This window comes from Myotis myotis, unplaced genomic scaffold (genome assembly GCF_014108235.1).
Source record: "Myotis myotis isolate mMyoMyo1 unplaced genomic scaffold, mMyoMyo1.p scaffold_m19_p_10, whole genome shotgun sequence".
NCBI lineage: Eukaryota > Metazoa > Chordata > Mammalia > Chiroptera > Vespertilionidae > Myotis > Myotis myotis.
In genome coordinates this window covers 16165587-16309765 of record NW_023416314.1, presented here as the reverse complement: position 1 = coordinate 16309765, position 144179 = coordinate 16165587, and the positions used below count along the sequence as shown (strand labels likewise).

The 144179-nt window shown below is 41.0% G+C and overlaps 3 protein-coding genes, 2 long non-coding RNA genes and 1 pseudogene across 8 annotated transcripts; 4 read left to right on the top strand and 2 right to left on the bottom strand.

Moving 5' to 3' along the window:
• Window positions 1–3153: 3153 nt before the first annotated feature.
• On the top strand, window positions 3154–20016 carry LOC118664472 (baculoviral IAP repeat-containing protein 3-like). Its single transcript, XM_036324585.1, has 9 exons — window positions 3154–3309; window positions 6881–9996; window positions 10083–10182; window positions 11696–11774; window positions 13058–13106; window positions 14687–14929; window positions 18671–18925; window positions 19187–19228; window positions 19343–20016. Exons 2-9 carry the CDS (start codon window positions 9147–9149, stop codon window positions 19534–19536), a joined length of 1812 nt encoding a protein of 603 aa, XP_036180478.1. The 5' UTR covers window positions 3154–3309; window positions 6881–9146; the 3' UTR covers window positions 19537–20016.
• Window positions 20017–34637: 14621 nt separating this feature from the next.
• BIRC2 (baculoviral IAP repeat containing 2) lies at window positions 34638–58512 on the top strand. 4 transcript variants are annotated; one of them, XM_036324581.1, is made up of 9 exons: window positions 34640–35021; window positions 36164–38312; window positions 38408–38507; window positions 42530–42608; window positions 43450–43498; window positions 53218–53457; window positions 57048–57302; window positions 57578–57619; window positions 57728–58512. In XM_036324581.1, the coding sequence occupies exons 2-9, from the start codon at window positions 37418–37420 to the stop codon at window positions 57919–57921; spliced, it is 1854 nt and encodes a 617-aa protein (XP_036180474.1). In that variant the 5' UTR covers window positions 34640–35021; window positions 36164–37417; the 3' UTR covers window positions 57922–58512. The 4 variants fall into 4 exon arrangements, with proteins under 4 accessions (XP_036180476.1, XP_036180477.1, XP_036180474.1 ...); XM_036324582.1 differs by lacking the exon at window positions 34640–35021 and adding an exon at window positions 35117–35494; XM_036324583.1 differs by lacking the exon at window positions 57578–57619 and having other exon boundaries at window positions 34638–35021.
• Window positions 58513–79623: 21111 nt separating this feature from the next.
• On the bottom strand, window positions 79624–127141 carry TMEM123 (transmembrane protein 123). The gene is made up of 5 exons (XM_036324580.1): window positions 126840–127141; window positions 122976–123032; window positions 85597–85935; window positions 84071–84224; window positions 79624–81956 (listed from the first exon to the last, which is right to left on the bottom strand). The coding sequence occupies exons 1-5, from the start codon at window positions 126937–126939 to the stop codon at window positions 81932–81934; spliced, it is 675 nt and encodes a 224-aa protein (XP_036180473.1). The 5' UTR covers window positions 126940–127141; the 3' UTR covers window positions 79624–81931.
• Window positions 85932–87716, top strand: LOC118664468. Its single transcript, XR_004970323.1, has 2 exons — window positions 85932–87100; window positions 87424–87716. It is a non-coding gene; the product is annotated as an uncharacterized LOC118664468 (long non-coding RNA).
• Window positions 123525–123674, bottom strand: LOC118665594 (annotated as a pseudogene).
• On the top strand, window positions 124797–128544 carry LOC118664469. Its single transcript, XR_004970324.1, has 2 exons — window positions 124797–126286; window positions 127953–128544. It is a non-coding gene; the product is annotated as an uncharacterized LOC118664469 (long non-coding RNA).
• Window positions 128545–144179: the final 15635 nt, after the last annotated feature.

The window sequence follows — 144179 nt, the reverse complement described above, 5'->3', positions numbered from 1 at the left end:
ATTTTGGATGCAGTTTTTGAATAAAGTAGGCCCAACTGGATAGATTGACTCCATTTTTGTGAGTCAACAATGATTTATTGAACACCTACTATTTGCAGGTGCCCTGCTAGCATTAGCATAATGCTGTGAACAAAATATACTCAGTCCTCACTCATACACAACTTAGAATTGTTACAGGTAAACAATTACTTTTTTAAAAATCAGCAATTAAAGTTGTGAAAAATGTTGCAAAGGAGACATATTGATCCACTCCAGGACCTGACAGGTCTGATCACAACAATCATTATTAATTGGAAGAACTTGGGAATTCTAATCACTTCAGGATTTCCTGGCCTTGAAATTGGGATAAGTGTTTTTTTGAGTGAACTTACCAATTCTTTACAAAGATTTAGCAATGCATCAGTGGGTTTAATTCTCTCTCTCTTTTTTAAAAAAATATATTTTATTGACTTTTTACAGAGAGGAAGGGAGAGGAATAGAGAGTCAGAAACATCAATGAGAGAGAAACATCAACCAGCTGCCTCCTGCACACCCCCTACTGGGGATGTGCCTACAACCAAGGTACATGCCCTTGACCACAATCAAACCTGGGACCTTTCAGTCCGCAGGCCGAGGCTCTATCCACTGAGCCAAACCGGTTAGGGCTGGATTTTATTCTCTTCAACTCAAATAGGTTTAAGAGAATTAACAATCTGGTGTTATATTTGCATATGTAGTTTTTCTACATGTGGTTTTCCCTCATATTGATCTGCCTGAAAACAAGATTATGGTTGTGGGGTCCCTTCTGTCTTCTCACCAACCTTTTCACAATGGTTCTCTCTTAAAAAAGCACTGGCTCACCTCTCACCCATCTTGGGTTTTAAAATGGTGTATTGACTTTGGCTGTGAAATATTCATTGTTAGTGTTGAGAAAATGAATGACTCTAATACCTGAGTACAGAGCTGTCAGATGAAATATAGGCACACCCAGTTAAATTTGAATTTCAGATAATCAGTATATTCAATGAGTAATGTATTACATGATTTGTTGTTTATATCAATTTTAAATTTAACTAGGTGTCCTGTATTTTAATTTGCTAACTCTGGCAACCCAATCTCAAGAGCAAAAGTTTGTATTTTCTAAGTCATGGATTTAAACAAATTGAGCTGTCTACTGATAATGAATTAAATTTTTGGATTAAAGGTTGGTAAGTGACTTTTGGGCTATAAGACAAATGTTCAAAAAATTGTGAGAAGATTGATATGATAATGTTTCTCCTGGACCTATCTGCTTATATATGTGAAAAAGATTTTTCCACACTTATAATCTTTAGAAGTGAGAAAAGGGAACAGAATCTATGGTGAACCCTATCATAATCTAGTAATAGGTAATATCCATGAACACACACGTGAATAAATTGTTAAAATATAACCTGCAACCCCATTAAGATTGCATTTATAATAGAATTTTACATCTTATCTTTATTAATTATCAACATTTATAATATATTTATATTGTTTTGACCAATTGTGTAATAAGTACCAAAAGTAATATACACGATAATGCAATCAAGGAGAAATTTTTCTTTAACACTTAGAGGTTTAGATCATAGGGAAAAAATATCAAATTTAATTTAAACACATATTGTTTCAGAAGTATGTGCCAGAGTGATCATAAAGATGTCCATTATGGATATATATTAATATACTGTAGGAGAAGTAGAAGGTTCAAGGTCAAAAGGCAATAATATAAATTTGCAATTATTTTTTACAGTATTTGCTTTTATTTATATATTTTTAATTATTGTTTAAAATTTTGAGCCGAAACCGGTTTGGCTCAGTGGATAGAGCGTCGGCCTGCGGACTGAAGGGTCCCAGATTCAACTCCGGTAGGGGCATGTGCCTGGGTTGCAGGCATATCCCCAGTGGGAGATGTTCCTGAGGCGGCTGATCGATGTTTCTCTCATCGATGTTTCTAACTCTCTATCTCTCTCCCTTCCTCTCTGTAAAAAAAAAATTTTTTTTAATTATTAAAGATGAACTGAGATGTTAATTATTGAAGTGGTGGCGGTAGATATCAAATGTCTATGGTATTTGTAGTCCATTGAATACGTGTAAGAAAGATCTGGATCAATTTTATTCTAAAATACCTATGTCTACATTTTGTAGTTGCTTAGCAATTATGACAACTTTTATGTTTTAATATCAACTTAAAAATGTTCCAGGGAAATAGAGTTTTTCAAAATACTTCTGGTGGGTACATGATCAAAAGCGTACAAGGACCACACAATGTTTCCATCATCTCAAAGGTGGCTCAAAGGTGGATTGAAATCCCTACATCTTCATAGACCAACTTAATCTTTCTGATAAAATTCCAACTGGAACTAACGAGCTGACCCTAGCTGCGGAATGAAATGGGCGTCCCTCTTAATAACTTCACGAACTGCATTGTGGTTCTGCTTCTGTTTCCTGATCACCTTTGATCTCCTGGAAGACAGGAACATCAGGTGCGCTCTCCCAGGGCATGAGCTCTTCCTGGCACACAGTGTCCTAGAAAAAGTTGCGTCAACCTCCTGCCTGGACAAGGGAGATGGAGAAAAACATGGCAGCGCAGTGGGACTCGGACTTCAAGTTTCCCGGAGAATATCACCTTCACTTAGAGATGCCCCTGGTGCGCCCAAAGGTGGCCTTTTTTTTTAGACAACTCTACCCCAGGTATAAAAACAACCAACCAACCAACCAAAAAAAGTTTCAACGCAGGAAACTAATACGGTGATCTCAGTCTTTAAAAGAGTAAAAATAAACTGAAAAGGAGAATCGTGCGACCTTTTTGCATGCCACTGCATTTCCATCCATGCCTTACTTTCTCAATCAGAACAAAAAGTTAAAAAATGATCATGAAGGTTTCACAATTTTTTTTTCTTTTTTTAAATAGACATGCGAGATGGACCTTTTCCAGTCAGGCTGACCAATGATCACCTCCTCTCCACGGGTGATCAATATTTCCTCTGACCCACGAACCACGAAGCAAAGGCTCTTTCAGTAAATGCCCCGCGAATACGCTAAGGTTAAGAAATAGGCGTGCTTTTAGGTCATGGAAATCCCCGCGCCGGGGGAAGTCTGTGGTTACCGCCCTGGAGTTCCCCTAAGTCCTGCAGGAAAGCACCCGCCGCTGGGGGGCGTGGAGAGCGCGCCGCGCGGCCGGCGGTGGGCGTGGAGGGCGGGGAGCATTAAAAGCCCGCGGGGGACCCGGCCCGCACGGAACCTCCGGCCGACAGGTGTCCCCGAGAAGATCCCAGGTTTCGCCGCGCACCTCGGCCTGGGCAGCAGGTGGGTGATGAGGGCTGCAGCGAGGCTGTGCTGCGCATGTGCATGAACGCTCTTCCCATCCCCCCCCCCCCCCCCCCGCCAGCCACCCCCTCCCCGCTCCCCGGGTTGGGGACGCGGGGTTGCTCCGCTTAGAGGCGCGCGGGGCCGCGGAGGTGGCCGAGGGCCAGCGGGGCGGCGCGTTTCTCGAACACCGCTGCAGGGCCCGGAGGTCCGCTCCAGGTGGGCGGGCCAGGGACGAGCCAAGGAGTGAGTCCCCGCGGGCCGGCCGTCTTTCCCTTCGCTGCCCACCCCCGGGAGGCGCTGGGCGCGGGCCGCAGGTTCCTGGGCGCGAGGGGTGCCGGCGCCCGCGCTGCCGCCCTCACCCGCGCTCACTTTCCGCCCGCCTCCCGCCGGTGCCCCGCTCTGTTGTACTTGTGGGGCGAGCCAGCGGACTGGGGAAGCGTTGCCGTTTGGTTTACTTTGCTCGCCAAGAGGTATCCCCAGGTCTCTGAGTATATACGCCAGACAAGCCCCAGAGCAGAGCCCGAAGCAGAGCTTTGCATCGTGAGGTCGGAGTAAAATATTTAATGACTAAATGGAGGAATGTTCCCAGGCGGTGGCAGGCAGCCGATGTTGGATAGTTTTCCTGGTGATCAGTATGGAAATTCTGCAGTGCTCTTAATTTTAGTGGCATTTGCCTTATGCTAGCAATAGTATTAACTTAGTTTGCTGTTATTCATTGCTAACCTTAGGTGTTGCTGATACCCAGTACTATATGCTAGCACCTCCTCTGAAGACTTTACAGGTGTCCCCACCATCTTAAGCAGCAATTACCATCATTAGCTCTGTTGACACGGAGGAAGCTCAGGCTCAGGGAGGTTTACTTGCCCAAGGTTACACACCTGGTGGGGTGAAACTGAATGGTATTGGAAACCCAAGATGTTTGACTCCAAAGCCTGGCATTGAACCATCACTGTGCAGACTTTTGTGGTCATTAATATAACATTGATATCCTTCATACTATGCAAATGAGGGTATTGTGGTTAGGGGGGGACTCGGTCATGTTTGCTAACATTCATTTCTTCAACAAAAAGTCTTAGTGTCTGCATTATATGCCAGGCTGGGTGGACATTGTGGTTGGGAGAGCTGGTACAAAGTTGAAACATAGTTCTGATTTGAAGGAGCTCATAGTTTCGGGAGAGGCAGCAAAAAAAAAAAAAAAAAAAAAAAAAAAGGCTAATATATCCTACACTGTCGGAGATATGGACACACTGAGTGCCCAAGAGCGGGGAGACCGCCAGCAGCCCCAGGCTCAGAGAGGTTGCTCACGGGAAATGACAAGAGTAAAAAGAGAAGAGGTTGGGGACTTGAGCCAAACCGAGAAGGAAAGAGGAAATCCAATAGAGTGGTATCAGAATCCAAGGGAACAGAGTATTTTAAGAGGAAGTGGGCTCCAGGGTAAAACACAGTTTCCATTGGTTTTGGCAAAGAAGCTGGTTTTATTAGTTTTAAGTGGTGCTGGCTAAAGCTAATTATAGTGGGAGACCTTAACCAGAGACACTTGTTCAATTCACTTGGCTGTGAAAAGGTGAGTTAACAGGATAGTTGCTAGAGTGGAAAGTGGGGGTTGAAAGAGGATTTTTTGGTTTGTTTTTATTTGAAAGCTGGGACAGACTTAAGCATGCTTGTTATATTGAAGGGAAAGAGCCAGTAGAGAGTGGGAGTTGAACAAATGAGGGGGATGAGGCTAAGAGCAAGATTTCTGAGGCGGAGGGTCGGGGGGGGGGGGGCATGTCAAGGGGCAAGCCTTGTTATCTGAGGTAGCAAGTAGGTCGTGACCATAGAAGGCAGAGCTACCTACTGAAAGCAAGATGGAGAGCAGTGGAGGAGAAATGTGAGAACGTTGAAGGTTTAGGAGAGTTGCGCAGGGCAGTGGGATAGGAGCTGACCAGGGGTAAGTAGAATTGCTAGGAATGGTGACAGGCCAGCCACGGTGGTGCCTGAAGTCATGCTGGGTCCCAGTCTGCAAGGCTGCAGATCTTCCCCAGTAGCATTTTGGAAGTCTAGGTGTTGGAAATGGTTAAGACAGTTTGAACTGATCCAGGGTTGGCATCTTGGCATGTTTGTGTGTATATATTGTAATTTTCCATAAACATATGCCTTCTTTCCACACCAAAGCTTCTTTAGGTAAGGTCTGGGTAAGGCAGGGGTAGGGGACTTTTTTTTCTGCCAAGGGCCATTTGGATAACATCATTCACAGGCCATACAAAATCATCAATTTAAAAATTAGCCACTATATCTGATCAAACATTTAATTAACTCACCCCCAATGCCTTGGCAGGGTCAGACCCAACGATTTCAAGGGCCTTAGCCCATGGGCCAGATGTTCCCCACCCCTCGTGTAAGGGATTTGCGGTCTCAAACACATAGGGGCCAGGCAAGTGGTATAAATGAACAAAACTGTGGGTATCTCTTTTAAACAAAAACACATATGTAAACATGAAGGAATGTTCTTCCTTTCCACAAGAAATATGGTATTCTCATTTTTCTCTAAACATGTGTTCCTCTTTGTCGCCCTTTCATTGTGTTACTTTTGATAGATACAGTTGCACTTTCCTCATAATTCTACTATAAGAAATCAGTAGAGCCAGCTCAGTGACAAATAGCATCTGACAGTCAGTCGCCATACCAAGGAGTGAACGTACGGCACCAAACCGGAGAGCACGTGCCCTCTCCTCAAGGTGCAGTCCTGCTCAGAGCTGGCTGGCTGTTGCCATGCAGGAATGTAGACCCCATGTGGCCAGATCTTCTCATTTTTCTAACATTCTAAACTAGGGAATGTTATGGGAAGTCTCTTACTTTTAGAAAATGTTGGTAATTAACTAAAACATTTAAAAATACTGTGGTCCTACCCAGGCCAGTGTGGCTCAGTTGGTTGAGCATTGTCCCGTAAAGGTTGCTGGTCCAATTCCTGGTCAGGGCACGTGCCCAGGTTGCCAGTTTGATCCTCAGTTGAGGTGTGGGTGGGAGGCAACTGATCGATGTTTCACTGTCACATTGATGTTTCTCTCTCTCTAATCATTAAAAAGATATAAAAAATTAAAAAATAAAAATACTGTGGTCCAAAAATGTACTTATTTAGAAAACTGGTGACATTCAAATAAGGCTTACAGATTAACTAACAACATTGTATCAATGCTAATTTCCTGGTTCCTATAATTGTACTATGGTTATGTAAGATGTTACCTTTGGGGAAGTTGAGTACACAGTATGTGGGAACTGTTATTTTTGTAAGGTTTCTCTAAATATAAGTTAATTTTAAAATAAAAAAGTTTAAAAATTAGTAAAATATTATAGTTAATTCTGTATAAGCCAAACATAATACCTCTACTGGCTCCCCGTTTGAGCTCTCTGGTTTTTGTCTGGGATTTCTTGGCCTCTGCCATGTGTACTACAGCAACTTGTACACAGTGGACAATCAGTAAATACTAGTGCTCTATTTTGGGGAAAATATTTTTTAAAAATATAATTGTATTACTTCTATGAATTATTTGACTTTTAAAACTCTCTCTCTCTCTCTCTTTTTAAACAGGTTTTACAAAGGAAGCAAACTGTTTTACTTCTTTTAGATTTTTTCCATTTTTTTTCTGTAACTCAAAACAGCTCATCATGGAGACCTAAAATCCTTAAAGGGACTTAGTCTAATCTCTGGGAGGTAGTTTTGTGCATGAATAAACAAATTAAGTAGTTAATTAGAGTTTGTGGCATCCAAAAAATGTTATCATTTTAAAAATATGATCTAGTTATGTGAGGTATAACTATAAAGTAATATTGAGTTTTTTTAATTTGACTGTGGAGAAGTGCTTTTACTTGGGACGCATTGTTGAAGTACTCTTCAAAACTGGCTGAGCAATCTGGCTGCTGTGTAGAATAGAAAAAAAATACCTATGTTTGTTAAAGATTTAGAAATGAATGACAGTTATCTAGAACAAAGAGTTAATATTCAACCCTCTGTTAAATTAGAGAAATATGCAAGCAAGACCTTTGACATGTTTAAAGACTTCTACAATGACAAAGAAATGTCAAGAACAAAACTTTTTGATAAGTACAAGAAATTTAGACAAAGGAGGAAAGATGAACTTGATGATTGGTGAATAAATTATCTAACCATTAATAAGACTATTGGTATTTTAGTTTGTTCAAATGGGCTGTTATCTCTGAGATTGATAAGAATAAGAATGATGGCTAGATGGTTACATTTTGATAAAGGAACCTTATTCAGAAGTAAAATTTACACAGAGACAATAATAAGCCCCAAGAAGGTGTTATAACAATGTGTAAAATTTTTGACCAGTGAAAAACTAAAATTAGATACAATAACTCACCTTTGAGATATGTTTTTTTTGTGTGTGTGCTGCCACCTGGAAATAAAGCATTAAAGTCTGCAGTGGAAAATCCCAGTATAAAAACAAAAACAAAAACAAAAACAAAAGAAAGAAAAGAAAGATCCCAACAGGAAACCATGCTTACAAATCACTGCTAGAAAAACCATGATGATTTGTTTATTGGTGATGCTCATATTATTGATGCAGAACCTATTCACTCGTAGCTAGTCATAATTGAGATATTCTGAGTTTTTCGGTCTCTGCTGTTCAAAAGGAGTGGATATGACAAAGTAAATTTATTATTAGTTTGTCTTGATAAATTCCAGTTCAAGGTATGCTATCTGTGGAATATTTTCTGACCACGCCATATTTGTATTTGGCTATCCATCTTAGCCTATAGACTTGGCACTTTTGGTTGTCTTAAAACTAAATCCACTATCAGAGTAGAAGATTTGATGTTGGCTCTCAACAGCATGAAGCTGAATTTAGGAGACCCATTGAGCAAATAAAATAGAATGTCTAATTTGCCAAGTAAGATCTAATGGTATCGCTATTGCAAAGCAACCAGGTTCCTGACTATTTATGAGCGATGATTATTCTTTAATAAATTTTAAAACCATGCCTTAAGATGTATCAGTAATTCTGTTATGACTTAAGCTCTATCTGGAAGAAAAGTTTGGATTGCTTTGTTCTCCTTATTAAAATGATTGTAGGAAGAAAAATTACTTAATCTGAGCAAGATTTGGGATATACTATATGTCATTGAATCTAAGATGTCATCAGTTCTAAGGTATACCATAATTTTATGTACCTCTAATAAATAAAAATGCTGCTAATTAAAATATGATATGGCATTAATTTTAAGATACCTCTCTATAACAGATATTAAAACATGCATCTTAGAATCAGTGAGCTATGGTATGCATTCTTTTTCTCTTATGCTTTCTACTGCCCCCCCCCCCCACCAAATTTCACAATCTAAATAAAGCAAAACAAACATAGTTAGAATATTTATTTTCTGTAGAGCACTTAGCAAGCATAACTTTCCACCACGGGAGCAAGCTAGCTGTGTGAGTCAGACGTTTTACCGTTAGGCTGGCTGGACGTCACTGAAGCGTTCTTCTAGTGCACTGACCTGCCTGGGGAAGTGCCCGACACGAAATGGCATCTTGCTGACCCAAAGCTCTCTACACTGACGAAGGCTTTGCATTTTCATCACAAGGTACTATAGGGCGTCATGCTTACACTGTATGCTCATACAAAGGTGCTGTTATGCATAATTGTTCCTTAAGATGTGTCAATGCAGGATTTTGATCTCGCTGTGCTGAAACCCTGAAGACAGAGGAGAAAAAAGAACAAAATATTTCCGTTCTAGGTGTTCAACCTAGAACTAAAACTAGAAAAATCAAAGCCATGCACAAAACTACCTCCCTAGAGAAAGGCTAGTCCCTTTTCCTCCCCATCCATTTCTTTATGAACCTCGTAGAAAACAGCGAATTCTTATCAAAGCTGATGAAAAGCGCCAACATGTCTGAAATGAAATATGACTTTTCCTGTGAACTATACCGAATGTCTACGTACTCGACTTTCCCCGCTGGTGTTCTTGTGTCCGAAAGGAGTCTTGCTCGCGCTGGTTTTTATTACACGGGTGTGAATGACAAGGTCAAATGCTTCTGCTGTGGCCTGATGCTGGATAACTGGAAACAAGGAGACAAACCGATTGAAAAGCATAAAAAGTTGTACCCTAGCTGTGGCTTTCTTCAGAAACTAAACTCAGGTAACATTTCGGGAGCCACCTCTCTGCTTAATTTGCCTTCTTCGGGAACAAATTCCACACATTCAGTATTTCCAAGTTCGGAAAACAGTGGTTATTTCAGTGGCTCTTATTCCAGCTTCCCCTCAAGTCCTGTGAACTCCGAACCAAATCACGATGTGTCTGCCTTGAGAAGTCCCAACCACAGTATAATGAATACGGAACATGCCAGGTTACTTACTTTCCAGACGTGGCCATTGACCTTCCTGTCGCCAACCGATCTGGCAAAAGCAGGTTTTTACTACATAGGACCTGGAGACAGAGTGGCTTGCTTTGCCTGTGGTGGAAAACTGAGCAACTGGGAACCAAAGGATGATGCTATGTCGGAACACCTGAGACATTTCCCCCACTGCCCGTTTTTAGAAAGTCGGCCTCAAGACACTTCAAGATACAGTGTTTCTAATCTGAGCATGCAGACGCAGGCTGCCCGTTTCAGAACATTCTGTAACTGGCCCTCGAGTGTTGGAGTTCATCCTAAGCAGCTTGCAAGTGCAGGTTTTTATTATATGGGTAAGAAACTTAATCTAAAAAAAATTCAAAATGTTTTATGCATTTCAGTGGGCAAATTATAAATTTTGGTCCAACATCAATTTTAGGTCACAATGATGATGTCAAATGCTTTTGCTGTGATGGTGGACTGAGGTGTTGGGAATCTGGAGATGACCCATGGGTACAACATGCCAAATGGTTTCCAAGGTAATTGTTTTGAAATTCTCTTTGTAAATGTGTGTGATTATTATGAGAAGGGTTATATGTGTTTACCTTGTAGTCAGCCATTAGTTGATTCTTTGTTTCAAACATACATTTGTGAATAAATTTAGGATGCATTGCTTAGAAAAATAATTACTTAAAATATTTTCATGGAAATTTAAGACAAAGAAGAAATAAATTTAGGATTTTCTGTATAATTAGTATATATTTTAATATATGCTCATTATAAAACCAAAATCACATGTTATAAACAAGTACAGAGACAAAAAATTTAAAATGCCCAGAACTCACAACCTAAAGATGGCTACAGCTACCATTTTAGTGAACATCCTCCAAAATCTCTTTACGCATATGTACATATAGGGTGTCCCCCCAAAATGTATACACTTTGAATAATTATAAAAGCAGTGTTTATTAAAACACATTTCATTTTCAAAATTGAGCTATCAACTGTTGAAGTGTTTTGGGACACTCTGTATATAGATAAATGTATATAATTTCTCTACATGAATTATATATTATATATATTGTTTTGAGGCTTTTTTCCAATCAATTTTATATCTTGGACATATTTCCATTCATTCAACATCAATAATATTAATCAACCATCTATTGCCAGGCATTGTTCCGGGCACTTAAAATACTCAGTGGGACAAAACCAAGACTTATGGTTTCATACTGATTTTACATGCTACGTAACTCCTTAATAACGAAGTTATGTAGCATTTGGAAGGTAATGAGTACTATGGGTAAAAAGAAACAGAGCAGAATACCCATCACATCTAGCTTTTTGATCACTGCCTAGCTTTTTATTGTCATGTCTTATACTTTTGATTATTTCAGACTTGTTTACACTCTCCTTTTTTTTTATTAAAATCAGGTGGCTATAATTATATTTTTCATGGTCAAAACTTTTAGTATATTTAATGGTGATTACTAAACTTGATATCCTAACTTCTTTTCATTACATATGCTTTTTTTTAAAATATAAAACTGTATCTCCATTTGCAGCAACATTGTGCTCCCCAAATATTTCAGATTTCAAAAGTTATGAAGGGATAAAGAATACTTTACATAGATGTCTTAAAAAGTGCTGCTTTCTGTGAATATGTAAAAAGAACGGTAAATTTGCTTTGGTAGTGTCATGAATTAATTTTGTACTTAAATTTGACAATGGATGTGTATTATCTAGGAAATATCAAACTTGTGAATATCTGGCTTAATAGAAAATGTTTAGCTTCCTCATTCTTTCTTCTTGTCCCCCTTTGTATAGTTTCATCTTTTAAGCATATAAAGCTAATTTATGAACAGTATTGCCAGTTACAGCCTTCTTGCTTGCATCATCTCGCCTTTGACTGCAGTGTCTCTTAACACTTCTCCTATGCTGCATGATTAGTCAAATGGTTGTATGCATATCTGTGTTAATTTAAAATGTGTAGCAGTCTACAAATGGCCAGATTCAAATAACTCCTCAAACTTAATTTTGTTTGCATTTTAGGTGTGAGTACTTGATACGAGTTAAAGGACAAGAGTTCATCAGTCGCGTTCAAGCCAGTTATCCTCATCTACTTGAACAGGTAGGGGCTTTATTAGTTTTTTAATCGTTGGTTAACCACAGATAAAATATTTTATAATAATTAGAGAGTAGTATTTTACCTCAAAGGCAAGACTTGCTTTAAAAATACATTTTCTGCCCTGGCCAGTGTGCTCAGTGGTTAGAGTGCCCACCCGCCCATCTAAGGGTCTCCAGTTGGATTCCCAGGGAAGGGCATGTACCTAAGTTGCAAGTTTGATCCCTGCCTCCATCGATCGACATCGATATTTCTCTCTCTCTCTCCTTTTCTCCTCCTCTCTCTTCTTCTTTCTTCCCCTATCTCCATCCCGTCCACTCTCTAAAAATAAATGGAAAAGATGTCCTTGGGTAAGAATTACCAAAAAAAAAAAAAAAAGTTTTCTTTTTTACAACACCCAGCATGATTTTAGAGTACTATTTTTAGGATAAAAACAGATTCAGAATTAGAAACCTCCTGAAAAATAATATTTAAGTTATATTTTTCTCTAAGTATTTTTCTAAGGAAGTCGCAATAAAATTTGAGGGGAAAAAAATGGGTGGAGGGGATGGTAGAATTATAATGGTTTACTATATTAATTTTTCTTAAAAAGATTTGAGAAAGAGAATTGTATTCCTCTTTCTAATCTTCCTGGAAAAGCAAATAAGAATTTATATAGCCCAGCCGGCGTGGCTCAGTGGTTGAGCATCGACCTATGAATTAAGACGTCCCGGTTCGAATCCTGGTTCGATTCTCGGTCAGGGCACATGCCCAGGTTGCAGGCTCGATCCCCAGTGTGAGGCATGCGGGAAGCAGCCAGTCAGTGATTCTCTCTCATCATTGATGTTTCTATCTCTCTCTCCCACTCCCTCTCCCTTCCTCTCTGAAATCAACAAAAATATATTTTTAAAAAAGAATTTATATGGTAGTGTTGAGGACCAAACACTTTCTAAGCATAGCAAATGGAACTGATATAGGGTCCAACTTATCCCAAAGGGTGATCCAGGAAATGTCTGATATTTGGGATGAAAGGCAAACAATGATTGTCGTAGATCACTGAAAAGATCTAGCCCTTCTCCTGCCTTAATAAAAATAGGATTTATATGTTAATATATACACACACATACCCAAAGAAATGCTATTAGTTTATGGCTTAGGAAATTACTGCTGAAAATAGTGCTTTTGATATAAAAATTATTTTTCCAATAAACAAGTCAGTAAGTTGAATAAAATAGGCCTCTTGATTTATTTTTGTTGCAATGGACAAGATAAGATTTATATTTTAATTATATACCTTTTCCCCCCTGTAGCTGTTATCTACTTCAGAGAATCCAGAAGATGAAAATGCAGAGTTACCAAGTATGTACAATGATAATAACTGCCACATTTAAATAGAACCACTTGGTACTGTTACGATAGAAATTTGATAATAGTTATAATATACGTATATTTGTGGTATGATTTATAATTTACAGTACATTTTCAAATACATTAAGCTGGTATTTCTCAAACTTTAGGGCATATCATAATTGCCTAAGGAACTTTAAAAAATATTACAGATTTCTAGTCTCCATTTCAAACCTACTGAATTAAATCATAGTTATCTAAGGGCAGGGCTTGAGCATCTGTGGTTTTAACAAACTACATACATCCAGCCTAACCCTTGTTCTCAGACCAGGGTGGGAACAGACGCACTGTAACATTAGCTTGCTCACATATTCTTTCCATGAAATGGAGAGGGTAGAAAATATTATTTATTGTCAAATAGGGACTCCGAGAGGTTAATGATCTGTCCATCACCTTCAACCTAAAAGGTGATAGAGCCTATATTGGAACAAGCACTTCTATTCTACTATCTAGTGTTCAATTAAAGTCAATGAATATTTATTGTGTATCTGCTCTTCTGAGGTTAGGCTAGAGAACAGGATAAACATCACTCCTGTTCTCATGAGCTACTAGGCAAAGGGAGACAGACAAATACATAGATAGGAGAGAGGGATGTGGTGGGAAAGGTTAAGTGTGCTCTGAGAGTGCCTGAGGAAAGATCAGAAAAGGCTTCAGATGAGAGGAAGTATTGGTCTTATCATAGAATCACAGGGAGTTAACCAAGTGACAAAGGGAGGAAAGAATATTCCAGGCAGAAAGACTTCAGTGACAAAAGAGAACAGGCACATTTGAAGAACTGAACAAAACTCCGTATGGCCAGAAGTAGGGCTTGCAAACAGATAAATGAATGAATCAGGTCAGCAGTAATAGTCAGCACTGCAGGCAGAATTTGTGACTTCTGCACTAGAGTACAGACTACAAATGAGGAAATGGTGAGAAATCCATCAGTTTGCAGCCCCTGGGCAAGAGTGTACTGTGCAAATGAACAAGTGTCGAGAGGTGAGGATGAAGAAGTAAACAGGGTCCAGAGATGGTGTGTGACCTTACACTCCACAATCCTAAGGACAGTAGAATTGTTGGTGGAATTCAAGGAGTGTGACACAATCAATTTCTGTTTTTAAAATGTCACCCTGGCTGCAATGTTGAGAATGAACTAGATGGGAGCAATACTGAAAGAGGCCATTGCAGTAATAAAGGTGAGCGATGACAATGGCCTCTTTTGGGAATATGTGGAACATATTTGATTTAGAAAGCTCATTTGTTCATTCAACATGGGAAAAAAGGACCTCTGTTCTGCTGGGGGTGATCCCCAACATTCCATCGCCTTCTCATACTCATAGCTATGCCAGATAATGCATATTTTGTATCTGAATACAATATTCCATATTCTTATTCTAGTGACTGAACGTACTTATCATTATTTTAAATTTAACGAAGTTAATACAAAATAGTACCTTTATGTTTCTTGGGCTTTATGTTTTTGAAATTGTAATAACTTTTAATTAAAAAATACAGATTATCCCAATATGTGTTAAATTCTTTATTCCATATAGTTATTCATTATGGACCTGGAGAAAACCATTCGGAAGATGCAGTCATGATGAATACACCTGTGGTTACAGCTGCCTTGGACATGGGCTTCAGTAGAAGGCTGGTAAAACAGACAGTTCAGAGTAAAATTCTAACAACTGGGGAGAATTATAAAATCGTCAGTGATCTTGTATTAGATTTACTTTATGCTGAAGATGAAATAAGGGAAGAGGAGAAAGAAAGAGCAACTGAGGAAGAAGAATCAGGTACACATATTTGTTAGTACAGTCTCTATTTCCGTAAGAATTTGATGTTGCTGCATATGTTATTGAAAATATACTCACAGTCAATTCAATCAGATTTTTCTTATAATTAGTATTCTGAAAAATTTCTTCACATTAAAATATATTTTAATTGCTTAGTAAATTAAAATGAATATACTTAATGAGATCATATTTTTCCTGCTTTTTCTTAATTTATATTTTTACTAAAGGCCTTGTGCATGAAATTTGTGCATGGTGTGGGGGGAGGGGGGGAGTCCCTCAGCCTGGCCTGCAATGACGCCAGCATCCCTCACCCCGGCCTCTGGCCCAAGGCCCCACCCCTCCCTCTGTGTGGCCGGGGCCGCTCCCCTCCCTTCTCTCTGTGCAGCTGGGCGCGGATGCTGGGCTCGCATTGCCGGGGCGACACTGCCACTATGGGCACCGCCATCTTTGTTGCAGAGTGATGGTTAATTTACATATCTTTTTTTATTAGATAGGATCTGGGTAGTTGATTGTGCATGTAATTCTTGGCATGCTTTTAACCCCAGGCCAGTTGCTTGCTTTAAATTGGGATGGGTTCAGTAACAATTATTAATTTTAATATCGGCATAACAGTATGTTTTAGCCTATGACTATAAATTAATGTACAAATTATGATGAAGTCTCCTACCTGCCTGTACAAGAGCTGAGTTTCCCTTCCTAGTGTCCGTCTAGTATTTAGGGGAGTCCTAAGATAGGTACTGTTTCACATTCTCCCGAGATAACTTACCCATGTCCTTCCATACTAGCTTTGTCTGCTACTCTATTGCCTTTACAATATTGCCTTTTACCAACACTCTTCCTCAGGGCATGTCCGGTCTCAACTGGTTGCTCTCATTGCTCCCATCACTGTGGCCTAGACAAAGAGATGATCTCTCCTTTGGCACTCTTCCCCAAGCACGGACCAGTTCTGAGAGTCCTTTCAACATAGCTAAAAACAGACTGCAGCTTTTAACAAGCTCTTCCTGGAGATTTAGGGCTAACAGAAGAGCACTATGGCACAAATGGCTCATCCTCACAAATCTCTCTTCCTAGCTTTTGGTTTATCTCTGCATAGCTCTGGCCAGTTTACACTAATGACCAGGAAAGCATGTTTTCCCTAATCAAGGCTCAGGTCCCCAAATATCCACTAAGCCCAGAAGGAGAAAAGAGGTTGCCCCTTATTCTTATTCCCAAGGCCACCTGGGATCTAGTTCTTCCCAGGATGATTGACAGTGAAATTGTTTCCTCCATTCCTGAGTAAACCTACTCTTGCCCACTAAGGTGGCTTTGCCTTCTGGCCAACCCAAGCAAACATATCAGACTATAGTAATACAGCATTATTTATTTACCAAAGTGTGAGTTATAGTCTTACACACCAATTCAGCAGCAAAATAGTCCAAGTTCATCTTTGCCCACCCTACACAAGTTCTCTTTTTCATTATGAAGTGAAGATCAGGCTGCAAGTCCTTCCTGTAGTCTTCTCAGTTTGGCTATTGGTCATCAGTGAACAATTGCTCAAAGAAGAGAACATTCATCTCCACAGTTGTTTACAGACTCCATGAGTCTAAAGCCATCCAGCTATAAAATACTCATGTTTCCTCTGAAGAAAATCAACAAAGTCTCCAGCTATAATCCCAATTCAACAATCTATATATATAAAAGGCTAGTAATATGCAAAGTGTCCCTGCGGGAGTTCGACTGGGAGTTCTATCACTTGCTATGATGCGCGCTGACCACCAGGGGGCAGTGCGGAAAGAAGGAAGGCCCCCGCTGGCAGCCAGAAGGCCCCAATCGGCCCTATTCACTGGCCAGGCCTAGGGACCCTACCTGTGCACGAATTTCATGCATTGGGCCTCTAATATACAATAATATGCATTGTCAAAAAAATCCCTTCTCAGGCTCAACATTATATCCACACTACCCACATAGTGTCTGCATTCAAGAAATGTTCTTTGAGTGAGTGAATGAAAATACCTCCATTTAGGTTACTGATTATTTTAAAATTTTCTGAGAACAGTGGGTAATTTCTTGACAGGTGTGTAAATAAAGAGGAAATTAAGGATATTTTTCCAGAATAAGAGAATAAAATGCCTCTAAAGCAGTGGTCCTCAACTTTCTGGCCCTTTAAATACAGTTCCTCATGTTGTGACCCAACTATAAAATTATTTTCATTGCTACTTCATAACTGTAATGTTGCTACTGTTATGAATCGTAATGCAAATATCTGATATGCAGGATGGTCTTAGGCGACCCCTGTGAAAGGGTCGTTCAACCGCCAAAGGGGTCGCGACCCACAGGTTGAGAACTGCTGCTCTAAAGTATTTTCACCTTAGAAGCCAGAATATAGTCTATGACTTTGAAATGAGACTTTTTCATACAGCCACTAGCAATCCAATTTTAGACATCTTAAGAACTTCAGAAAATTGGTTACATTAGGTTAAGTAACATGAAATTAGAAACATTAATCTTAGATGAAAAACTAATATACTTCAACATCAAGTTGTAAATTATATCTTAATTTTTAATATATCACTATTTCTCTAACATAGATAATTTAACAGAATTCATTAAGTTCTAATTCTTCTCCCCCTCTATTACTTTTGTTCCCATTGCTCTTTAAATTACTAAGGCTTGGTTGTTCATTTGTTCAGCCTATATTTTTGGAGCATTGATCTTGTGCCAGATACTGTTCTAGGTTTATTCTCAGAGCTTTTATGTATTCTCAGAGCTTCAATTATCTTGAAAATGTATATCTCTAACCTTGACTTTTTTACTAAACCCTATATTTTATTATTTATTACATTGTTCTATTTTTGTGGCCTTTTACTTGACAAAGTCAGTGCTTCTAAAATCTGGAAATCTCTCCCAAATACTTCTTTAGACAACCTAACTTCTGTTATTAGTTACTTCATAGAAATGGTTTTATGGATCATGGTAAAAGTATATGATAATTATTAAATTTAGAATAAAAGATAATAAAATTTCAGAGCTTCAAAATAGGAAACATTTCACCAATAGATAAAAAAATCTAGATCCCAGAGAATACAGTGATCCTAAATGACAGGAATGTGTCATTGACAAGTAGCATTTAGTTTTCAAAATGCTCTTAACCTTGTTCCCCTTTTACTGCAAAATATTTAGGTAATGGCAACATCATGTCTAATTTAGGAAAATAACTAAAAATTTCATCCTAAAATGGAAATTTAAAGGAATTTTATGCGTAAATGTAATTTAAGAAAAATACTCTATCATTTTAACTATCTTATTTTTTCCCCCCAGTTTGACTAGGTTAGAAATTTCAATTTTATTAGTTTCTAAATTGTATTTTATAGCAGTATTGCCAAATGGTTGAGAGCACAGATTATGATGCCAGACTGCCTTGGTTTGACTTTTGCTAGTTGTGTGCGTCCTCAAGTAATTTACTTGCCACATTGTGCCTCTGTTTTCTCATCTGTTAAATTAAAATACTAGTATCTACCTCAAAGGGCTGTTGTGAAAATGAAATGAGTAAATACACTCTTAGTGCTTACCACAGTGCTCAGTAAGTGTTAGTCCGTAACATTGTTATTAGGCACAGGGGGTTGGGGACCCCCAAACCTAGCAATCACCTTTAATGCCGGATTATGAATTATGGTCATTTTTTTTTTCATTCAGTTATATGTGTAGGTGTGGAAGGAAGTTTGTGAACAGAGATTGAACATGTTTGTGTTCTTTTTCACAAAGATGACCTGTCATATCTCCGGAAGAATAGGATGGCACTTTCTCAACATTTGACTTGTGTGGTTCCAATCCTGGATAGTCTGCTAATGGCCGGAGTGATTCATGAACAAGAACATGATATTATTAGACTGAAGACGCAGACAACTCTGCAAGCAAGAGAACTGATTGATACTATTATAGTAAAAGGAAATTTTGCAGCCACCATATTTAGAAACTCTCTACAAGAAAATGACCCCACGTTATACAAGCGTCTATTTGGTGAGTGCTAGAAAATTACTTTTGAGAACTTTCTAGATCCATTGAAAATATGCTTATTAATAATTGCGATTACTGAAAAAATCCAATCAAATATATAAACTATTAATTGCACAAAAGACTAAAGACTTTTGTTGCCTTGACATGATGACAATTATTTCTAGCATTTGGCTGGAGTCTAAACTGTTACTTTAAAAATATATATTCTGTGACTAAATACTGACCTTACTTGCCCTAGTAATGCTTTTTTCTTTTCCTCCTTAGTGCAACAGGACATAAAGTATGTTCCCACAGAAAATGTTTCAGGTAAAATAGTATTAATTATTTAAGCCAGAAGAAAATATTATTTTTATTTTCTTGGCTTTTCATTGGGAGAGAAGCACCAATTGCCTTTTATTAAAAATTTATTTCTCTTCTTAGACTTACCAATAGAAGAACAATTGAGGAGACTACAAGAAGAAAGAACATGCAAAGTGTGTATGGACAAAGAAGTTTCCATAGTGTTTATCCCGTGCGGCCATCTAGTAGTATGCAAAGATTGTGCCCCTTCCCTAAGAAAATGTCCTATTTGTAGAGGTACAATCAAGGGTACAGTTCGTACATTTCTTTCATGAAGATGATCCAAAATTTTGGCATTATGGGCTAAACGTATTGTAATTTTAACTTTTATATTGCTTTAGTTTCCTTACTTTTTAAATTTATTTACAGCTCAGAAAATTTTGTTTTACACAAGTATAAATATATTTATGTAAACACACAGCTAAACCATATAAACATATTTCAGATAGCAAGAAAATGATATGCTTCTTTTCTTGTGAACAAAAAATAGGGATAGCACTACAAGTACAATACTAAATCAAAATTTCAGCACTATTGAAATTGTAAGTAAAATTTAAGATTTGTTAATTAACCTTTCAGAATTTTAAATATTTTGGAGTTGTATTAAGAACCAAGAACATGGATCCTCTGTCTTTTTTGATAAGTGTCCTATACATGGAAGGTTTGATATTTGTTGAGTGACTTTGTATAGACATGGTGTTTTTGTAAAGAACTATGTGAGAAATGTTTTAATAAAGCAATCAGAATTACTCTTATTCTTAATATTTTTATTTCTATGATATCGGATAATTTAGGCATTCCTAGGCTCCTTCCTGACCAACTTAAAACCTCTTCAATATTGAATTACTAGAGGCCCAGTGCACAAAATTTGTGCACTTGGTGAGGGGGTCCCTCAGCCCGGCCTGCACCCTCTCGCAGTCCAGGAGCCCTCTGGGGATGTCCGACTGATGGCTTAGTGGCGCTCCTCCTGTGGGAGCACACTGGCCACTGGAGGCAGCTCCTGCATTGAGCGTCTTCCCCCTGGTGGTTAGTGCACGTCATAGCAACCGGTCATTCTGCCGTTTGATTTGCATATTAGCAAATTTGATTTATTATATAGGATAGTTTAGGTCCCTTTCTTTAAGATGTTCCCCACCCCTTGCTGCTGGGGTCCAGCCAATCAGTACTGAATAAGATGGGCCAGACATGCCCTGGAGCCCTCCTGCTATCCCTCCCAGGCTGGCTAACCTCCCACATCCCTCCCCAGCCCCAACTGTGCACCAGTGGAGTCCCTCAGTCTGGCCTGCACTGGTTTGGGCCCCATCCCGCAGGACAGGCCAAGGGACCCCACTGGTGCACGAATTCGGCCGAGGGCACGAGGGCGTGATGACCATTTGCATATTAGATCTTTATTACATAGACTAGGCCAGGGGACCTGAGGCTGCACCCCCCGCCCCTGCACGGGGTTACCTGAGGTTGGGCCAGGAGACCTGAAGCCGCACCTGGAGTCGTGGCTGGGGGACCTGAGGCTAAGCCCCCACCCTGTGGGGCTTGAGGTGGGTGGGGCCAGCTGGGTCTGAGTCTCATGCGATTTTGAGGTGTGCATGGGTGGGCGGGGACTTGACTTTGGGTCCCGTCGCGCACTACAGACTCTGACAGGAGGGAGATTTTCATATACATTTTACTAATTTTCTTTCATCTCTAACACTTCTATTTATAGAGAAATCGCAATATTAAAATATTTCCTCTAATTAATTCCCTTTTAATGTGCACGAATTTCGTGCACTGGACCCCACCCATGCATGAATTTGTGCACCGGGTCTCTAGTATATGTTATAATTCATAACTTTGCAGCAGGCTTAATGTCATACTTAGGTCATGCTCATTATAACTTCCACCCACTCTTTTTATTCATTTCCTTATGTTACTTGACAGTATTAGCTAAGTTCCTTTGTGGCCACAAGCAATGTCATTCAACCACATTCACCGGCTTCTGACATCTTGTACATCATAGCAGACAGTGTGGATGTTACTAAATTCCAGGCAAAACTATATACCTGCTCCTTATCAGATTTTGACATGGCCCTGTATAGTATTTAACCTCATTTTCTGTCACTTTCCCCTTGCTCACTATTTCCCAGCTATCTTGGCTTCTTTAGTTTCTAAACATGACAAGCTCTTCTGCTTCAGGGTTTTTGACTGGAATGTTCTTTCAGTCACTCTTTCCCTAGAAAAATCCTACTCATTCTTCAGGTCTCACTTAGCCTGAATGTTACTTCCTCAGAGAAGCTTTCTCTGACTTCTCCCACTTAAATTACATCCCTTAGACCAGGGGTGGGCAAACTTTTTGACTCGAGGGCCACAATGGGTTCTTAAACTGGACCAGAGGGCCGGAACAAAAGCATGGATGGAGTGTTTGTGTGAACTAATATAAATTCAAAGTAAACATCATTACATAAAAGGGTACGGTCTTTTTTTCAATAGTTTTATTCATTTCAAACGGGCCGGATCCGGCCCACGGGCCATAGTTTGCCCACGGCTGCCTTAGATTCTCTTTCAAATGGCCTTTTTGTTACTCATAACACATCAGAGTTTGTGGCTATACACTTGCTTAATGTCATATTCTATCATTAAATATTCCATGAGAAAGAGAACCATGTTTTGTTCACCAGTATATGTCTAGCATGTGACACAGAGCCTGGCATAGAATAGGCCCTTATTTTTAAAAAAATTTTTTTATAGTAAAAGTGGAAATTTATTGAAGAACAAGTATAGACTCCCACAAGGGGAAGGAGAAAGATCTCACAGCACAGACTCCTATGTGGGGAGGGGGAAAGAGTCCCCAAATAGGCCCTTATTGAATAAATGAATGAATGACTTTCTGTGAGTGGGGCTGGTAGAGATTTCTTCTTCCTTAATTACCACTGTTAGTAAATTATTAAGGCATAATCATTGATAGAGAATCAAGGGCCAAATTTAGATATCAAAAGGAATTTTTAAGTTTAACCCAGTTAAAAAAAAGATTTATGTAGATGGTGGGACTTGGAACTGTTTTCTGAATAATGAAGCAAGGTATTTCAATTTAGGAAAGAACATTTTAAAAAGGCAATATGTAGACATTAGAATTTTAATAATAAACTGACATTTATTAAACATGCATGTACGAGGTGTCTATATACATTATCTTATTTTAGACTCACTGCAATTTTGAAAAGGCAGTACAGCACAGGGATTAAAAGTGCACGCTTTGGGTTCAGATTAGGGCTGAGTAATCTTGGGAAAATTAACATATCTATGACTGTGTGCATTTCTGTGGAGTGAGGATAATATAGCAACATCTCAGGATTGTGGTGAGGATTTAAAAAGTTATATATATATATATATATATATATATATATATATATATATGGTGCTGAGAATGCTCAAATATTAAGTAAATACTATTCGTGTTTTGTTGTTTTTTAAATATGTTTTATTGATTTCAGAGAGAGGAAGGGGAAGGGAGAGAGAGATAGAAACATCAATGAAGACAGAGAATCACTGACTGACTGGCTCCTGCACGCCCCCTACTGGGGATTGAGTTCACAACCTGGGCATATGCCCTGACTGGGAATCAACCCAGGGACCTCTTGGTTCATGGGTCAACGCTCAACCATTGAGCCACATGGGCAAAAAAGTTTTTTATTTTGTTAATCTTCACCTGAGGATCTAGCTTTGACCAGTTTAATTTTCAGCACTCCAGCTAGAGAACCTAAGATGGGCAGAGGTAGAGATTTTTCCTTCCCTACAGTATATATACTGATGTAAGGGAGGAAAAAATAATTTCCCCCAAACCCTTTGGAGTTCTTGGCTGAGATCACTGTAATAAAATACATATTAACAAGAGAAAAAAATAGAAGTTTAGCAAGGATGCCCCCTCCCCCCTGCACTTGATATCCCTACTATGTAATCTTACATCCACCGACCCCCTTATTCTACTGGTTGGCTATATAAACATCCTCAGCTGTCTGCTGTACTCAGAACTGAGCCTTATCTCTCTGTCCTGAATAACCTTACCTTTTCCTTACTTGTTGACATCTTAAGTGTCAGAATAATTTCTTCTTTAACAATACCACACAATCAATCCTAACATTCTTTATACTTATTTAAATAAAACTTTACATATGCAATTGATGCATATGAAATGATTTTTGATGTCATTCATAATAGAGCAAAGAAATTAAAACTATACTGAAATGGGAATTTCTAGTCAAATGGTGGCATTTCCTTCCACAACCACATCAAAATTACAACTAAGCTACAGAACAACCATCATTCAGAACTGCCTGAAACCTGGCTGAACAGAAGTCCTATAACTAAGGATATAAAGAAGCAGCCACATGAGACTGGTATGAGGGGTGGAGATGCAGAATTGGTAGTTACAGAATCATTGTGCGCAGAGTTAATAATACTGTAATAACTATTTCGGTGTCAGGTGAGTATGAGATTTATCAGGATGACCACTTAGTAAATTATAAAATGTCTAATCACTGGATTATACACCTGAAACTAATATAATATTGTATGTCCAATGTAATTGAAATATAAAAAAGTAAAGTAAAAAATATATATTCTGAATACATTTACTATATTACCTAGTTTTGTTCTTCAGTAGGGAGAAAGGAAAAAGAGATGTAAAGGGGAAAAAAACCTAGTACTGAAAGGCGCGCCGCCCGCCTCTCTGGGCAGTGCGGGAGGAGGAGTCTGGCCGCTGGGCTCTGAAATCCCTCCGCGCCCACCGTAGGGCCTGGCCTCCCCAGAGCGGAGCGGGTCCGAGTGTCCGGACTGGCTGCGTGGTGGCCAGCGGCGGGCGGAGGGGTGGGGCCGGGCGGCGACCGACCACGGGGCGGGTCATGGGAGCGGAAGGCCTCACCGCCTGGCTCTTTCCTCCCTTCCCCCGTGGTCGGCTCCCCGCTTGCCCGCGCTGGGGCCTGGGGTCCATGCGGCCCTTGGGGCCCGGGGCCTGCGTGGGCTGACCGCCGGGCCCCATGGGGGGGGGGCATTGGCTCCCCGGCCCACAGCGGGAGCCCGCTGCCCCCCGGACCGGGCCCAGTGCAGCGGCTGCGGCAGCGGAGTGGGGCGCATGCCCTAGCTCGGGGGGCCGCCGTGCTGCAGTGCACCGGCCCCATGGGCCGGGCCTGCTCCGAGCAGATGCCGCTCCTCCAGGGCTGGGCCACTCCACCGGCCGCACCCTGTTTGCTGGGCCTGTGCCGCCCAGACGTGCTGGAGTCCCAGTCTGCCCGCAGGCCAGCTGCGGGTGCTGTGCGGGCGGGGGGGGGGGGGGGGGGGGGGGGGGGGGGGGCGGGGATGGGCATCCTGCCTTGTGGCGAGTTCGGGCGGCAGCAGCAGGAGCCGGACGTGGACTGCGCCCTCCATCTTGCCTTGGGTCCTCCATTTTGGGATGGTGCCATGTGCTTCCTCACGGGAAGAAGCCAAGAAGCCGCTGCTAGCCACACCCAGGATTTCTCTGGACTAACCAATAATAATCAAGGGAAGTGCACACCATCACTATGACCACATCCTGTACCGACTTGCGCCTGGCCAATCGGCGGGGCCCACAGTCCCCTCTCCTGCCCTCACTCCAACCCCCTTTAAAACCCCCAGTCCCATCAGGCCTCTCTCTCTCTCAGCCACTGGAGCTTACCATTGCATTGGTGAGTGTGGCAGGGGAGCCAAACCTAGGTTTGAAATAAATGACTCTTTGCTTTTGCATCGGACTGACTGGCTCCCTGGAGGTTTTGGGAACTTTGAAATCTGGGCACAACAGTACCACCTCCCACCTACAAAATTTCTCACTGTCTTAAGGATTGTTAAATATGGCAAGGGCATTTCCTCCCACCCCCTTTCCAAGTCTTTATGTGAAAGTGGTTTTTCTTTGTTCATGATAAAGGTAAGGACATCCATTTAAAATAAATGTCTAGCCCTAACCAGTTTGGCTCAGTGGATAGAGCGTCGGCCTGCAGACTAAAGGGTCCCAGGTTCTATTCCAGTCAAGGGCATGTACCTTGGTTGCGGGCACATCCTTAGTAGGGGGTGTGCAGGAGGCAGCTGATTGATGTTTCTCTCTCATTGATCTTTCTAACTCTCTATGCCTTTCCCCTCCTCTCTGTAAAAAAGCAATAAAATATATTTAAATAAATAAATAAAATCAATGTCTACCTATTGATAGCCACAAGGCAGAGCATTATGCATTCTGGGACAGTTAATGTATATGTACATCTATTTCACATATGCATACAGACCTATATGTGAGAATGAAAAATGTTATGACAGCATTATTCTGACAGCTTCTAAGCGGACAAAAACTTTGTCCTTAAATGCATGTTTTATTTTCTCCAAATAAAAATTACCTTTTATTTTTCCCTGGTTTTATGCAAGAAAAGCCATATTGAAATACTATTTATCTAATAGACGGACAAAACTCCAAACGTTTGATAACCTACTTCCCTGGTGAAACTGTGGAGCTAAAATGGAATTTACATACATTGCTAGGTGGATTGCAAAATGCTAACATCACCGATATTTGACCATATCTAGCAAAGTTATGAATTTATCATTAGATCTAACAACTAACTTCTGGGGAATATGTCCTAAAATAAGATTTATGTCCATAACTATTCATTACAGCACTATTTGTAATAGTAACAGATTGGAAACCACTCAGAAGTATATCCATTAGGGAAGTAGTTGAATACATATGGTTCTAGTTGAATATATTATTGGTACATCTACACAAAATAAGACCACATTACCCAGCTCTGTCCATGGATCAGGTTATAAAAAAAATACAACTCAATAACAATTAGCGCCACAAACATTCAGATTATAGTCTTTAAATACCATTTCCCATTAAAGGAACCAGGGCACCCTGAATAAATGGTACATTATAGAAATGTACAAAATCAGCCTGGAAATCAATCAAAGACTATTAGGACCATGTCAAAGGACTCAGAAACTAATGTGTATATTCCTATTAGCCTAAGATTAAAAATACTTGAACACCAATAATGACAATAACTATAAAGGATTACAATTCACAAAATACATTTAAATCAGATTCATAATAATAACTATTCACTTTTAGAGTTTTTAATCTACCAGGAATGTCTTTAATAGTTTAGGTCAAGATCTAGCTTTTTTTTTTTAAAGATTCCTAGGTGATTCTTTTTTTTTTTTTTTAAATATATTTTATTGATTTTTTACAGAGAGGAAGGGAGAGGGATAGTTAGAAACATTGATGAGAGCCAAAACCGGTTTGGCTCAGTGGATAGAGCGTCGGCCTGTGGACTGAAAGGTCCCAGGTTCGATTCCGGTCAAGGGCATGTACCTGGGTTGTGGGCACATCCCCAGTAGGGGATGTGCAGGAGGCAGCTGATCGATGGTTCTAACTCTCTATTTCTCTCCCTTCTTCTCTGTAAAAAATCAATAAAATATATTTTAAAAAACAACAAAAAAAGAAACATCGATGAGAGAGAAACATCCATCAGCTGCCTCCTGCACAACCCCTACTGGGGATGTGCCCGCAACCAAGGTATATGCCTTTGACTGGAATCAAACCTGGGACCCTTGAGTCCGCAGGCCGACACTCTATCCACTGAGCCAAACCGGTCAGGGCAAGATCTAGCTTTTTTTTTTTTTTTTTTAATTAAATCTTTATTGTTCAGATTATTACATTTGTTCCTCTTTTTTCCCCCCATAACTCCCCTCCTCCCAGTTCCCGCCCCACCCTCTGCCCTCACTCCCCACCCACTGTCCTCATCCATAGGTGCACGATTTTTGTCCAGTCTCTTCCCGCATCTCCCACACCCCTTTCCCCCCACAAGAATAGTCAGTCCATTCCCTTTCTATGTCCCTGATTCTATTATAATCACCAGTTCATTCTGTTCATCAGATTATTTATTCACTTGATTCTTAGATTCACTTGTTGATAGATGCATGTTTGTTGTTCATAATTTGTATCTTTACCTTTTTCTTCCTCTTCCTCTTCTTAAAGGATACCTTTCAGCATTTCATATAATCCTGGTTTGGTGGTGATGAACTCCTTTAGCTTTTCCTTATCTGTGAAGCTCTTTATCTGACCTTCAATTCTGAATGATAGCTTTGCTGGATAAAGTAATCTTGGTTGTAGGTTCTTGGTATTCATCACTTTGAATATTTCTTGCCACTCCCTTCTGGCCTGCAAAGTTTCTGTTGAGAAATCAGCTGACAGTCGTATGGGTATTCCCTTGTAGGTAACTGAGTTTCTTTCTCTTGCTGTTTTTAAGATTCTCTCTTTATCTTTTGCTCTTGGCATTTTAATTATGATGTGTCTTGGTGTGGTCCTCTTTGGATTCCTTTTGTTTGGGGTTCTCCGCGCTTCTTGGACCTGTAAGTCCATTTCTTTCACCAGGTGGGGGAAGTTTTCTGTCATTATTTCTTCAAATAGGTTTTCAATATCTTGCTCTCTCTCATCTTCTGGCACCCCTATAATTCTGATGTTGGTACGCTTGAAGCTGTCCCAGAGGCTCCTTACACTATCCTCGCATTTTTGGATTCTTTTTTCATTTTGCTTTTCCGGTTGGGTGTTTTTTGCTTCCTCGCATTTCAAATCATTGACTTGATTCTTGCGCTCCTCTGGTCTGCTGTCGGGAGTCTGTATAATATTCGTTATTTCAGTCTGTGTATGCTTAATTTCTAGTTGGTTCCCCAATATAAGATCGAGGGTCTCATTAGTTTTCTTGTAGATCTCATTAAGTTTATCGGCGGCTTCTAAACAGTTCTTGAGAGACCTTAAAAGTGTGGTTCTGAACTCTATATCTTCCATTGACAATTTTGTCCTGTTTCTTTGTCTCTGCATTTTGTTATGCTTCCTTGGTGCACCCCCTAGTGGTCTTTGTGCGCAGTCTTGTAGTTAAGCCTTGATTGTTGTAGCTAATACCAGGGAGGGTTTGACCTCCAGGCCAAGTGGCTATGAGAATCAGCTATGTCAGCAGTGAGAGAACTTCTGTCCTGTAGGGAGGTGCTAATCTAGCCTTTGCCTGAGGCTATCCGGCAAATGCCTCTGTGCAGGGCTTGGGCAGGGCGGGTTGCACAGGATCAACAGGGTGGGCCGGAGAGAGCAGTTATGGCGGCTCTCAGTCCTGTCCCCAGGGGTTCTGCCTCTCTGAGTCCCAGCACCCGCTGCAAACCTCAGAGAGAAAGCTGCACTCGCTCTGACTGAAGCCAGACAGTCCCGCTTCTCCCGTTTGACTCTGGGTCCCTAAAGACTCGCCTGTATCTGGAGCTCAGAGTCTGCGACTCCCTCCTGATTGAAAACGCCAACCGTGCCCTCCGCCGCCAGCCCGCTCTGCACACTCCGCACCTCAGAATTTGACTTCAGCACTGCGCCTCCTCTGAGTGTCCGTATGCGTTTCTCTTTCCTCCTAGTTGTAGGACTTCCACTCAGCCAGCGTTCCTGTGGTTCTGGGTGATGTCCGTTCCGTCTTTTAGTTTCACTTTTGAAGTAGTTGTTCAAAGCAGCAAACTCCAGCGTTAACCTATGCCACCATCTTGGTTCTCCCAAGATCTAGCTTTTTAAACAAATATATTTTTATTGATTTCAGAGAGGAAGGGAGAGGAAGAGACAGATAAGAAACATCAATGATGAGAGAGAATCATTGATTGGCTGCCTCCTGCACTCACCACACTGATCAAGCCCACAACCTGGGCATGTGCCCTGACTGGGAATTGTACCATGACCTCCTGGTTCATAAGTTGATGCTCAACCACTGAGCCATGATGGCTGGGCAAGATCTAACTTTTCTATTAAAATATTCATTCATTTAGCATTACTTATTGAATAGTTAATATTCTTATCACTAATATCAATGTCATATATCAAATTCATATATATGTATTACATGGATGTATACATACTAGAGGCCCAGTGCACGAAATTCGACTGCAAGGATCGGGCCTAAACCGGCAGTTGGACATCCCTCTCACAATCTGGGACTGCTGGCTCCCAACCACTCCCCTGCCAGCCTGATTGACACCTAACTGCTCCCCTGCCAGCCCGGTCACCCACAATTACCCTCCCCTGCCGGCCTGGGCGCCCCCAACTGCCCTCCCCTGCTGGCCCGGTCATCCCCAACTGCCCTCCCCTGCTGGCCCGGTCACCCCAACTGCCCTCCCCTGCCGGCCCAGGTGCCCCCAACTGCCCTCCCCTGCTGGCCCGGTCATCCCCAACTGCCCTCCCCTGCTGGCCCGGTCACCCCAACTGCCCTCCCCTGCCGGCCCAGGTGCCCCCAACTGCTCTACCCTGCTGGCCCGGTCATCCCCAACTGCCCTCCCCTGCAGGCCTGGTCGCCCCTAACTGCCTTCCCCTGCTGGCCTGTTCGCTCACAACTGCCCTCCCCTGCTGGCCATCTTGTGGCTGTGGGCACTGCTTTTGAGGGTGGGGCAGCAATTAGCATATTACCTCCTTATTGGCTGTGGGCGTCCCCATCTTTGCGACAGTGTGAGGGTCAATTAGCATATTCCCTCTTTATTAGATAGTATATTCTATATCTTTATATCTATCTACCTACCTACCTACCTACCTATCTATACACACACACACACACACACACAACACATACTATTGGGGGCTCCTTATCTTGTTCTTTTATTTGTCCATTCTTGTGCTACTACAATACTGTCTTAATTACTGAGGCTTTATTATACAACTCGTTATCTGGTAGACAAATCTCTTCAATCTTATTTTTTCCCTTAAAATTGTCTTGAATCCTGTAAATATCTTTTCTACATAAATGTGAAAAATATTAGAATGGCAACTTCAACAGAAATATTCACATTATTTTTTAAAATCACCAGCAACTCGTTCTAGCTGGTTTGGCTCAGTGGATAGAGCATCAGCCTGCAGACCGAAGGGTCCTGGGTTTGATTCTGGTCAAGGGCATGTGCCTGGGTTGCAGGCTTGATCCCCAGTAGGGGGCATGCAAGAGGCAGCCAATCAATGATTCTCTCTCATCACTGATGTTTCTTTCTCTCCTTCTCCCTTCCTCTCTGAAATCAATAAAAATATATTAAAAATAAAATAAAATCACCAGCAACTCTACACTGAAAATATGAAAAAGATTAACTGAGTAGGGAGAACCAAGATGGTGGTGTAAGGTGTAGACCCGTGTGTGCTGCCACAACATCATTGAAACTACCAACTATAAGATAAACAACTACCATTCAGAACCATGGGGAAGTTGGCCCAGTGGAAGTTCCACAACTGGAAGGAAAGAAAGAAGTGCAGTGAGACTGAGTAGGAGCTACAGAGGCGCCAAGAACAGAGGTTCAGAGTCGTGCGCCAGGCGGGCTGCAACTGGATGCGTGGTTTTTTTTCAATTGGAAGGGGTTATGAACTTTCGAATCCACTGGGGTTGTTCGGGGCAGGTCTCTGAGGCCCCAGACCCCACAGGGAGAGGCGGCACGGCCTTGCAGCGGTCGGAAAGCGAGGGAGGCTCTGGAGCGCAGCTGCTCGCTGGCACTGGGGGACGCGAAGTCCCGGAGTCCCAGAAAGGCGAGGAGCCATGGAGACACTGCCATTGCTATTTGCTCCACCCTGGTGACTCCCTGAGACCCCGCCCTACTCAATTTACATTCCCATCCAAGCTGTGCCAGAGGCACAAGAGGAACCGCCTGCGCTTTTACAAACTCTCGAATCCACTGAGCTGGTTCGGGGCAGGATCATGAGGCACCAGACCCTACGGGGAGAGGCGGCACAGCCTTGCAGCGGTCGGAAAGCGAGGGAGGCTCTGTCGCACAGCTGCTCGCCGGCACTGGAGGACGCGAAGTCCCAGAGTCCCAGAGAGGTGAGGAGCCGCGGAGACACCATTGCTATTTGCTCTACCCTGGTGACTCCGAGACCCCGCCCTACTCAATTTACATCCCCATCCAAGCCGTGCCAGAGGCACAAAAAGACCCACCTGCGCTTTTGAAGCATAACCCAACAAATTGCAGACTTCAACTCCTCGCACCCATAAGAGACACACTCAAGAAGCAGACCCAGGAGAACCAAGATGGTGGCGTAAGGTACAGACCTGTGCGTGCTGCCTCCCACAGCAACATCGAAACTACCAACTACAGGACAAACAGCTATCATTCGGAGCCATGGGAAAGCTGGCCCAGTGGAAGCTCTACAACTGGAAGGAAAGAAAGAAGAGCACTGAGACTGAGTAGGATGTGCAGAGACACCAAGTACAGAGCCCAAGCCAACAACCTGCAGATTTCAACTCCTCACACCCATAAGGGACACACTCAAGAAGCAGAACCAAGTTCGGAGGAAGCCGGAGCCGGACCCGGCTGGGCCGGCGACATGGAACCACTGTACCAGCAAACACACAAGCATGTCCACCAGTTCCAGTCTCACATGGGACGCTGGGAGACGGCAGACAAGCAGTCTGTGCACTTAGTAGAAAACGAAATCCAAGCAAGCATACCAGATATTCAGCCACCAAGAACGCCTGGAGATTTTGTCCAGCAAGGAGCCGCCCAAAAAAGACAGAATGCCAAACTTCGTGTTGTCTGGTGAGGCCAGGACAGCCCGGTGAGGTCGGGATGCCCCAGGAGAGGTCGAGATGGCCCCGGTGAGGCCGGGACAGCACCGTTGAGGTTGAAACGGTGCCGGTGAGGTTGCAACAGCCCCGGTGAGGCTGAAATGGCTCCGGTGAGGCCGAAATGGCCCCGGTGAGGTCAGAATGGCCCCTGTGAGGTCGAAACGGTGCTGGTGAGGTTGGGACAGCCCTGGTGAGGCTGAAATGGCCCCGGTGAGGTTGAGACGGCCCGGTGAGGTTGAAACGGTCCCGTTGAGGTAGGGACAGCCCTGGTGAGGTCGGGACGGCCCCAGTGAAGTCGAAATGGCCATGGTGAGGTCGGGACGGCCCTGGTGAGGTTGAAACGGCCCCGGTGAGGTTGAGACAGCCCTGGTGAGGTCGAAACGGCCCTGGTGAGGTTGAGACAGCACCAGTGAGGTTGGGACGGCCCCAGTGAGGTGGGGACAACGCCGGTGAGGTCAGGATGGCCCTGGTGAGGTCGAGACGGCCCCGGTGAGGCCAAAACAGCCCCGGTGAGGTTGAAACGGCCTGGTGAGGTCGGGATGGCCCCGGTGAGGTTGAAACGGCCCCAGTGAGGTCAGGACGGCCCCTGTGAGGTCGAGACGGCTCCGGTGAGTTGGGGACGGCCCCGGTGAGGTCGGGACAACCCCAGTGAGGTCGAAATGGCCCCAGTGAGGTCAGGACAACCCTGATGAGGTTGAAACGGCCCCGGTGAGGTTGAAATGGACCCGGTGAGGTTGGGACGGTCCCGGTGAGGTTGAAACGGCCCCGGTGAGGCCGAAACTGCCCGGTGAGGTCGGGAAGGCCCCGGTAAGGCCGAAACGGTCCCGGTGGTTCGAAACGGCCCCGGTGAGGTTGGGGCGGCCCTGGTGAGGTGGGGACGGCCCCAGTGAGTTTGAAACGGATAATAAAGACCAATATAAACTGATGAACAAAAATAGATGCAGAGGCAGAGCAGCATTGAACAGACTGTCAAACTACAGTGGGAAGCCTGGGGAGGGTTTGGGGGGGAGGTTAAGAGATCAGCCAAAGGACTTATATGCATGCATATAAGAATAACCAATGGACACAAGACACTGGGGTTAGGGGAGGTCGGGGGAATGTCAAGGGGGAGAAAAAAGGAGACATATGTAATACTCTTTGTAATACTTTAAGAAATAAAAATTATTTTAAAAAAAAGATTAACTGAATAAGTTTAACACCAGATTACAGTTTATACAAGATTAAAGTTACAAAGTAGTATTTATTATAACTGAATGTTATTACATACTTTTTTGGGGGAAATACCTAAGGCTTTTGAGTGTTTGAAATTCGAATTTTCCCCTATACTGAAGTACGTTCATTATCTTTTTTTGGACAAGAACTGAAAAAGAGAAATACCCTTGCATTCAGAATGAACAATTCTTGCTATATATACATTTCCCCCATAGATAAGGAAGATTCTGTAACTTTCCCAGAAACAGTGACTTGAACTAAATACCAAAGCTCACGTGCCATATTTGGAAGTTTTTAGTCACTGGGAGCCATGGCATTTCTTTTCTTTGTGTCACAAACTTACACTACTTTTCTTTTTACTATTACCATTGGGACAGAAAACCTTCTGTTCTGGGACTGACTGGCAGACAGAAATGGCAGGGACAGAAAATGGGAAATGGCTCAGGATCTTGGAATTCCCGGCGGCCTAACTCAGTGGCTTGCTATTTGGAAGTTTCTGAAATGTTTGCCCCCGGAGTTCCCCTGAAAGAAGGGGTCTGATATCACTGGCAAAGAGCATCCTCACACAGGACCTACATGAAGGAATGTGCTCGCTGCAGTATGACAAACATTTACCCTATGGCACCGTTTCTGGAATTAAATGGGGGCGGGGGCGGGGGTGGGACAAAATGTCCAGGACTAGCAACACCAAGATTTCTTATTTCCAATATTCTACCAGCTAACTATTTAATTTTATTTTTTATAACATATTTTATTCATTTTTTACAGAGAGGAAGGGAAAGGGATAGAGAATTAGAAACATCAATCAGCTGCCACCTCCTACTGGGGATGTGCCAGCAACCAAGGTACATGCCCTTGACGGGAATCGAACCTGGGACCCTTGAGTCCGCAGGCCGGCGCTCTATCCACTGAGCCAAACCGGTTAGGGCCCAGCTAACTATTTAAAACTTCAGTAAGTGGGATCCTTTGTGGTTCATTCATATATATATATATATATATATATGTATGTATGTATACACACACACATATATATACACATATATATATTATATATATTTATTCCTTTCTAGCCATATTCATGAAAACTTGGGAGTAAACCCTTGCCCGAAATACTGTTTCGTGGCTAGAGAGGAGCTTTTGAACTAAGGACACGCTTTTGTTAGTGCAATCTCTGGAACAGAAAACCAACAGTTAAAAACGAACAAAAGTTTAAAAATAAAAGGCACACCGGTTCATTATAAAATAGGTATTATCCCCAAACGATGATGAGATCAAGCCTTCACCATTAACCTGACGCGGTTCCCTTCCCAACGCTCCCGCCTGCTTCCATTTCCAGGCGAGCTGTTGCATGTGGATGAAAATGGCTCCAACTGCGGGAAACGGTGACAACCGTTGACTTCATCCGAGCAAAAATGCCCCCCGGCTGACTATTCTCAGCGGCAGCCCCTCGCGAGCGCAGGCGTCACACCGGCGGCATCTGGCCGGGAGCCGGTCACATAACTGCGCGGTGACGCGACGACACGCACGACCGCCGGCGCCGGGGCGTTCCCGCAGGATTTCCCGGGTTCAAACGCTCCGGCTCACGGTGTGTCACATCTCCCCGGGAGGACGTGAGGGACAAAGCGAGCAGGAGAGGTCCAAAGCGCTCAAACCTCGAGGTGGAGATCGCAACGCCGGCCGCCGGGCACGCTGCCCACACCGCATGCCGCCGGCTGACCCACTGACCGCAGAGGAACGCGCGCCGACTCCCGCCCTCCGACCGCAGACTCCCCGGCGCCCGGCGCGGCGGTGACGCAACCCGCCGGGCGCGCTGACGTCACCGTGCGTCGGTGTGGGCCCGGCCTGGGCGGGGGTGGGGGCTTCGGGAGCGCCTACCGGAGCGCCTACCGGAGCTGCTCGGACTGCGCGTCGCGTGGAGGCCGAGGGCCAGCCGCGCCGTCTCCGTGGGCGCCGCCGGCACCGAGGTGAGTGCGGCGGTGGGGGGACCGCGCGAGGCGGGTTGGGGCGCGGCGCCCACGTCGCCGAGCCGCGGCGGCCCGGCCCGAGGGCAGACAGCCCGGCGGCGGCGCGTCCGGGGCGCTCCCTGCTCCCGCCCGGGCTCTCGTTTCATTCGGAAGCTCGGACTCCACGACCCGCAGTCGAAAATAGCTTTTAAACATCGGCCTGTTGGCCTGCCTGCTCCGGCCGCCGCCCACTTTTCCGGAAGTTTTCTCCCAGCGCGTTTGCAGGGTTTTAAACGTAACCTTTTAAATCTTTTGGAACCAAGGCATTTGTGGGCGGCGAGAGGATACGTTTCACCTCGTCCCGGCTGCGCCCGCCGCTTTGCTGGCCTTTTGTGCGCTGTGAGCGCGGCCCCGGGAAATCAGTGGGTGAAGCCCATCGTTGCTCTTTTTCCTTCCAGTCAACCCCCCACCCAGCTGCAGTTTGCACAAAAGAGGTCAGAATTCACTGTCACGGTGCCTGCGGGGAAGCGTGTATCATTTAGAGGTGTGAGGCCGAGTCCTGCTGGGACGGAAGCTTCCGTGCGAGGGGTCCCAGCCCCAGGCCCCGGCTCCGCGGGCCGCTGTGCTCCGCGCTGGTTTCGAGGCGCCGGCTGTGGCGGTCGCTTTAGAATGGGGAGGGGATGGTGGCGTTTATAAAGGTTTGTGTTAGTGAATTCCTGATGCATCTCGCTCTTACTGGTCAGTGTGCCTCGACCTGCAGAGACTGGGCGTTAAAAAAAACGTTCCTGCCTAATTACTGCCGCACTGTTGCTGATGGGTTTTGCCAGGGAAATTCTTAAACTATTGAAAGTTGTCTCCAGAAAAGGGGAGGAGACCGAGGAGAGAATATTTTGATCTAAGTAAATGTCCATCTGTCTTTAAAGTTGTACGTTTAAAATATAGATATATGTACTTAGTGCTAAGGGGCCTATCTATATTGCATTTATTTTAATTAACTTTTCCCAGTTAGAAAGTTTTTGTGATAAATTGCTTGTGAATTAACATGTATTTTCTAAAGTGTAAATCATTTTTAGACTTCATGGACTTCATTGAATAGTAGTGTATAAATGCTCTTGACTATGAAAATAGTTTCCTAAAATAGCTTTTTTTTTTTTTTTTTCCAGATTTACAGCTTTGAAGAGACTACTTTTTTCCCCTCGTTTTTTTCCGCTGCAGTAATAAATCCCATTATGGAGACCCAGAAACTTTATAAAGGGATATAGCTTGAACTCTGTGGAGTGTAATTTTGTGTATGAATTATATTTTTTAAATGTGAAGGGTTTTCAGAAAGAATAGTAAAGTTAATTACTGGTACATTATGTAATACAATATTTTACTAGGCATTTATACTACAAAGGACAAGCTGTTACCTTGATAAATTTATTTATCTGTAACTATGAAATGAATGATATAGGTGCATGATCCTTAAATGAAAGACAGGTTAATTTTTAAATGCAAAGTAGAAAGTTTCTCCTGTGGGAATTTTATGGTTAAATTAGTTAAGTTAATAGAGAAAATACCTTCAGTTGGTCAAGCATAATAATAAAGTGGTATGCAAAGTTAGGAAGAAAAACAACACAATAATGATGCTGCAGGAAATGGAAACATATAGACAGTAATTAACAAAGGAGGAAAAATTAGCAGTTTGTGAGCTTTAAGCAAAATTCATTTCATTTGACATCATAAACAGTATAACAGGAATAAATTCAACAAAGCTTGTGGGTATTGATGTCCCCAAAAGCTATCTGAAACTAATATAATCCACTTAAGTAAATATTATGATAGTAAGTTGTGTGAATTAGCCTTTAGATAATGTGGCCATATGAAGACTTTAATTCTTGTTTACTAGACTAAAATAAGATTTTGTATTTTTTATTTTTGGAAATTATATTAAAGTGCTTGTAGAGAAAGAAGTCTGCATAAAGTTTTTTTCCTTTTATAGCATCATCAGTAATTGGCTTGATATCCAGGCTTTGTAGTTTACAACCAAAAGCAAATTTAGGTATTCTGTAGTTGTTTAGAACTTTGGAAATATAAACCTCCTTTAAAAGTCAATTAGTTTTAAATATTTTCAGAAGCGTATTGACTGCTTTCAGGTCATTATATTAGTATTACACTAAATAATGACATAACAGCACCTGAGTTGCCTAAAAGAGTTAATATAATACCAAAGAGTACTACAGAGTATCTTGGTAATTTAGAGGGGATATTCATCCTACCCGAGTGTAAACGTAGGTGTAAATCCACTAAACTAGGTGTAGTAAATTTTAAGTAGGCGCCTACCATTTGATTCTTTTTTGTAGTAAAAACCTAATTTAGTATGAAGAGATGAGAAATTTCATGTGAAAGTTTTTGCCCATCAAAAAGTAAAATCACTCATGCACAAAACTACCTCCCAACGACTTGTCCCAGGTCCCTCATATCAAAAAAAGACTATAATGGAAGATAGTACTATCTTGTCAAATTGGACAATTGACAACAAACACAAAATGAAATATGACTTTTCATGTGAACTCTACAGAATGTCTACGTACTCGACTTTCCCCACTGGTGTTCCTGTCTCAGAAAGGAGTCTTGCTCGCGCTGGTTTTTATTACACTGGTGTGAATGACAAGGTCAAATGCTTCTGCTGTGGCCTGATGCTGGATAACTGGAAACAAGGAGACAATCCTATTGAAAAACACAAACAGCTCTATCCTAGCTGTAGCTTTATTCAGAGTCTGGTTTCTGTTACTGGTTTGGAGTCTACCTTTAAGACAACTTCTCCAGTGAGAAACAGTTTTACACATTCATTGTCTCCTACTTTGGAACAACGGGGATCGTTCAGTGGTTCTTATCCCAACCTTTCATCAAACCCTATTCATTCTAGAGCCGTTGAAGACCTCTCCTCATTGAGGACTAACCCCTACAGTTATGCAATGAGTACTGAACAAGCCAGATTGCTTACTTACCACCTGTGGCCATTAACTTTTTTGTCACCATCAGAATTGGCAAGAGCTGGTTTTTATTACATAGGACCTGGAGATAGGGTAGCTTGCTTTGCTTGTGGTGGGAAACTAAGTAACTGGGAACCAAAGGATGATGCTATGTCAGAACACCGAAGACATTTCCCCAACTGCCCATTTTTGGAGAATTCTCTAGACACCTTGAGGTTTAGCATTTCAAATTTGAGCATGCAGACACATGCAGCCCGATTGAGAACATTTATGTGCTGGCCTTCTAATGTTCCAGTTCAACCTGAGCAGCTTGCAAGTGCTGGTTTCTATTATGTGGGTAAGAAACTTACATAGCGCTATGTTTTATCAAGTTCATTTTGATTGACATTTGAGAACACGTGTGTATTTAATGTTAGTCTTTTGTTTCCTTAGGTCGAAACGATGATGTCAAATGCTTTTGCTGTGATGGTGGCTTACGGTGTTGGGAATCTGGAGATGACCCCTGGGTAGAACATGCCAAGTGGTTTCCAAGGTAATTGTTTTTAAAGGTATTCCTGCACAAAACTGCTTAAAGAAGTAGGAATCCTGGCATGGTTAAATTTACATCTCACTATAACAAAGCTGCTCTTATGCTATTGGGGAATGAGCCTTTTAAAACTTGCAATTTGAACTTTAATTATAATTATTTTTATTGAAAAAGTTGTAGAATGTTCTGTGCATTTATCTTTTGTAAGTCATGTATTCATGGTATAGTTCAGCTTGACTCATTTACAATTATGGCGGCCATACATTTCATTTGTTTATTTCCTATTTTGCTTTAAAGGAGACTTAAGGATTAAAGATATATAAAATAGAACAAAAAAAACATAAGTTAGAAAAATGTAGGAAGGGAAAAGGAAAACAAGTGACATAAAATAGATTTATGAATAAAATATTTCATAATAAAAAAAATATTTCATAATGCATATAATAAAATCTGATTGTTAAGTCTGATTATAATTGTAAATAATTTTTTTCTGCACAATTTTGTCTTGTGATATGTCACATATCTCCTTTGGTCACTGTCTCTAGCAGTATCTCCTATTTTTAGAAAGAATTTAGAGGCGTTAGTAGAAATAGAATTAGAAATTAATTCTGTTTGTATTATTGAGTAGCTATGTGAACTTGAACAAATTGCGTGATGCCTTTGAGCTTTTCTTCCCTTCTGTAAAATGAGGGAGTTGGACTAGATGATTTTTTTAAAAATTGTGGTAAAATATACATAACATAAAATTTATCTAATTTTAACCATTTTTAAGTATACATTTCTGTGGCATTAAGAACATTCACATTGTTTCTTAGTCATTACCACCATCTATTTTCAGAACTTTTTTATCTTCTTAAACTGAAAGTTGTACTCATTACACTAACTTGGCATTTACCTGGCCCCCTAGCCTCTGGCAACCACCTTTCTACTTTCTGTCTCTATGAATTTGACTGTAGGTACCTCTTATAAATGGAATCTATACTAATAAAAGGGTAATATGCTAATTAGACTGGACATCCTTCTGGACAAAGCCATGGTGGCAGGGCCGAGGCAGAGGTGGTTAGGGGGGATCACGCTGGCAGGGGAGAGCAGTTAGGGCAATCAGGCCGGCAGGGGAGAGCAATTAGGGGGTCAGGCCGGCAGGGGAGAGCAGTTAGGGTGATCAGGCCAGCAGGGCAGAGCAGTTAGGGTGACCAGGCCAGCAGGGGAGAGCAGTTAGGGCTATCAGGTTGGCAGGGGAGAGCAGTGAGGGCGATCAGGCTGGCAGGGGAGCAGTTAGGGGCATCAGGCAAGCAGGCAGAGTGGCTTGGGGCAATCAGGCAGGCAGGCAGGCAGGTGAGCGGTTAGGAGCCAATGGTCCCAGATTGCGAATGTCTGATTGCTGGTTTGGCGGGATTGGGCCTAAACCGGCAGTTGGACATCCCCCGAGGGGTCCTGGACTGGAGAGGTTGCAGGCCAGGCTGAGGACCCTCCCCCCACACACACACATGAATTTTGTGCACGAATTTCATGCACCGGGCCTCAAGTTGTATAATATAGATAATGTTTTGACCTGTGAGTGCCTTTCACAATATAAGACATCTTTGGAATCCCTTCAGGAAATTAAAAAGTCCTTTTGTCATTTTTGTGTAGAGTTAAAAAAAAATTGGAGAAATATTTTAGTATGGCCCAATACATTGTTAAAAGTTGTGTTTTAAAATTTTATCTTTAATATTCATAATATGTCAAGATAAATTTTGACTTTCCAACTCTGAAAAGTGACATATATTTTGTTTAAATAATTTATGTAGAAAAGCATGTTTTATTTTCAGATATTTAAATAACCTAATTATATTCGACTCTGGGATTGTGTACATATAACTTGAAATTTGAATATACTGTATGAAAAAGACATAAACAGCTTTCTAATTCCAGTGTTTGAATTACTACATTTTATCCTTTATAAAACAAAACAAAGTCTTTATTTCTGTAACTTGTGTTTTGCTTTAAATAGTTAAATAACAGAAAGAACTTAGTGATGCTTTTTTGTAAACACTTCTGAAAACAGCAAATTTCCATTGTGGGTAATCTTTGATCTTAGTAAATGAAAACCCCAAATAAGTAATTGTTATTACTATATTTTAACAGTTTACTTATTTATTTATCAAATATTTGGGTGCTTAATGGATACTCTTTAGATGCTGGGGACATAACAGTGAATAAGACACCCTAAAATTGTCCTCATGGAGTTCATTGGAGAAGGGGAAAATATGGGGAAAATTTATTATACTTCCTATTTTTATTTTTTTAATTTATTTTTTTGGTTAATTCTCACCCGAGGATATTTTTCTATTGATTTTTAGAGAGAGTGGGAGGGAGAGGGAGAGACAGAGAGAAACATCAATATGAGATACATTGATTGGTTGCCTCCCACATGTGCCCCAACCAGGGCCGGGGATTAAACTTGCAACCAAGGTACGTGCCCTTGACCAAAATCAAATGTAAAGTTAAATTTTTTTTAACTTTACACAAAAATGACAAAATCAGTCCACAGGCCGATGCTCTATCCACTGAGGCAAACCGGCTAGGACTATACTTCCTATCTTTAATCGTTATGAATATAAATTAATCAGTTCCAGAATGAAAATAATTTAAAACTATACAAAGATCAAAACACAGTAACAACTAGTTCTGTTACTTGGTTGATAACAGAGCATGCATATGATCTTTACTCATTCCACCCACTCACCAACTGAAGGACATTTGAGTTGTTTCTAGTTTGGAGCAATAATGAATGAAGCCACTCTAAATATTAATAAAACATTTGTGGACACATGTTTTCATTTTTCTTGGGTAAACATGTCCAAGTGTGATTGATGAGTTGTATGGCAAGTTTTGTTTTAACTCTATAAGAAACTGCTAAATTGTTAAATGTTAAGTTTCCACTGGCATGGTATGAGACCTCCGGGTGTTCCACATCCTTAACAACACTTGGTATTGTCCGTCTTTTTATGTCAGCCATTCTAATAGATATGGACATAGTGACATTTCAGTAGCATTTCCTATTGATTAATGATGACGAGCTTCTTATTTGATTATTTACCATCTATACATCTTCTTTGGTGAAGTGTCTATTCAAATCTTTTGCCCATTTTTATGTTTTCTTTTTTTAAATTAAGTTTTGCTAGTTCATAATATACTCTGGATACAGTGCTTTATCAGATGTGTTTTGCAAACTTTCAGTCTGTGGATTTTCATTTTCTTAACAGTGATGAGCAGACATTTTTAATTTTGATGATGTCAGTTTATCAATTTTCTCTTGTGGATTATGCTGTTGGTTTCTTATCTGAGAATTTGGTACCTAACATGAGGACAAAAAGATTTTCTCTTAATGTTTTCTTCTGTTTTACATTTTACATTTACATTAATGATTTATTTTGTTTATTTTTATATATAGTATGGGCATAGGTTAAAGTATATTGTTCTAGTTATCTAGCACTATTTGTTGAAAAACAAAAGTTATGAAATGGAAACAGATTTTATGTGAACTTCCTGGGACACCTTTTAGAAATCTTAGTAATTTGAAAATGAGTACTTGGAAAACACTGTCACATTATAGATGAAAATATTTGATTCAGTATTTTTTTGGAGGGTGGGTTTGTGCTTTAAATGTAATGGAAGAATGGACACTAGATTATATTATGAAAGATCACATTTTAGGAATACTGTACTACAGTTTCTGAAACTATGTTAAATCCCCAAATTGTCTATAACAGCATTATTCAAGCCTCAGTTCATGTTCCTTTGTAGATCCTAGACCCTTTTATTGTTGTTAATGGATCTAAATAGAAAATATCAGAATGCATCAGCGCATAGTAAGAGTCTAATGTTTGAGAATCTTGTTTCTGTTAGGTATGTATGTATGCTACATTGTGATGTAAAGTGTTTCAGTTATGGGGTACAAAATGTATGAAAGCCACTTTTCTAGAATGATCAGGTTATATTTTTGATCTAAAACAACTTAAAAAAATTTTATCTGTATGTTTTAGGTGTGAGTTCTTGATACGCATGAAAGGACAGGGGTTTGTTGATGAGATTCAAGCCAGATATCCTCATCTTCTTGAACAGGTAAATACATTTTTATAATTGACATCATTGAGTTCTCCTAAATAATAATTGCAAAAATATTTTAGAAGTAATCATTACATTTGTTTTTCAGGTATAGTTACAGGTTTTGTATTCATATTAATACCTTTAATTTTTACTTTTTTAACTACCTTGTTAAGGGGTTATAAAAAAGGTTGTCTTTTGTTTTCAGTTTTTTGAAAATCACTCCACAAACTACTGTACAATTTGTAGTAAGTTGGAGGAGAATCTTTAATGTCTCCTCCATCTTTTCAAGAAAAGAATATAGAATTGTCAGGAGTTTGGAACCTCTGAGAGTGGTCCAGTTGAAATATGACTTTCTAAAAGAAATGAGAAATCATTAATACTTTTTCATATTTTTCTGAAACTAGAGATACACTTGAATTCTAATTTGGAAGTAGGTGAAGTTTAAGGACATTTTTATGATGATTAAGGTAAAACAAAGCAAAGTGAAGAATTATTTTTTAATACGTTACAGATATTAGAGAGAGAGGAAGGGGGAGATAGAGAGAGAGACACATCGATGTAAGAGTGAAACATCTGTTGTTGGCCCCCCACATGTACCCCGACAGGGGATTGAACCTGTGACCTGGGTATGCACCCTAACTGGGAATCGATCGCACCAGTGATCTTTTGGTGCATGGGACAGTGCTCCAACCAACTGAGCCACACTGCTCAGGGCAAGCAAAGTGAAGTATTATGTAAATTTTCTAGTTTTCAAAGAGTCTGTACACTACTTACAGAAAACTTACCTTAATGTTGCTTTGTGCAGGCTGTTTGAAATTTTTGTATTTTACCCATTAATTTTTCTTCTGTTTCATAGCTGTTGTCAACTTCAGACACTCCTGGAGATGAAAATGCTGATCCACCCAGTATGTATGAAAATACTTCAAATATGGAATGGGAAATTTTATAAGAATGCTGGGAATGAAAGTATGTAAACAAAGGATTTCTGAGGTCATAGGAAAAAAAAGCTAGAAGCTAATTATAAATAATGAGTATACTAAGATTCATGATATTGTCAGAGGATTTTTTGAAGTATGCTAATCTTTCTTAAAGTACTGACATTCCAAGTGGGGAGATAAGACACATGTAAAAGAAAAACAACCGTAACAAATAGCTCAAGGAATACCATGGATATGTGCAAATAATAAGCCCTCCAAGGAGGAAAAGTTGTTCGCTATAAGCTAGCATATTTGAAAAGACCTAGTTCACATCTCATTTAGGAATTAGGCTAGATGTTAGGTTTTTGTTTGTTTGTTTGTTTTTTAATATGTTTTTGTTTATTTCAGAGAGAGGGAGGGAGGGAGGGAGAGGGAGAGAGGGATAGAAACATCAATGATGAGAGAGAATTATTGATCAGCTGCCTCCTGCCCCTCTTCCCTCCCCCACTGGGGACTGAGTCCACAACCCGCACATGTGCCCTGACCAGGAATCGAATCTTTACCTCCTGATTCAACCACTGAGCCACACTGGCTGGGCTAGATGTTTGGTATTTGTCAGGAGAGCTTTTTATCATGAAAGGGGTTGAATTTTCTCAAATGCTTTTTCTGACTCTATTGAGAGGATCATGTTTTTTATTATTTATTTTGTTAAAGTGGTTTATCATGTTTATTGATTTGTAGATGTTTGAACCATACTTGCATCCTTATATAAATTCCATTTTATCAGAACTAAGATTCTTTTAATGTATTGTTTAATTGCTTGCTAGTATTTTGTTGAGAACATTTGCATCTGTATTCATCAAGAATATTGGCCTATAGTTTTCTTTCATTTAGTGTCCTTATCTGGCTTTAGTATCAGTGTAATGCTAGCCTCATAAATGAATTTGGGGTTTTCCCACTTTAACTTTTTGGAGGAGTTTGAGAAGGATTGGCGTTAATCTTTTTTAAATCTTTGGTGGAATTCACCAGTGAAACCATCTGGTCTCAGTCTTTCTTTGTTGGGAGGTTTTTGATTACTGCTTCAGTCATTTTAGTTGTTCTTGGTCTGTTCACATTTTCTATTTCTTTATGATTCATTGTTAGTAAGTTGTATGTTTCTAGGAATTGATCAATTTCCTCTAGACTGTCCAGTTTGTTAGCGTTAATTGTTCATAGCAGTCTCTGTGGATCCTTTGCGTTTCTGGTATTTCTTTTGTAATGTTCTCTTTTGTTTATAATTGAAGTCTTCTCTTTTTTTCTGTATGAGCTTAGCTATGGTTTTTCCATTTTGTTTACCTTTCCAAAAAACCAACTCTTAGTTTCTTTTTTTCTATTTTCTTTCTAGTCTCTATATCATTTATTTCTGCTCTAATCTTTGTTACTTCCTTCTTTCTGCAAAGTAGGGCTTATTTTCTTTTACTGATTTCATGATGTTTCAAATTGGGTTGTTTATTTGAGACTTTTTTTAAAAATATATTTTTATTGATTTCAGAGAGGAAGGGAGGGGAAGAGAGAGACAGAAACATCAATGATGAGAGAGAATCACTGACCGGCTGCCTCCAGCACACCTCAGCCCACAACCCGGGCATGTGCCCTGACTGGGAATCGAACCATGGCCTCCTGGTTCACAGGTTGATGCTCAACCACTAAGCCATGCCGGCTGGGCTTGAGACTTTTTAATGCAGGCATTTATTGCTATAAACTTCCCTCTTAGAACTGCTTTTGCTGCATCCTCTAAGTTTTGGGTACGTTGTGTTTTTGTTTGTTTCAAGATATTTTCCAATTTCCCTGATTCATTGGTTGTTTATTAATTTCCCTGTATTTGTGAATTTTTCCATTTTCTTCCTGTTACTGATTTCTAGTTTTATACCATTGTGTTTAGAAAAGATACTTGATATGATTTCAGTATTCTTAAATTTGTTAAAGCTTGTTTTGTGGCCTGACACATGATCTATCATGAAAAATGTTCCATGTGAGTTTGAGAAGAATGTTTTTGGTGCTATTGGATGGAGTGTTCTGTGTATGTCTGTTAGGGCCACTTGCTGTATAGTGTTACTCAGGTTCACTATTTTTTTGTTGATTTTCTGTCTGGATGACCTATCCAGTGTTGAAAGTGAGTATTGAAGTCCCCTGCTATTATTATTTCTCTCTTTAGTTTGCTTTAAATATTTATGTACACCAATGTTTGGTACACATATATTTACAATTATTATAGCTTCTTGATGAATTGACCCCTCTATAGTGACTTCTTTGTCTTGTTACTGATTTTAACTGAAAGTCTTATTTTATTTTATATAAGTACTAGAGGCCCAGTGCACAAAAATTTGTGCACTCGGGGGGGGAGGGGGAGGGTCCTTCAGCCCGACCTGTGCCCTCTCGCAGTATGGGACCCCTCAGGGGATGAGCACCTGCTGGCTTAGGCCCGCTTCCCGGGGGATTGGGCCTAAGATGGCAATCAGACATCCCTCTGGCAGCCCGGCAGCCCTCGCGGGATGTCCACTTGCCAGCGAGGAGCAGGCCTAAACTGCAGTCGGATATCCTTAGCGCTGCTGAGGCAGGAGAGGCTCCCACCACCACCGCTGTACTGGCAGCCATCAGCCTGGCTTGTGGCTGAGCAGAGCTCCTCCCATGTGAGAGCGCCCTCACCACCAGAGGGCAGCTCCTGCATTGAGCGTCTGCCCCCTGGTGGTCAGTGTGTGTCATAGTGACCAGTCATGCCCAGTCCTTCTGCTGTTAGGGTCAGTTTGCATGTTACCCTTTTACTATATAGAATAGAGACCTGGTGCACGGGTGGGGGCCGGCTGGTTTGCCCTGAAGGATGTCCCGGATCAGGGTGGGGGTCCCGCTTGGGTGCCTGGCCAGCCTGGATGAGGGGATGATGGCTGTTTGCAGCTGGTCACACCCCCTTCAGGGAGGGGGTCCCCACTGGGGTGCCTGGCCAGTCTGGGTGAGGGGCTGAGGGCCGTTTTCAGGCTGGCGGGTGACTGAAGCTCCCAACCTCTCCTTTTCTTCTTTTTTTTTTATTCTGGGATTTATTTACCTTCTATGGCTGTCACTGGCCCTGAGAGCCGGCTTTAGCTCTGAGGCTCGGCTCCAGTTCTGAGACCTCAGCTGCTGAAAGCAGGTATCTGGGTTTGTTTGGCTTCCATAATTGAAACACTGTTGCAGCTCCAGCTCTGAGGCCCGGCTGGCTGAAAGCAGGTTTCTGGGGTTTGTTTAGCTTCTATAATTGCAACATTGTTTCTTAGAGTGCAGCTCGGAGGCTCCATCACTGGAGCAAGCAAGCCTCCTGTTCGCTTCAGCTGCCTGGCTGCTGGCCGCCATTTTGGATGCTAGTTAATTTGCATATTGCCCTGATTAGCCAATGGGAAGCGTGTCGGAGGTACGGTTAATTACCATGTTTGTCTATTATTAGATAGGATAGCTACCCCTCATCTCTTTTAGTTACCGTTTGCATGAATATCTTTTTACATACACCTTCACTCTCAGCCTATCTGTTTCTTTAAAGGTGAAGTGAGTCTCTGATAGGTAGCATATTGTTGGATCCTGTTTTTTTAAAGCTATTCAACCATTCTGTATCTTGATCAGAGAATTGTCCATTTACATTCGAAGTAATTATTATTAATAATATATTTTTATTGATTTCAGAGAGGAAAGGAGAGGAAGAGAGAGAAAGAAACATTCTTTTTTTAAAAATTAAGTATTTTTTTTATTCTTTACGAGAGGCCAGGTGCACAAAAATCTGTGCACTCAGGGTTGGGGGGGGGGGGGGTCCCTCAGTCCGGCCTGTGCCCTCGCGCAGTCTGGGACCCCTCGGGAGATAACGACCTGCTGGCTTAGGCCTGCTCCTGGGTGGCAGAGGGCAGGCCCAATCCCTAGGTGCAGCCCCCTGGTTGGGCTCAGAGCAGGGCCGATTGGGGAGTTGTGGCACCGCCCCCTGTCATGCACAGAGAAGGGCAGATTGGGAGGTTGCGATGCCACCCTCAGTCATGCTCAGGGTAGGGCCGATTGGGGGGTTGGGGCACGGCCACTGTCACACTCAGGGCAGGGCCGATGGGGAGGTTATGGCTCTGCCCCGTCACACGCAGAGCAGGGCCCGTGTGTGTGGGGGGGGGTGTTGTGGCCCGCACCTTGTCACACACAGAGTAGGGCCGATCAGGGGGTTGGGGCGCCGCACCCTGTCACACACAGAGCCGCAGGGCGATCAGGGGGTTGGGGAGCTCCCCCCTATCAGGCACAGAGCAGGGCTGATCAGGGGGTTGGGGCGCCTTCCCCTGTCAGGAACAGAGCAGGGTGGATAGGGAGGTTGTGGCCCCGCCCCCTGTCACACACAGAGCCGCAGGGTGATCAGGGCGTTTGGGCGCTGCCCCCTGTCACGCTGATCCCGGTGCTGGGAGGCATATTACCCTTTTACTATATAGAATAGAGGCCTGGTGCATGGGTGGGGCTGGCTGGTTTGCCCTGAAGGGTGTCCTGGATCAGGGTGAGGGTCCCCACTGGGGTGCCTGGCCAGCCTGGGTGAGGGGATGATGGCTGTTTGCAGCTGGTCACACACCCTTCAGGGTGGGGGTCCCCACTGGGATGCCTGGCCAGTCTGGGTGAGGGCTGAGGGCTGTTTTCAGGCTGACTGAAGCTCCCAACTGCTCCTTTTTTTCTTTCTTTTTTTATTTTATTTTGCGCCAGCTTTAGCTCTGGCTCCAGCTCTGAGGCCTCTGCTGCTAAAAGCAGGTATATGGTTTGTTTAGGTTCTATAATCGAAACTCTGTATCAACTCCAGCTCTGAGATCCTGGGCTTGCTGAAAGCAGGTTTCTGGGGTTTTGTCTAGCTTCTGTATTTGTTACAATGTTTCTTAAACTGCAAGCTCAGAGGCCGGCAAGGCATGCAGGGAACATTGGAGTCCGTCACTGAAGCAAGCAAGCCTCATGTTAGTTTCAAGCTGCCTGACTGCCAGCCGCCATCTTGGCTGGCAGTTAATTTGCATATCTCGCTGATTAGCCAATGGGAAGGGTAGTGGTTGTACGCCAATTACCATGTTTCTCTTTTATTAGATAGGATTGTTTAAAGTATCTCCTTTTTCCCCCATTGACCTCTCCCTGGCCACTCCCACCCTCCAGGACATGCCTCCACCACTCCAGTGTCCATGTCCATTGGTTATGCTTATATGCATGCATACAGGTCCTTTGGTTGATCAATTACCCCCCTCCCCCAACCTCCCACCCTCTCCTGCCTTCCCTCTGAGGTTTGATGGTCTGTTTGATGCTTCTCTGTCTCTGGATCTATTTTTGTTCATCAGTTTATGTTCATTATATTCCACAAATGAGTAAGATCATGTCATATTTATCTTTCTCCAACTGGCTTATTTCGCTTAGCAGAATGCTCTCCATGTCCATCCATGCTGTTGTGAATGGTAGGAGTTCCTTCTTTTTTACAGCAGCGTAGTATTCCATTGTGTAGATGTATCACTGTTTTTTAATCCACTCATCTGCTGATGGGCACTTAGGCTGTTTCCAAATCTTAGCTATTGTAAATTGTGCTTCTATGAATATAGGGATGCATATATCCTTTCTGATTGGTGTTTCTGATTTCTTGGAATATATTCCTAGAAGTGGGATCACTGGGTCAAATGGGAATTCCATTTTTAGTTTTTTGAGGAAACTCCATACTGTTCTCCACAGTGGCTGCATCAGTCTGCATTCCCACCAGCAGTGCATGAGGGTTCCTTTTTCTCCACATCCTCACCAGCACTTAGTATTTCTTTAAGTACGTTTTTTCTTCCTTTCTCTCTTCCTCTGGGACACCCATGATGTGAATGTTCATGTGTTTGGTAGTGTCCCATAATTCACATAGTCTTTCTTTACTCTTTTTAATCTCTCTCTCTCTTTTTTGTTTTGTCCCTCTAACTTGCTAATTTTAAATGATCTGCCTTCCAGTTCTCTGATTCTTTTGCATGATCAAGTCTGTTGTTGAATTTTTCAGTTCTGTCTTTTTCTTCAGTTGTAGGATTTCTTTTTGGTTCTTTCTTATGGTTTCTATTTCTTAAACTAATTTTTGTTCATGTGTTGTTTTCCTCATTTCATTTAGTTGTCTTTGTTCTCTTGAATTTCATTTTCTTTAACTGATTATTTTAAATTCATTGTCAGGCAACAAAGCATAATTGTCAGATGAACCATAGCTTTCCATTTCTTAGAGTTGATTAGTGGAACTTTATTAGTTTCCTTTGGTGGTGTGATACTTGCCTGATTAGCATGCTATACATATAACCTTTTTTGGTGCCTGTGCATTTGAAGGAGCAAACAACTCTTTATAGACTGCTTTTGGCAGGTAAAGACTTTCTTCTCTAGGGTCCCCTGGCTCATGGGATTGCCTCTGGATTGCGATCATGCTTGGTTGGAGCTGTTATGAGGCTGTCGTTTGGTCTGTGGTGCTATCCATGGTTGGTGGACTTGTTGCTACAAGCTAAGGCTGTGTAGATCCTGTCTGGTCTCTTGGTGGATAGGACTGACTCTAGTACATTGTTTAGTAGGATGTTGTTGGGACAAGGTTCTGCTCCAGTGTCCACAGTTGGGCTCTAGAAAGTGGGCCTCTTACCAGATGTACAGATGAATGTGGCTCCCTTCAGGTCCTTGTGGGGAGGAAGGGGCTCTTGTCTGGTGACTGGATTTGTCTCTTGATGGACAGGACTGGCTCTGGAACATAGCTGAGCGGGGCTGGAACTGAGCCCCAGAGCTGTTTTCAAGTTCAGAGAAGATAGAGGTCTGTAGACCTGATCCTGGAAGCACAGATGGACATGTCTCCTACCAGGTCCCTTGGTGGACTAGATTGCGCTCTAACGTAGGTAGAGAGTTGGGGTTGTTTCAGGGTCTCCTGAAGTGCAGACACGAGTGTCTCCCACCAGGTCCATGTGCTAGCAGTACTACTGTGGACTGGCTGAGAGAGACTGGGGCTGAGTATCAGGCCTTTTGAGTATCTCCAGCTGCTCAGTTAGGAATGTAGCTTGCTGGGTCCCTGTGGCAAGCTGGGACTGCAGCTGGGATGGGTTGGAACCTAGTTGCAAGGCCCTTTCAGAATTTACAGTTTGACAGGTTTACCTGCAGTGGTTCCTGGACTATGGCTGGATCTGGTTCATAGGCAGCTTCAGTGTCCACAGCTGAGACCAAAGCATAGGTGGGCATGGCTTCTCTCCATTTTCTTGGTGTCTGGTTGGGACAGGGTCAAGTTAAGTTGGATTGTAGCTAAGTCCTGAGCAGTATGAACATGTTTTTGGGTCTGTAGATGGGATAGTGGTCAGTGAATCAGCTGTCTGGGTATAAGCCTGTTTTCCCAAAACAGTTCTCCTTGGTCTTAGACTATTAGAAGATTTCATAATCTGGTTCTGGAACATAGCTGAGAGGGGGTGGAACTGGATCTCAGAGCTCCCACAAAGGGACTTCTAGTTCATGGATGGATTCCTGTTGTTGATGGGGTAGGGGTGGGGTGGGGGAATATGAGTGAGAGACATCTTATTTGGCAGTCTTGCTGACGTCACTGTCCTTCATCCTCCTTAAAACATTGACTCTTGACTTCCCAGACACCACATTCTTGGTTTTTCCCTGGTTGATCATGGGCAATCTCCTGTGATGACTACTCCTTTTTCAAACCTTCAAATGATGGAACAACTCTCAACACTCAGGCTATTTTGTCCAACTACATATTTAAATCTCTACTTAGCTATAACATTTGCTCCCTTCTTTTATCCTGTGAATTTGCTCCTACTCTGGTTGTCCCCTCTCAGTTAATGGCACCCATTTGCTAAGGTCAAATTTGACTCCGAAAACTGCCCTGACTGGTGTGGCTCAGTTGGTTAGAGTGTCGTCCCCTGCACCGAAGGGTCTCGGGTTTGATTCCTGCTCAGGCCACATACCCAGGTTTCAGGTTCGATCCCTGATCAGGATGTGTATGGGAGGCACCTGATCGATGTTTCGCACATTGATGTTTCCCTTCTCCCTTCCTTTCTCTCTCTGCAATCAATGCAAAACATATCGTGGGGTGAAGATTTTAAAAAAAAGTTAACGTAGGCATTATTCCTGATTCTTCTCTTTACCTTATATGTTTAATTAGAGGTCCTTTCATCTCTACCTTTATAATATGTTCCTAACCTTACCACTTTTCTCCATTTCCATCCCTATCAACCTAATCCAAACTGCCATCATCTTCTATTATAATATCCAAACAGATCTCCCTGATTCCATTTTACCTCATTTAAGTTTATCACCAAACTGCTAGAATTATCTTTTTTGGGGAAAAAAAAATCAGATTTTATCACTCTTCTGCTTAAAACCCTCCTAGAATATTCTGGCAAACATAGACAATATAAACTTCTCGCAAGGCTCTGTAATCTGGGCATCCTCCTCCTCCCTGACTTTCACCACCTTCTTTCTGTTTCTTGAATATACCTTATATCAAGCTTTACTTTGACTTAAGGTTTTATACTTGCTTTTCTCTTTGCCTGAAAGACTTCTTCAGATACTCCCACGGCTTACTTCTTTTTATCACTAAAGTATTTGTTCTGGTGTTACCGCTTTAGACAGGGCTTCCACATATGTTTGAGCAAGGGAGCACAGCACACATGGTAGCCATTGTATATTTATATGTTTATTATAACAGTTTTCCAGCAGATGGCAGTAAAGCATCTTGAAGAATTAATGTTTTTGTAATTTTCTTTTTTTTAAGATTTTTTTAATATATATATTTTTATTGATTTCAGAGAGCAAGGGAGAGAAAGAGAGAGGTAGAAACATCAATGATGAGAGGGTATCATTGATTGGCTGCCTCCTGCACGTTGGACCGAACCCGCAACCTAGGCGTGTGCCTTGACGGGAATTGAACCTGGGACCCTTCTGTCCGCAGGCCACCGCTCTATCCACTGAGCCAAACCGGCGAGGGCTGTAATTTTCATAATGTGTCATATTCGCTAGCATTGATCCTGTTATCAGAAAATGCTTTCCTGATTACCTTATTTGAAGTGTCCTCCTGCTTCCTAGTTTGTTTTAATCACCTTACACTGCTTTTTCTTCAGAGCATCTGTCACTTCTGAAATCATATGACTGTCTACTTCTTTTATCATATTTATTTACATCTTTAGACATATTTCGGGTGAACCAGCCTTTCATTTTACTATACTTCCTATCTTCGCTTGTTATTCTCTCTGCTTCATCTATTCATATCTTTAGATTCTGTTTCTTCAAGTCAGATGGCACTAATGCTCTAATGCCACTTTTCCATGAAGTCTTTGTTGATTTCCTCAACTTCCCTGGCTGAAGTGAGATCATTTCTCACTTCTAAATTTGTGTAGCATATTGGTTTCTGAACATGACTGTACATCAGAATCACTTGGGGAATTTTTAAAACATACAGATTCATAAGCCCCATCCCTAGTTTCTCTTTAAGTAGGTCTGGAATGTAGCCTGGGAAGTGAAAGTGGTATTTCTTAAAAAGTACAGCATATCATACACTCCCATTTGATCCTGATCAAATTAAACTTTTGTTGGAGTTATAGGTAATGAGTGCATCTAGTGTATCTCTCTTACCAGGATATAAGTAATGTGAGAGTACAGTTTGTGTCATAGACGTTTTCCTACATACTTTTATACTTGTGGAATTTAACATTGGTACATGTCATTCCAAATAGTTGTTCATTTTGGACCTGGAGAAAGTTCAGAAGATGCAGTCATGATGGATACGCCAGTGGTGAAAGCTGCCTTGGAAATGGGCTTCAGTAGAAGCTTGGTAAAACAGACAGTTCAGAGTAAAATCCTAACAACTGGAGAGAATTACAAAACAGTTAATGATATTGTGTCAGCACTTCTTCATGCTGAAGATGAAAACAGACAAGAAGAAAAAGAAAGACAAACTGAAGAAATGGCATCAGGTATTTGGAATTCTAGTAAACTGCATTATTTCCCAGTGGGGCTCATAAGATTGTCTCACATGTCATGGGGAAGTTAGTATCCTTGTCTATCCACTACCTGCTGGTAGCAGCCTCCAGCCATTTCCAAACTGCACATCCCCTTCTCCACTGGGGACTGTGGACTACATTACTACATTGACTATACCTTTTTTCTACGTTTATTTTCCAGTAAGATTCCTTGATATATGCTAATCAGAGGATTTTAGCATAACTCTTCTTGAGTTCTATTTACTTGGTACAACAAGTTTAAGTTGTTCTGAAAAAGCAAGTTTTTAAAGTTGAATGCAGGTCTTATTTCTCTCTTTTTTTAAGTTCCTTCAAAGCATATTCTTAATATTATATTTGACTCTGTAATCCTGAAAGCAGTCCTTATACAAAAAATAGAACTGATTATAAAATCCTAGGGCTTGGTGAGAAGCCCCTGTTCAACCCAAAGATAGGGAACTGATTTTGGTATTCACCAGATTATGTTATGTCTCAGACTCCCAAAACAAGTGTTGAGTAATCATTTCTTCAACAAATATTTATTGAACATGAACACCTATAGGAGTCATGGTGCTCATTCTCAAGGAGTTTATAGACTAGCTGTGGAGACTAGGATACAAAAAATAGGATTAAAGAGCTAGCAGAGGTGAAGGTTGCATATATAGTAAAGGGTATCCCAAAATTCACGCAAGAAGTATTTTGATAGAACACAGGTTTATAATTAAAAATTGTAAATTTTTTTATTGACTCATAAAGTATACAGCATAGGGTTATGTATGGAATAGCATATCTGGTAATGGCCTACACGACTTTGCTGGCACATATGCACTCTTTTGTTGAAATTTTCCATGACCGTTTTGCATAAATGTGGCTGAATTTTGTTGATACAGCGTTCAATTTCCTCCTTCAAGGCGTGGGTGGTCGTGGGCTTGTTGGCATAAACCTTAGTCTTCAAAAAACCCCAAAGAAAAAAGCCCAACGGTGTTAAATCGCATGCTTTGGGCGGCCAATTCTGATCACCAAAATGGGAAATTACACGACCAGGAAATGACTCATGCAGTAATTGAATTGGTTCTCAGGCTGTATGGCATGTGGCACCATCTTGTTGAATCCACATGTTGTCCACATCCATATCTTGCAATTTAGGCACAAAAAACTGGATTATCATGTCGCGATAGCAAGCACCTTTAACTATTATTGCCTGAGCAGCCGCATTTTCGAAGAAGAATGGTCCGATGATGCCTCCAGCCCCAAATCCACACCAAACGGGTGGATATTTTGCCCGATAGGCTATTCCATACATAACTCTATACTGTATACTTTATGAATCAATAAAAATTTACAATTTTTAATTATAAACCCGTGTTTTCTATCAAAATAACTTCTGGCGTGAATTTTGGGACACCCTTTATAAATTGGGGTATTTGGATTGGAAAACCCTTTTTCTCTTTGTTTCTAAAAGGAAAATAGAATTCACTTTTCATACTTATTTCTCATTAACCTTATAAATGAAAAGATGTACTTTTTTTTGAAGGCTGGAAACAGGCAGTTAAATATGGTGATTGGAACAGTAGAAGAAGGAACTTTTTGAAAAATACCTCAGAAATTCATGTTCATATTCCATAAATTTAGAAAATTTAACTATGGATTTTATTTGATTTGAGGTTAAAAGAGAAAACTTTTACTTAAAAGATTAGACTTGGTTCATAGGCAGTTTTTTAAAAATTGATATAAACATAGACATTTATAAAATAATATTGGTAGCTAACAATGTACCAGATATTATGCTGAATATTGTACGTATATTATCTCATTTAATTCTCACACCCTGTTGAGGGAGGTACAGTTATATTTTACAGATAAGGAAACCAACGAATCTGGAAGTTAGGGCACATAGCTAGTAAGTGGCTAGGCTAGCACGGGGATCTATATCTGTCCTGACTTTACAGCTCAGACTCTAACAATGCAGTGCAGTAGTCCCCACCTTATCCGCAGGCTACGTTTCAAGACCCCCAGTGTGGATGCCTGAAACTGCAGATAATGCTGAACCCTATATACTATGTTTCTTTCCTATACATTATATACCTATGATAAAGTGTAATTTTTAAATTAGGCACATAAGAGATTGACAGCATTAACTAATAATACAATAAAACAATTAATATACTATAATAAAAGTTATATGAATGACTTTGGTGCCATTATTAAGTAAAATAATGGTTACTTGAAAGCACTGCAATACCATGACAGTCGACCTGGTAACCTCGTGGCTGACATGTGGGTAGCGAATACAGTGTGGATATACTGGACAAAGGGATTTTTCACCTCCCAGCTGGGACAGAGTAAGATTTATTACACTACTCAGAATGGTGCACAACTTAAAACCTATAAATTTTTTATATCTGGAATTTTCCATTCACCATTTTTGGACCATGGTTGACTGGGGATAACTGAAACAGTGGAAAGTGAGACCACAGATAAAGGAGGTCTACAGTACTGCTTCATATGCATGGAGTAGAAAACAATACTAGGAGACCGTGGTCTGCAACTAATTATTTCTGTAACCTTGGGCAGGTTCTCATTTTTTTCGGAGTCTTCGTATTTTAAAATGAGAAGCAATCATACCTACATTGTTTAATTGACAGAATCTTTGTATCAAATAAGACAATTTATATAAAAGTGCTTGTAAAAATGATATATAGTTTTTGAATTAGTGTTTTCGTTTTCTTTGGCTAAATACCAGAAGTTGAGTAACTGGGTCAAATGCTATATCTCTTTTCAAATTTTTGAGGACTCTCCATACTGTTTTCTATGGGTACTACACCAATTTGCAGTCCCACCAATAGGGCAGAAGGGTTCCCTTTTCTCCATGTCCTCACCAACACGTGTTCTTTGTTGACTTTTTGGAATGTCCATCCTGACTGGTGTGAGGTGGTATCATTGTGGTTTTGACTTGCATTTCCCTGATAATTAGTGATGTTGAGCATCTTTTCATATGTCTGTTGGCAATCTGTATGTCTTCTCTGGAGAAATGTCTTTTTATGTTCTCTGTTTATATGTAGTGGGGTAATCACATTTTAAGGTATAAAACTGTCAAATCACTATGTTGTATACCTAAAACTAACATAACAAATATAAGATTATATACCAACTATACGTAAAATGTAAAAACTTAAAAAAGTAAAGTGATATAATGCAAGTAGAAGTTAGCATGTTTTATTAATTCCATGTGGGAAAGTATAAAAGTGGGAAATTTTTACTATCCTATAACATTCTCTGCTTGCTTTCAACAGAATAAAGGAAAAGTAGGCTTCTAAATATATAAATGTATTGACTTAAGAAAGGGACACAAACAGAGACTGTGTGTGTATGCTATATAATGTGCCTTAGCTAAATCTTCTGGGAGTTTTTCAAATGAGAGACATTAATGTGCAAACAAGTAAATTTGCCCTTCTTTTTCAAGTTCGTATTTATTTAGTGCCTAAATTGCTTATATGGTTGGTATAGGTTTAGTTGGAGCAGTATAAAATCTAATGGATTTTTTTTTTCTTTTTTCTAAAATGAAGATGATTTGTCATTAATTCGGAAGAATAGAATGGCTCTCTTTCAACAGTTGACTTGTGTGCTTCCGATCCTGGATAATCTTCTAAAGGCCAATATAATTAATAAACAAGAACATGATATAATTAAACAAAAAACACAGATACCTTTACAAGCAAGAGAACTGATTGATACTGTTTTAGTTAAAGGAAACGCTGCAGCCAACATCTTCAAAAATTGTCTAAAAGAAATTGACTCTACATTATATAAGAACTTATTTGGTGAGTTTTTTGGTAAAATTATTTTAGAAATCCTTAGGATTATGTTCATCTTTGTATTGACAAAAAAGTAAATAAATCCAATTAGCAAACTATGCTCCATACTTTTACATGTCCAAAAAACTGGTCTTTTATTGCCCAAGTAGTATGGCTAAATCTTTTCTGATAATATATATTTAGAATCTATGTTATTCAGTAGATAGTAGGTAAAACAGGTAGTACGTTAAGCAGTGCTGTATTTGGTAATGATGTTTTTTATATATTTTTCTTTTCCTTAGTGGAAAAGAATATGAAGTATATTCCAACAGAAGATGTTTCAGGTAAAACGAAGACTTAAGATCAACATGAATTATTACTCATATTATTTCTTTAATGGGAACTAAAATAGAAATTCAATTTTGCTGAAGTTTTTTGTTTTTTGTTGCTAGGTCTGTCTATGGAAGAACAATTGAGGAGGTTGCAAGAAGAACGAACTTGTAAAGTGTGCATGGACAAAGAAGTTTCCATTGTATTTATCCCGTGCGGTCATCTAGTAGTATGCCAGGAATGTGCCCCTTCCCTAAGAAAATGCCCTATTTGCAGGGGTATAATTAAGGGAACTGTTCGCACATTTCTCTCATAAAAGAAATATGGGCTATATGTTAGCTTGTATGTGAAAGTCTTCAAATAATTGTTGAACATTTGAAGCCATCTGAAGTAGAAAAGGAGTCACTGGTTCTTTTGTTAGTAACATTTATGTTCTATCCAAATGTTCTATACCAGTAATGTGGTTTCCAAAAAAAATAAAGTATTGTATATCATATTTAATCTTAATCTCTCTTATACAAAGGGAAGATTTATGTTTGGTGGACTTTATTAGTGTACATGTGTGCATATAGGAGAAATTAAGGAGTTAAGTAGTCTCATTGCTATTATGTATCATTTCAGGAGTAACTGAATTTGGTATTTCTGAAAGCTTTGAGCACTACATGAGAGTGTAGTTTAAAAGAACTGGAAATGGACACATATGTAATACCCTTTGTAATATTTTAAGCAATATAAAAAAATAAATAAATAAATAAAAGAACTGGAAACCAGGAACTCTGGAGTTTATCCAAGTCATGATGCCAAATTCTCTTTGGTGTTTTTCATTTGTGTTAAGTATCTTTTGCTGGCAAATAAGCTTTTTCCTAATATGTGAAAAACATCCTAATAAAGTTCTTTGAAAAGATTACATGATCAAAAATTTTTTCTCTTAAAAAATAATTTTTATATGTCTTCAAAGTGTTATAAGGATTAAATGGGATAATATATTTAAGCATTGTTCCTGTCACATTGTAAGCACTCATATGCTAACTTAGCATTTAGATAAATTAGATAAAAGGTTGAATTCATGAAAGAAATTACTAAGAAAAATTTAAATAATTTAAAATTAAAATTCCTTTAGATAAAATTAGTTGTCTAGTTGTTTTGTATAATCTATCTATATAAAAGCCCAGGAACTGTTACAGCAGAACAACTGGTCACTATGATGCGCACTGACCACCAGGGGACAGACGCTCAACACAGGAGCTGCCCCCTGGTGGTCAGTGCGCTCCCACAGCTGGAGCACCACTCAGCCAGAAGCCAGGCTCACAGCTGGCGAGCATCGTAGCAGTGGCGGGAACCTCTCCTGCCTCCATGGCAGTGCTAAGGAGTGGCAAGCCAAGCAGTAAGGAGCGATCAGGTGGGTGGTTAGGAGCAAGGGGTCTCAGAATGCAAGAGGGCACAGGCTGGGCTGAGGGACCCCTCCCCCCCCCAACCCTGTGCACGAATTTTGTGCATCGGTCCTCGAGTATAGATATAATTTGAATTAAAATTTATATAAAAATTCTCAACTAAAATTAGATCAATCTGCAGTGGATTTCCAAAAACTAGTATAGTTGCTTTGTTGCGTAGGTGTTAGTGGGATGAAGAGGTGGAATATAGGTAATCGTAAGTATCTGTCTCCTTTTAGAGCCCATTCATATTAGACCTTTCCCAGATCTGGGTCTATGGCAGACTTTGGAGGCCAAGTGGAAAGGAGGTATAATTTTATTTATTTATTTATTTTTTTAAAAATATATTTTATTGATTTTTTACAGAGAGGAAGGGAGAGAGATAGAGAGCCAGAAACATCAATGAGAGAGAACCATCGATCAGCTGCCTCCTGCACATCTCCCACAGGGGATATGCCCGCAACCCAGGTACATGCCCTTGACTGGAATCGAACCTGGGACCTCTCAGTCCGCAGGCCGACGCTCTATCCACTGAGCCAAACCGGTCTCGGTGAAAGGAGGTATAATTTTAAAGGTACATTTTTTTTTCTTCTTACCCTACAACTACTTGAGATCCCTTTACATAAAGACTGCAGTGGAAAGAGCAAACATTTATCCTTCAATCTCTTCTCTTGCCTTTATTTCCAACTTGATAGGTATGAGACTTCATGTCAGTGAGGGAAAGTTTATTCTTTCCATTATAGAAGGAATATAAAGAGGGAATTAAATCCTTTTAGAAACTTCTCTCTACCGTTTGCTTAATAATAGCTACTGTATATTAGGATTCACTGTGTGCCAGGCATGGTGCTAGAAGCAGCTAGATTCTTTAAACAAGATGTGTTAGGGGCTGAATTGTGCTCACACAAAATTCGTATGTTGAAACCCTAATTCCTGGTAACTCAGAATGTGACTGTATTTGGAGATAGTACCTTTAAAGAGATAATTAAGGTAAAATAAGATTACACGAGCCCTAATCCAATAAAAATTGTCCTTATAAGAAGAAATTAGCACACAGACGCACTCAGAGGCCCATGTGAAGATACTGGAAGAAGATGGCCATCAACAAGTCAAGGTGAGAAGCTTCAGAAGGACCCAAATCTTCTAACATCTTGATCTCGGACTTCTAGCCACCAGAACTGTGAGAAAATAAATGTCTGTTGTTTAAGCCACCTAGCCTGGTACTTTGTTATGGTAGCTTTAGCAAACTAATACAAGGTGCTAGATACTTCAGAGCATATTAATTCTCCTTTCAACAACTGCAAAGTAAAATTTGAACAGGGATCTACTTGACTCCTTAGCTTGTGCTTTTGGAACAATTGTCCTATTAAGCGGTACTAATATATTTTTTTAAAATATATTTTATTTATTTTTTACAGAGAGGAAGGGGAGAGAGAGAGTTAGAAACATGGATGAGAGAGAAACATCGCTCAGCTGCCTCCTGCACATCCCCCACTGGGGAAGTGCCTGCAACCCAGGTACATGCCTTTGACTGAAATTGAACCCGGGACCCTTCAGTCCGCAGGCCGATGCTCTGTCCGCTGAGCCAAACCGGCTTTGGCATGGTACTAATATTTTTAAAAATTGCGTGGGCTGCCATCCAGCTTAAGAACTATAACTTTTTGAGTACTATGGATTTGCGAGTTTATCTTACTTAGTTTTATTTAGCTACTCAAGTTTTAATAATGTACAAGAAGTTTGTGTTTTTTGCATTTAGTGAAAATATAGCATAAAATAGAAGTGAATGGTAATGTAATATTTTATCCACTTGCTGAATTCTGTGTGTGTAGATTAGAGTGTAGGGTTTGCATTCCTTATCCTTTTTGCTGTCATAGTAATCGGTGTCATAACAGGTATTCATTATGTTGAGCAAATAGATGAATGTCAGATGTTTTGTTAGGTTTATTTATTGCCTTATTTAATCCTTAAAATCCTAGGAGACATGTTATCCCTTTTTTGTATATGTAGGAATTTAGGATTAGTGAAATGATATAGATTGCTGGAGATAATAGATGCACTGTAAATTGTATATGGTCTAGGTGGGAATGACTCCAGAACTTCCACCTTTTACAATTTTAGTCTGTTAAACCACACTTCAGTTTTTTACTTTCCTACTTATGTTTGGAAATAATGTGTCTTTATTTCTTTACCTTCTTAACATAAATTGGGGGAATTGAGTAATTTGTCATTTGTTAGGCTTCTTTTCACCTGGGTGTTTCCAATGTTCTGTCTGAAGACAGCACAGGTACTGGGGCTCAACAGAGTTTTCTCTTCTGTTCCCCACTAACCAATTAAGAGGCCCATGGACACAGGCAATAGTGGGGTGAAAACCTGCGGTGGGTGAGTAGGGGCTTGGAGGAGGTGGGTAAAGGGGAGAAAAATGGGAGGCATCTGTAATACTATCAACAATAAAAAATATATATTAAGAAAAAAAGAAGCCCTCTACTTGTTTGACAATGGACAGCTGGCTGCCTGCTTTGAAGATAGACCTACGTTTTCTTTCTAGAAGTGTAACATTTCACCCAGTATCTCCTACGATATGTAAAATAAATTTACTGTGCATGGTAGCAGTTCTTAAATGTTTTGGGTCGGATCTGGTTTTTACAGTCCTAAAAAGTTTTGAGGACCCCGAAGAGCTTGTGTTTATGTGAGTTGTACATATTGATATTTACCATGTTAGAAATGAAACACAATTTAAAAATACTTATGAATTCATTTAAAAATAAACTCATTACATATTTTAACAAATAAAGCACTACACATTGCATGTTAAGGTAGCACTTCTTATGAAAAGTAATTATTTAAGATATTTAGTGAGAAGAATGGCCTTATTTTACATTTTGGCAAAGCTCTTTGATGTCCAGCTTAGTAATCTCTTGTAATATGTATTTTTGGTTGAAGTATATGAAGAAAATTTCAGTCTCTCAGTGTGTGTATATTTGGAAAAGGAAGAATTTTTCAGATAATTGTGGATATTCTTCTTTTTTTTTATTCTTTATTGATGCTACCCCAAAACTTGACAAGTGTCAGGTAGTTCCTTAAAGGTAGTTGGAATGTGGAATGTGAAATCATATTAATGGTCTTTAAAATTTTTTTAATTAAAAGTTAAAAATTTATTTTTATATTTTATAGTTTAGAATAATTTTAAGTTCACTCCAAAATTGAGCAGAAAGTACAGAGTTCCCCTCTACCCTCTGTTCCTACATATGCACAACCTCCCCCACTGTTAGCATCCTCCACCAGAACAGTACATCTGTTACAGTTGATGAACCTTCATTGACACATCATTATAACCCAAAGTTAACAATTTGCATTTGGGTTCACTTTTGATGTTTTGATAGATATACAGTAATGACATGTGTCCTTCATTGTAATATATAGAATAGTTCCATTCTCTAAAAATTCTGTATCTCCACCTTTTAATCCCTCCCTCCCAAGTAGGCCCTGGCAACCACTCATCTTTTTACTATTCAGTGATCTCTTTGTTTTCTGCTATATTAAGATCCACTGGTGAATTTTTCACTTGGAATGGGTCTTATTTATGCATAATCTTGTAACGTGCTGGTCATTTGGAAAATATTTGTTTACTGAATTATGCAAGATCTCCTACATGTTGACACATTTCATTACTCAGTATCTAAAAATCACATTTGTTCTTATAGCATTAGGGCAAGTCCAAGTATTGGGAAGCTCTCAAGCTGATAGTGGTAGATACAAGTTTATAAAATTTTAATTTTTGCTGAAAAGCTTAATTTTTATCATTAGCTACAAACACTGTCAGTTGTTTTCTCAGACTCATTTCAACAGAATAATTGTCAAATACTTAATTCTGTCAGTATTATTTTATCTGAGTTAAAACACTTAAAAAATTTTTTAATTACAGATGACATTGGATATATTAGTTTGAGGTGTACAACATAATGGTTAGACATTTATATAACTTAGAAAGTGGTCCCCCAATAAGTTTAGTACCCACCTGGCACCATACATTTTTTTTTTTATCAGTTATTCTTTTAAGTGAAATTGCTATTTCATGACCAAAGCAGCTATTTCAGCTTGCAGTTCAATCACACAAGTTGCTTTTGTTTGAAACATGGCACTTTTATATGTAGCATAAGCACTTTATGTGAACTTCCAATTTTGTTACATACTGTTAAACTAATTATCTGCCCAAGGTCAGATTTAATAAAAATAATTTTACTGCTTTATCTAGAATATTCTCAAATAAACAATCTAACTTTACACTTAAAGGAACTTGAAAAAGAACAGCAAAGCCCAAAGCAAGTAAAGGAAATAATAAAGCTTAGAGCATAAATAAACAAAACAGAGTCTAAAAAACTATACAAAGATCAATGAAACCAAGAGCTGGTTCTTTGAAAATTTAAACAAGATTGACAAACCTTTAACCAGACTCATCAAGAAAAAAAGAGAGGACCCAAATAAATAAAATCAGAAATGAAAGAGAAGTAACAACTGACATCAAAGAAATACAAAGAATTGTAAGGAAATATTACAAACAAATATATGCCAATAAATTGGACAATCTGGATGAAATGGATAAATTCCTGGAAGCAAAAATCTGCCCAAACTAAATCAGGAATAATCAGAGAATCTGAATAGACATTTCTTATATAAGAGTGTCCAGATAGGTTTTAACCAGTGAATCCCTGGAGCTTTTAATCCTTAGCATCTCTGTGTAAAGTGTAGTAGGTAATTATCTTGTTGTAAGGCATAGGACTGTGTTGCTTAGTGGGGTATAGTGACAAGCGCCCAGAATTTCAAATCTAAAGGCTTTGCTGCTAAGCTTGGTTCTACCATTTAATAAAGCTTTCACCAGCCGGCCACTGTGGCTGAGTGGTTGAGTGTCGACCTATGAACCAAGAGGTCACTGTTCGATTCGCGGTCAGGTGGCTTGATCCCCAGTGTGGGGTGTGCTGGAGGCAGCCAATTAATGATTCTCTCTCATCATTGATGTTTCTATCTCTCCCTCTTCCTTCTCTGAAATCAATAAAAGTGTATTTAAAATAAATAAATAAATAATAAATAAAGCTTTCACCAAACCTTTTCTCTGATCCTCAGCTTTTCTAGGAGGGTCAATTTTAGCCCTACTTACTCCTCACAAGGTTCTAATGGGTTCTAATGTGGAACTGCATAGAAGAACTGTGTTTTATATTAGCAAGCTGTGCTAATGACAGTATCATTGGTCTGATCACCAAGTAGCAAGCATCTCGTATCAACTGAACCGAGCATTGTGTTCCACTTAGTGTTTTGTTGTTGTGGTAAAAGATTTAAACAAGATAAGTCTATAAAATAAAATGTTCTCCTTAATTTCTCCGCACCACGACTTCCAATTTCTTCCCCAGTAGTAATCACCATCAAATTTGCTACCTATACAGTGTGTGTGCGTGTGCATGCATACATGTGCATGCATACAAACATGGGGTTATATGAATGTTATTCAGGTTACTTTTTCTTTTTTAAAATATATTTTCATTAATTTTGTAGAAAGAGAGAGAGAAACATCGATAAGAGAAACATCTATCGAGGATTGAGCTGGCAACCCAGGCATCGCCAAACTGGCGCTCTCTCAGTGCCTAGCACAGTGCTCAACCAATTGAGCCACACGAGCCAGGGCCATTCAGGTTATTTTTTCACTTGCTAGTATGCCTTGAAATTCTTTATCTTTCCATGTCAGTGGGTAAATACCCAGTAATTTTTCTGTAAAAATAGACATCTCAGATTCAAAGATTTTTCTCTATTTTTATCTGGTATACATAATATATGCAGCATTTCTGTTGATTACATGTACAATCTCTGTTTCCACCAGAATTCACTTCTTGAGGAAGCGTGTCCATGTTGAGGCTATTGTGGTTGCTAAAGTAATTCATAGCATAGCATACTTTGGAATAACTGGAGTTAATTTTACAAGTGAAAAAGCATGGCAGGTATGGAGATTAGTGATAGATTTGAAACATGTAAAGGCACAGACGTGCATAAGAATAAGCATTGTCAGAGAACAGGAAGATGTCCTATAATTTACACCTGTTTTACAGATATCGGATATTGAGGCTCTGAGATACATTTTAATCCAAAGTAGAAAATAATTACCATTGATTAAAATGCTATGGGGATTTTTTTCAAATAACTTTAGCTAGGGTACTAATCCACTTGGTATTGAGGATTGAGTTGAAGAACGGAGGTATTGGGTAGTATTTTCCAAGCAGAGGGAAAAATATGAAGAAAAAATGCATGAAGTGTTGGTAAAATGTGTAGTTGTAGGGTCCTGAAGGTGAATAAGGGGAAACAAGGGCGGAAATGTAGATGGAGACCAGGTTTAAGAGGACAACAAATTATGGGCTTTGCTCTCTAGAAATCATTCCTCAGGTAAAGGGGAGCTGGCTACTGGTTTTTAAGTAGAAGAGTTATATGATCATAGCTGTTATTAATAAAGAATAATGTAGTGTCAGAATCAAATTTGAATATAAGAGTTTGGGAAGCTAGTTGATTTGGCTTGAAGTTAAATTCATAAAGCTTCAGACATAATAATGGAAAAACATTAGGTGTGTCAAAAAATGGAGAAAGAGATGCAGATTATGATGGCTAAAGCTCCCTTAAATGACCAATGGCCCTGCTGCCACTGGGGATGTCAGGGTGTCAAATGTATTAGGACGGGAGAATGATTAGGAGTGGAGATCTCTACAGGGATTTTCGGTAGTTCATTGTCAAGTCTCCCTTCTCTTCTACCCTGGCTTTAATTTCCTAGAAGTGCTATTACTAACCCAAGAAAAGCTCTTAGTTTATTGCTCCCACCCTTTTTAAAAACATATATTTTCATTGATTTCAGAGAGGAAGGAAGAGGGAGAGAGATAGAAACATTAATGATGAGAAATACTCATTTATTGTACCCTTTTTCCCAATCCAGGATCACTAATATCTTTAGTGGCATGTCTCTTTAATTCCTTAAATCTAGAATGGTTCCTCAACTTTTCTTTGTCTTTCATGAGGCTGACTTTTTAAAAATATGTATATTTTTATTGATTTCAGAGAGGAAGAGAGATAGAAACATCAATGATGAGAGAGAATCATTGATTTGCTGCTTTCTGCACGCTCCTCCCTGGGGATCGAGCCTGCAACCCAGGTAGGTGCCCTGACTGGGAATTGAACCATGATCTCCTGGTTCATAGGTCGACCCCCAATCACTGAGCGACACTGGCCGGGCACTTTCCCACCCTTTTTTAAAAATTGAGATGAATTTCACATAAATGAACCATTTTAAAATGTACAATTCTGTAGAATTTAGAATGTGCACAATATTCTACAGCCACAACTTTTATCAAGTTTTCAAACATTTTATTTATTATTATTTTAAAAAATATTTATTGTTGAAAGTATTACAGTTGCCCCCCTCTATTCCCTCCATTGCCTCCCTCCACCTGGTTCCCACCGTGCCCCAGGCCTTCACTACCCTATTGTCTGTGTCCATAGGTAATGCATATATGTGTATAAGGTCTTTCGTTAATATCTTCACCCCTCCACCACCCCTGCCTTCCCTCTGAAGTTCAAAAGTCTGCTCCATGTTTCCATGCCTCTGATTCCATTTTATTCATCAGTTTATTTTTTTCATTAGATTCCTTGTTTGTATATTTTGATTTTTAGATTCAATTGATAGATATATATTTATTGTCATTTTATTGTTCATATCTTTAATTTTTTTATTTTTCTTCTTCCTCTTATTAAAGAATAACCTTCAACATTTCATGTAATACTGGTTTGATGGTGGTGAACTCCTTTAGCTTTTTTTTTTGGTCTGTGAACCTCTTTATCTTACCTTCAATTCTAAATGGTAATGTTGCTGGGTAGAGTAATCTTGGTTGTAGGCCCTTGCTATTATTTCTTGCCACTCCCTTCTGGCCTGCAAAATTTCTGTTGAGAAATAATCTGACAGTGGTTTGGGTACTGTTTTTCTCTTGCTGCTTTTAAGATTTTCTCCTTGTATTTAACCCTTGGCATTTTTAAATTGTTTTTTTAAAATTTTCTTTATTAAGGTATTACATATGTGTCCTTTTCCCTCCCACCTCCCCCCCCCCCCCCCACCTGCCTGGTGTCTGTGTCTATTGGTTAGGCTTATATGCGTGCATACAAGTCCTTTGGTTGATCTCTCCCCCTTACCTCCACCTTCCCCTACCTTCCCTCTAAGGTTTGATGGTCTGATTGATGCTTCTCTATCTCTGGACCTGTTTTTGTTCATCAGTGTATATTGTTATATTCCACAAATGAGTGAGGTCATGTGATATTTATCTTTCTCTGACTGACTTATTTTGCTTAGCATAATGCTCTCCAGGTCCATCCATGATGTTGCAAATGGTAGGAGTTCTTTCCTTTTTACAGCAGTGTAGTATTCCATTGTGTAGATGTACCACAGTTTTTTAATGCACTCATCTGCTGATGGGCACTTAGGCTGTTTCCAAATCTTAGCTATTGTAAATTGTGCTTCTATGAACATAGGGATGCATATATCCTTTCTGATTGGTGTTTCTAGTTTCTTGGGATATATTCCTAGAAGTGGGATAAATGGGTCAAAACCCTTGGCATTTTAATTATGATGTATCTTGGTGTGGGCCTCTTTGGGTTCCTCTTGTTTAAGACTCTCAGCACTTCTTAGTCTTGTAAGTCTATTTCCTTCACCAGATAGGGAAATGTTTCTGTCATTATTTCTTCAAAGAGGTTTTCAATATCTCTCTCTTCTCTTTCTGGCACCCCCATAATGTGAATGTTCATATATCTTTTTTCTTTTTGCTCTTATGACTGGGTGTTTTTGTGGGTTTTTTTGCCTCCTCATATTTCAAATCATTGATTTGATTCTCAGAATCCTCTACTCTATTGTTGAATCCATGTAAATTCTTTATTTCAGTTAGTGTATGCTTAATTTCTAACTGGTCCTTTTTCATGTCTTTGACATTCTCACTAAGATCCTTGAAAGTCTCACTAATTCTCTTGGCACTCTCATTAATTCCCTTGAGGCTTTCATTAAATCCCTTGAAGCTCTCAAGGGACTTAATGAAAGGTCCTTGAATAACCTTATAAACATTGTTTTGAACTCTGCATCCAGTAGTTTGCTTGCGTCCATTTCTTTCATTTGTAACGTTTTTTTGTCTCAAGCATTTTGGCTGCTTCCCTATGTTTGTTTCTATGTATTAGAGCTGCTCTGTCTCCTGGAATTGGTAGAGTGGCCTTTTGTATTAGGTGTCCTGTAGGGCCCAGTGGCTTAGCCCTAGGTGTGCTGCTCTGTGGACTGTGTGCACAGTCGTGTAGTTGAGTTTTGATTGCTGTTGGTGTCACTGGGAGGAATTGACCTCCAGGTCAATTGGCTGTGAAAACCAGTTGCAACTACAGTGGAAGAGCTCCTGTGCAGGAGGCACTCCTATGGAGCAGGACTTGCTTCAGTGGGGCTTTAATGCTCACTGAGTCTTCCCCTTGAGTGTGTTGCTTGTGGTTGCATAGAATTGTAACCTGGTGTGGTCTGAAGCTGTCCACTGGGTGCACTGATTCTGAGGCCTCTCAAGAGGTGCAAACTCAGCCACTGCCTGGGGCCACCCAGCAGGTGCTACAGAGAGATCTGAAGATGGTTGCTACTTGTTTTGGGCTAGGAAGTGCCCAGGTGAGGCTCAGCTGTGAAGCAAGGTGGGCTGGTGGTAGTGCTGGGTCTTGGGCCTTTATTGAGAGGTGTGAGGCACACTGACTCCAGCTGCTGCTTGTTTAAGAGATTTTAGTAGGACAGGCCATTCATATGGAAGAGCAAACAGCTTGGGCGGGGCTGCAAATAGGATGTGGAGGGTAGTATCTTAGGGAGTCACCAGGGTGGAGCCAACAGTGTGGGGCATGCTAATGGAAACTCAGATATGGCTGCCAGTCAGCTCTGAGATGGGGCAGGTCCCAGCACAAGAATAATGACCCCTGCGAGCACCCTGCTGGGAGGTCCTGCCCCAATGTCAGATAGTCCCATTCTTCCCTGTATGTCCCTGGATTCCCCCAAAGCCATTCCCCAGCAATGGAGCTCAGAGGAAGTGAGACTGTAAGTTTGTGCTTGGGCCCTTTAAGAGGGACTCTTGGGACTCCAGCAGCCTCCATGTCACTCAGCCACATCCCTGCTGGTTTTTATAACCTAAAGTTATGAGAACTTCTCTTCCCAGCTCTGGAACCCTGGGCTGGCAATCTTATGTGCACCTGGGACCCCCTGCTTCTCACAGGAAGCCTTGGAGATATCACTCCCAATTACAAAAACATAACACGTGGATGTCGGACCAGCCAGCTCTGTGCCTCTGCCCCTCCTACCTGTCTCCATGTGCTTTCTTCTTTACTTCTCTAGTTGTAGGATTTCATTTAGCCAGATTTTAAGCGATTCTAAATGATGGTTGTTCCGTATTTCAGTTGTAATTTCAAGTTCCCAGACATTTAATCATCCTAAAAGAAAATACTGTATCCTGATCATACTGGCAAACACCATTTGCTTTCTGTCTCTGGATTTATCTATTTTAGATAATTCATAAAAAAGGAATCATACAATATGTGGCTTTTGTGCCTGGCTTCTTTCACTTAGCATATTGTTTATGATGTTCATCACATTGTAACATGTATAAGTACTTTATTGAATGTATATTCCATTTTGTTGAACCATTCATTCACTGATGAACCTGGATAGTTTCCACCTTTTGGCTATTGTGAATAGTGCTACAATGAATGTTCTTGTAGAAGTATTTGTTTTGAGTTCTTTGGGGTATATACCTAGGAGTGGAATTGTTGGGTCATATGGTAATCTGTTTAACGTACTGAGGAACTACCAGAGGCAGCATCATTCATTTTATATTCCTACTTAAGGTCCATTGCACAAAGAGATTCGTGCAATAGGCCTTCCCTTCCCCTGGCTGCCGGCACTGGTTTTCCTCCAGCACCCGGGACCCAGGCCTTCACTCTGGCCAGAGCCTTCAGTCCTCGCTGCTTCAGCTGGAGCCTTCAGCCCTCACTCCGCCGCTTCATGCCTACATATGCAAATTAACCGCCATCTTTGTTGGGCTAATTTGCATACTCTCCTGATTGGCTGGTGAGCATAGCAGAGGGATGGTCAATTAACATGTTTGTCTATTATTAGGTAAGATCAGCAATATACAAGGATTCCCATATTTCCACATTCTCTGCAAAACTTTATTTCTCATTTTAAATTATAGACATCTTAGTAGATGTGAAATAGTTTTTCATTGTGCTTTCATTTTGCATTTTCCTAATGGCTAATAACATTGAACATTTTTTCATATACTTTTTTGGCCATTTGTGTAATTTTGGAGAAATGTCTATTCTACCTCTTTGTCTATTTTAAAAATTGGGGTTGTCTTTTTGTAGTTGAATTGTAGTTTTCCATATATTCTGACTCCTAGACCCTTTTCAAATATATGATTTGCAATTTTTTTTTGCATTTTATAGATAAATGGAGGCCCAGTACATGAAATTCAGGGACTTGGGGGGTGGGGAGGCCCCTCAGTCCAGGAACCCTCAGGGGATGTCCGACTGCCACGGAGGCAGGAGAAGCTTGCGCCACCACCACTACATTCACCAGCCATGAGCCCGACTTCTGGCTGTGGGAGCGCACTGACCACCAGGGGGCAGCTCCTACATTGAGTGCCTGCCCCCTGGTGGTCAGTGCGCACCATAGCGACCAGTTGTTCCGCCGTTGGGCAGAAACTGGCTCTTTGACATCCCTCAAGGGGTCCTGGACTGCAAGAGGGTGCAGGCCGGGCCAAGGGACCCAACCAGTGCACAGTTGGGACCGGGGAGGGACGTGGGAGGTTGGCCAGCTGGGGAAGGACTGTGGGAGGGCTCCAGGGCATGTCCAGCCTGTCTCGCTCAGTAACGAGATCAGCCGGATCCCAGCAGCAAGCTAACCTACCAGTCAAAGCGACTGCCCCTGGGTGGTCAGTGCACATCATAGCAAATGGTTAAGCAGCCTTAGCATATCATTAGCATATTATGCTTTGATTGGTTGAATGACTGACCGGACAACTGGACACTTAGCATATTAGGCTTTTATTATATAGGACTAGAGGCCCAGTGCATGAATTCGTGTACAGGTGGGGTCCCTTGGCCTGGCCAGCGATTGGGGCAATGGGGGCCGATCAGGGCCAGCCAGTGGGGGGGAGGGACCATGGGAGGTTGGCCAGCTGTGGGAGGTTGGCTGTGGGAGTGCACTGACAACCAGGGGGCAACTCCTGCATTGAGTGTCTGACCCCTGGTGGTCAGTGTGTAGTCATAGCAACCCGCCGACTGGTTATCGGGTCAACCAGTTGTAATGATTGCTTAGGCTTTTATATACATAGATAATTTGCATTTCTAGATAATGTCTTTTGGTGCAAAAGTTTGGTTTTTAATTTTGATGAAGTCTAATTTCTCTTAATTTTTTTATTTTTGGTTGCTTCTGGTTTTGGTGTCATACCTAGGAATCCATTGCCAAATCCAAGGTCATGAAGACTTACCCCTATATTTTAAGAGTTTTATAGTTTGGCTTTTATGTTTTGGTTATTGATTTTGAGTTAATTTTTGTGTATGTTGTGAAATGAAAATAGAAATCCATTCTTTTGCATGTCTGTGCTGGGACTACTGGATATTTGTTGGAAGAGATTATTTTTTAACCTATTTTTGGCTATTCAACATTGAATTGTCTTGGGACCCTTGTCAAAAATTAATTGGCTCTTGATGAAAGAAATTGAAGAAAAAAATAAATGGAAAGCTATCCTGTGCTCATGGTTTGGAATAATTATCATTAAAATGGCCATACTATCCAAAGCAATATACATAAATTCAATGCAATATCTATAAAAATTCCAATGGTGTTTTTCACAGAAATAGAAAAAGCAATTCTAAAATTTGTATAGAACCACAAAGGACCTTGAATAGCCAAATCAATTTTGAGAAAGAATAGAGTTGGAGGCATCACACTTCCTGATTTCAAATTATATTACAAAGCTGTAGTAATTAAAACAGTATAGTACTGGCATAAAAATGTATAGGCCAGTGGAACAGAATAAAGCCTAGAAATAAACCCAAACATGTATGGTCAAATAATTTTTGACAGGGGTGTCAAGAATACATAATGGGAGGAGAACCAAGATGGCAGCATAGGTAAAGGCCTGTAGTCACCACCTCCCACAACCACATCAAAATTACAATTAAAATACAGACTAACCATTATCCAGGACTGCCTGAAAGCTGGCTGAATGGAAGTCTTACAACTAGAGAACTAATGAGGAAAGCACATTGAGACTGGTAGGAAGGGCAGAGATGCAGAACAGGCTGAACTGGCACCCACGTGTGCCACTTTTTTCATTGGGAGGGAGATCACCTCTTAAACTTTCAAACCTCAGAGGAAAGGTGAGGGGTGGGGGTGTTGGGGGGATGGGAAGACATTAAACAAAGATCTTATATACCTACTAGGGGCCCAGTTCATGAATTCATGCACCTTGAAAGGAACTATGGGCTGCGGTGGGCACAAAGGCAGGTCTTGCCCATCCTCCATGCCCCCGCCCAGCCCCTCCCGCTGCGGCCCCTGATCCCTTGTCTGCCGGCAGCCCTGCTCCCGCTGCCACTGCTCCCATGCACTGAAGGTGCCGGCCCCACTGCTACCCGCTGATGGTGTGGAGCGACTGGGGCCAGCACCAGCAGCAGGTGCGAGCGGTGGCTGCTGCCCAATTGCCCCTCAGAAACCGGGGGAGGTGGAGAAGCCCTCAGGGGCAATTGGGGCCGGCAGCTGCCACTCACACTCGCTGACAGCACCGAGCAATCTGGGCCGGCGCTGGGTGCTGGCAACGGGTGCAAGTTGTGGCTCTGGTGCCGGCAGCGGGTGTGAGGGGGGCAAGCCTGGCAGCAGGTGTGAGCACTGGGCAGGACTGCGGCACGCAGGAGCAAAGAATTTTCAGTAACCACCAGAGGCTCGCCCCGATGACAGCAACCAGCACCCCACCTTGGTCTGGTGCCCCCACTCACCTGCTCCACCATCCCGCCATAGCCAACACCCACCATGTTCCGCGCGTGCCCCCTGGTGGTCAGCACACGTCATAGTGACCAGTTGTTCTGTCATTTGGTCTATTTGCATATTAGGGTTTTATATATATAGACGGACACAGACAATAGGATGGCGAAGGCCTGGTTGGGGCAGGAACCAGGTGGAGGGAGACAATGAGGTGGGGGGAGAGGGACACCTGTAATACTCTCAACAATAAAGATTAAAAAAATAATTAAAAATAAAGAATACATAATGGGAAAAGAACAGTGTTGGGAAAACTGGACAGCAACATGCAAAAAAATGAAATTAAACCTCTATCAAAAACCATATACAGCCCTACCCGGTTTGGCTCAGTGGATAGAGCAGCAGCCTGCGAACTGAAAGGTCCCAGGTTCAATTCCGGTCAAGGGCACATGCCCGGGTTGTGGGCTCAATCCCCAGTGGGGGGCTTGCAAGAGGCAGCTGATTAGTGATTCTCTCTCATCATTGATGTTTCTATCTCTCTCTCCCTCTTCCTCTCTGAAATCAATAAAAATATATTTTTAAAAAACCATATATGAAAATAACTCAAAATGGATTAAAGGCAAACATAAAAACTGAAATTATAAAATTTCTAAAAGAAAAGAAATAGGAGAAAAGTTCTGTGCCACTGTTCTTGGCTCTGATTTTTTTAAAAAAATTTATTGATTTTTAGAAACATCAATGAGAGAGAAACATTGATCAGCTGCCTCCTACACACTCCACACTGGGGATGTGCCTGCAACCAAGGTACATGCCCTTGACCAGAATCGAACCTGGGACCCGTCAGTCCGCAGGCCGACGCTCTATCCACTGAGCCAAACAGGTTAGGGCTGTTGGTTTTTTTTTTTTTTTTTTTTTTTTTTTTTTTTAATATAACACCTAGAGTTAAGTCAAAAGAAATAAAAATAAGTGGGACAATAAGCAAGTTGAAGAGCAATGATAGAAGTGGGATTCCTTGTCTTGTGCCTCATCTTAGAGGGAAATCTTTCTTTTACCATCCAGTACAGTTGTTGTATCTTTTTTTTGTTGTTAATCCTTACCCAAGGATAATTTTTCCATTGATTTTCAGAGAGAGTGGAAGGAAGGGGTGGGGAAAGAGAGAGGAAACATTAATGAGAGAGACATATCAATTGGTTGCTTCGCACATGTGCCTTGACCAGGGCAGGGGATAGAACCTGCAACTGAGGTACATGCCCTTGACCAGGAATCAAACCTGTGACCCTTTGGTCTGCGGGCAGGTGCTCTAACCACTGAGAAAACTGGCCAGGGCTGTGTGTGTGTGTGTGTGTGTGTGTGTGTTTTAAATAAATGCCATTTGCCAGTGTGGGGAAGTCACTTCTATTTCTAGTTTTTTGAGTATTACCATGAAAGGATGTTGGATACTGCCAAATACGTTTTCTGCACCAAGATGGTCATATCCCCCTTTGTTTTATATACATTGATCTTTGCTATGATGAACTTTCCTTGCATTCCTGGGATAAATCCCATTTTGTTATGGTGTATAATGCTATTTTTTAAAATTAAATCTTTATTGTTCAGATTATTACAGTTGTTCCTCTTTTCCCCCCATAGCTCCCCTCAATGCTTTTATTTTTTTAATGTATATTTTTTATTGTTGATAGTATTACAGATGCCTCCCATTTACTGCTCCCCCCCACCCCCGACGTCCCCCAGCTCCTAATGCTTTTAATGTTATTGGATTCAGTTTGCTAATGTTTTGAGGATTTTTGCATTTTTATTCATAAGGGATATTGGCTTGCAGTTTTCTTGTGGTGTGTTTGGCTTTGGTATCAGGGCAATTCTAGCCTCACAGAGTGAGTTAGAAGTGTTCCATCTCAGTGGATATATTTATTTTATATCCTTTGGGTACAGAGCACCTGCAGGTTCCAGAAATTTCTTGCCTGATCCCATAGCAAAAGGACAGGATGAGATGTTCTGAGAAGGCTTTTGTTATGTGCCCCTTTCTCAAATTTTGAAGCAACAGCAGCAAACACAAAATAGAAGGGAGAGCAAGCTTGGAGGCATAGGAAAAATTCTCCATAAGAGGTGGTACTTTAGTTGGTTTTTAAGTAATGGTTAAAGTGATTATGTGTTTTTTTCTTCATTTCATTTATTTATTTATTTTTTTAATTTTAATTAAATCTTTATTGTTCAGATTATTACATTTGTTCCTCTTTCCCCCCCCCCATAACTCCCCTCCTCCCAGTTCCCGCCCCACCCTCCGCCCTCACTCCCCACCCACTGTCCTCATCCATAGGTGCACAATTTTTGTCCAGTCTCTTCCCGCATCTCCCACACCCCTTTCCCCCCCAAGAATGGTCAGTCCATTCCCTTTCTATGTCCCTGATTCTATTATAATCACCAGTTCATTCTGTTCATCAGATTATTTATTCACTTGATTCTTAGATTCACTTGTTGATAGATGCATATTTGTTGTTCATAATTTGTATCTTTACCTTTTTCTTCCTCTTCCTCTTCTTAAAGGATACCTTTCAGCATTTCTGTAATACTGGTTTGGTGGTGATGAACTCCTTTAGCTTTTCCTTATCTGTGAAGCTCTTTATCTGACCTTCAATTCTGAATGATAGCTTTGCTGGATAAAGTAATCTTGGTTGTAGGTTCTTGGTATTCATCACTTTGAATATTTCTTGCCACTCCCTTCTGGCCTGCAAAGTTTCTGTTGAGAAATCAGCTGACAGTCGTATGGGTATTCCCTTGTAGGTAACTGAGTTTCTTTCTCTTGCTGTTTTTAAGATTCTCTCTTTATCTTTTGCTCTTGGCATTTTAATGATGATGTGTCTTGGTGTGGTCCTCTTTGGATTCCTTTTGTTTGGGGTTCTCCGCGCTTCTTGGACCTGCAAGTCTATTTCTTTTACCAGGTGGGGGAAGTTTTCTGTCATTATTTCTTCAAATAGGTTTTCAATATCTTGCTCTCTCTCATCTTCTGGCACCCCTATAATTCTGATGTTGGTACGCTTGAAGCTGTCCCAGAGGCTCCTTACACTATCCTCGCATTTTTGGATTCTTTTTTCATTTTGCTTTTCCGGTTGGGTGTTTTTTTGCTTCCTCGCATTTCAAATCATTGACTTGATTCTTGCGCTCCTCTGGTCTGCTGTCGGGAGTCTGTATAATATTCGTTATTTCAGTCCGTGTATGCTTAATTTCTAGTTGGTTCCCCAATATAATATCGAGGGTCTCATTAGTTTTCTTGTAGATCTCATTAAGTTTATCGGCGGCTTCTAAACAGTTCTTGAGAGACCTTAAAAGTGTGGTTCTGAACTCTATATCTTTCATTGACAATTTTGTCCTGTTTCTTTGTCTTCGCATTTTGTTATGCTTCCTTGGTGCACCCCCTAGTGGTCTTTGTGCGCAGTCTTATAGTTAAACCTTGATTGTTGTAGCTAATACCAGGGAGGGTTTGACCTCCAGGCCAAGTGGCTGTGAGAATCAGCTGTGTCTGCAGTGAGAGAACTTCTGTCCTCTAGGGAGGTGCTAATCTAGCCTTTGCCTGAGGCTATCCGGCAAATGCCTCTGTGCAGGGCTTGGGCGGGGCGGGTCACACAGGATCAACAGGGTGGGCCGGAGAGAGCAGTTATGGCGGCTCTCAGTCCTGTCCCCAGGGACTCTGCCTCTCTGAGTCCCAGCACCCGCTGCAAACCTCGGAGAGAAAGCTGCACTCGCTCTGACCGAAGCCAGACAGTCCCGCTTCTCCCGTCTGAGTCTGGGTCCCTAAAGACTCGCCTGTATCTGGAGCTCAGAGTCTGCGACTCCCTCCCGATTGAAAACGCCAACCGCGCACTCCGCACCTCAGAATTTGACTTCAGCACTGCGCCTCCTCTGAGTGTCCGTATGCGTTTCTCTTTCCTCCTAGTTGTAGGACTTCCACTCAGCCAGTGTTCCTGTGGTTCTGGGTGATGTCCGTTCCATTTTTTAGTTTCACTTTTGAAGTAGTTGTTCAAGGCAGCAAACTCCGGCGTTAACCTATGCCGCCATCTTGGTTCTTCCCGAATCTGGTTCTTCTAATCCAATTTAGCATCCTCATCGACTTTGTAATCATCTCTCCTCCTCCTTTTCAAGAACTCTAGCTGCCTGGCTCATCCTTCTGCTTGCTTCTCCCATGATTTTAAGATCTTGGCTGGCTAAAGTTGAGCTTCCTTAGCTTTCTTGCCAATTCTAGTCTTCATTTTAAATAGGTCCACTCTAATAAGTATTTTCAAAGTACTAATTTTCTCACTTAACAAGAAGAAATGCTATTACCTAAACTCTTAATAGTAGTTACATCGGGCGCACCGTCGCTCTCTGCTTCCGCCGCCGCCTCCTCGAAGCTCTGGCTTTTCCGTCCTAAAGTGATTATGTTTTATTAATAATAATAGACAAGGCCCCTGAGTAGCTGGAAATGATAAACCTAGACATTTTGGGGCAGAAGCCCACCCATCTCTTCCTTGATGTGAAGCCAGAAAAGAGCCAGAATGCTGAGTACTTTCTATTCACAGTAGAAATCTGACAAGACTTAATCTTAGCTCTCCAACTAATTTTTACTTAGTTGTTAGCTATTTGTATCTAGAGATGTCTGTTAAATTATGTTCTCTTTACTACCAACCTACCAATGAATTTGTAAGGTCACATAACAGCAGAGTAGACATAAAGTGTTTGTATTTTATGTTTCTTTTTATTATGCATATTGGTTTAATGTAGTCCTACTTTTTGTTTTGTTGCTTGTGGTGTCATCCAAAAATTCATTGCCAAGATCCATTGTCAAGGAGCTTTTTTCCTCTAGGAGTTTTATGGTTTCTGTTCTTACTTTTAAGTCTTTAATCCATTTAATTTTTGTGAGAGGTGTAATGTAGGATAGGGGCCTAGTTTCATTATTTTATATGTGAATACCCAATTTCTCAGTACTATTTACTGACAATTGTTTTTACTCCATTGAGTATTGACTCACTTGTCTATTAGTTGATGCTATATGCATTATTTCTGGGCTCTTGATTCTTTCCCATTGGTCTGTGTATCTGTTCTTATGCTAGTACCACACAATTCTGATTACTGTAGCGTCTATTTTATATAGGGTTAAATTGATTTTTTTCACCATTCACCCACCACCTTTGGCAAGCATATATAGCTTTATATAATAGCTTCAAATCAAGAAGTGTGATACCTCCCACTTTGTTCCTTTCTCAGGATTGCTTTGGCTATTTGGGGTTGATTGTGGTTTTCAGCGTAGAGGTCATTCACCTCCTGTTATTCCTATGCATTTTGTTTTTGATGGTATTATAAATGGAACCATTATCTTTTTTCAGATAATTGTGAGTACATAGAAATGCTACTGCTTTTTGTACATTAATTTTGCATCCTGCAACTTTAGTGAATTTGATTCCGCCTAATAGTTTTTTTGGTGGAATCTTCAGGATATACTATATGTAAAACCATGTCATCTGCAAATAGAAACAATTTTACTTCTTCCTTTCCAAGTCTGATGACTTTTATTTCTTCTTCTTGCCTGATTGCTCTAGCTAGGACTTTCAGTACTGTGTTGAATAGGGGAGGTGAGAGGGGGAACAAAGTCAAGAAAGTTGTTTCTTTCTTGGTGATGTCATTCATTCTGAGCATTTTTTTGTATGCGTAACATACTTTAATTTTTAAAAAGTTAGCTGAAACTTAAAAGGTGTTTCCCCACCCCCTGTACAGATGTACTCTTTATTACATCTTCTCCCATACCATTGGGTCAAAAGCAAGACATATTCTATGTCTAAAGTTGGTGGGGGTGTAAACTCTGCCCAGAGTGAACCAAACAAGGGTGGGGAGGGAGGAGGAATTGTGTACAAATATTATAACAGGGTACTTTTTTATTAGCTAAAGGATTTCCTGAGGACTGTATCCTTTCCCCCTGATTACCTTATAACATTTGCTATTCTCAGGTAGTTAAATTATGTCCAGTTTTAAAGGAAAAAAACCCTACTTGAATACTATACATTAATGCATTTGCAGTTGATTTATATAGGATATGGTAGTTTTTTTTTTTTTTTTTTTGGATATGGTAGTTTTTTATTTCTGCTAGGAACATTATCCTTTTAAAATTTACCCAGAATACAGAAGTGGCTTCAAATGAAAATTTTTTGAGCAGTGCTTCTCAAACTTTGGTGTTCATCAAAATCACCTGGTAGGATTGTTAAAACACTGACTGCTGGGCTCCACCCCAGAGGTTCAGTTGACTTTCAGTTTGGGGCTCAAGAATTGGCACTCCTAACAAGTTTCCAGGCGATGCTGTTGATGGTCCAGAATCCAAAGGTTTCCTTAAACCAGCGGTTGCCAACCTTTTGGACCTCACAGACCACCAGTGGTCCGCGGACCACTGGTTGGCGACTGCTGGTCCAGATAACTTCATTTACAGTGTCAGTTTAGCCCCAACAATCTGATTTTTTACTTGGGGCTTTTCTTATTGTTAATTTCTCTTGAGTATGATAAAAATGAAGCAAAACCACACATATAAAACTCTTGAAGAAAATTTTATTCTAAAAATAGATCTTAGTAACAATGAAATACCCAAAGCTGGTTATTATAATAAAAAGGAAGAGGAATTCACTTTAAATGTTTCTTCTGAAAAATACAAAATTATCATTGTAATATACTGCCAACTCTCATTTATCTGTATTTGAATTTATTTATTTTATGGATTAATGAAAATTTTAAATCGTTGATTGGATTCTGCCTAATATATACATCTGGATTGCTTTTATCTTCAAGTTAAATACATTCTCAAAGAATGCAAACAAAATTGAACATTTGCTTTAAGGAAACATAATTAGGAAAATAATTAGGAAATGTGCTCCAAAGCAAACTATTGGCTTGTATCCCCGTTTCTCCCAATTTTTGCACATAACCAAAAAAAACCTGACTGTACTGAAGTACTGGTATTTAAAAGTAACAAATTATACAACTTATATACAGAGAAAATTCAACTAAATTATTTCAAACCCAAAGCACAGGGAACTAAAGGCATATAACATTTAGTACTTAAAAAGTGGTTTTATATCTTCAAAGTGCTAAAGAAAGAAGTATTCAAGAAAATTCTAGGCCTGTCTACAAAGTTCTGGCTGATTTCAGTACTGAAATATCAAGAACAAAGGGGACAAAACAACTTAAATTTAAAAGGCCCTTATTACTATTAAAGATGAGTTAGTCACATACAACTTACCTATCAGCCCACATTTTTCTCAAACTAATGTAAACACATGCTTTTCATAATATTTCTTCCATATTGCATGTGTTGCATACATCCTGTCATATCCATACTTTGGATATTTATCATCCACATTCATCACATCAATTGGCCATACTGCAGTGAGCAGAAATGACCCTTTTATATAAAAATTTGTATATGGCATTCTCCATAAAGCAAAAGCTGGCCACAAAAGTTATATTTAATTTCTATTAAATGCAGGTTCATGTTTATTAGTATATCTTAGCTCATTTTTAGACTGTTAGAAATTGGTATGATTTACTTTGACTAATCTAAGAAATGCTATCTTATGACTAAATACCTCTTTTGTCTTGACCCTGAGTTTTGAGTGCTGGAAATATAAACTGGAAAAGTGAAAACACTCAAATGTTGGCTAATATTAGTGTCCCCACAGTACTATGCTTTTTCTCTCCACTAACAATACATCTAAAAGTGCCTCCTCTTCAGCAAAAGAGGAGTGGTGGGAAAAATACCCCAATAAGGAATTCCTGTTTTAAAATTATTCCAAAATACATTGGTGTTTTAATATAAAAATGCAGTTTCCCCAAACTTTTTACAGTGCAGAAAAATATAATATTTTCATCTTATAGGTTTAGTAGCTTGAGGGGGGCTCTACAATCCTTGGCTTGAGGAACAGATTAATCTACAGTCCTGACTAGACAGAGTGCTAAATGTTATTTGGAAATCATGTAAGGGACTTTTATTTTAAAGTTACGTGTGTTTATGCTGCATTAAACATTTCTATATATTGAAAGCTCTACATATCTTTAAATATTCACTAAACATGTAATTAATAGCTGGGTATAAAAAAAGCAATTTCCAGTGGTGAGGCTATTCTCACAGTAGCAAATAATCTAACTTATTTAATACTAACAAAGTCTTTAAAACACTATCACGTTAAACGCTGCAGTTTGCTGAAATCACAGAGGGAAAAAAAGATAATTATATCAACTGCTATTGAAAGCTTGAAAGGAGTTTTTAAAAAATATACCGGCTAACAGGGTTAAGCCCCAGTAAGGTTTCTGTTTTTATTTGATTTTTTTTTTCGGGTGTGTGCATTTTGTTTCTAAACCAAGTATTATGCTTTAAAACACAAAATACTGATGCTTTCTAAAGAGACACAAACTAAAATCATGCTTATGACCTGGTTTACTCGTAACTTTTCTGCTATGTGGCATTAGTGAACTATATCCAGCTCTGAAGAGCACTGAGTTCTAAAGACAGTCAACATCCTGAGTGTTGTGACAAGCTCCTATTTGATATGTCTTCCAGTTACTGGCCCTATGTGACCAATGCCACAAGAAAAATGCGACAGGACTTGTCTTATATATTTTCTAAAAGTGAATATAACCATTGTGTTAACTGTACGCTCCAAATGTTCATTAAAAACCCAAACCAAACCTTTTTTACCTTTAGTAATCATGAGGAATATTTATGTAATACATTGTACATTATGTGCATGACCTGTTGTTCATACTATTTTAAAAAAGAGAATATTGGCTTAAACTAATCGATAGGGTTCATCAATCTTCTTTCTGTTGGTCCTTAGATTTTCTTAAATGATGGCATCATGTTCATCACTGTAATACATCAAAAGTTAAAGTTACTTTGTTTTGTATCAAAACTACTTATAGATTCATATTTTTAAGTAAAGTAACAAATAATTTCAAGTTTCAGAATCAAAATGAATTGTGATTCCTTTAAGTAAAAGTACCTGGTATGCTCTAGTGGTTAAGGATTCAAGCCGGGGTTCAGGTTGTCAAACAAGCCTAAACTTACATCTCTGCTCGGCCTCTTAGGGCTGTGTGACTTTTCACCAGTTAGCTATTATTACCTTCTTTAAAAAAGGAAACCACCATATTTCTTGAGCATTTACTATGTTCCAGACGTTATACTACAGACATTACATCCATAACTCAGTTCATCCTCATAGTAACTCCATGCAGAGGATACTTTTATTTACTTTATTCACGATCCCATTCTGCAGAGGATCCGAAGCTAAGCAAGCACGTGAACTCTGGTCTTGACCACTGTGCACTGGGCTGCCTCGTTTATACAGCATGGGAAGGCACCCTGCTAGTCCACACAGTCAACCAGACTCAAACTAAGGCTGCCTGTCCCAAACCCCATGTCTCTCCACGCAACTCTAAGAAAGATAGGAGCAAACATTGTAATCCATGTCTTAATCAATTATTACCCAATAAATGAAAACTAGAAATGCTCATTAGTACTGTACAGAAAAGGTCTCAATTTCTTTAATGGGACAAACATTAAGTTCTTACTTAATTACTGGCTTTAAAATGCACAATTTTTTTTTCTACATAGCACTAAGAAAAATATAGCCAATTAAACTAAAACACAATGCTTTCTCATCCCATAGACTGTAAGATATATCCTAATTTCAGAGGTGTTAAAATATGGGGGTGGGGGTGGGGGGAAGGTGTACCTGAACTCAATTAAATATGGTATTATCATCTACTGGTTCCTACATGAAGATAAGACCCTTTTAGAGTCAAGCTCTGCTTCTGCCAGCACAGTGCCCTTTGTGGAGTGGGGATTCTGGACTCTGACTTACTCCACAGGGCACGCAGAATCGTGGTTATGTATGTGTGAGGAAAATTAGCCCATAAAGCTAAAATTGTGTATTTTGTAGTTAAATCAACTTAAAAGTACATTTTAATTTAACTGCTTTACTATTTTATTAACCTCAACTACATGAATAAATATTGATACTATAAAAATAAGTGGCTTTTGATTTGCTATCATCAAATGTGCTTTCTCTTTAACTGCTTAAATTTATCAAGAAAACAGATGATAAATATTTCTAGAAACACTTAAGTGCTTTTAAAAATTATTGCAAATTTCAAGGCTCAATCAGTCTTTCCCAACTGTCTCTTACGTGGAAAGTCTGCGTGGGATGCATACGCTTACGACTTAGGAAGAACAAATTTTGGGAAATGATCATCTATTCTATGGTATTTATATATATACACTAACATCAGAAGAATGAATTGGTACTTTACATATAAAACTCAAAAGAAAAACCCAGAAGGACTTTGTTGGCATACTGAAAGCTGGGAGATAATACCTCCCAAAATCCTAAGACCTGTACAGTTATACAAAGGGTGAACATGATTTCGTGATCAGGACTTGATAAAACAAACCTGAAAAATAGTTTTACTGCAGATAAAATGATAAAATACATTATGCTAACAACTCTTTTGATACAGGAATTTAGCAGGGGAGATGTGGCTGTCAGAAGAATTTCTTCAGGTGCTTTGCCTTTGTCATCGAAAGCAAAAACCATGTTTTTACCAAGTATGTTATTTTAGTGTTACTGACAAACACAAGAATGCTAGGCCAATAGCCGTATGAAATCTGATCTAGTACTTCTTACAAGTAGAGCTATAAGGAAGTAGAAAGCGTTGGCTTAACTTGGGTCTCTGATAACAAATGTATGACATTAATAAAATGTATTTTTATAGGTATATATATCAATTTTTGGGGTAAAAAATTATAATTAGAAGCGGTACACAAATAATTTCCTTTGGGTATAGAGGATTAATGGGAATATAATTCATAAATCTACGAATTTCTAATATCAGAGATGAACATTCCCCTATTACTGACATTCTGTCATGATATTTAAATACAGAAATAATAATTTAAAAAGTCCTAGGCAATCAAAACTCACATGGTTCTATACTGAATGCCTCTTCTTGAATAATACATTCTGCATCCAACGTAAAGAATAGATAACATTCCCAGTGTTAATGCAATACCACCGACAAAGCTGCCAATATCAAATTTTGATCCTTTATTTTCTTTAGAATTTATAGTTGCTGTGACTAGAAGAAAACAAAACAAAATAGGCTTTAGCGATTTTTAAAAACATAATGAACTAAAACTTTCTGAATCTCTATATAAGTGAACACTGAATTGGGGACAAGGGGGAATCTAAGCAAAGAATGTTGCTTTCCAGTGTGTCTAGCGAGTTGCTGGGCTCTAGCTTTCTTCAGTTTATCTAACACATCTCTTAATGAAAAACCTCCAGTGCCTGCAACCCCAGGATCTTAAGGTGTTTGATAGCACTGGACGTGGATGGTCTACCAAAAACTCAGAGAGAGCAAGACTTGGGGAGTTTTTATTTTATTTTATGAATCCTCTAAAGCAGCGGTCGCCAACCTTTTGGACCTCACGGACCACCAGTGACCACTGGTTGGCGACTGCTGCTCTAAAGAGTTCATGCCTTAACAAGCTGTCTGGAGAACACAGCTATAATCTGAAACTGGATCCAATCTGAATAAATGTTTCTAAGTGAAATTTCTTTTAAATACATTGGGAATCTAAACTATTTTGTTTTTAATCATGACAAGAGCCCAATATATTAAAGTTGATTTCAATACATAAATTGTAGTAATAAAGAAAACAAAATATGTAAAAACACATAAAAGAAACTAGAAAGCCTGCTATTTGTTCCAATAAGTGTAATCACTAGCTTTTAAATAGAACTTCAACACTGGATAACTTAAAAAGAGGACCTTCTTAAGGTTTTCGAATGCATGGTTTCACAGGCATTATATTTTCAAAAAAGCAAAAATTAAAGTGCTGAGACTCTGATACGACATACATGATTGAATCTAAGACCATCTTAAATAACTTTTTGGCACAAATTAATTGAAAACAAGGTTCACCATGATTTTGAAATCATGTAGACTGAGCCTGCCTAATTCCTTTCTACAATGAGGGCAGAGAGTTAAAGGTCTGATAAGTTTTCACATCATAATATAAAATCCGTTAGTATAAATTACTTATTCACAGATAGGTCTTATTTGGTAGGATTATGTTAGAAACTCATTTTTTAAAATATATATTTTATTGATTTTTTACAGAGAGGAAGGGTGAGGGATAGAGAGTTAGAAACATCAATAAGAGAGAAACATCAATCAGCTGCCTCCTGCACACCCCACACTAGGGATGTGCCTGCAACCAAGGTACATGCCCTTGACCAGAATCGAACCTGGGCCCTTTAGTCCGCAGGCCGACTATCCACTGAGCCAAACCGGTCAAGGCAGAAACCCATTTTTTTTTTTTTAAAGGGACAAGAGCACTGTGTCAACTCTATTCCTGATCTCTACAGCTAATTTATTTAATAGTAAATCTTTGCCTAAATTTCTGTATTTATTTTTTCAGGAGAAATAGGTCATTTTTAATACATACTTGTTACCGATGAAGAAACAGATGTCGCTGAACTGTTGTGGGTTGTGGCCATTGTGGATGTCGACATCTGGGATGTGTGTTGTGAAACACTTGTTATTTTGGGTGTAGACTTTAAGGTGGTGGAAGTCATATTTGCTGAGACCCCTTGTGTTGTCATCTGAGAAGTCGCTGTGGGTTTCAAGGTGGTGGCTGTCACGCTTCTTGAAGAAACTGGAGTTGATGGCTTTGCTGAGGATTTTGAGGTGGTGCTTGTCACTGGGGAAACTGGATTTGTAGATGGTTTCACAGTGCTGTGGGAAGATTCATTTCTATTGACGGAAGACACGAATGTGGTATTCCCTGGAAGGATATAAAAACAACAACATTAAAAGAGCAGAAGGGAGGGGCAGAAAGGCAGAGCAAGGAAGGAAGCGTACGATGTCAACTTTCCCCCTGCAGGCTTCCAATCCTGAGGTAGGCCGGGCTGGCAGAAAGGAGCAATTCCAACTTTGAATCAGTGTAGAGTTTTATTAGTTTGGTATTACTCTGGAAACGAGAGACATGCTACTAAATACAACTCATTCAGTAACGTGGACACACTCTGGGTAATACCTTAGCTAGTGTAGGTGGAGGGTGGAGCTGCCAGCAAAGGGGCACATGCAACACGTAGTTGTTGATGCTTAGTGTTACGGGTTGAACTGTGTCCCCCTCAAATTCATATGCTGAAGTCCTAACCTTAGGAGAGGACCTTATTTGGAGAGAGGGTCTTTACCAGGCAATCAAGTTAAAAAGATGCCATTAGAATGGTCTTTATAAATGGGGAAGTGGCGGTTAGGAAACTGGTGCCCTTATAAAATGGGGAAATCTTCACACAGGAAGAACACCATGTGATGATGAAGGCAGAGATCAGGGGATGCTTCCTTAAGCCAAGGACCACCAAAGATGCCCAGCACACCACCAGAACTAGGCAAGGGGCACAGAAGAGATTCACTCACGGCCCTCGGGGAAGGCCACCCTGCTGACAGTCCAGCTCCAGCCTGCGAGACAATGCATTTCTGTGGTTTAAGCCACCTGGCTTGTGGCCTTGGCTGTGGCAGCCCTAGGAAACCAACACGCTCAGGTTCAGTGTTTCATTTCTTACAAATGTGTCTCTTGGCAGCTGTATTCCCTAGTGGCTGTGCTGAGCTGGCTCCCATTACAGATCTTTGAAACGAATCACTGTGAGTTGAAGTAAGCCAGCCAATACTTGCCAAATCGTTCCCAAAACGTGGTTAGGTAAAACTTGAAGTCACCTATAGGTTTCAGTTAGACAATTTCTCAATCTTAACCCCTGGTTTCAACTAACCATCACAGGAAAACGAAAGGGCTGTAATAAAGTATCTGTGCACCATCCTTCCCCATCGTGCAGGATTCAGGAGGAAAAGAGGAACAAGATAAAGAATGTACGCCCGGATCTGAGTGATGTTTCGTCGCTGCTGTGAAAATACTCCAAACAGTCCAATCAGCTCTCCACTTCTGTTTTGTGGTAAGAGAACTATTCTCTGTACACAATTTTCTATGGTAGAACGGGAGCTTCCATTTATTGAGCTCTGCTCTGTATCACATGCTGGTGATGTTTTCCAGGCACGGTGTGTACAATAAGCTCAAGCTCTGGATCAGCTCAGCTGGGTTACCACAGACAGGCTCCACCTGAGATTTCTCTCCTTCCCCATCTACTTAAAAAAGGAATGTCACAAATACTTGGAAGAATTAACTGAGATCATTTGCGTTGAGCACTTGAGTACAGTGCCTGCTAGAGGACACGAACAATGAATGTTCTTTGTTTTATTAAATATCTCTCTCTTACAGAGCGACACTACAGTTCCCTACAGAAAGCTGGAGAGTAGGCATGGTCAGATCTCCTATTTCTATGGTTGTCATCACTGGAATAACACCTTATCTGAATAACATCAGATTGAAGAGGATGCTATTGGGGATATTTTCAATTCATGGATGTAAATATCCAAAAAGAAAAAAGTGATGCCCCAGGACTTTATTAACACCAGCCGGGCACCTCCTTCTTCTTACGGCAAGGCCCAGGGCACTCTGTAGCAGCCTGTTGTTTTTCCTAGTGCCAAGTAAAAGTACTCATCCTTTCAAAAGTCTGGATTTATACAACTGTCTTTGTATAACTCTGCTGTGCTGAAATAACTTTTCTTATTCCTATAACCTCGTGTCCAAAAATATCTAAGGGTCATTTCCCCCTTGAACCTAAATGTTTAAACTTAAGGATGACAATTTGTTTTCAGCAGGGCATCACATACACACTTAGTTCAACGTTGAAAATACATATCCAATTTAAAAAAAATTTTCAGTTATTTAAAAATGATGTAGTAGCTTTATATTTCCTATTACAGTTGTCAAAAATACTGAGCTATTTAAGGCATGGACCATAAATTTCTGGTGCCAGAGTTATTTTGAGGTCTGTGATTCTAAGCACAGCAGCCTGCAGCTTGAGGAAATTAAAATAATAACTAGCTCAGCGCATGGCTCTGGGAATATTTTTAAACACTGAGAACCTCTTTCCTATAGAGAAACTAAATATCAGTGCAATCCCTGAAATGCTCGTTATGTAGAAAGCAAAGAAGCCACCACACAATGTCAATAGACTCATCCCCAAAATTCTTCTGAATTCAAATTACCCGAGGACCCAAAATCCATAGAATTGAAAAAATCCAGGTTAAAAAAAAGAGACTCAAATAAAGAAAACGAGGCTTTAAAAAAATGTATCATCATAGAGAACTGTCCATTTTCTGAAAATCAAATATATTTTACAAGTTCCTAAATTTATAAATTAAAAAATATTTCCCCAAAGGAAAATAACTATATATATGAACACAGAAAAACAACTGGGGTGCTTTAAATAAGTTATAGCATATCGGCAATGCACTTTATTTCCACATTTTAGTTACACTATTATCCGCTTAACCTAAATCTTATTAATATAAACAGGTTTTTTTACTCTGGAAAGAACTGAAAGGGGTATTTTCAAAGTAATTATCTGCCTTAAGGACAGTGAGAACTAAAAACCGTGGGACACCGTCCAGATTTGTTAAAGGAAATTCAGCCTGAGATTCCCAGACTGAATATGGAATAAAGTCGCTGAGCAGAGAGGGTCAAAAGCAGCAAGGCTTTTCAAGGCGGTCAGGCTGCCACGAGACAAGGCCTGAGTTGGCTGGGGCTACGCAGACAGTGTCCAGGCTTTGTTATGTTTTTGCCATAGGTTCCATTCATTCTATTCCATACCCACCCTTAGTAACCCTGGCTAATTACAAAGAGAACATGAACCACAGTCACAGGGCATCGGGCATGACTGATATTATTTTCTCTCTGTTCCTGCTCAAAACCTTCCAAGCCTCTCATCCTGACCATCCTCACTCTCCACGCCACAGAATTCACTGTTCGCTATGTTTAAGAACACACTCCAGTTAGCCTGGCTCCTCACTACTCAGGAACCAGCCATGATCACCCCTCCCAACACTTGTTTAGTAATTGCAAGAACTATGCTGGCAGGCTCTGAAGACACAGAAAAGATGTAATCCTTACACGAAGGAGTTCATGGGTTAGGCTAGTAAGAAAGAAGAGGAAACAATACCATTACAATATGTTGTGTCAGAGACCAGTTCCATTTTCACCTCAGAAATCTCCCTTTTTATTGAAGACCGATTTATTTTTCATTTTTCTGCACTCTTAATTATATTACTAGTACCATTAAAATGAATATCTTGTTCAGTCTTTTCAATGGCATTAGCTGGTTAATAATTGCAAGAACTGCATCTTGTATTTTCATTTTGCTCTACAAAAGTAACAGGTGCAGTTTTAGAAGAATTCGATCATTTTTAGCATGTGTCCCACACTGTGTAAGAGACTATAGACAGGGAAGACCGCAGAGCTGTCTAAACTCTTCACCATGACAGAACGGCCCAAGTCTCCTCTGCTGCTTAATGTTCTGCCACTTCTGTCTGCCCCAAGAGGTCTAACTACTGACCTTTATCCTGGCATGAAGTTCATTTCTATGTTTCTTTGTTGCTTTTTCATATTAATTATTCCTCCTGAAATGTTTCCCACACATTCTCAGTCTGGTGAAATCCTATTAATGTTCAAGGGCATGTCTAGAAGTCACATTAAAGTTATATTAAATGTACTAAACAGGTCACTTAAAATATAAAGAGTATCAGACTGGATTAAGAAGAAAACACGAACTGTTTATAAGTGATAAATCTCAAACATAAGATCCAGAAAAGCTGAAAAGTACTGAAAGTAAAACTATAGAAGTTATATGACAAAATTACTAATCAGGAAAAAGGTGATGAGTGGTTCTGGTTCAAGATGGTGGTGTAGGGAGATACTACACTCACCTCCTTCCATTGATACACCAAATCGATAGCCACAATATGGTGAATTTCCTCTGAGGGGAAAAAAAACCCCTCAAAAACTAGCTGGACCAAACATTTGCATTACAGGGATCTCAGAAAGAGAAGAAAGGGGCAGAAAAATGATTGGAAAAAATAATGGCTAAAAACTTCCCTGCCCAGGGAGGAACAGGCATCTAGACACAGAAAGCTTAGAGTCCAAAAAAGATGAACCCAGAGACCCACTCAAAGACACACTGTAATTAATGTCAAAGGTTAAACACAAGGAGAGAAACTTAAAAGCACCAGGAGAAAAACAACTTGTTTTATACAAACTTTCTTCCCCTGCCCCTCTCCCTGGCAGTAATACTATCAGATTTTTCAGCAGAAACGGTGCTGGCCAGAAAGAAATGGCATGATACATTTAAAGTGCTGAAAGAAAAACTTCCAACCAGAATACTCTACCTGGCAAAGCTGTTCAGAATTAACGAAGAGATAGTTTTCCAGAAAAGCAAAAGCTAAAGGAGTTCTACACCGCTAGACTGGCCTTACAAGAAATGTTAAAAGATTTCTTTCTAAAAAAAATATATATTTTTATTGATTTCAGAGAGGAAGGGAGAGAAAGAGAGAGATAGAAACATCAATGATGAGAGGGAATCATTGATTGGCTGCCTCTTGTGCATTGGACTGAGACCGAAATCCAGGCACGTGTCCTTGGCTGCGATCGAACCTGGGACCCTTCGGTCTGCAGGCCGATGCTCTATCCACTGAGCAAAACCGGCTAGGGCGTTAAAAGATTTCCTTAAGCTGAAATGAAAGGGTGCTAACTAGTAACAGAAAAACACATGAAAGAATGAATCTCACTGGTAAAGTAAAAATTCAGGATAACCTTATATTGTAAAGGTGATGGTTTAATCACTTATAAATCTAACATGAAGGTTAAAAAAACAAAACTAGTAAAAATGTAAACACAATAATTAGTTGAGGATTACAAAAGAAAAAAGATGTAACCTCAAAAACAAGATATGGGAGCAGTGGAGAGTAAAAAATGCAGAGCTTTAGGATACATTCAAACTTAACTTATCAACTTGGAATAGACCAGCGGTTCTCAACCTGTGGGTCACAACCCCTTTGGGGGTCAAACGACCCTTTCACAGGGGTCGCCTAAGACCATCGGAAAATACATATATAATTACATATTGTTTTGTGATTAATCACTATGCTTTAATTATGTTCAATTTGTAACAATGAAATTGGGGGTCACCACAGCATGAGGAATTGTATTAAAGGGTCGCGGCATTAGGAAGGTTGAGAACCACTGGAATAGACTGTTTAAATATAGGTTGTTATATGTAAATCTCATAGTAACGAAAAAACAAAAGTAGATAAAAGATAAAGGAATCTAAGCATACCATTAATGAAAGTTTTCAGATCAGAGCAACATGAGAAGAAAAAAAGAGAGGCATTACAAAACAGCCATAAAACAACATAATGGCAAAAAGTCCATAGCTATCAATAATTATATTAAATGTAAATGACTAAATTTTTTCATCAGAGTGATTGAATAAATTGGAAAAAAAAAAGAGCCCCATCCATACTCTCCCTATTTCAGATGTAAGAACACACACAGACTGAAAATAAGGGGATGGAAAAAGATATTCCACATTAAATAGAAACCAAAAGAAAAGAGTAGCTAAACTTATATCAGACAAAACAGACTGTAAAACGAAGACTCTAATAGAGACAAAGATGGATATTACATAATGATAAAGGGATCAATCCAACAAAAAGATATAACAATTGTGTATATTTATACACCCAACATAGGAGCACCTAAATATATAAAGCAAATATTAACAGACCTAAATAGAGAAATAGACAGCAATACAATCTCAGTAATGGTAATTAATATCCCACTTGCATCAATGGATAGATCAATGGAACCAAAAAATCAATAAGGAAATATTGGCCTTAAACCATGTTAGATGATGGACTTAAAATATAAAACATTTCATACAAAAGTAACAAAATACACATTCTTCTCAAGTAGTCATGGAATATTCTTTAAGCTAGATGATATATTAGGTCACAAAACAAGTCTTAAGTTTAAGAAGACTGAAATCATATCTAGCATATTTTCTGTACATGTTATGAAACTACATATTAATTGTAAGAAGAAAACTGGAAAATTCAACAATATGTGGAGATTAAACAGCATGCTCCTGAACAGCCAATTGGTCAACAAAGAAATAAAAAAATACCTTGAAGCAAATGAAAATGGAAATAGAACATACCAAACATTGAAAGAAGTAATGTCAATGCTCCTCAAACTCTTTCAAAAGTTGAAGGGCAAGAAATGCTTGCAGCCCTGACTGGTTTGGCTCAGTGGATAGAGCGTCGGCCTGCGGACTGAAGGGTCCCAGGTTTGATTCTGGTCAAGGGCATGTACCTTGGTTGCGGGCACATCCCCAGTGGGGAGTGTGCAGGAGGCAGCTGATCGATGTTTCTAACTCTTTATACCTCTCCCTTCCTCTCTGTAAAAATCAATAAAAAAGAAAAGAAAAGAAATGCTTCCAAACTTATTTTATGAGGTAGCATTACTCAGATATCAACAGCAGACAGGATACCACACCAAAAAAGAAAAGTTACAGCAAATATCATTGGTGCACATAAACTTCAACAGGATACTGGCAAACCAAATTCAGCAGCACATGAAAAGAATCATTCACCATGATCAAGTGGGACTTATTCCAGGATGTAAGAATGGTTCAACATTCACATATCAATCAATGTTATATATTACATTAAGAAAATGAAGGATTGAAAGCATGTGAATAGATGTGAAAAAAAAAACACCCAAAACAACCTTTTGGAATAAATTCAACATGAATTTATGATAAAAACTCTCAACAAAATGGGTATAGAAGGAAGATAGCTCAACATAATAAAGGATACATATAACAAACCCAAAGCTAATATACCTAACGGTAAAAAGCTGAAAGCTTTTCCTCTAAGATCAATAATACAAAAAGATGCCCACTATCGCCATTTCTATTCAACATAGTACAGGGGGGTCTTGACTTACGAGTGTCCCAACTAACGAGTTTTTTGAGATACCAACTGTCTCTCCGCCGATTTTTTGCATTGAGTTGACAGAGTAATTTGAGTTAATGAGCTCCTTAACGAGCTCGGTCTCGGAACGAATTAAACTCGTAAGTCAAGGCCCCACTGTATTATAAATCCTAGCCACAGCAACCAGACAAAGGAAGAAAAAGAAGGAGGTAAAACTCTCACCATTTGCACAGCACCTGATACTATATCTATATCTATATACCTATACCTATACCTATACCTATACCTATACCTATACCTATACCTATACCTATACCTACATCTACATCTATATCTACACTTGATCTTAGCCAAAAGGCCGAGAAGCGATCTACATCTATATCTATCTGTATCTATATATCTATACAAAATCCAAAAGATTTCATGAAAAAAAAAAAAATAACAAAACTATCAGAACTGCCCTAGCCAGTTTGGCTCAGTGGATAGAGCGTCGGCTTGTGGACCAAAGGGTCCTGGGTTCGATTCCATTCAAGGGCACATACCTTGGTTGTAGGCTCCTCCCCGACCTGGGCCCTGATCAGGGTTCGTGCAGGAGGCAAACAATTGATGTGTCTCTCTCACATCGATGTTTCTCTCTGTCTTTCCCTCTCTCTTCCTAAAAATCAATGGAAAATTATCCTCAGGTGAGGATTAATTAACAAACAAACCAACAAAAAAAACAACCAGAAAAAAACCCCTATTAGAAAAAAAAAATTGAATTCAGTAAAGTTGAAGGATATAAAATAAATATACAGAAATTTGTTGCCTTTCCATACACCAGTAATGAAATGAGTAGAAATTAAGAAAACAATCCCATTTACAATTGCATAAAAAAGCAAAAATATACCTATAAATTTAACCAAAGAGGTGAAAGACCAGTACTCTGAAAACCATAAAACACTGAAGAAAGAAACTGAAGAGTGCACAAATAAATGAAAGGCTATACCATGCTCATGGATTAGAGAGACTAATATTGCTAAAATGTTCTCACTACCTAAAGCAATATACAGGTTCAATGCAATCCTTATCAAAATACCAATGGCATTCTTCTCAGAACTTGAACTAATACTACAATTTTTATGGGATCACAGAAGGCCTTAAATAGCCAAAGAAACCTTGAGAAAGAACACAGTGGGAGATACTACACTCACTATACTACAAAGCTACAATAATCAAAACAGTACAGCACTGGCATAAAAACAGATATATAGAAACATATGTAGATCAATGAAATAAAATAAATGCGGTCAGTTAATCTGAGACAGAGTAGGCAGAGGATATACAATTGGGTAAAGACAGTCTTTTCAATAAGTGGTGCTGGCAAAACTGTACAGATACATGCAAAAAAGTAAAACTGGATCACTTTCTTATACCACATCCTATATAATAAAAACCTAAAATGCAAATTGACCGGTGGAACGACTGGAGAACAACCAGCTGCTATGATGTGCACTGACCACCAGGGGGCAGATGCTCAATGCAGGAGCTACCCCCAGCCCGCAGGCCCCAGGTCAGCCAGGGCAGGTGCCAGTGGGGGCTCCCCCCCTCCCCTGATCACCCTGCTAGTCGCCCCACAGAGGGAGGTGACAAGTGGCGGCCGGGGGTGGGGCTGGTGTCAGGCTGGCCAAGGCAGGTGCCAGCACCACCCCCCCCCCCCGCCCCCCATCACCTCACAGATCAGCCCTGATCGCCAGCCAGGCCTAGGGACCCTACCCGTGCACAAATTTCATGCACCAGGCCTCTAGTACAAAAACAAACCAAAAAATGGATTAAAGTCTTAAATATAAGACCTGAAACCATAAAACTAGAAGAAAACATCGGAATAAACTCTTTGATCAATCCATCTTAGCAATTTCTTTTTTAATAGGTGTCTTTGGCCAAGGACAACAAAAGAAAAAAGCAAATGGGACTACTCAAACTAAAAAGTTTCTGCGGGGTGAAGGAAACCATCAACGAGCCTTACAAACTGTGATGGGCACTTCCTGTTTGTCCCTCCAGTTCTCTCCCTCCCTTGTCCCGCCTGCTCTCTGACCGGAGACAGAGCCATTATGAACTGCACTGACAGGCTCCCTTGCCACCGAGGCTTCTGGTTTGGTTCAGCCACAGAGAAAGCATCATTTGTTAATGCTGTATATTCCTCATTTTTATTAGCTTGTGTAACTAATTTAACTGAAAACACGGTGTATTTTACTGTGTGGCATTAGATCCAACCAGGAACAAGCTCACAAAGTCTCAAGCCCGGTCCTGTGTGCGCTAAAGCTATCTGTCCACATGCTATTTATTTAATCAGTATTTAAACGGTATTCATTCCGAGCCAGATTTGAACGCAGGCGGTTTGGCCACCACGCTGAAAAGCTTTGGTTGGGACGGGTGAATGATTGTGTCCTTGCCCCACTGTTGACTTTCACTAAGAATAAGCTGGTCATGGATTTTAGGTAGAAAAAGTAACAACATAAACATTCTCAGAATTACTCTAAGTAACCTCAGCTGGGCATGTAACAAATACTCTTGATGTTCCATGTTCCACAGACCTACGTCCAGAAAACACGATCGGTCCGCCCGCATTGTAAAACACACATAAAACAGTAACAACTTCTCATCTCCTGAAAGATTTCCTTTTCCCCAGCAGCGCCAAAACGTGTGAGAGAACAGGTCTGAAATATTTTGAAATAACATTGTAATTGCAGCCTCAAAAGGCTGTGCAGGTGGTGCTGTCAGTCAGCTGCGGAAGATCCATGGCCCAACCATGGAGAATAACCATGCGTAATGTGCAGCTGCCACATAAGAATTTGGTCATTAACAAGCTCCAAGCACCACAACAAAGAGATATTCGGCCAGCAAAATCGGAGTCTGCTCCAATGGCAGCAAAAAGAAATCCCTAGAAATGACAACTGGAAAGGGTAGTATCCACTAGTAAATATTCTTAATTCATCATGCAAAGGCACTAGAAAATGTAATACTTAGTATTGTACTTTTTTTCTGCACAACAGAAAAATATAAATTTTGCAATTACTAAAAATACATCATTAAATGCTAAATATGGTGCCACAGTCAAGAATGGGTTTGCTCCTCACAACTGTGACTCGGGAGGGAAGGTAAATGCCCTACGTCGCTCACTGTCAGATGAGGTGGGAAGCAGGCCTTACCACAGGCCATCCGACTTCTCCGGAACGGACCATCTTTTCACTGCTTTGGTCATTTTTTCCTGATGAGGACCCACCCTCACTCCAGAGCCTGCTGCATTTGCTTTAGGTACTAACTTTATCACTGATTCTCTTCATTGCACTAAAATCACCTTCAATAAACAAATGTACATACGTAATAAAAAGCTGAAGCTAAAACAAGAGCTTATTAGATTTTTTGTTGTTGTTGAAGATACTTTTTCCATTGCTTTTCAGAGAGAGTGGAAGGGAGGGAGGGAGGAATGAGGGAGGAAGGGAGGGAAGGAGGGAGGAGGGAGGAACAGGAGGGGGATGAGAGAGAGAGAAACATAGATGTGAGAAAACACATCGACTGGTTGCCTCCCAAATGCTCCCCAATCAGGGGCAGGGGATGAACCTGAAACCCAGGTACGTGCCCTTGACCAGGAATCGAACCTGCAACCCTTTGGTGCATGGGCCAACGCTCTAACCACACTGGCCAGGGAAGATTTTTTAAAAATCTAAATACCAAGAGTTTCATATAATTTTTATTAAGCAATACTGAAGACTTACAAAAGGTACAAAGAATAATACAAGCATCTGTGTTCTCACCAACGTGATTAAGAAATAAAACTTTGCCAATTAAGAAATCCCCAAAAGGTGTTTCCTCCCCAATTGTAATTCTGTCAGAAGAACTACTACCCTGAATTTATTATAAATTTCTTCCTATTTTTACTTCACACTATTTCTAAGCAGTACAGTACTGTTTGTCACATGTTTAAATTTTATATAACTAGCATCATGTTATAGGTACTTTTCTGTTCTTGCTTTTTGTACTCAACGTTGCATTAATGAATTTCATTCATGTTAGCATCGACTCCTCTATGCATTTCACTCATTCCTCATTGTTTTTAAATTTCTTTAATACTGAGAATTAGGTTCATTCATTCCTCAGAGTATTTAAATTTCTCCAGTACTGAGAATTATGTTTTGAAATGTTTTCTGTTTCTATGAGACCGATTACATGCAATGACTAGCTCAAATACCTTTCTGAGTCATCTACCCAGAACACAGCTGAAAGGCAAAAGGCCGTATACACTCAGGCTCTTTAGTTGTAAAAGATCTATCCCCTTGTGCCCGCCCTCAAAACCCTAGCAACTACTGACCCAGCAATTCCACTTCTAAGAATCTAGCTAAACGCTAGCTCCAGTCGGTAAAGGTATGTATGCATATTCACTGCAGCACTGCTTAGAAGAGTAACAATACCCACTAATGGGGGCCCGGTCAAGGGAATGATGGTACATCCATATGATGAAACACAACACAAACATGGAAATGAATCAGACAGAGCTATGCATATTGTGGGGGTTTTAAAATATGCCCACAAATTCTTTGATATTCCTCCCTTCAAAAGCTGAAGTCTAATTCCACTTCCCTTGTAACTTAGAATCTTGCTTTTAACAGAATATGGCAAAAGTAATGGTGCGTGACTTCTGAGGCCAGGTCATAAAAAAGCCAGCTTCTGTCTGTCTCTCCACCATCTGGAAATCTCCAGGAATGCTCACTCTTGGGGAAGCCTTCCACCCTACTGTGAAGATACGCAAGCAGCCCTCTCCTACATCAGGGGAAGAACTGAAGCCGCCAACAGCCAGCCTATAATTATGCTAGTTCACCTCCGAAGGGAGTCCTTCAGCCTCACTCAAGCCTTCATGACTGCAACCTCAAATCTGAGCCCAGCTAAGTATCCAGCTAAGTCACTACTTAACTCCTAGTGCACAGGAACAGTGAGAGAATAAACAAACCACTAAGTTCGGGGGTTCTGTTATGTAGCATAACCAACAATGTGCTAACACGAAAAGATCAATATTCCGTAGTCCAGTCAAAACTGTCAACTTGTATGTTGGGAATATGCCTATTTTGTATATTCATACCAGCAAACAGTGATTATATCTAGGGAGTTTGGGGAAGGGGAAGGAAAGGGAGGGAGGGAACAGAGTCTTTTTTATTTTATTTTATATTTTTTTCATTGCTTGAAAGATTCAGTGCATACATTATTAACTTCCAACGAAGATACAAACCAATAAAGATTAAAAAAAAAAATCTCTCACCCTTTGTAAAAGAACAAAATTACCTTAATTTTAGACACATTGCTGCCAAGTTCTATTGTGTGGTTTCCTAGTTGACTGCTGATTAAAAACTGTAAATTGAGGGAGGAGTGAGCTATCAGAGGGAGGCATATTGCCAGTACAAAGACATGACAGTTGAGTCTGTTAGAAAAAGGAGACAGAAGCTAAAATAAACCATCTGAAGCCACTCAAGCGTAGAAACAAAGACCGCCATGTATCTAGAAGCCTCTGCGGATGTAACCACCTCACAGGACTATCCTATCTAATAACAGACAAACATGGTAATTGACCATGCCTTCACTACGCCTCCCATTGGCTAATCAGCGAGATATGCAAATTAACCACCAACAGAGATGGCGGTTAATTTGCATACATAGGCATGAAGCGAAGACTGAAGGCGGCTCCGGCCGGAGCAGCAAGGGCTGTAAAGGCGGCTCCGGCCGGAGTGAAGGCCTGGGTCCCGGGTGCCGGAGGAAAACCGGTGCCGGCAGCCAGGGGAAGGGAAGGCCTATTGCACGAATCTTTTCATGCAACAGGCCTCTAGTAACTATAAAAAACAATATCTATACAGCAGTAAGTAGTTTACAAAGTATTCCACATACAGAATTTTATTTTATCCCACAATAAACCTTGAGGTATACAGAAGTATTTTTACTACCATTTTACTGATTTGGAAACAAACCCAGGGAGTGAGTGGAGCCAGGGCACAAAACACCCAGAATTCCATTCTAAAAATTCAAACTTGATTATATAATAACACCAGTTATCTGATACCGAAAAGAGAGAGGGTCAAGCTTATAGAAGTGGGTCATGACATTGCTACAGCCAGAATGGGTGTTCCCCTCCACGACATCCAACTCTACCTGACTGTAGGGTCAGCAGCAACCTTTCCAGAAAGTCTTGGTACAAGACAAACACATGTTCTTCTCAGGGGGCTATGGGAAATGCTGGAGGAGGCAGAAAATCGTTGTTGAAAGAGGAGAAGTGGGAATGCAGAAAATCCTGATTTGTGTCAGTTTCTATTCTCCAGTTAACAGCATATGTCTATCTGTCAATCACTTGAGATTCTGAAGAGGTAACCCGGTACATTAGAAAGAAAGGCAGGGCCCTAGCCAGTTTTGCTCAGTGGACAGCATGTCGGCCTGAGGACTGAAGGGTCCTGGGTTCAATTCCAGACAAGGTCATGTACCTCGGTGCAGGCTCAATTCCTGGCCCCGGTCAGGGTGTGTACAGGAGGCAACTGATCGATGTGTTTCTCTCTCTGTCTCTCTCCCTCCCTTGCACTCTCTCTAAAAAAGAAAAATCAATGAAAAATATCCTCGAGTGAGGATTAACAAAAAAAAAAATTAAAAAAAAAAAAAAAAAGCCCATCTCGTACGGCTCATTGGTTGAATGTTGATCCATGAACCAGGAGGTCATGATTCGATTCCAGGTCAGGGCACACACCCGGATTGTAGGCTCAATCCCCAGTAGGGGGTGTACAGGAGGCAAACGATCAATGATTCTCTCTCATCATTGATGCGTCTATCCCTCTCTCGCTCTCCCTTCCTCTCTCTGAAATCAATAAAAATATATTTTAAAGGAAAAAGGCAGGGTCAACCAGTCCTGTCCTTAAATGGTTACAAAGTCACTTTCTTTCTGTACAACTTTTCCTCAACTCTAAAATAGGGAAAACAATAATTTATTCATTTGGTTATTTTGTGGAATTCAATAACAAGGGTGAAACACCTATTTAATGCTTGGCAACAGCATTACGTTCAGCAGTGGTTACCAGAGTTACCACCACTACCATCATTTTACAACAGGGTAAACGTGCAAACAAAGATGGCCTGGGCCTGCTTTCCAGCACAGACCGTTTCCTTCCCCCACACCTTTCTTCACGTGTGTTCTCCAATGACATGCCTGTTTTTCCTCACTCCACCTCTGAAGGTCACATCCACTCAGACCTAGTTCATGCTAGTTCCTCTAAGACTTCCCAAAATGAAAGTAATCTCTCCTTCTTGAGTGTTCACGTATGTTTTTTGCACTTTTATTACTACAGTTAGCATACTGGTCTTTGATAATAGCTGTTTTGTTTTTATTACCTTTCCGATTTAATTATAAGCACCCTAAGGGCAGTATCTATGTCCAGCTAATTCTCTGCAGCTCCCATAGTACCTGGCACACTCCCCAAACACATTAAGTTCAAAATGAACATCTGCTGGGTGAATATAGCCAAGAAATATCAGAGGCTTACACAGCAGAATTATCACTGAACTTCAATAGGAAGATCAGCAGGGTTTTTGTAGCTTTGAATCTAAGCAATTATAGTAACCTATTAGAACTCTGATTTCTCCACTCCTGACTGCTGTACTTGAATCATTATTAACAGCAATAGTTAACATGTACATAGCACTTATTACGTGTCATGCACTGTTTTAAGTTCTTTACACATACTCATTGCATCCTTACACAACGCTATAAAGTAGTACCAGGGGTAAACTAAGGCACAAAGATGTTTTTTAGATATATTTTTATTGATTTCAGAGAAGAAGGGAGAGGGAGAGAGACATAGAAACATCACTGATAAGAGAGAATCATTAATCAACTGCCTCCTACATGCCCCCCACTGGGGATCAAGCCAGCAACCTGGGCATGTGCCCTTGATCACAATTGAACCCGGGACCCTTCCATCCACAGGCCGACGCTCTATCCACTGAGCCTAACTGGCTAGGGCCAGGCACAGAGATTTTAAGGTCACATCATAGTTCCTTTCCCTCCAACTGTATAAGAGAAAGAAAGGCCGATGAAAATGCAAAGCAGTCAAAATAGGAGCCAACAATTTTTAAAAGCTATAATGGCCCCCCCCCCCCCCCCAAAAAAAATTGATTAAACATTGCAACACTCTACACAGTTTTACCTCAATCAGTCTTCATAAAACCCTGTGGGTTGGAATCAGGTGTATGTTTCACTTTCCATCCTTTCCCTATTCATATTTTAATGGATATTAATGTCTATGCTTTCTCCCCCAAAGTAAAGGAAATTTCTACTATCTGTCATCTCTAATCAATTTCCACCATTCTCCAGGAACACTTAGTTACTTACCTCCAGCCAATTAGTGTAAAAGTGAAGCAGAATTACCTCCCTGACTACAGGCCCTGGATTTGCATAGGAACTTCCTTTGCCGGAGGGCAACTGCGTTGCAACTAATCAGTAGATTGACAAGGCATGTATAATAAGTATTCTTAAAATAAAACAAAACATTTTCTAAATAAAACCCTTGAGTGGAAAATTACCTAGGATCAACTTCTTTATAGTAATTTATCTCCACGTAATGAGGTTGCTATATAAGTTTTAACAATCACGAGGAAGTTATAAAAAGTGTCTTTGGCTTCATAATAGAAAATCCCAGAAAGGTTACAAACAAATAAGGTATGCAAGGATTTTGGTATGCCTTTCGTTGCAGTTGTTTAACAGTGAAAGCAAATTTAGTAGAATATGAAGATAACGATTGAATAAGCATGTGGCTTAATGTTAAAAAGGCTGTTTTGATTCCCCACTTACTGTTCAAAATCCATGACTGGCTATAACATTCACAATGAGAAAACTTCTATTTGATTTGGTGACAACCCAACTACTACGGATATAAAAATAACTGATGTAGGTGCTCCGACACAGAACTTTTTATTAACCGAATAGCCAGTTGTGGGTAAAGATTTGTGTCTGGGCATCTACATCAGTTATTGGATATTCTACTGCAGTAGGGACGTCACTTTAAATCAAAAGCTAGATATGATTAAGCTTAGCGAGGAAGGCATGTCAAAAGCTGAGACAGGCCAAAAACTAGGCCTCTTGCCCTAGTTAGCCTAACTGTGAACGCAAAGGCAAAGTTCTTAAAGGAAATTAAAGTGCTACTCCAGTGAGCACACACATGATAAGAAACTGAAATAGACTACTGCTGATATGGACAAAGTTCTAATGATCTGGACAGAGGATCAAACCAGACAGAAGCCTAATCTAGAGCAACACCCCAACTCTCTTCAGTTCTACGAAGGCAGAGAGAAGTGAGGAAGCTGCAGAGGAAAAGTTGGAAGCTAGACGTTGGTTCATGAGGTTTAAGGAAAGAAGCCATCTCCAAAACCAATGTGCAAGGTGAAGCAGCAACTGCTGATGGAGAAACTGCAGCAAGTTATCCTGAAGATCTAGCGAAGATAATGAATGAAGGCGGCTACACTAAACAGCTATTCAGTGCAGGTGGAACAGCCCTCGAGGACTTTCATAGCTAGAGAGAAGCCATGCCTGGCTTCAGAGCCTCGAAGGACAGGCTGACCGGCTCTACTCTGTGCTCTATAAATGGAACAGAGCCTGGGTAACAGCCCATCTGGGCACAACATGATTTACTGAAAATTTTAGCCCCCCCCCCCCCCCCCCCCGGGAGACCTACTGCTCAGAAAAAAAAAAGATTCCTTTCAAAATATTACTGTTCATTGACAAAGCACATGGTTAGCCCAGAGCTCCGATGGAGATGCACAATGAGATCCATGTTGTTTTCATGCCTGCTAACACAGCATCCATCCTACAGCCATGGATCAAGGAGTAATTTTGACTTTCAGGTTTTATTACTTAAGAAATATACCCCATCAGGCTATCGCTGCCATAGATAATGATTCCTCTGATGGATCTGGGCAAAGTGAATTGAAAACCTTCTGAAAGGATTCACCATTCTCAACGTCATTAGGAACTGTGAATGGAAACTGTCATGACTGAGTCACTTATCATGGGAACTAAAATGGAGCCAGGAGGTCATGAAGAGGTTGCCTTATGCTCATCCCACCCATGAACTTTTGAACCAGGTATGAGATCATATCCTGAACATTACTTCCTTTTCACCATGGCAACGAGATCATCTAAAGTCTCCATCCTGTAAGGAGCCAATCCAATCTCTGTATCTTTCATTTGCATAGAGCAGTGGTCGGCAAACTCATTAGTCAACAGAGCCAAATATCAACAGTACAACGACTGAAATTTCTTTTGAGAGCCAAATTGTTTACACTTAAACTATATAGGTAGGTACATTGTTATTAACTTAATTAGGGTACTCCTAAGGCTTAGGAAGAGCCACACTCAAGGGGACAAAGAGCCGCATGTGGCTCTCGAGACGCAGTTTGCCGACCACTGGCATAGGGGCCCTAAATGAGGTTTGAATTCTTGGACTTTCACACTTACATAGAGCAGTGATTTTCAACCACTGTGCTGCAAGAATTTTTAAAACATGCCATACTGTTAGGGGCAGAAACAGAATATCAGAAACCAATTATAAGAAGTATTAATCATGCTCTGTTAACCATGATGGTTCTGTTCTGATCAGAAAGCACATTTTCACCTGGCTGGGAGTTGTACGCCCTGGGACATGGGAGCTAACATCAGAACGCAGTCCATCCCCCTGTCCCGAGAACTGCCTATCATTATGGAAAGATTTGCAAACTCATGGCTGAGACAATCAAGCCCTAGAGGCACCGGCCCTTTACCCAGCCCCTATTACCTATAATCTGGTCCCGGGGTGCCTGCCCTCCATGACGCACCCCCTCACCCAAGCCCACATGACTTGTAATCTGTAATGATTATCCCATGCCCACTTCCCCACGCCTGTAATTCCTACTTTCCCACGTAATCTTTTATCCTTTTACGGTGGGGTGCAGAGCAGATTTTTGTGGATGACCTGCTGCTCTCCCATAATGTTGGCATCATTGGAATAAACGCTCATATATGATTCAAGCCTGTCTCTGCTTAATTGGCTGAAGTAGTGACAGGCAGCCCAGACCCCTTGGTTGTCCGGTTACAGTATCTGACTATTTAGTCAGGGCACTGACATATTTTCCCTTAAGACTTTAAAACAAAACAAAAAAAACAGCTAACACAATAATTGCCTGGTATAAATGAATCAAAATTATACCTATTTTTTTTGTCAAATAGGCAAAAAATATATGTTTTGGTGTCCCACAGAATTTTAGTTCATGTATGCCATGAGATGAAAAGGTCGAAAATCACTGCCATAGAGGAACATCCTGGAACTTGCTCACCTCAGGACCTCGCTTCCTGAACCTAACCAGTCCTTTTTAACCAGGCATCACCTTAGACAGCCAACAGGAAAAGTTTTCTTTATTACACAATGTGTGGTTTTGCCTTTAGAAACCCTGCCTTTCTTTATTCTCGTTGGAGTGCACACTGAGTTGCTACCTGAATATGCATCTCCCAGATTAGAATTCTATAAGATCCCAAAAGAACTTGGCGTTGCTACAATCTCAGCATAAAACTTTAACGGATGAGGATTTGCTTCCGATGGTGGAGAAAATAAAATAGAATTGGCGTGGCTAAGAGAGTCACTTAATACGGAGCTGGGAGGCCCTGAGGAAGCGAGGCCTAGGTTCTCAGAGCTGCTACTAAGATGCTAACCTGTTGCTAAACTCAGCTCAAGGCTGAGCCATAAACATCCTGGAACTGCCTGTGGGCAGACAGGGACTTTTCTTCCTCCTTGTAGTTTTCACCTCCCTCGTTTGCATACTGGAACTAACCAATCCCCGCTAACCTGGCTTCATTTGCATGAAGAACCTAAACGGCACTGCGCTTGTGATGTTATGAACCCTGCCTTTGTTCTCTTTGGAGTTCAGTTTGGGTTGCCACCAAAATCTGTGCCTCCTGGACTGCAATCCTTTCTGCTCAAATAAATGCTTTTTTCCCCTTCAGTATGGCCTACACCTCTTCTATTCGTTGGTTAACACTTCTTATGGGTGAGCAAAGAAAGTGGTTTCTTTAGAGGGAATCTCCTCCTGGTGAAGAGGCTGTGAAGACTGTTGAAATGACAACAAACGACTTAGAATAGTACATAAATTTAGTTGACAGAGTAATGGCAGGGTTTGAGAGGACTGACTCCCAATTTTGAAAGAAATTCTACTGTCAAACAACAACTCATGCTACAGAGGAATCATTTGTGAAAGGAAGAGTCCACCCACGCGGCACATCTCACTGTTGTCTTATTTTAAGAAATTACCACAGCTACCCCAACCTTCAGCAACCACCAAGCTGATCAGCCAGGAGCCATCCACACTGAAGCGGGGCCCTCCACCAGAAAAAGATTACGATTTGCTGAAGGCTCAGATGATGGATAGCATTTTTTAAGCAATAAAGTATTTTGAAATTAAGTTATGTAGTTTTTTTTTAGACAATGCTGTTGCATACGTACTGACTATAGTCAGTGTGAGTTCATGTGACTCGCAGTGGTCTGGAACTGAACCCACAACATCTCCAAGGTATGCCTGTATATGTTGATGAAAAATAATTTAAAAAGCACTGACTGCATATTTGCATATGTTAAGAAGTTACTGGGACTGAGGTCACCAAATGGTGATGAAACAGGAATTGTAGGAGGATATAGGCAGGCTTAGGGAATTTTTAGAATTGGGGTCCATGGAAAAACACAGGGCTACAGATTGGGAGAAGGTACATCTCCATAACACAAGGAAGCCAGGTGCAGTTATATTTCCATAAGACAAGGAAGCAGCAACAGGTGCATCCCCATAACACAAGGAAGCCAAGTGCAGGGAGCAGCAACAGTTACATTTCCATATGACAAGGGAGCTGGAAGTAGCCAAAAAGGTCTATATTTACAAAATAAAGAAGAAGAAAGAAAGCCAGAAAGAAAAAAAACAGTGAGGGAGGAGGGCATCACATGTCCCATGTGGTGTTTGACCTTTGGGTACAGGAGTTACTATAGTAACCAGTCTAAGGGAATAGTGACCAATCAGCAGGGATATCAAGGCACCAGGATCTGCAGCCTTTATAAGCCACAGGGAAAAGGAACTCAGTGGGACCCTTTTCCCCCTCCCCACATGGGAGTCCATTCTGTGGGACCCTTTTCCCTCTCCCCATGTGGGAATCTGTACTTATTCTTCAATAAATATCCACCTTTGCTATACCATCTTCTGTCCGTGGATTCATTCTTCGATTCCGGCAGACAGAGAATCCGGGTTCCAGTCCAAAAATTCCGTTTCAGTGACAAAGGACATTCCTGACTTTGTTCCCTCATAAGATCAACTAACAAGTATTCATGGACAAGACACCACTGAGAGAATCCTAGAACACAGGGGTAAGAGGGTGGTGTGTGTCTGAAATACTCCCTGCATCAGAGACCAAGACAGACTACATTAAGAGTAGGAAGTTGCTCTCCTCCAGGATGGCACAGGACCAGGCTGAGAGGTCTCTCCTGGGCCTAAAGTTCACTCAGGGTAAAAGGAGAGCCCAGGGTGGACATCCAGCTCCCCCAGCATTGTGGGTTGCATCTTGGGAGCCCCCACTCCTCTCACCCCATGGGGATTTCACAGGAGTCTGTGAGACTCCACCACTGGAAATCTGATTGTGGAGGGGAAAGGGAGAGGGGCTTGCAATGGCTAGCGCTTGGATCTTGGCAGATGGAGTTCCTAACTGCAGTGCGCAAGTGGTAATCCAAACCAGCAGCTTTGCTCATCTGCGGAACCACGTCAGTGGTACAGTGTGACTAGGGAACTGGGCAGGGTGCATGCCTGCCTGACTCAGGTCTTAAAATGAAGAGATTTACCAGTCCCAGAGCCTGATCTGCCTTTGCCAAGACAGGGGAGCTGAGTCATAGCCCTGTCCCCTGCTGAGTGAAGCTCCCAGGCCTGCCCAACAAGAAAGATTGACAAGAAACACTTAGAAGCTGCAGAGCCCAGCAATGCTAGAGCCAAATCCAAAAGGCAAAGCTGATAGTCTGCAGAGCAAAGCCAGCGGCCTTATTTGGCCAGGAGGTTGCCTTGAGTCAAGACCACAAACAGGAGTCTTACTTGCCTTGGAGTTGGTTCTCCCACTGCGACTGGACATGGAAACTAATGCACAGCCCTGGCCATAGCTGAATATGGCCTTTGGCCCACTCAACCAGGGAACCTACACAGAGCACACAGGGAGCTGTGTATTCCATCCCACGGCCACACTTACAGTGACATTTCAACAAAGAACACAGCCGGTGGATTTCACTGTTTGCAAGCAAAACCGGTGGCCCTTTCTGGTCAGGGAATTCAGTGAACATGTAACAGTGAATAAAAACTTTATACTACGTTGCCCAACCATAAAATGGAATTAGAATAAAATGTTAAATAAATGTTAAGCTGATAAAAGGAACTCACATATTGACAGTTTCTTTATAAGCATATTGCAGGTATCAGCAGTTCGTTCCTGCTTGTACACACGACTCTGGTTGACGCAGGTCACCCAACTGCAGAATCTGGCTAGCACTGACCAGTTCCAGTATGCTGACACTAACAGTCCTTATCAGGGCCAGCAAGGACACACTGCCTGCTCGTTCACAGCCCCTCCTCCTGCTTTTTTTTGTTCTGCTCTTCCTCTCCCTCCCTATAAAAACCACTGCTTGCAATGAGATGCTAAGATGAGCTTTGGACAATAGTCCCCCATCTTCTTGAGGTGCTGGCACTCGAATAAACCTTTTTCACCAGCATCTGTCTCATGAGTTTTGTTTTCATGGTGATAGGCAGTCAAAGCTTGGTTCTGTTACAAACAGTACTGCCTGATTTGGGTCCCCAAACAAGCTGTGCAGGCCCTGGGGCCCATCCTGCTGCCCCACCAGGGCAGAGAAGCTAATTCCTAGCCCTACCTACTACTAAGTATAGTACCCAGTCCCAACCACCAAGAAACCCTGGCCAAAGAACCCAACCAACCATAGAGCCCCTCCTCCAGCCTCACTTAGCAGGGAGCTGAGTCAGCAATCCTAACCAACTGTTCCCAGCCAGCAGGACCCTTCTTCCATTGACTTCAAAGCCCAGACAATGACCTCACCCAAAACAGACCCTGAGAGCAAGCCCCACCTGCCCAAAGGTGTTACCAGAAGACATGTTCAGAAACCCAAACTCAGTTGATCGATGAAGAACTTTCTCTGCCAAAGCAAGTCTATAAAGTCTGAAAGAGGAGACTGCTTATTCAGATGTGCAGATACCAACAGAAGGAATCACAGGTCACCAAAAAGCCTGTAACAATGACCCCACCAAAGGAAACAAATAAAGCGCTAAAATTCGTTCATTTGAATAAATGACTCTAAAGAAAAAGAGATCTACGAACTGTCAAATAATTCAGAATAATCCTCCAAAACTTTAGTAAAAACAATAAGAACACACACAGAGACAACTAAATGAAATCAGGAAAATAATGCATGAACAAAAAGAAAAGCTCAACAAAGAAATATAAACCATCAAAAACAATATACACAAACCCTACAGCTGAAAAATACAGTGACGCGAGTGAAGAATTCAATATATAACTTCAAAATCAGATGACTGTGCAGAAGAATCAGTGACCTAGAAGACAGAACATTTGAAATTATCCAGTCAGAGGAGTAAAATGAAAAAACAACAACAACAAAACAAAACGAAAAAGAGTGAAGAAAACCTACAGGACTCACGGAGCACAATCAAAAGAAACAATATCCATTTTCCAGGAATTCAAGAAAAAAACAACAACCAAGTATATTTAAAGCAACAAGGGCTGAAAACATCCAATCCTGGAGGGAGAAATGGATATCTAGATTCACGAGACCCAAAGGACCCAAAATAGTTTCAACTTGAAAGGGGTTACACCAAGACACATGACAGTCAAGTGCTGTTTAACAATGGGAATACATTCTGAGAAACGTGTCATCAGGCAATTAATTGTGTGAGCATTACAGGGCTATTTACTTACACATACCTAGAAGTTATAGCCGACTACTCACCTAGACTATATGGTATAGCTTACTGTTCCTGGGCTACAAGCCTGCTCAGCATGTTACTGTATAAAACATGAGATTAAATCAAGAGCAAATGATGCGACCAAGAGACTTGGTAAACATGAAATATATAAGGCTGCTGCCAGCTACTGGCACACATTTTATTTTTAAAAATCTTTGTTGTTGAGATTATTACAGATGTCCCTCTCTCCCCTCCCCCCCATTGCCTCCCTCTGCCCGGTTCCCGCCCCACCCCACCCCAGGCTTTCACCACTGTCTGTGTCCATAGGTAATGCATATATGCATATGAGATCTTTATTTAATCTCTTCCCGCCCCCTTAACCCCCCTTCCCTCTGAGAATCGTCAGTCTGTTCCATTTCCATGCCTCTGATTCTATTTTATTCACCAGTTTATTCTGTTCATTAGATTTCTTATTTTTATTTTTAGATTCAATTGTTGATAGGTATGTATTTGTTGCCATTTTGCTGTTCATATTTTTTATTTTTTTCTTCTTCCTCTTCTTAAAGAATACCCTTCAGCATTTCATGTAATACTGGTTTAGAGGTGATGAACTTCTTTAGCCTTTTCTTATCTGTGAAGCTCTTTATCTGACCTTCAATTCTGAATGATAGCTTCGCTGGGTAATCTTGGTCGTAGGGCCTTGCTATTCATTACTTTGAATATTTCTTGCCATTCCCTTCTAGCCTGCATAGTTTCTGTTGAGAAATCAGTGGTATGGGCATTCCCTTGTAGGTAACTAACTGTTTTTCTCTGCTGCTTTTAAGATTCTCTTTGTCTTTAGCCCTTGGCATTTTAATTATGTGTTTTGGTGTGGTCCTCTTTGGGTTCCTCCTGTTTGGGACTCTCTGTGCTTCCTGGATTTGTAAGTCTATTTATTTCACCAGGTAGGGGAAGTTTTCTATCATTATTTCTTCAAATAGGTTTTCAACATCTTGCTTTCTCTCTTCTTCTGGCACTCTCATTATGCAAATGTTTGTACATTTGAAGTTGTCCTAGAGCAGGGGTGGGCAACCTTTTTGTGAGTGCATGCCAAAACCAGCAATACCTCTGACTCAAAATTTTTCTGTGTGCCAATCCTAATTTGTTGAGAACATGTTATGCCTACTTGATAACTCTTAAGGTGTACGTATGTGAAGAACCTTGAAGAAATAATAAAATTCATTCGAGTGACAAAAACACAGTATATGATGATGAAAAATACATTTATTTTTTAATGTATACATGTACACTGATAGTCCGCCAGAAAACTTTATGACTCCGTTTGATATTATCAGTGGGACTTTTGCTGCTGCATCACTGATGACAGAGACTTTACATCAGGTTTATATTTTGTGACCTTCAGAGATATGCACAAGCTACTACTTTCATCCGTCAGGCTGTTCCTATTATGAGACTTAACAAAATTCATCACTGAGAACAAAGATTCACAATTGTAAATGGAAGATTATAAGAGAGGGTTTTGCGTGCCAGCAAAAGTTACTGGCATGCCGTATTTGGCACGCGTGCCAGGGGTTGTCCACCCCTGTCCTAGAGGTTCCTTAAACTATCTTCATATTTTTGGATTCTTTTTTCTTTTTGCCCTTCTGGTTGTTTTATGCTTCCTCATATTTCAAATTGTTGATTCTCGGAATCCTCTACTCTACAGTGGGAGAGTTGCTGTGCAAGAGACACCCCTATGGAGCAGGACATGCTTCAGTGGGGCTTTGGTGCTCACTATGTCTGCCCCTTCAGTGTTGCTTATGGATGTGTAGAGTTATAATCTGGTATGGTCTGACACTGACCACTGGGTACAATGGCTCTTGGGTCTCTAGGGAGGTGCAAAGTCAGTTACTGCCTGGGGCTACCCAGCAGGAGCTATAGAGAGATCTTCAGATTCCTCCTATTTGTATCAGGTTTGGAAGTGCCCAGATAAGGCCCAGCTATGAAGCAAGGCAGGCTGGTGCTGGTGCTGGATCTTGGGCCTTTTATTGATAGGTTTGGGGCTCCCTGCCCCAGCTGCAGCTTGTTGAGGGATTTTAGCCTGAGTAAGGACAGACCATTCCTTTGCTGAGTAAGCAAAAGCCACTGCACACAGCCTGGGTGGGGTGGTGAATTGGATGAGGCAGGGTCTCAGAAAATCACCAGGGAGGAGCAAACAGAAATGGCTGCCAGTCATCCCTGCAATCAGGGAGGTCCCAGCATAGGAACAATGATCCCTGTGAGCACCTCCGTCTGGAAGAAAACCCCCCCCGAGTTCCTGCCCCAATGCCTGACAATCCAGTTCCTTCTCATATGTGTCTGTGTTCCCTAGAGCCTCACCCTGATGCTGGAACTCAGAGGAAGCGTGACATTGTAAGTTCAGTTCGTGGTGCTGGCTTTTTAAGAGAAACAGCTGGGTCTCCAGCAGCCTGTGTGTCACTGAGCCCCAATCCACACTGGTTTTTACAGACCAGTAGTTTTTACTGCCCGTAGGGACTTCTCTTCCTAGCTCTGGGACCCTGGGCTAGGGGTCTGGTGTGGGGCTGGGACCCCTTGCTCCTCCAGGCGTCTCCACAGAGACAATCTCCCTCCCGATTAAAGAAGTGGCACATGTTGGTGCTGGACCAGTCTGCTCTGTACCTCTGCACCTCTGCCAGTCTCAATGTGCTTTCTTCTTTACCTCTCTAGTTGTAGGACTTCCATTCAGCCAGCTTTCCGGTGGTCCTGGATGATGGTTGTTCTGTATTTTAGCTGTAATTTTGATGTGGTTGTGGGAGGGGGCGAGTACAGGCGTTTACCTACGCCACCATCTTCCTTTCTGCTGGCACACGTTTTACAACAAACTTCTTTTTTTATAAGTAGAAAGGGTACACTCTAAAATAGTGATAAGTAGAATACAGTAAATAAACTAGAAACAGTTTATTATTATCAAGTATTATGTACTGTACATAATTCTATGTACTATATTCTTATACAGCTGGCAGTGCAGTGGGCTTGTTTATATAGCAGCATCACCACAAACATGTGAATAATGTGCTATGATGCTATGACATCTCTGACATCATTTGGCAATAGGTTTTTCTCAGCTCCATTTTAATCCTACTGTGGTCTGTTGTTGACTGAAATGTAATCATGTGGTGTATAACTGTCTAAGTTTTCAAAAGTCAAAAACAAAGGAAGAATTTTGAAAGCAGTAAGAGAAAGGAGAAAAATTACATACAAGAGAACCCCTCCTCATAAGACTATCAGAGGATTTCTCAACAGGAACATTTCAAGCAAGGAGACAATGGGATGTTATACTCCAAATATTGGGGGAAAACAAAACCTGCCAACCATGAATTCTATACCTGGCAAAGCTGTCCTTTCGAGAGATAGGCTTTCCCAAACAGGAACTGAAGGAGCTCGTCACCATTAGACTTGCCTTATAAGAAATGCTAAAGGAAGTTATTTGAGTAAAAGAATGCTAATTAACTTCATAAAAACATAAGAAGGCAATATAAAACTCACTGGCAATGGTAAATATATAGTCAAAGTAAGATTCTGTAATATGGTACTGGTGGTGCACAATTCACTTAGAACTCTAGTTTAAAAGTTAAAAAACAGATGTAGTAAAAACAACCCAAGCTACAATAATCTGTTTTTAATTACACAATATAAAAATATGTTAACTGTAACATGAAGAGACTAAAATGTGAGAGGGAATAGAAAAGTGTAAAGTTTAGAATTCTTTTGGAGTTAAGTTGTTATCAGTTGCAAATAGGGTGCTATAATGTTAAGTCTCATGGTAACTACAAGGTACCAAAAGACATCTCACACACACACACACACACACACACACACACACACACACACAGAAACACAGCAGGATGCAAAACAAGGAACAATGGGTATACAAAACAGCCAGAAAAAATATTAATAAAATGGCAATAGTCAGTCCTTACTTGTTAATAATTATTTTAAATGTAAATAAGTAAAATTCTCTAATCAAATTCTCTATTCAGTAGAATGGCTGAATAGGTATAAGAACACGATCCAATGATATGCTGCCCACAAGAGACTCATTTTAGCCTCAAAGACACACAACCTGAGAATGAAAGAATGGGAAAATACATTTCAAGCAAATGGTATCCAAAAACCTCCAGGGGTAGCCAAATTTACATCAGATTTTAAACTAAAAATGATAAAAAGAAACAAAGGGCATCATAAAATAATAAAGGGTACAATTCATCAAAAAATTCTAATTGTAAATATTTATGCACTCAACTTTGGAGCATCCAAAATATATAAAGCAACAATTAACAGAACTAAAAAAAAAAAAACTAAAGAAATAAACAGCAATACAATTTTGTTGGAAGCTTTAATATCCCCTGCTTTCAACCACGGATCGATCATCCTGACAGAGAGGGTCATTAAGGAAACAGCAGATTTAAACACAATAAGCCAAGTAGACATAACAGTCATATAGAACACTCTAACATAAAGAACATCCTTGTAATACTTTCAACAATAAGGATTTAAGGAAAAAAGAGAACATCCTATCAGCAACAGCAAATACAACTTCTCAGACGTACACGGAACATTTGCTAGATTAGACCATACGTTAGGCCACAAAACAAGTCTTCGCAAATTCCAGAGGACTGACATCATACCAACTATCTTCTCTGAAATGAGAAATCAATAACTAGAGTAAAACTCAAATATTCACGGCGCTGACACACACAGAATACACAGAAATTAAACAACTGCTCTCCTTAGCATCCCATGGGTCAAACAACAAACTGGAGGGGAAATGTGTAAGTATCTAAGTCAAATGAAAATGGAAACAACATACCCACACGTATGGGAGGCAGCAAAAGAGGCACAAGGATGGAAGTTCATAGCAATAAATGCCTTCATTAAGACACAAGATCTCAAATAAACAACTTAACTCTACACCTTCGAAAAGAAGAACTCTGAGCCCCAAATGAGCAGAGGACAGCAATAATAAAGACCAGAGCAGGAATAAATGAAATAGAGGACAGGAAAACAATAGAAAAGATGAACAAAACTAAGAGTTGGTTCTTTGCAAGGATAAACAAATTGGACAAACTTTTAAATAGACTAATAAAAGAGAGAGAGAGAGAGAGAGCGCCCAAATCAACAAATTATAAATGAAAAAGAAGACATTATAGCTGACACCATAGAAACAATAAGGATCATAAGAGACTAGAAACAGAAATAAATCAACAAATTGAACAAACTGAGAAACATTGCTGTAAGATTTCTTCCATTGCTAAGGTTTTAATAATCTGTAAATTAACATGGAATGCTCCAACTACTAGATGACAGTTTCTAAGATTTATCCCACAAGAAACCCCTTTAATATCTGAATCATGCAGGAAGTTAAAACCACCTAATTTTAGCATTTCAATGCTCCCCCAACCCAATCTTTCTCAAAGACAAGGAAGCATATAAAGTGAGATTCTCTTCTCGCTCTACTTTTATCTAACCTCCACTTCTCTGTCCTTACTCTTTTCTTGTCTTTCCTACTTCAGATGTAGACCAACCCACTCTCTCCCTCCAGCCTGCTGTGAGCGCGCAGCTGTTCTCATTCTTAACTTCTCCCTCTTATTCCCCCAATACTAATCTCCCAGATACAGGGTGGCCAGGTGTCTAGTTTTAACTGGGACAATAAACCATTTGAGTTCAAACTTAAATACACAGCCACACCCAATTCCCCATGCGAAATCTCTCTTTATCTCCACGGCTACCAGCTTGGCTCACCGTCCATTTGGACTGATGTATTTAAAACCTTCAATGGCTCCCCACCGCATTTCTATCAAACCCAAACCCCCTGAAGGACGTCAGCAATCCCCAACACCCCTCTCTCCACGTGACCGTCATTACCTCTTGATGTCCGTGCAGAGCACACATGTTCCCACCTTGCCCCAACGTCACAAGGCCCAAACCACCCAGGCATCACCTCAACAGGAAGACTGACCGCAGCACAGGCCTGGCGAGCCAGGCAAGGTCCTCTGTGTCCTCTCAGATCTGAATGCCCTGTTCACCCCCTTTCCACAGCTCCCCCCCACCCCACCCTCGGCATGAAGGCCTGGCTGGAGGGGCTTTGTCTGAACAGATAGAAAGAAAACACAGTTGTCTAGGGGCACAGTGCAGGCATGTCTCCGAGATACTGGGGGTTCAGGTTCAGACCACAATACAGCGAGTCATCATCTTTTTGCTGGTGGAGGGTCTTGCCTTCAATTTGTAAAATAGAGTGACACCTGTGAAGCACAATAAATGAAGCGCAATAAAACAAGGTAGGCCTGTCTATGCAAAGGCCCTGCAGCAGAGAGCTCAACGGGAGGCGATCCAAAAAAGGGGCGCTGTGGCCGCAGAACAAAGAGGGGCACATTTGATTTTTGTTTGTGCCAAATGCTATTTTAAAGCCAAGTGCTTCACATGCATATCACCTATCCTATAAGATAGCTACAGCTTTCATCAGCTCAATTTTACAAAGGGAACTGAGGCACGGTGAGGCTGAGGAACTTGCCCAACGTCACTTAACAGCAATGCCTTCAGTCTTCCCTTTGCATCTTCCCCCAAACTCAACAAAGTACACACACTGGAGGGAAGCTACGATACTAGAGCTAGTGAATCAAATTCATTGTGGAGCTTCTTAGTGAACAGTCGGGTGATACACTAAAACTGTCACTTTTCAGCTAGTTGTTTTCATGTCCTAAGATGTAACCATGATGAAAATGTTTTGTAAGAGTAGGTTAGTTCTCATGTTAAGAAACTGTACCTATGTAATCAAGTTTGAGCTTAAAAAACAACTAAAAATAGCTGGTAGAAGTAATTTGAATAATGATTAAAAAATGCTTTGCTGTAGTTTCCAAAATTTCTATATTTATACTCAGAAAATAAATGAATAAAGACACAGACAAGCTAACAAAATAAGCTAATAAGTGACAAACAACCTAATTAAAAAAGGAGCGAAGGACCTGAATGGACATTTCTCAGAAGACGACACACAAATGACCATGCAAAGATGCTCAACATCTTTCTTTAGTCATCAAAGAAATGCAACTCAAAACCACAATGAGATACATTTTCACACCCACTAGGATGGCTGGGATAAAAAAAGTTACATAATAACAAGTGCTGGTGAGGATGTGGAGCAATCAGGATGCTCAGACACTGCTTGCAGGAATGAAAAACTGCAGCCAACAGTCTGCAGCAGTTCATAAGCACAGAGTTACTATATGAGCCAGCAATTCCACTTATATACCCAAGAAAGTTAAATACATACATCCAAATAAATGTTTATAGCAGCATTATTTATAACTGGCCAAGAGGTGGAGCCAACCCAAATGTCCTTCAAGGATGAGTAGATAACCAAAATCGTAGTATATACACAGGATGGAATATTACTCAGCCATAAAAGAGAATGAATGAAGTACTGATGCAAGCTGCAGCCTGGATGAACATTGAAAACATTACATTAAGTGAAAGAAGCCAGTCACAAAAGACTATATACTACATGACTCCATTCATATGAAAGTGCAGAACAAGGGAAGATATAGGGACAGAAAGTAGATTAGTATTGCTTAGGGCTGAGGGTGGAAGTGGGGTAGGGAACAAGGGGATGGTAGCTAAAGGGCACTGGGTTTCTTTTTGGGGTAATGACAATGTCCTAAAGTTGACAGTGGTTGCACATATCTGTGACTATACTAAAAACCACTGAACTGTGCAGCTGAAAGGAGTGAATTGTACGGTATGAGAATTATATCCAATAAAGCTGTTTAAAAAACGAAGAAACAAACCAACAAAAAACCACCCAAAATCAGTATGAAAATATGCCCAAATTTACTCATAGTTAAAGGAATGTAAGTCTAAATGATGAGACTTTATTAATCACATCTCAGTTAGTGGGAGTAAACTGGTGTAACCTTCCTGGATATGGGATTAAAATACACACACCACTCACTCAGCAATTCCGCTACTAGAAAAGAGCATACCAAGATTGGCCAGGAAGGATGCTCACTGTAACACTGTTTGAAACAGCAGACTGCAGAGAACCTGAATGTCCGTCAATACGGAACTGAGTGAACGAGTTATGCTGCGTCTGCATTGGGGAATACTATACATGAGGAAGGATGAGGTGTGAGACCAACTAGGCAGAGAACAGTGCTTAGCATTTATGGTAATAAAAAGCATACATACTGTACACAGATTACACTTAAATTATTTTTTGGCATGTGAACCTGGTAACCATTTCTGTCTTGAGACACTATACGAATGGTTGTCCCACCAGGTGAGATGAGAAACACAATGGCAGCTCTTTGGGCAGAAAGGAGTCTGGCTTTTGACTGTTAAGTACATTTGGGAAAAGGATTGCTGGGCTCCATGGGGAAAATAAGACTAGTATTATATACATAATGTTTAGACTTTTAGAAATCATCTACATGTCTTAGTTTTATTCTACAAGAAATTTTTTAAAATATATTTTATTGATATTTTACAGAGAGGAAGGGAGAGGGATAGAGAGTTAGAAACATTGATGAGAGAGAAACATCGATCAGCTGCCTCCTGCACACTCCCTACTGGGGATGTGCCCGCAACCAAGGTACATGCCCTTGACCAGAATCGAACCTGGGACCCTTCAGTCCGCAGACCGACGCTCTATCCACTGAGCCAAACAGGTTAGGGCTCTACAATAAATTTTAAGCAACATTACACATTAAAAAAGACACAGACAAGCAAAAAGAGGAGGAGCCAAAAAGTTAACGTCTGCTACCAACTACTGCTTAACTCTAACCAGTACATCAAACAGTCTCTTCTTAAGAACTTTACACACGTGGGAAAGTTACTCGAGGAATCTTTATGGATTACTCAACACGAAGGGTAAGTCTGAATTTCAGTCTGCGAGAAGTCATGAGAGGGCAGAGCTAGCCTGCCAGCTTTCTCTGAAAAAGAGTCTAATAGAAAAGATACAAAAGGAAGTGAGTGCCATGCATTCAATCCCAGCTGGGCCATTCTCCTACTCAAACTGGAATTCAGATTCAACAAGGACCTACTGTGCAGCCGGTGTGTGCTGGACCCATCACAGGCTTTATCGAAAGACCAAAGGAGGCAGGAGTCATTGGTGGGCTTTTCTGCCCCAGGCCCACTTTTTGGGAGGGCAGTGAGGGGTGGCTGTTTCATCATCTATACCATCTTTTGTTTTTCTTGCTTTTGAAAAAACATATTTTGAGAATGGCTCAAGCTTTTATTTTTCTCTAATTTCTGTTGCTGCTTAGTCTTTTTTCAGCATTTCTGGGAATTTTGCATGTTTTCTCAGTTCATGTACTCCCCGCACTGGGTGTTTATCTTTCCGAACCCTAGTGCTCGCTTTGGCAGCACATATGCTCTCTCTCCTGACCCTGGTTTATCAGACCTCCTCCCCCTGCCCGCCGCCACAAACCCAAGCCAACATTCACAATTTCCTGGGTTTTCCCAGAACTCATTCAATAGGCTGGTTACTCAGCCCGCCTCTCTAACCCTTAAAACGTTAAATGTTCTCCTTTACAGTCTTCACTATACTAAGCACAGCAGCAGGTCTTGGCCTGAGTTGGAAGCATTTCGTTGGGCCCTTAACGGCAACTTCAGGACAGAGGCACGCTTCAGGGAAACACACCAGAACCGGTCCATTTCATTATTACACCTGCTGCCCCTGGGATTTGGGGAGTGTGCAGGTGCACAGTGGCTTAGAATCACACATCGCATTTTAATGCTTTCAGAGCTATATCCCCTTCAAGAAAGAAAGAAAGAAAAGAAAGAAAAGAAAAGAAAAGAGAAGAAAAAAGAAGAAAAGAAAAAAGAAGAAAAGATCCAGAGAAGTCAATGAAGTTGCCAGAATCTACATTTCCTGCCTTCTCTTTGGGAGCCTCTCCTGTTTCAAAATATAAATCTTCTATCTTAAATACTGATTCTGTTTCCTAACTTCCTAGATGTAATAACGTAACTGCAGTACAGACGCACCTCTGTGTGCCAGCCGCAGTGACCCATCTGCCTCTGCTCCCTGGTCATTCTCTACCACATTCATATATAGATACATTTATTCATTCTATTCTGTTTATTATTTTTTTTAACTCATGATCTCAAACCATCTTTGTTGCTGCTCTCCTTATAGTCTGGATCTCCCCACCTGGATATAAACTTCATGTGAGCAGGGATTTATCCATCTTATTTGTCACTGGATGCCTCAGCCTAAAACCGAGACTGGCAGTGTGGGCAGTCAAAACAAACATCTGTTCACTGAATAAGTGAACATAATATTGCATGATTTTCCTACTCTACATTCCTTGAGACAACATCTGATGACGTTAAAAATTACTAGCAATTTTCACATGTAATCTCAAAATCATGAGCTGAGCACAATCAAGTCTTTGAGTTGCTGAGGCAGTTTAAGTGCAAGCAAGTTCTTCATAGCAGTTAGAGAAATTCTTTCCTAGTGCCAGTTACTCAGCCCCTTATCTCTAACCCTTAAAACGTTAAATGTTCTCCTTTATCAATCTCTACTTAAAAACAAATATCAGTATCTATAGGTCTGACTGTTTTCCTATCTGTCTGTCTATCACCATCTGCACCTAAAGCAACCAGTCAGGCCACTGGTTCTTGTGTTACAGCAGCTTACAACTGAGCAGCAAGTTTCCATTTAATATTTCTTTCATACACAAAATATTTTACCTAAAATAAGTAGAAAAAGGTGGTATGAAACATGGAGTTATGTACATGATGGATTCTTCCCACTTTAGTAATAAGACTTTTAGTGTTTCTATTGGGGGTAAAAATTGGACTACAAAATTATCGGAGTAAGTTGTTCCCAAATTTCCAATGCCCTCTTCCGCAGAACTCTAAGCCCAAGCCATGTTTATCTGCTCAGATTTGTACGGCCCTGCCAGGTCTATGGAGAAAGCCCACCCTATTAGAACAGCCCACGTGACTGAACCAAGGCTGGGTTACCAAGCCAAAGGCAATCATGTACACATGGAACATTAAGGGAGAAACTGCTTTGGTACAAACTATGCCCAAGAAAGGAGCTTCAAACTGGATGTAAGCACCCTGAGCCCCTCAGATTCCTCTTTTTGGGGAAGCATCAGTGCTAAGCAGTCAGAGCAGGCTGTATTCCAAATGGCAGTGAGCCGTTGTCCTGGCTACAGATGAGGCTTGTTTTCCTGAACCATGCCACGTTCTCTTGCATCCTTGCCCAGACTCCCGTTACTAAACATCACCTGGGTATGTGCCTTCCTTGCACCATACAGCATACATTCATCCACCCACAGACCTGAAATATAAACCGCCTAACTTTACATGAAACAGGGGAAACCATTTTCTCCATAATGTGAAAACACGAACAAGTCCCTGCAGAAAAGAATGTCAAAAGTAGGGCTGTTCTCGAATAACGATGAGGGCATTCAAAAAATAAAAGAACCGTTACGTGCAATTCAGTGGTATCATTGGAGAGTAACCTTAATTCCTGCTTCTTTGACCGCAGGTATCTATCTTACTCTATAAACAAGAAGAAACCTCCTCTCCCCGCACCACGCGATAATAATGGATAAGATGAGAGCATGGACCAGTCATGTCTGCAAAAATGTATGCAGTGGTTCTTTAATAAAGTTAAGCCAGCAATTATACCAGTAAAATATGTTTCTGGTTCCATAATTCAGTTCAACCAACATGTGTGCATATCTGCTATGTATCGGGCATCGTGTTAGGAGCTAGGATGAATAAATCATTATACCACTTCCAAGGAACTCAGATGGAGGCTAAAAAAAGTAGAGAAGAAAGATATACTGAATCCAATGTGGTAAGTCCTACAGAAGTGACAGGCACTTCATGTGCTAAGTAATACTGCTGGCAGCCTCCACTTTTTCCTGAAATACACATCATACAGGAGTTCGCCGAAGGAGGATGTTATTTTCCTTTTGGGATTGGTGCCAATTAAACTGGGCGAAATAGCACCAAACAAACTGGTAAACAGTATGTTCAAAAAACACGTGTTTCAACAATTAGAAACATCCGTGCTACTCTAATAGAGAATATTAAGCATCACGTCCTAGACAAATTCAACATGTTACATAAGGGTTTTCAAGATTCAAAGAAGATTCAAACACTTCCCGTAACTGTTATAGTATCACAGTTATGGGAAGTGTTACACACTGAACAACAAAAATTGTTTATAAAACCTTATTATCTGCTCTTGTTAGAAAAAAAATTTGAGGCCATGCTATCTCTTTTTTTCCCCTCTCAATAAATCTCCCTGAGCTAGAGGAGCATTCAAAATCCTCCCACCAACTCTGCAGCTGTCCTCAAAGCACTGTGCTGATCTTTAACAAATTCACAGCTGATGTCAGCAGTGGTATATCTTGGCTGAAAAGTGTTTTTTAAAGTTAAGGCCACACCACAGCTTTCAGGATATTCAGCAGTGCAGAATTAGAGTTAATAAGGTCAACAGGAAAAGACACCTATGAATTTAATAAACTATTTTAAGAAAACCCTCCCACAGCTGCCCAACAATAACCATTATTACATTTTGGGGAAATCTATCTAGTCTTCCCCTCCAATTAAAATGAGTCCGTAGAATTACTGAAACTGAAATAAAAGTATATCCTGACTATGTTCAGCCAGCAACCAGTAGGAAAAAGGCACAGATAACGAAAAAACACAGAGGTAAACCAACAATGTGCACTCCCTGGAGCACTGGTACACCCCCGAGAATGAAACTCTACAAAGTTGAACAACAATGTGAATGTACCTATTGCCACTGAATTCTATACTTTAAAATGGCTCACATCATAAATATTATGTTATTTTTCCACAGTGAAAACAAGCCTCACCCCCCCTCCACCCGCGCCCCCCCCCCCCCCCAAAAAAAAAGAATCCAACTAGCCAGGGCTTGGTCCATTTTGCATCCTTAGCATCTTCTAGTAGAACATGTCAGCACATTAGAGACACTCAATAAATATTTGGTGACTAAAACTAGGGTCTAGCGATAGGATCTGTGTACCTTTCCCCTATTTCTACCTCAGTCAACTCTGAAGAATAAGGATAATAAAAAGATAACCTAAATATTGCTTACAAGAAACCGATGGTTTACTACTGATATTTAAGACATCAACCTGGTTCCTGTATCTTCCCAGCTAGTGAACTCAGAATTCCAAGGAGAAATCCACTTGTCCCAAACTAAAAGCACAGGGAAAATGTCTCAACAAGTGTTTCAACAGGGAAGCAAGATGGGGGTTGGGAGGACTGAAGTCGGACGGTCTCCTTAGAGCAGGGGTCCTCAAACTTTATAACAGGGGGCCAGTTCACTGTCCCTCAGACCGCTGGAGGCCGGACTATAGTTTAAAAAAAAACTATGAACAAATTCCTATGCACACTGCACATATCTTATTTTGAAGTAAAAAAACAAAACGGGAACAAATACAATATTTGTATTTGCATGTGGCCCGCGGGCCGTAGTTTGAGGACCCCTGCCTTAGAGTCTGCCACGGCAACTTAAGGCTGTCCTGGCTGACCAGCTTAAAGAGACTTGTTTCCCCAGCAAGACGAGCAGACTTATATATTCATATTTCATATGCATAGGCAGAGTGTAAAACCTTCACACCTAAAAATGTGCTTTAAAACAGTATGAAATCCTAACATGTTTGAGAATATATTCGCATCTTCGCTAGACTGAGAAAGATTATTCATCCAGTGGACTCTATCATTTATTGATGCCTACTAAGGGCAGCCCTTGAGATAGGCTTTAGGGATTCATGAATAAATGATGGTTAAAACAGGTCAGTATACCCGCTTTCACGGACTTTCCTGCTGATATTACTTTATGTATTCCAGACAGATAAAAATCCCTTTTTAACATACCTGTTGGCTGAGTAGTAGAGGTATGGGAAAATGTGGAAGGTTGTCCGCTTGAAGAGCCTATAAAAATAAAAAGCTTGTGATTAATGGACATATAATATTTAACTAAGAACACTGGCAATATATTGTGGTGGAGGTGTGGGGAGGGTAGATCATTCCACAAGAAGTTCTAAGGCCTACTTTTGCCACTGTTGCTATGAAACACACTGTCAGTAAATCTGTAACTGCATTATTGGTTTTTCAAGAAGAAAACATACAGTTTATGGAACAAACACTTACATAGTACTTACTACAGTAGGTGCCTGCCACTGGATAATTACATAATAGCTTTTCCAAAATTCATTCACCCCCATGAGGACACAGTGACGGGTGAGAGAGAAACTGATTTCTGCCACTACAACCCTGCTCTTCTGAGTGGCGTGGACGATCAGGTCCCTTTGTATTCATGGGTGCTTCAAGGGTTTGTACCACCAACACCCCTAACTTCATACAATTTAGAAAAGATAACTTCACATTTAATGGAAAGCCTTCTCAGTATGATTCTTAATTTTTTTAGGTGCCCCAGGCATGAAACAGCTCTGCCCACCAACACACACAGGCATCAAGCTGGGATGCACTAAGGACTGCGTGTCTGCTTTGCCCCTGACCAAATATAAGAGCAACACCACCAACCAGGTGTCTCCTTGTCCACTGCCAGGGGGTTATGACTCTTAATTTTTAACTGGCACCTAAAAGATTTCGAAAAGGTTTAGAAGAACTCTATGCCCCAGTTAAGCATTTTTTTCAGTTGGTTTATTCATCTTGAGTCTTTGTATAGACTACACACACACACACACACACACACACACACACACACACACACACCACCTGGAAAGAGAATAAGTGTGCTATTGTATACTTTTCACAAAGGTAGCCTTCCCCCAACAAAACAAACAAACCCTCAGAGTACAACGGGAGGTAGGCAATAACAAGTTTGAAGGATCTATCTTAATTGCACGTGCAAATTTCTTCCTCTTGATAAACTATAATCCACACACACAAAAGATTAAACTTGAAAAAGATCAAGGTCAGTAGACCATACAGATGTATTCAGCAGTAGGTATCAAACAAATGTCCATGTTATGAAGAGCTTAGGACATGCCAGGCCTCCTGGGGAGCATGTGACTTGCATTAGCTTATCCAAGCCTCCCAACAGTTCTGAGGTAGGAATATTGTTTTGCAGTGACAGGAACTGAGGCCCAGAAAGGGCCACTCAGCTTAGTAAGTGGCAGAGTCTGGATTCGGACCAGGCTGTTTAATTCCAAAGCCTGTGCATGTGAGTGCCAAAATGGAACTGTTGCTTTTCTACTATAAACCCGCTCTCCCTGTCTTCCCAGTTGTTCCACCCCAAACCAAGAGGTCACGGCTTGATTCCTGCCTCTTCTTCATTCCACCATCCACCTCCATCCAATCCAATAGCAAGTGACTTCAGTTGCACCCCCTGAGAAGACAGACCTAGAACCCACCCACTCGTCTCCACTATCAGGTGCCATCATCTTTCGTCTGGACCACGGCAGGAATCTCCTGTTTCTGTCTCCCAGCTATTGTCACTCTTCCGAAGGATGAGTTCCTGGTAACCCATTTTTAATTTTTTGCTTGAGAAAGAAGACAGACTCTTCCTAGCTTTACTAACTTTTCTCATTTTTTCAATAAACATGTCTGAAGTATCTACGTGGGCAGGCACTGTTTTTATATCCTGAGAGTTTCATGGATAACCATAAGTACAAGAAGGATGAAGACTTGACAGAAAGAACAGGTATTCAACTGAGTTATAATACACCAAATTGGAGGGGTGTGTGTGTGGGGGGGGGGGGGGCGGGCAGTTAAGTTCATTATGTGGTATGGACTCAGTATGGATTTCTTCATTTCCTAACTGGGTACCCATTATGGTGGCCTTTGAAACCTGTGACTCGCTTTAGAAAGTCCCCGTTATTTGAAGTGTCATGTTCTCCCCGATGCCCCACTCCCTAGCAGTCTGAAGACAGTTTGACTATGGTTTGCCTGAGATTTGATAGATGCAATCAAGAACTGGAAAGAGCCATCTCCTGGCAACGTATTTGAACTCTTGAATACAGCATTTCTGAAGTCACCTTAATCCTTGGACTTTTTTGTTAAAGAGTTCATAAAGCCCCTTCTTGGCCCTAAGGCTGTTCAAGGTGGGTTTCTGTCACTTGCCACCAAGAGCCCTAAGTAACAGCCCCTCTCCCCTGCCCTCCCTCCCTTATGTCTCTCATTGCACTCCCACATTCTATCCTGCTGGCTTACTTGTTCACGGTCTCCCCACATCCTCCAACTGAGGATATTTATGAAACTATGCAACAGACTGTGAAGGATATTTTAAAAGAGGAATTTCAATAATGTTTTTATCTTCTCCCACAATATTTTGGGCAATGGCCATATTGTGGATTTAAGCATTCTCTACTTGAAAAGCCAACATCACCCAATGAGGCAAAATGGTTGAGAGTTTGGATTGTGGCCTCTGAAATCAAACATGTATCAGCTGTTTTACTCAGAATAAGTTTGACAATTTTCTAAGCCTCTGTTCATTTATATAATGGGGATAATACCATGAAGATTTGATGGGATGTGGTATGGACCTCAATTAGCATAGGTAAATAGAAAAAATGTCTAGTATCAGGATGAACATGATCCTTTTGTTAAATGATCTCAAAATATGATCTGCAAAGCCAGATTGTCACATGCACAATTCAACAAAACAAACAAAAAATTCAGCAAAAACAAACAAAAGTTATTGTCTCCTCAGATTATTCTAGTAAAAGCAGGTGCTGTGCCTCTTCATCTGGATAAAGCAAATCTCAGGCTAAATATACAACAGGTGGATATAATTTAAATCCATGAAACACTTTAGTCCCTTAAAGCAACTTATTCTACTTTACTGACCATTACCCTACTTCTAGAATAGTTTACAAATAAAATGTAATACACATAGCAAATCCCAGTTTCCTGGCCTTATCCAAATAGGACGTTTTCAAGGCCCCAAAGGGCTAAGGTCCTGAAGGGAAACCCCCTTTTCTCAAAGAGAGAGAAGTAAAACTTATTTTGTTCTGACCTACTGACCGCGTCGCGGGCTCCAGGCGATCGTCAGCCGTGATCTTCCGGCCGCACAGCTGATGCGCGCCCCGGCGGTTAATGCCGCACAAGGCGCAGGGGGCGCCCTTCCCAGGGTGGCATAAGCCTCACCTGCTCCGCGAGGGCCGGGTGCGCTTCCCAAAAGCTCCCACCAGCCAATGAGCCCCAAAGTCTTAACTTGAAAGGTGAGACCTTGGGAATATACATCGTCTGTTTGCTACTACGTTAGACGGTCAAACGCCGGGGAGACTCCTGAAAGGTTCCCCAACGAACTCGTAGACCTGCTTCCGCAGGAACCGGTGGACATATTTTCAGCCCCGCCTTCCCCCTCCAAAAGGGAGCCTCAGATCAAGGGAAAGGCTGGAGCTCAGCTCCAGGGAGAGGCTGGTACAACTAACTCGAGCCCCCCGCTGAAGGCCCGTCCTTGGGTAGCTCCACAGGTTACCCGCACTCCCCCAGGTGCGCCACCGCCGCCTGCAGAACAGCCTGGGGGGAAGGACCGGGCAGTTTCTCCAGCAGGCGGCCCCGGGGCACGTGGGAGCCGGCCGGAGCCTCAGTTTCCCCGAGACCTCGCCAGACACCTCCAGGCTGGCCCCGTGCGCTCGGCATCAGACGCGCAGAACTTTCCTTACAAGCTGATCCCAACTTGGAAACTCCCGCAGGCAAGCGCGCCTTTCCCCCTCCCGCCCTCTCCCTCCCCGCCCCCGAGACGCGGCCGGCGCCCCCGCCACTTCTCACCCGCCGGGTCTTCGCTGTCCACGACCACCTTGAGCAGCGCGAGCACCAGCAGCGTCCCCACGATGAACACGGCCCAGCTACCGCGCGCGCCGAGCCCCATTGTTCTCCGGGCGGGACGCGACGGCCTCGAGGGTCCCCAGCGGAGGCGGCGGCGGCGCTAGCGAGAACGGCCCTCTGCACGCGAGCCCGCCCGCGTCCTCTTCCGCCGCGCACGCCCCCCTCCCGCCACCTGCCCCCCAAGACCAAAGAGGGCGCGGGAGTCCGGCTGGAGCGCGCGCTGCGTAGGGAGCCCGGGCGGTGGGACGGGGCGGGGCGGGGCCGCGGGGGCGGGGGCGGGGGCGGGGCCGGCAGGGGGCGGGGTTTGCGGTGCTCGGCGCCCGGACTCCATCCGACCGCCCCCTCTGATGTGCACCCGTGAGCCCGTAACGCTCGAGCAGTTTCCTTTGTTTTCGGAAATGGCAGTTTTGTTCTCCCCGATAAAAGCGAGCGCCGCGGCCCCTCCGGATGCAGAGCCCGCCGGGCTTCGCTGAGCCCGGAAGGATGTCTTTGAAGAGCAGCTTTCTCGTGAAGCACGGGGAAGTGGGCGGGGGGTGGGGGGTGGGGAGTTGCAGGCGAGGGCAGCAAAGCAGGGAGGTGAAGGGAGAGGCTCAGAGTGGATGGGATGCCCTCTGCGAGGTCCTGGCCATCAGCGTTTTTCTTTCTTGACCCAGCCTAAGTTGGGCGGGGAAGGGGGGGATGGTGATGGACAAATTCATTGCTTACGTTCATATGTAAAACACATGATCTCGATACCCCAAATTGTACCCCATTCTCTTCCACAGGTTCCCTGCATTTGCTGTATTGGTGCAATAAAGATACATTTTGTGCAAAAAGAGATCAGTGGAGTGGGCAGGGATGAGGGGTACAGAAGAGTTGGTAGCGTTTCGCAGGCCAGTATGCCACCAAGGCTGAGGTTGCACAAATCTAACCTGGTCTTCTCGCCTTGGTGTCAGCTGTCCCAGTTCAAATGGAATAACCTGCTTTGAATAGTTTTTGGTTAAGCCCTTGGTGCCATTTCTACTCACCTGTTTTGACTTGCAATGCTTCTAAAATCTGCATCTTGTTTCCGCTCAGAATTGTGACTGGACCTGTAGCAACCGTGGCTGATACAGGAGCAAGACAAAGATTGAGTTCTGGTTTGGGACTCAGCTGAGATGGAAGACAGAAGGACCCAGGGAACTTAAAATCAAGGAGAACCCCTCATTTGCAAAGCTCTAAATGTTGCTGATCTTTGGTATCTGACCCAGAGTTTATGAAATAAAGGCACAATGCATTGCAATTCCCAAAAATGTGTTAAGAAAGATAGTACTTTCTGTTCTGAGGTAAGTCTATCAATGTGGAGATCACCTGGCATGGAGATTAACTTGGGCAATTTATCCTAAAGTTATAAACTTCCACCTGTTGATTCAACCAAACCCATAAATACTCCCTGGCTTCCACCCTGGGCAAAAAGCAAGTACTGCACATTTAACTTTCGGTCACCCATTTAATTGGGGGATCTGGTTTATGAATAAATTGTCCTGGTGACTGCTTACCACGTTGTCCAAGCATTTCCCAACCCAGGCTCTAACGACCTTCCAGCCTTGGTTTGACTGCCCATGGACAACGATGCTTCTTGGCATTGGCACGCGTTGTTTTCTCTTTCTGAAAAGCCCTCCTCCTCTTCCATTCTCTTCACCAACCCACATCTAACACATCCTGTAAGACCCAGTGTACATCTCTCTGGGATCTGGAGTGGAATATGAGATGCCCGCCCGCAGAAGTGAAAATGAGAAAGTATGGAGGACGAGATGTCTGCTTGACAATTTCTCCTGGGACTGACCGCGATGGAGAAGCTCTCAGACCTTCTCTGCTGTCTGATTTCTGTGCCTCAGAGAGGAGTGAAGCCTCAGCTTCACTTTGATAATCGCATAGACCTGTGGGTTGGCCGTGTTTTCTCTAGTCTGAGGAGAGGTGAAAAGGGCAAGGCACTGTGTCCTTTCTGCCCTCTTAGGAACTCCCGTGAGAGGTCTGGGCTCCCGGGGGAAAATCTAGCTGGAGTTTTGTCTCAGGCTCTGCCCCCATCACTGCATCAACACTTCGCTTTGGTGTCAAGAAAGGTTAAAAAAGCAGCATGGAAGCCCTCGGCGGTCTAGCTGTCCCTAACTTTCCCAGCCTCATGTCTGGATCCTTCTCTGTAACCTCACCAGGCTACTGAAAGTTCTGCAAATATGCCAGGGCTTTCCATGCTCCTGTGTCTTTGCTCCTGTTCTTCCCTTTGTCCCAGAGGCCTTCTGACCTCTTCTCCTGGGCAATTTTCACTCATCTCCCAAGACTCCTTTCTTATATTATCTTCTCCCCAACCACCTGGGCAGATTAAAAAAGAAAATATATATATATGTATACAATTGATTTCAGAGAAGAAGGGAGAGGGAGAGAGAGACAGATACATCAATGATGAGAGAGAATCACTAATTGGCTGCCTCCTGCATGCCCCCCACTGATCGAGCCTGCAACCTGGGCACGTGCTCTGACTGAGAATCCAACTGTGACCTCCTGATTCATAGGTCGATGCTCAATCACGGAGCCACACCAGCCGGGGTACCTGGGCAGATTTTTGTGCTCTAATCTCTGCTCATACTTTGGTCAGTTTGGTCTCCCTGCTTCCACCTGCTTCCCTTCTAATCTGTTCTTCACACGGCAGCCAGTGTGATCCTTCCACAAATGTCAGATCAGGCCATTCCCCTGCCACCTTTCCAAGTCCAAAGCCAGGGTCTGGGTCTTCATGGCCTGCACGGGCCCACATGACATGGTCCTTGGCTGCGGATCAGTTTCCATCCCAGAGCCTTTGTGCTTGCTGCTCCCTTGCATCATTCAGGCCTCTGCTCATCTCAGAAAAGCTTTCCTTGAATACCCGAAGAGTTTTATTTGTCTTTGTAGCAACTAGTGCTGTCCATCATTATGCTCATTTATATTTATTGTTTGTCTCTCCTGCAAGGATATAAGCTCCACGAGCACAAAAACCTATGCCTGAATGCATAACTCGTGTTGAGCTCCTATCACATATTGCTATGGGACAGTGGACATCTGTCTTATCTATGGATCCCCATCATCGTTTGAATAGCTTTCCTTTATTTAGAACTCAGACCCCCAGCAATTGGGCTAAACAATGTGACTGAGGCTCTGCCAGTCCGGTTCCCTCATGTGAAACATAAACGCAGGTGTGAGCAGCCAGAGGGAACAGGCTCTGTGTGGCACTTCCAGTTTCCTAAAATGGGTAATGGCAGAGTTGGCCGGTGTTGGCAGCAGCACCGGCAGTTTCTCTGTGGTTGCAAGACCGGGTTGCCAATGCCGAAGCAGCATTGGTAGGGAGCTGCAATGGATACCGTTTCCCCACTGGACTCATTCCGCAGTGGTATGTTTGTTTGCACTGTTCTTGGAGGCTTAGCTTTAGTCATGATTCTCTACACCCTCCGACAATTCTAAGAGCTACCCAGTATCTTCAACACACTCCTTTCTACTACATCAGCAGGAGTCAGCTTTTCTTTCCCACAACTAAGGATCCTGACTTTATACAGCTGACTGTGTCTTCCCCTCCAGGAGGCTACAATCTCCATTAGGTGATTTACTATTATCGAGTGCTTACTATGTGGTGGAAAATGTCCTCACAGAGCTCACTGTCTAATGGCAAGACAGATACTTACAGTCCAAAGATGTGATCATGGAAAAGCACACACATTGGAGCCAGGACCTGGGTCTTCATGTTTGTATCCGAGGGTCTACACTTCCCATCAGATTGAAATAATTTTCTATAAATTTGGATGAAGATAAACAGAACAGAAAACTTCTGGTACTCTACTCCCTTAACAATGTTCTCTTTTCATCTGTCCTATATTTCCCATATGTCTGTGCTTTGACTTAAGGTCAACTGAGGGTAGATCCAAGGTTGGAACCATGATTCCTTCATTCGTTCAACCAGTCAACATCCAAAAATGTATTAAACACATGACCTGTACCAGGTGTTATGCTAGGTGCTGGGAATAAGACAGAGCTATTTGCCTCATAAAATGGCAGACCCCCCAGTGAGTGTTTTAAAAATAAGTTGGTTTCTAGAGAAGAATGGCAGAAGCTGCTTCTGATAGGACTGTACAAAAGATACTGAGGTTTCATCGTTTCCCACTTACTTATACCCCAGAGTAAATTTTGATTCATTTAAAAAGAAAGAGGTGATAGAGGAAGGCCCATCTGGCTTGCTGTCCCCAGCTGTGTATAAATCAGTCTGTTGATAACTCAACATACACATGAGGAACAAAACATAACCTGGCTGACTTTGAGCCTGTGAGGTAGCCGCAAATAGGGCAAGGCAGTGAAAAGATTTAACATACGAGCATAAGTTGGCCTGTGGTCATTTTCGTTTCTGCCCATTTCCTGTCAAGTTTCATTTTAGCTGATTGACAACGTGTCATAAACTGTAAGTCTTTACACTGAAAGCTGATTTATTGTCCCCCCCACAACCCCTCTTCCAATCTCTGCTTCCTTTGCCTACATGCTAGGTCCCATTTTTCTTGCATCTTCTCCCCTCTCCTTTAGTTTTTACTTCCTGTTTCTTCCCTCAGAGTGTGAAGCTATTCAATTAATCAAAAAATGTATGGATATCTATTTTGTGTTCAACACTATATAGGATTCTTAGCTTAAGACAAAAGCAAAAGTAAACTTTAAATTGGGAGACGTTCCAACCCCTACTCCCATATAAGCATCTGAATCAGAGTAACTTGAAAAATGCATAAACATCCAACAATTTGAATTTCTAGTGTTGATGGAAGAAATCGTTTTGTTGTTAATCCTCACCCAAGGATATTTTTTCCATTGATTTTTAAATAAAGTGGAAGGGAGGGGGAGAGACAGAGAGAGAGAAACATCAATGTAAGAGAGACACATAGATTGGTTGCCTCCCCCACGCACCCCAAATGGGGCCTAGATCGATCTTGCAACGGAGGTACACGCCCTTGACTGGAATTGAACCTGAGACTCTTTAGTCCGAGGGCTGACACTCCAAACATTGAGCAAAACAGGCTAGGGCTGGAAGAAATAATTTTTTATGTGTACTGTAAAACTTGAAATACTCAGGAGCTGAGGGAATATGTTTATTGCTACTTCCAATTCTGACCTGTTAGTCCCATTAGTCCCAGTAGTTTTGTTTTAACATGGACTTTTCAACTGTGTTTCCTGTTGAACTACCAACAACTTCTGTTGTAGACTCACAAGTTTAACTGTTGTATCATAACAGTATTATATGTCAGCAGAGTGGTTATGACCTTTATTGATATAAAAACCAAATATTTAGTAAAAAAAACAAAACAAAAAAAACCCAAATCTATAAAATAAAAGCCTAAGCAACCATGATGGTGGAATGACTAGAAGGACTGGTTGCTATGATGTGCACTGACCACCACGAGGTAGACACTCAACACAGGAGCTGCCCCCTGGTGGTCAGTGCTCTCCCACAGGGGGAGTGCTGCTCAGCCAGAGGCCAGGCTCACGGCTGACAAGTGCAGCTTCGGTGGCGGGAGCCTCTCCTGCCTCTGGCAGTGCTAAGGAGCAGCAAGCGAGTGGTAAGGAGCAGCGAGCAGGCGGGTGGTAAGGAGTGAGGGCTCCCGGACAGCAAGAGGGCACAGGCCGGGCGGAGAGAACCCCCCCCCCCCCCCGCATGAATTTCATGCACCGGGCCTTTAGTGTAAAAATAAAACAAGTAATAGTAAAGGACAAACAAACAAAAATGAATAGAGAACAATGAGCTCCTACACAATTTTTTCTCTTGAGACAAGGAGGCCAGAGAAGAAAGGGCCCTGAGTAGACTACGGTTTTTAAGGAATAACTTCTCAAAAAGGGAGTGGGGGGCTGTGTCTGAATCCCAAGGATCTGGTTGGTAGAGAGGTGGTGATGGTGTCTTTAGTATGAGTCCAAGGCAGGATTATGTTGTGCTAGGAAAACAGTCAGAAGATGAATATGGAGTCAGAGGCTGGGGGTGGGCACAGGGAAGCCCCATGGTCCTTTCCATTGTGAAGTCCCAGGATACTTATCAGCTCCTACTTTGACTCTTTTTTTCTTTTCTGTAGGAGGCTACATGGATTCAGCCTACCTTCCTTTCCTGTTTAAAGTCACCACCACCGATCCCATCCTTCGGTGTTATTTCTTCAAGCCTTCACATATATGTTACAAGTCCTCAGGCCATTGTTCCTAGCTGCCTCGGAACATAAGTACTTTCTATAGAAAGAGTTACATGGCTAATCATGCCAGAGAAATTAAAAAAAGATTAAAGCAGCTATTGTGAGGAAGTTAAAAATAATCTGAAATAAAGTTCTTAGAGTCTCGTTCCCTACTCAGTATTTCTTATCTTCCGTCTAGGAGATAAAGGAGTAGAACTTACCATTTATTCACTCAACAAAATTTTGAACAATTGAGTCATTGAAAATATGCATGTAAGAAACAATTAGAAATAAATGTTGTGCAGGGAAAACACAGCAATGTGATGGAGGACAGCATAACTAATCAAGGAAGTCCTCTCTAAGAAGGTAACAGTTAAAGTGAGTCTTTAGGAGGAGACATGTAAAAACCAGGGGGAAGTACATTTCAACCACTTGATGGGAACTGAAAGACAGCCAGTGTGGCTGAGGCTTGGTGAGTAAGGGCAGAGAAGTACAAAATGAAGTTTGGGGCTTTTAAGGTCAGGAGTTTGGATTTTTATTTGAATATGATTGAAAGCCATTCAAGAGTTAGTGAGTGACATCTTATGATTTATATATTTTTAAAAGATTACATCAGGGGCTATAGTGAGGAACAAGAAGAGAAACAGGGAGTCCAGTGAGGAGGCTGTTGTATAGTAGCTTGAACTTGGGTAGAAGTAACGAGAATGGAAGAAGTGAATGGATTTGAGATGTGGATTGAAGGTGGAATTATTGGATGTGATGGTTGAAGGAAAGTGATATGAAGGCTGACTCCTAGGTTTGTGGCTTGAGTAACTGGATGAATGAGTGGCAACTCCACATCCCACATTGCGGAATACACACACACTTTCCAAACTCTGTCCCACTGTCCTTCTGTCATTTCTGAAACCGTTTTAGCAGCCTCTACCAAGAAAGCATACAGAGATAGCCAGAGCAGAACAAGTTTCAATAATCATCTGTTGGTATCTACATGGAATAAGGAGGTAGCTGAGCAGTACTAGGTGTTACCTAAGGCAGTGCTAGGTGTTACCTAAGGCAGTGCTAGGTGTTACCTAAGGCAGTACTAGGTGTTACCTAAGGCTATCGTCACCCAGGAGTAGTGCACTTTGTGTACTACCTGAGCTGAGGGGAGAGAGGAAATAAGAAATATAGTTAGATAGGTGAAACAATTTTTTAGGATGATACTAGTGTTGGGAAAATAAAACAGAAAGACTCCAACAAAAGATCCTTCTGTGCCAATATAGAAGAGAAAGAACATCGTTTTAATTGGGTAAGCATTATCAGTGATAACATGCATGCAAGGTAACACAAAAGTGACTACAGAGTCTGGAGAGACTTTCACACAAATTTATACAAAAGGGTAGAAGAGATCAATGAAAACTTATCTCCATAACAGATAGGAGGATGTATTTTGTGTTTGTCTCATTATACCCATGAGAGATGTCTGAGCTAAATAGAGTTAAGTGTTTACAGCTTCAAGGGTCAGAAGGACTATGACTTTGTAAGATCAAAAGGTCAGACTGCCCTGGCCAGTGTGGCTCCCCCATTCGATTCTAATTAGGGCACATTCCCAGGTTGCGGACCTTTGTGTACAGGAAGCAACCAAACGATGTTTCTCTCCTTTTCCATTCCTCTCTCTCTAAAATCACAATAAAAAATATATATTAAAAACAAAGGGTGCCCTAGCAGGTTTGGCTCAGTGGATAAAGCCTTGGCCCTGCGGACTGAAGGCTCCCAGATTCAATTCTGGTCAAGGGCACATGCCTGGGTTGCAGGCTCAGTCCCCAGTGGGGGGCGTGCAGAAGACAGCCGATCAGTGATCCTCTCTCATCACTGATGATTCTATCTCTCTCTTCCTCTCCCAAATCAATAAAGAAATATTTTTTAAAAAAGGTCATTTATATCAGGCCTATTATGTCCTCAGATGACACCATAAAGAGGAGAAGGTAGAGGGGCAATGATCTCCTTCCTTAAAATTGTTTTCATTAATTTACTTTTACAATTTGCCACATATTTTTTCCCAAAGAGCTTCCATGTAGCCCCGCATAAATAATATATGAGAATTTCATTGTGTAATAAGAATAAAAGAAAAGACCATACATTACAAGCATTTGTGATTTCTTCCGCCTCCTCCCCGTTCTTCTCCCCTCAGTCCTAACTCCTGTGTCCCCTTCCAAGAGAGGGGCTAAGTGTGCCAACTCCATTCATCATTCATCAATGAAAATGATGCAGAATCAGAGACTGAGGAGAGGCGGGTGAGCTGAAGAAGTAAGAATGAATGCCAAGATGATGCAAAGGGCTGTCATTTATTAGCTGGAAGGAATAGGAATAGAAAAGCAAAAGCAAAAGAAAGGAAAGAGAAGCAAAACCAAGAACCACAAAGAACAAAGTTTAGGGAGAATTCCTGGTGATGATTTTGAGACTGGGGCTTTCAGTCAGCTGTGGACTTGAGGCATATTAAAGTGAGAGGAATGGGTTGTTTTAAGAAGTGCTGTTATGGGTTACAAGTTGAATTTCCTTTCCTATTCTTCAAGTAATGGAAATAAAGATTCAAATGACTGTTAAATCATCTTTGGTTACGGAACCAATTGCTTAGAATATGAAGCCCTGCCAAGACCACCGTGGAGGGCCTGGGTTGGGTTACTCCTTATGGAGACCCAGAGGGGTGTTAGCCTTGAAGATGACATAAAATCAGTAAAAAATCACCCCAAAGTCTTTACTGAGTGCCTATTGGGTTTGTAGCAATCCATGAGGCGTGGAGGAAGCAACCAAATAGCCACTGAAGCTCTTATATAAGCAAAACATTTCCATGTGACAGGTAAGGGGTGTCATAAGACTATGTGGGCTGTGAGTTGGTAGGAAGGAGCACTAACTGTGTTAGGGGCTTTCCTAGAACTCAGTATCTATTTTCCTTATAGTATTTTTTAAGCTTGCCCCACCAAGTGGTAATACTTTTCTTAAGCTTTATGATTCTATGATTCTAATTATATATAACAAACAAAACCACAATTCTTAGGAAAAAATGCCTGGGAAAGATGTACTGGAAGATTAACGGTTAGTTTTCTGGTTGATTGTTCTCTAGGTGATCTAATTCCCTTATCCTTTCCACTTTTCTGAACTTTCCAGTTTTTCTAAAATGAATATTTAGAATATTTTTTGAAAGCCCCAATTTTAGAATTGTTAGTGTAACAGTGGTTAAAAAATTCTATGACTATTCCACAATTAAATATGAGGCTAAAAACAAATCTGATTTAATATTCTAGAGCTTAGGCCTGAGGAAGAAAAAAACAAAAAACAACAACAATATTTTCTCCATGATGGAGAGCAAAATCCAGAAGTTATTCATATTCTCTCTTCCAAATATCAAGTGACCTATTCCCAATGGCCTCATCTTTGTGTAGACATAGCTGCAATCTGCCTGATCATCTGAATTAAACCTTAGGGAAGTTAACCTTGGAAAAAGGGCTGTATTGGGAGTCAAGATAGTTATTTCTGATATCAGCTTGGCAATTGACTTGAATGGATATATAGTCAAGCTCTCTAACCAGTTTTAGCATTAATTTCTTCATCTTAAAAATGAGGGATTTACATGTATTATTGGTGGGAATGTAATTAAATATAAAATTATCATATTATCCAGCAATTCTACTCCTAGGTATGGGGAAGAATAAAAGAATAAAAGTTAGACCCAAACAGATATTTTTATACTAATGTTCATAACAGCATTATTGACAATATCCAAAAGGTAGAAACGACCCAAATGTCCATCAATGGGGGAATGGATAAGCAAAATATGTACACACACATAAAAGCTCTGCACCCATTTCCACCAGGTTTCAGGTTTCTGGATCCTACACGAATATGTGTGAATAATGTGAGCATAGCGTTCTTAAGAATACTTAGATTATTCACGTACGTTGTTCTTGAAGTTTGATCATTGCTTCCTAGCATATCCAAATATCTTATAAATACTTTTAAAGTCCTTTGCTTTTATTGGGTTTACCTTTTTATTTAAAAAAGTCAAAAGTATTACATTAATTTTGGAAGAAAATTTAAACAATACACAGAAGTACATGAAGGTAAAAGTTCTTCCTGTTTTACCTCCCCAGGGAGAACCACCCTCAGCAGTGGGCTGTTTTTCTTTCTGGATCTTTGTTTTTATGTTTGTTTTTATACATGCAGTTATGTAGAGATTTGTATGTGTATTTACATGAACATAGAAACATAAGATATGTCCTTTCTTCCACAAAACTGAATTACATACTATTTACTGCTTTGCTTTTTTACAAAATTTTATTTTCTTTTTTCTAATTATCCTGTTATATTTTTATATATACTTAAAAAAATTCTCATCCGAGATATGTTTATTGATTTATTTTTAGAGGGAGAGGAAGGGGGGGGAGAGAGAGAGAGAGAGAAAGAGAGAGAAATGTGAGAGAGAAACATCGATTGGTTCACTCCCTCCTGTATGTGCCCTGATGGAGGATCAAACTCATAACCTTTTGGTGGATGATGCTCCAACCAACTGAGCCACCCGGCCAGGGCTTATGTTTATATTTTCTTTATTGATTACAATTGATATTCAATATTGTATTAGTTTCAGGTGTACTGCATAGCAGTCAGACATTTATATAACTTACGAATTGCTTCCCTAAATTTAGTGCCCACAGGGCACCATAAATAACTATTACAGTATTATTGGCTATATTCCCTATGCTGTGCTTTATATCCCCATGACTGTTTCTTTTCTTTTTTTTTTAATATATTTTATTGATTTTTCACAGAGAGGAAGGGAGAGGGATAGAGAGCCAGAAACATCAATGAGAGAGAAACATCCATCAGCTGCCTCCTGCACACCTCCCACTGGGGATGTGCCCACAACCAAGGCACATGCCCCTGGCCAGAATCGAACCTGGGACCCTTCAGTCCACAGGCCGACGCTCCATCCACTGAGCCAAACCGGTCAGGGCCCCATGACTGTTTCTTAACTACCGATCTGTACTTCTAATCCCTTTACCTTTTTTACCCAGCCCCCCAACCTCCTTCCCCCCTAGAAACCATCATTTTGTTCTCTGTATCTATGAGTTTGTTTCTGTATTGTTTATTTATTTATTTTTTAGGTCCCATATATGAGTGAAATCATATGGTATTTCTCTTTCTTTGACTTATTTCACTTTACATAATGTCATCTAGGTTCATCCATGTTGTCACAAATGGTATGATTTCATTCTTTTTTTGTGGCCAAGTAAGCAACTTGCTTGCTTGTTCTTTCACACTTTTTCTACAAGCATTTATGATCAGTTAAGCTATGATTCTGGATCCCAGAGTGGGATGTACCCAGGTCCCCCTTCACCTCCCTGGGAGAAAGGTGGAGGACAGGCAGGTGGGGTGCAGCCAGTTCAGATCTTCCCAGAAAGGGTGCTTTCTGCCCGGCAGGCAGCCCAGGCCAGCGCCCAGGATATGGGGCAGAGGGAATTGTTCATACTGTAGTACCATTCACACCCGGAGACATCACCCCTGTTAGCGGACATTGGCTTCTCACAGGGTGGAAGTCTAGGAAGTTCTGCCAACAGTTCCTGCGCTGGTCCTGGTTGGGGAAGTGGCTGTCCTAAAGGGAAGTCTGGTATTTCCTGATTTTGGTCTTGATGTTTTCTGCCATGTTATTGACTTCTAAAGATGCCCGGAAGTACTCACAGCTCAATATGACTTTTAGCAAAGACCATTTTTTTTGTGTGTTTTTTGGGGGGACAACCTCTTATGATCATTTTTTCCCTTCATAGCTCTGACCTTAAACCTACACTAAACCTATACTTAACCTCAACCCTAACCTTAACTCAAATGTTAATTCTAGGCCTAACACTATACCTAACTTCAAACCTAGCTCTAACCTTACCACTAACACAAATCCTAAACCTATACCTAACCTCAAGCCTAATTCCAAACCCTAACATTAATTTTAACCTTAATTATAACACTAAACCTAACCCTATCCCTAACCTGACCCTTAACTATAGACCTAAATCTAACCCTAAAACTAATCTTAATCACAATCCTAAATGTAAATTTACCCCTAAGATTAAACTTTAACCTCAAACCTGATCCTAATCCTAACACAAATCTTAAACTCAAAACCAACTTTAACACTAATCTAACCCTAAAAAATAAAACTCACTAACCCTTACCATAATCCTAAATTTAATCCTATCCTTAACCTAACATCAATTTAATTTTAACTCTAAACCTAACCATACTTAATTCTAATCCTAAAATCAACCTTAACCATAACCCTAAACCTAACCCTAACCCTATATCTAACATCAATCCTAATTATAACCCTAACCCTTACCCTAACTTCAACTTTAAACCCAATCCTAACCATAATCCTAACCTTAACCCTAGCCCTGTACCAAACTTCAAACTTAACTGTAAACCCAACCTGAACCCTGTACCTAAATCTCTAAAATCCTAACAGTAAACCTAACCCTAACCCTAACCCTAACCCTAACCCTACCACTAACACCCTGTACTTAACCTCAATGTTAACCTTAACCATAACCCTAAACCAACCCTATACTTAACCTCAAATGTAACTCTAAACCAAACATAACCCTAAACCCGTAACTAAACCCAAACCCTAACACTAACCCTAACCTTTACCTTATACTTAAACTCAATTCTTTTATTTTTTATTTTTGACATTCAATATTATTTTATATTCTGGTATACAGCATAATGTTTAGACAATCATATACTTTACAAAATGTTTCCCTCAATATTTCTAGTACCCATCTGGTACCATACATATTTATTACAATATTATTCACTATATTCCCTATGCTGCACTTTACATCCCCTTGACTATTTTGTAACTACCAATTTGTACTTCCTAATATTTTCATCTTTTTCACCCAACTCCCTAACCCCCATCCCATCTGATAATCCTTAGTTTGTTCTCTGCATCTGTGAATCTGTTTTTGTTTTGTTTGTTCTTTAGATTACACATATAAGTGAAATTATATGGTATTTGTTTTTCTCTGTCTGACTTATTTCACTCAGTATAATGCCCTCTAGGTTCATTCATGTTGTTACGAATGGTAACATTTCATTCTTTTTTACGGCCATGTGAGCAACTTTTTAAAAAATTTGACATTGCCTTGTGACCATTTTTCATATCTGCACATATAGATATGCTTCATTTTTTACATGTAATTTATTTAAACATTTCACTTTTGACAGCTAGGTAGGTTAGTTCTAACTTATACTAATATAATTTTATGGCACTGTGAGCATCCTTTAGCCAAGCTCCTGGCAATGGGAGAAAAGTAATTCTGAAGAGTAGAACCTTAGAAGTGGAATTACTTAGTTAAGGGATATGTGTTTTACATTTTTTGATTAGTTTTGTGAAGTGCTCTTTAAAGTTTACATTCCCACTATTGTTGACACTGAACATTACTTCTTTGGCTTTTGCTAATGTGATAGGCAAATGGTGGTGTCTCATTTCCCCTTTTTATTGACTGAGATGACATATCTTTGCCTTCTTTATTAGCCATCTGTATTTCCTCTTCTGGGAATGATCTGCTCATATATATCCTTAGTTGCATAACTCTTATTTGAGCTCTGTAAGTGAAAATATGTTATCAGAAAACATGTCGGCCCATCTATCATACGGAGCAATGTTTCGAAAGCTACTCCTGCTCAGAGTGGGTGCGTGCTCTTGTTCCTTGCTAGTGTGCAAGCTTCTTCGTGTTGTGACTTGTAGATAGATATCTGAGTCAACCATCGAACAAGCAACGTTTGTTTTGTTCAGAACAACTAGCGAGGCGCCGTCTGCAATTTTTAAAAGAAACAAAGTAAAATAAGTGAAGGGGGCTATCACCGGCCTTCAGAGAATCTTAATCTAATAGGTATGAAATGTACAATAAAAATTATGAAAATGGTTTGCCTTTGATTCATTTGTTTTGAAGTTTATATCCTTTTGATAAAGAACACGTGAACATAAATTGTAATGGGGTTTTGGGGAAATAGAAAGGAGTTGGGAGTGTGGGGATGGGTGTGAAACAGGAGAGAATTCTAAAAAGGATAATGGAGAAATGAAAGACGAGATGAAAGGGTGTTTATGAGTGGAAGAAAACCCTGTGAAGAGACAGGACAAAAGGGTGAGATTTTATCTTGGAAAGAAAGATAATTTCCTGTCGAATTGAGCACAACATTCAGAATGCTTGGGGTGTGACCCTAGGAGTGAAAATCCCGTACTAATCTTATTTCTTCTGAGCACCATACTCCTGTTAACTCAGTCTCAAGGTTATATCATGATTCTTTTTATCAGCCACTTTCTTACTTCTGGTTTCTACTGAGTTGGGGTGAAGTTAAATCTTCTGATATTTCCACGTAGACCTTGTCTGTGACCACAGAAGGGAGATGCCACATCTGAACCATCCTGTCCCTGACCTTCAGTCACAGTGACATCCATTAACTCATGGAGTCCTTCATTCGTCTAACTGTTACCGCATTCCAAAGACAGGTATCGCCCACCCCTGTGCATTGGGACCATGCTAGGTGCTGGGGAGACAAAGAGCGACATGCCAAGTTCCCTTCCTTGTAGAATGTCATGTTTATCACAGGTTGGGGTGAGGGGAAGTTCTTAGATACTTAGCTGGCTGGAACACATGCGCATCCCAATATCAGAGATAGCATGTCCAGATCTGATCCTCACTCTTGTTAACCAGGTCTAGCCTTGTGGGAGTGGCTGCCAAGCGGCCCACTGGTGCTGAGACAGGGACTGGCAAGGTGGTAACTAACATTCCCATTCAGGGCAGCGTGGGCTGTGATTTACATTGTATTCTGCTCCATCTGTTCACAGAAGACAATTATGCTTCAGCAGAAGGCGGAGCTTTACTGAGCCTTACAATATCATTTTTTTCTTAATACCAGTTGGCTCACACGATTCTCTAACATATGAGAAAGGTGGTGTGGCCCTAATGATGGTGGCATCACTAGAGCCACACCTGTTAAACACCTGTTACTTCTTTGAAGTTACTTGTGTGCAAATTACTTGGTGTTGCTTTTTCTTGTTTTATTACTAAATTAGACATGTAAACTGTCACCACCTTATCTAGGTGAAAACATTTCAACTTGCCGGGTTTCTATATATTAATAAAAAGCAATTTGCATTTCCCCATAGCAATTAATTCAGAGAGTTTATTTATAAAACACCAAATTTTAAAAAGCCTGACTTCAGGATTAAGGAAGGTACAGTGAATGAACACTGTTAAGTGTTAGCAGGTAAGGGCTTCTGGCCTCATCTCTGCCATTTATAATTGTGGAGCCCTAGTCACACACATAGCCCGTTTCCTCTTGGGTAAAATGGGGAACATTCATTTCACAAAGGAGTCTTTCATGTCCATAAACAATAACAGCAGCAGCTGCCATCCCATCCCAAATCGAACGAACAGCAGAACAACCGGTCGCTATGATGTGCACTGAGCACCAGGGGGCAGATGTTCAATGCAGGAGCTGCCCCCTGGTGGTCAGTGCGCTCCCACAAGGGGAGCACCACTCAACCAGAAGCCGAGCTCATGGCTGGCGAGTGTAGCGGGGGTAGCAGAAGCCTCTCTTGCCTCGGCAGCAGTCAGACATCCCCCAAGGGCTCCCGGACTCCAGGCCAGGCTGAGGGACCCCCGACCCCCAAAGGCACGATTTTTGTGCACAATAACAGCAACATGGAATGAAATCCATGAAGTCAAGTGACACAAGTGTGTGCTGACCCCAGAGACACATGATTGCCCACTTTTCTGGTTAAACATACTCACTGTGCTGCCTGACAGCCTGACTTTAATGTGTTCTTTCCTTTTAAAAAATGATTTTTTATTGATTTTTTTAGAGAGAGAGGAAATGAGAGGTAGAAAGACAGAGAAACCTCAGTGTGAGAGCAATACATCAATCAGCTGCTTCCTGTACGCTCACAACCTGGGCATGTGCCCTGACTGGGAATCAAATTGGCAAACTTTTGGTGCACAGGACAACGCCCAAACAACTGAATGTGTTCTTTCCTCCATTTCCGAGCATAAGTAAGTCCCGTAGCTTCTCAGAACTTTTATTTCTTCAATTGTAATATGAGGCTAATGATAGTACCTATGTCATAGTGACGTGATAAGAAGAAATCAGATCATTCATAGAAAATCCTTACTGTTGTGCCTGGCAAAGTTCAGTGTTAATTCTCTTCTTATATAAAATTCTTAGGTCTAGTTTCCCGAAGTTTCATGGCTTTCATACCATTTCTCCAGCTAATGAAGCACAAGCCTCTAGGATTATGTGAAAGATTTACTGATTTATAAATGTTGTCACTGACAGGTGCCAGGGAGCAATAATCATTTTAACGATTTAATCACAATTATAATTGTAATGGTATAAACACAATATAGAATTTACTATGTGGCAGGCATTGTTCTAAGAATGTTACATATATTAATGAATTCAGTCCCCAACGAGGATGGTACTATTATTATCACCCCCATTTTATTTTATTTTTTATATATTTTATTGATTTTTTACAGAGAGGAAGGGAGAGAGATAGAGAGTCAGAAACATTGATGAGAGAGAAACATCGACCAGCTGCCTCCTGCACATCTCCTACTGGAGATGTGCCCGCAACCCAGGTACATGCCCTTGACCGGAATCGAACCTGGGACCCTTGAGTCTGCAGGCCGATGCTCTATCCACTGAGCCAAACCGGTTTCGGCAATCACCCCCATTTTATACATGAGGAAGTTCAAGACACAGGGCACACAGCTGAATGGCAATGAGTGTTTGAACCCAGAAAGTTTGGGTCCAGAACTCATGCTCTTCACTACTCTGCTTTACTGAATAGTTTATGAAAATTGCTACACTCCTTTGCTCTAATAAAAGATTAGAAAGCTTTAAAAAGTCTGGGAAACCTTACACAATTTAATTATAAAATATGAGAAAAAATATCAAATAGAGTACAATATTAAAATATTCTACAATAACATAGAGAAAAAACAAAGAAAACACTAAATAATGAAAATATTAAAAGTATAGTAAGTAGAACTACTGGTCACAGACTTACATCTCTGGCTAC

Excerpts from the sequence above, each read along its gene's own strand:
- TMEM123 (XM_036324580.1), bottom strand. The coding sequence starts at position 126,939 with ATGGGGCTCGGCGCGCGCGGTAGCTGGGCCGTGTTCATCGTGGGGACG. Across the intron at positions 84,225-85,596 it reads TGTTTCTTCATCGGTAACAA|TCACAGCAACTATAAATTCT; the intron begins GTATGTATTAAA and ends GTTTTCTTCTAG. Across the intron at positions 81,957-84,070 it reads GGCATTCAGTATAGAACCAT|TGATGAACATGATGCCATCA; the intron begins GTGAGTTTTGAT and ends GATGTATTACAG.
- LOC118664472 (XM_036324585.1), top strand. The coding sequence starts at position 9,147 with ATGAACCTCGTAGAAAACAGCGAATTCTTATCAAAGCTGATGAAAAGC. Across the intron at positions 11,775-13,057 it reads ATCCTCATCTACTTGAACAG|CTGTTATCTACTTCAGAGAA; the intron begins GTAGGGGCTTTA and ends TCCCCCCTGTAG. Across the intron at positions 18,926-19,186 it reads GTTATACAAGCGTCTATTTG|TGCAACAGGACATAAAGTAT; the intron begins GTGAGTGCTAGA and ends TTTCCTCCTTAG.
- BIRC2 (XM_036324581.1), top strand. The coding sequence starts at position 37,418 with ATGCACAAAACTACCTCCCAACGACTTGTCCCAGGTCCCTCATATCAA. Across the intron at positions 43,499-53,217 it reads TGAAAATGCTGATCCACCCA|TTGTTCATTTTGGACCTGGA; the intron begins GTATGTATGAAA and ends CATTCCAAATAG. Across the intron at positions 53,458-57,047 it reads AACTGAAGAAATGGCATCAG|ATGATTTGTCATTAATTCGG; the intron begins GTATTTGGAATT and ends TCTAAAATGAAG.